Source organism: Tenrec ecaudatus, chromosome 12 (genome assembly GCF_050624435.1).
Source record: "Tenrec ecaudatus isolate mTenEca1 chromosome 12, mTenEca1.hap1, whole genome shotgun sequence".
NCBI lineage: Eukaryota > Metazoa > Chordata > Mammalia > Afrosoricida > Tenrecidae > Tenrec > Tenrec ecaudatus.
The window spans coordinates 118,861,006-118,997,559 of NC_134541.1; the positions used below are offsets into that span (position 1 = coordinate 118,861,006).

The 136,554-nt window shown below is 44.5% G+C and overlaps 1 protein-coding gene and 1 non-coding gene across 4 annotated transcripts; both read right to left on the reverse strand.

The window, feature by feature from the left end:
- Nucleotides 1-15,381: 15,381 nt before the first annotated feature.
- On the reverse strand, nucleotides 15,382-107,027 carry USP31 (ubiquitin specific peptidase 31). 3 transcript variants are annotated; one of them, XR_012787267.1, is made up of 17 exons: nucleotides 106,374-107,027; nucleotides 67,557-67,694; nucleotides 64,706-64,791; nucleotides 64,524-64,616; nucleotides 63,658-63,793; nucleotides 60,285-60,429; nucleotides 54,795-54,975; nucleotides 47,616-47,727; nucleotides 46,899-46,993; nucleotides 45,304-45,381; nucleotides 44,587-44,716; nucleotides 35,005-35,124; nucleotides 31,359-31,584; nucleotides 26,606-26,764; nucleotides 23,594-23,746; nucleotides 17,367-20,994; nucleotides 15,382-16,403 (listed from the first exon to the last, which is right to left on the reverse strand). XR_012787267.1 is itself a non-coding variant. In XM_075564608.1 (16 exons), exons 1-16 carry the CDS (start codon nucleotides 107,010-107,012, stop codon nucleotides 19,439-19,441), a joined length of 4,047 nt encoding a protein of 1,348 aa, XP_075420723.1. In that variant the 5' UTR covers nucleotides 107,013-107,027; the 3' UTR covers nucleotides 15,382-19,438. The 3 variants fall into 3 exon arrangements, 1 of the variants encoding a protein (XP_075420723.1); XR_012787268.1 differs by having other exon boundaries at nucleotides 15,382-16,085; nucleotides 16,216-20,994; XM_075564608.1 differs by having other exon boundaries at nucleotides 15,382-20,994.
- A 23,466-nt stretch (nucleotides 107,028-130,493) lies between these two features.
- On the reverse strand, nucleotides 130,494-130,600 carry LOC142423536 (U6 spliceosomal RNA). The gene has a single exon (XR_012779167.1). It is a non-coding gene; the product is annotated as a U6 spliceosomal RNA (small nuclear RNA).
- Between the last annotated feature and the right edge of the window lie 5,954 nt (nucleotides 130,601-136,554).

Genomic DNA, 136,554 nt, shown 5'->3' on the forward strand with positions numbered 1-136,554 from the left:
CAGGGCAGGCGGGTATATTTTTCCCTTACCAGGGGGGCTTGGCTAAAGACAAGATCCAGGGACCAGTCGTAAAACAAGGCACCAGCAACATTTACCTAAATATGCTTTATTTCTACTTCTGTCAATATCGCTTGCTTAATGATATGTGAAAGTTTAACGTGATTTTCTGCTTTCTATACCCCGCTTGCTTCCTGAATCATATCAAAGGCTCGGCCCAAGAAGCATCTAGACTGCAGCATGGTGGACCATTCCTTTTGACGGCCCCCTGCAGTCCGGGCTTCCCTTAATTCGACTAGGCCATTGTCCTGGTCTTCAGTTTCTTGACCCCACAACACTGTCCCATCAGAGGTGATCACTTAAATCTCAAGAATTAAAATACCCAGAAGTCTCTCTGCCAGCAAGAGGAAAGCTGCCCGCCATTATTACTATCAGGTCTTAGGTCTATTTTGCTAAAACCTAAGCTAAGTTTAAAAATGTTTTGCTGTGGATAATCGAGGTTGAGATTATTTAACTAATATCAAGCTCCCAACTTGACAAGAAACCCATGACAAGAACACGTCAGTTTTGCTCAGCCCTGTAGCCCGAGTGCCTCATATACACAGGGGCGTGTTCAGTACATGTGATTTGAATGAAGGAGCAAATCTCCGGCAAAACACTGGGCTGCCAGGTGGATTCTATTGTGAAATATAGGGCTTCAGCTGGACCCAGAGCCCCATGCTCTGCCCCCAGGAGCAAGCACAGCGTATGGCTGCAGAACACGGATGTCTAATGGTAGTGGGTCACGGTGGATAAGAACTCCCAGCCTGTTCTCCTACCCCGGCAAGCTTTGAACAACAAACCTAGGACCCGAATCAACTGAAAGTTCCAGAGACCCAAGCGAATATTTCTTAAAACAAACCTGTAGGTGACTTAAGAGTATGTAATCCCGCCATTGTGGTAAATGAGAAATAGGTAGAAATAACAAGCCTTTGGATAATTTTGCTGAAATTAGGTCCGAAAATTAGGGAAGACTTTTCTGATACTTGTGAAGAAATGTATATGGATCAACTAGGTGATCAAGGGAGAGAAAAACCCCTCTTATTCTTTTCTTCAGCCTTCCCCCGTCTTCCTCCTCCTCTTGCTGAGCGTCTCTGTCCTCTTCTAGAACTCTGGAGCGTGCCAAAGTGAATGCCAAGTGAAGGGTGGATTGGTTCAAAACAAAACACACAAACTTACTGCCATCAAGTTGATGACGACTCATAGTGACCCTCTAGGACATGGTAGAACTCTTCCTTGAATTTCCTGAGACTGGAGCTTTATGGCAGTAGAAAGCCCCTTCTTCTTCCTGAACATATTAGTTAGAGTACCGGTTATGCCACTGAAACACAGACCCAATAAAAAGTGATTTAAATCGGCTTTTAATTTCCTCAGACAATTGCAAGACAGCATTGTCCTCCCCAATATATGGCTTCTGTCTCTGGGTCCAAGGCCACTGTCTGGGCCTTGTCATTTCCTAGTCAGCAAGGAGGAGAGAGAGAAGTTAAGGACAGGGAGGAGGGCAGCCTGCTTCTCCTTTAATGAAGTGTAAAATGTACATTACTGCTTCTTACGTCCTTCGGGCCAGACTGAACCCACGACCATACCTATTTGTAGGGAGGCTAAAAGATGCTCAGCTGTAGCAGGGCAGAATCCATAAGCCATGGAGGGTAATTACAAGTTGCTACTGCAGACAACGAGATCCAGTAGAATAAGTTTAGTTCTCAGCCCCTCCTAACAGTTGCCTAAATGCTGGCAGAAGTTCCCATTTCAGGGGCTAAAGCAGCAAACTTGATGGCCCAGCAGATCCGGAGCCCAGGGTAGGCTCTACCCGAGTTTTCCAACTTTCCACCCCATTTATTGTCCACGCCCCCACACAAACTCATGTCACAGGCCAGAATCAGAGGTGTACATACCCTTCTTGCTCTTGTTATATCATCACCGTCCTCCAGTCCCTGAGTCCTTTCTGACGTCTACCTTGTTTCACAGGGAAATGCCTTCCCAGTGAAATCCTGCAGTCACCAGGGACCTTGGATCAGAATCACAACTCTAACTGCACGTTGGAATCTCTCCAGGAACCATCAAAGTGCACTGCTGCACAGGTCTCTCTGTAGGCCATCCGGCCTCATCTCTAGGCAAGGGTCAGCACTTCAGTTACTTCTTTGGAACGCCCCAAGGGTGCCCACTGAGCAGCAAGAGGAGAGAGGCAGCGTCTTAACACGTAAAATGGCTACTAAATTTCCCTGAAGGACAGAGGTTTCTTTTGTTTTTTAAGGGTTGAAAAGCAACGATGTTACTTTGAGGACTCAGGTGCTCCTGACCCAACCCCAGATGCGCTCAGTGACCTCAGATGCATGTAAAAGATGGACAGTGAGAAAGAAGACCACAGAAGGGCAGATACAGCTGAATGATACTGCGCGTGAAGACTAGTGCAAGAACCACGGACTGCCAAAAGTACACACAAATCTGCTTAGACTAGGTACAGCTCGCATGCTCCCTGGGACCCAGGACGGCGAGACTTTGTCTCCCACACTTTGGACATGTTGTCAGGAGAGACCAGTCTCTGGAGAACATCATGTTCGGGAATGTAGATGGACAGCCAAAAAGAAGACCCTTAATAAGATGGATTGACAGTGGCTGCAACCAGGGGCTCACACACAAGAGAACAATTATGAGGTTGGCGCGAGGAGGCAGTGTTTCATTCTGCTGTACTTAAGCTGGAACTGACCTGACGACACCTCACATCAGCACTTCCTGAGTGCCTTGTCTAGCCCTGGCTTGGAGGCCGGTGGTTCACCTCGTAAGCCTCCCCTCACATTGAATCGCATCTTTTGTAGTGAAGCAAGGCCGAAGGAATTTCTTTTTGTTCCCCACTGAATCAAAAATATTTTCCTAAAGCTGTTCAGCACGCTGTTACTTCCCATTCCACAAGTCCACACAACTTTTTAGATTTCGTCCAGGGCTAGATCCCTGACTTCCATGGGCATTTCCTCATCCATTCCCCTTGGATGACAACCAGGAAAATACTAGTACCTAACCCAGGGGCCGTCCCATCCAGTCATTTCTCTACGTGCATCACATTGGGGATGGGGGGTGGGGGGAGGTGAAGACAGGCAGGGGAGCTCCAGAACCCACGATCTACATTCAACCATCCTGGCTGCATTGACCATCCCGGTCCATCCCTGTGACCTCAAGTCAGAGAGGTCAGTGCTGGGTTCTGGCTGGATATTTGTTGAGTCTCCACTCTCTCGCTCTGGAAGGTTCTCAAGAAGCGGGCACTCAGATCCTCTCAATCGCCGCTGCCCAGGGTACAGACTGAATCGGGGTCTCCTTCCTGCCCCACCTCCAGTAGGATGCTGGAACTCTAGTCCCTGTGACTGTGGGGGTGATCCTGTTTGGGGAACAGGGATTGCGGTGACAGGTTCACGAGGCCCTATCAGTGTACGGTCTGTCCTAAACTAAAGGACATGAGTTCCAAGGAGCCGCATGGACCCAGGACCAGAGAGCAAACTGGGGAATCGTAGACACTGCTGGCTCTGTCCAGAAGCTGAACAAGACCGAGAAGTATCCCCTCTAGAGCCGTACTTGGCATTGGATCGCCTAGCCACTAAGCTGCAGGAAAAAGACATTTCTGTTCTTTGAAGGACCCGCTCGCTCGAAGGGCTTTTGCCACGGCAGCGCCAAGAGTCAAACGCTGGTGACCCCACCCTGGAGCTGCCTAAACATCTCCCCACTGTAGCCAGGATGTGCTCCGCACAGCCATCTCCCCTGCTCTCCCTGGGACTTGAAGGAGGGTCTGGCGCCGCCGCGCCCCAGTCAGGGGATCCAGGAGGGGCTGCTAAGCAGCAGTTGCCCCTGTGTCGCCCTTTGTGGTTCCTTTCTGCGCCGTCCGTGACCAGCTCCGCCTGAGACAGATGCGTTCATTTTTCATGCCTCCCTGCAACAGACGCAGGTGTGTTTGGGACGAGGCACGAAATGCCAATGTGCCTGGGTGCCCGGGGTGGAGGGGCAGGGGCTGCAGGTCACCGCTGGCAGCTTCGGCCTCCGCTCCACATCTGCGCTGGTGTGGAGAAAATGCAGACAGCGGAGGAAAGGGCGCATACGCTATTCTCGGCGGTGGCGCGAAGTTGATTAAGAAAAATGCACTCCCTCAACGTGGTTTCTGATCTCTTGTTTATCTTCATTTGAACCATCCTGGGTAGGTGTGTTTTAATTGCAAGCCACTGCCATTCTTTCTCTGGAAGCAGGCAGGGCATACATTATAAAATAAATAAATGATTAAGAAACATCTAATTATTGTTATTCATTTCTTACTGGAAGGTACTTCCAAGCTGCTCCTTATTAAAGCCGTTCATCAAGGCGCCGCCGTGCCCTTTCCGGAGGCTGCTCCCAGGACCCAGGCGAGACTCGGCGGCTCTCGAGACACGCGGTGCTTAATAAACACAGAGAATATTGATGGCCGCGAATTCCTCCCTCAGCCTGAACTCGAGCATGATGGATTGATGCGTCCTAAACAGGGTGACTATTTCTCCAGCCATTCATCAGCCCTACCCCAAATACAGGTGTCAGGCCGAGCCCACGTCAGGTTCTAACTGCCCCCCGAGAGCAGACGTAGAGAAAGAAAAGCCTGCATTTCCCACACAGGGACCTCATCCATTTTTCATGGGCTGCAGTCCCTGACTTATTAAATATTTATAACAATGTCATTATTTACCAAACAAGCTACCAGGCTGTGTCTGGGGCCCCCCAGAGTAAGACTCCCGAGTGCTCCCACAGACGTCCCTTCAGCTCCCCTCTTCCTCTCTAGAACCTCTGGAGTGGAGGTGGACAGACCCAGCAGCCAGGCTTCTCTGCCTCCCTTCCGTCATGCCTCCCCAGGTTTCTCCAGGGCCAGGGGGCAGCCCCCCCATAGAGGCCGCTGCCCTGAGGACTCTCCCCTCTGGGACCCCCACTCGCCATGCAGAGTGGCCACGCTGCCCACACTTATGTTGGAATCTCCTCTCCAAGGGAGACTTCTCGCCGAGATTGGTGCACTAAGCCGCTTGCAGAGAGCGGCAGACTGTCTGTCACCAGGTCAGAGACAGAGATTTTCTGAGCACCGGCCTGTGGGGGACCGTGTGAGGTGCTGGGGCTGCCGTAGCGTGGCAGACTCCCAGCGTGCAGTCTCCCAACATGCCCCACTGCCCAAGCTGACTTTCGAAAATGTCAGTTACACACACACACACACCCCTGTCCTCACAACAGGGCCAAAGGCAGGTGTCCGATCCTGGCCAGTGGATTGGATAGGTGTTCAGAAAGCAAGGGGGTTCTGGGAAATTTTATCCTCTCTTGTCAAGAGATCTAGGCAGTGGAAGCAAAGGCCTTTGTTCTTGTCAGCTGGATCTGGCCATGTTCACCTGTGGCAGCCACTGAAAGCCAAGTCGAAGGGCAAGTACAAACAAGCTTTTTTACAAGCTCGCGTAACAAGAAGTCCCAAGGCAGGGCAACTGCAGAGGTCGGTTGGTCGGCACAGCGCCTCGGGATCAAGGGCCAAACCAGTTGCTGTCAAGTTGACCCCAGCTCCAGGTGACCCCATGTGGCCAGTGTAGCAAGAATGGCAGAGTGAAGACTAGGAAGGGCCCTTGGCAATGGGTGATGTAAATGGTTACCATACTCAGCTTGCTAACAAAAAAGGTTCAAGTTCATCAGAGGTGCCTTGAAAGACAGGTCTAGTGATCTAAGAAAAACATCAGCTACCGGAACTTTGTGGAACATTTTTCTACTCTTGACACCTGTGGACTAGCCATGAGCCAACGTTGGCTGGATGACAAAACTGGTTGGGTCCTTGATAGATACTGGACTAGCCCCTGAAACTGCCCTACCACCTCAGGGCTTCTTGTTCAATGAGCTTCTAAAATAGGTTTCTTTTCACCATTAGGATACCACAGTAATAAAAATGGTGACGGGGAGGGCCCACTGATGGATGCTAAAATTAGGAGGCCAGGATTGAAGAGAAGCAGGATGTGTGCATGGCCTAAAATATCTCCCCACGATAGAGGCTCATTAAAAGGAGAGAAGAGTCGTTTTACCGTGGAGAAACCCAGCAGCACCGCCTTATTCGAGTGATCAATGGCACCATCGCCAGGGCTGCGGCACCAGGACCACGCAGCCCCAGGACGCATGGACGAGGGCACTTCGGTGGTGTTCTGGCCCAAATGTATGTAACCCTCCATCGACTCAGGAGAAAACAAGTGACATACCAGAAAATAACTGTCAGTATTCTTTAGAGTGTCAAGGTCGTAAGGGACAATGAAAGATTGAGGAACTGGCACACCTTAGAGGAGACTGAGAGGTGACAACTGAATGTAATGTGGGATCCTAAATTGGATCCTGGATCAGACAAAGAAAGGACAGCAGGGGAAAAGCGAATGACATCCAAATAAAGACTGGCATGTAGCTGGTGTGTTGTGCCCGTGTTAACTTGGCTAGTTGAGCTGCGCTAACAGAAGGCAGTCGCTTTGAGCGAAGTTGGTGAAAGGATGTCAGAAAATTCCCTGAACTGGGTGGGGGGAAGGTACGGAAGAAAGGGGGTACAGACAACGGAGAAGTGGATGAAGGGAGATGTCGAATGGTGTAAGATATGACAAAATAATCATTTATAAATTATCAGGTGTTCATGGGGGATGGGGGTGTCGGGAGGGAGGGGAAAATGATACCAAGGGCTCAAGTAGAAAGCAAATGTTTTGAGAATGATGATGGCAACAAATGTACAAATGTGCTTGACACAATGGATGGATGGATGGATTGTAATAGAGCTGTATGAGCCCCCAATAAAAAGATTTTTTTAAAGATTTTAAGCTAAAAACAAACAAAGCAACCCAAGAAAGGTCTCCAAAATAGTTGTCAAGATTTTGGAAATGATGATGGCAATATAGGTACAAATATGCTTGATACAATTGATGCATGGAATGTCATAAGAGATGTAAGAGCCCCCAATAAAATGACTTAAAAAATAGTTGCCAAGAAGTAGAAATTCCTTCAATTTCTGGATTAAGAGAAAATTCATCAATGATTACAGAAAGAAAGCCTTATCAGTTGACATAAGATAGTTCACAAAAACATCCTGCTTTGGTGAATAGTGACTGGGGCCTTAAGAGCTTAGGCTACCTAGGGATCAACTACCTACTGGTCTACTGCCGTCTGCAGACAAAGGCAGGTTAGAAAGCGCACGGAAACCACTAACGCAGCACCTCAGATGCCATGACTCTGAGACCAGAAGTACAAGGTGCCCGGCTACCATGGTAGAGTGCTCTGAACAGGACACAAAAGCATGGGACCAAAATGAACAAAACTCAACGCATGAAAAAAAGAGCAGGGTCTAATAGAGACTGATGAAACCCTGAGACTAAGACTTTTGGATACCCTTCGGGCTTGAACTCAACTCACACCCATGGCTCAATTTTCAACCAAACAACAGACAGGCCTTTAAGGTCAACAGTTCACACCAAGGAGGGAGTCACTCCTCACAACAGTCAAACACACCAGACCAAAAGGGCAGCAGGTGCCCAGGGATAACGCTGGGAAAGCAGGAAATGGAAGTCCAGGGAGGGAGTGGGAAGAGGGCTGTAACAACGTGGGGAATGCCACCAAGGTGACAAAACAAAATGTGCACGGAGTGCCAAATGGCAATCTAATTTCACCCAAGTCACGATAAAAAGTAAGAAAAAACGGTGGCTGCAGCACACGTGTCCATTTACAGGCAAATGGTCATATAAAAGGGAACGTAGCCATAAAACACTGTTCTGAAGAGCGAGAAGAAAGAATGTGGGCTTCATTAAGCTTTGATGGGGAAAAAATCCTCAAGATGCAGTGTTGGCTAAAGCTACAACTCACAGCATGTAATCAATGTCAGCAAATGGTTTATGATAAACTGTTGAATTGGTATGTCAGTTCTGTTGTATATATTCTCAGCAAGATAAAATTATATTGGAAGTATAATTTTATATTACAAAAGGACCTGGGCAATCTAGAAGGAATCCCTTTATGAAGAGCAGTTGCATGTGTTTATTGTTCGATTTCTCTATTTAGTGTAACTTTCAAAAAAAACACAACTCAGTGCCATCAAGTTCATTCCGACTCACAGTGACACACATTTCTGAGCCTGTAACTCTTTACAGGAATCAAAAACCTCATCTTTCTCCTGTGGCTTTAAAGTGCTGACCTTGCAACTAGTAGCCCAATGCATACCTCACTGCACCACCAGGGGTCCTATCTACTTCAGATCATGTAGGGATTAGACCAATTAGGTGCAAAAGCCTACATGCTCTAAGGTCAAATAGGCTTGAGCTTCATCTGGAAGACTTCCCCTTTATCATTACCTGTGTGATTTTTAGGTAGGCTATTTACTCTTTCGGAGCCTGTTTGCACATGGGTAAAACAAATAAACCTTACTTTGGCTGGCTAGTCAGTTCCTGACCATTGAGAGCATGTGGGATATGTCCACAGGGAGGCAGATAAACACCAGACTCCACTCTCAGCAACGACATTCTGGTGGGGAAGGTTGAAGCATTTCTGAGGCGGAGAATATAAAAGTAGCTCAGGGTAATGAAGGGCAGATCAGATATGGTGGTGCCAGGAGGACATCCCCAGGTCCCATTTGAGATGAGGTCTGCATGAGGGGCTTGCCAGATTTGGGGGTGGGGGACGTGTTAGGGGAGTGGGGTAGTCAGTGCCAAAGTCCTGTGTTCAAGAAACCAAAGCTGTGTGATGTGCCAGACATGAAGCAGGAGTGGTTGAGAGACCCAAGAATAACAAAAGAAGCAGTAGATTTATGATATATTTTGGAAGAACCACCAACTAAACTCTGCTTTCGAGTGGATCAGATGTTCCGTGGAGGTTGAAGTGAAGTGCCAAGAATGGACTCTGTTTCTGGCTTAAGTGTGTGTGTGTGTGGGGGGGGGAGTAGTGATGTCTTTTAGGAAGGCTGCTGGATGGGGAAGTAGTGGGGGGGGGGCTCAGAGGTTTGGGTGCCTATCTTCATACTGTTTTATAATATCACTCTGGTTGCACTGCTGTACATTTCACCCAGGACGCTGGTCTCTGTTTCTGTCTGCATCTCTTGTTCCCTGATGTACTCCCAAGCCCCAGGCCAGTGCTTGGCACATAGTAGGTATTCTACAAATAAGATACAATGAATAAAGGCAGGAATGACTAATCTTGTGCAAAATGAGCCAAAGATAGGTCCAGTCTGGTTTCGAATGCTGGCATTCGCTAGGTGCCCACCAGGAAAGAAGTAGAGCCACTCTGGCGGAGTATGTCACCATTGAGTAGCCTTTATAAATTGTGTCTACTTCTGTCTAGCATTAATTAAAAAACACTCCCAAGAAGTAGGCTCAAAAGGAAAACAAGACAAAGCAGAGTATAAAGAGATCAAGAGGTGACCACATACTGTTATCAGATGCTTTAAAAGAACTGACTCATATAACAGATGACAAAGAGGGGGATTTCATCGAACTCTAGAATCTATTATGAACCCAATGGAAATTCTAGAACTAAAAATCACGCAGTACCTTAAAAAGATCACAATTGTATGTGTTTAATAGCAGATTGGTTGCCAGATGAATTGGGTTGTCAGATTTAACAACAAAATAGATGTCCAGTTAAGTTTGAATTTCAGACAAACGCAAATGGTTGTTTTTTTAATATATATGCCCCTCCTAGCAGTTTCCCCGACTTCTCAGCAGAAGCAATGAAAGCCAGCAGACCACAGAATGATTAGGAAACAAAACTACCAATGAGAATTCTAATCCCGTAAAACTGTTCTTCAAAAAGTACTCAACAATATGATGAACATGTCATTTTGTTGTACATGTACATTGCAGAAATGTCAAACATTCTGTTAAATTGCCTAATCAACAAGTGCTGGTACCAATATGCAAACCTAGCCGTCAGACTGGAGTCTGAGCATGTCTCCTCGCCTTCTACCCAGCATGGACTGCTGGAGGCTAGCTCTTTCACAGGCTGCATCCAGGTTGCTGCAATACGCTTCTGAGCAGGACGCTGATGGCAGCCATTGCCATGTGAGCACATCAAGGCGCAACTGGACCTCACCCTTTCCCCAAATGAAGACCTCTTCTTGGATCTTTGTTTTCTCTAGCAGATCACCAGAGGCCTCTGCCTTCCTGCCATACGTGTTAGGACGCTGAACTCCCAGACTTCCCAGAAAGTGCAAGCAGTTCCCTGCCTGCAATGTGGGCTTTCTGCTCCACTGCCTTTGCTCCTCTTCCACAAAGCTCCCAGGAGGGCCGGTCCTTCCTCTCATCATGTATTATCCACAGCACCACCCACTGGGCACTTTCTATACCAGGCACTGTGCCAATACTTCCTATTCATCATTCCCCTTTAACTGTCACCACCCTATTGGTACAAGTAGTACGATTCTTCACTAGAATAGTTGATTCCCCAGGAAACCCAATAGCCTAGTTAATAAATAAATGTTTACTAACTATGTAATTGACACTCGCTTAGGTGCTGGGAAAACAAGCTGAGAACAGAACAGGTTCCGCTCTCACAGGAGTCACCTGGGAGGCCAGGGAGAGTGAGATCGCAAACATCAATAAACATGCACAAAGCTAAATAAATAAAGTGGGGAAGAACGAGCTGGGAGGTGGGATGCAATGTCTCCAAAGGGTGGTCAGGGGAGACCTGGCTGAGGTGACGTCTGAGAGAAGACGTGAAGGAGGGAAGGGAAGGGGTCTTGTGGGTCCTTCAGGGGAAAACATTCGACACAGGACAGAATGTTGGGTTAGAAAGTGGCCAATGCGGTGCATTGGGGAAAGCAATCAGAAAATGATGCCATTGGCTGAAATGTTACCTAAAGCCAACTTGGCCAGTCTAGAGGGCAGGCTCCTCAGGAAGCAGGGTCATGTCCTCAGCACCGAGTCACACAGGGGACACCGCTCAACCAAGACTCAGCTCTGACAGTGACACCTTTCCCACCACATCATTTTTTGGCCTTGGGAACCTGAGGTCTGTCCCTCTGTCCTCAGTCCAACCTGTGTGCTTCCTATATCCCCATTCTTGAGAGTTAAGAAGTTACCTGGCTCCTTCACTTCTGAATCTCTGGACCCGACTGCACACTGTGAAGTTTGCTGGAAAGGGGACTAGAACGAAATGCTGAATGTTCTCTGGGGTTGAGTCGCTATGTGTTATTCTTTTTAAACAAGAGGCGTAGAATAAGACAGCCTGCTTACTAAGGCACCTTTTCATAGTTTCTGGAATGACTTGGAGACAATCCCCCCAGAGCTGCCTACAACCTGCAGGTTTGAGTATACCTGACGCCACCTAGCTAAGGTGGGGAATCGGGACCTCATGAGCTATCAACACGACAGCTACCACATAACATAGGCACAGATTTGGGTGCCACATCGGACTCCCGGGTGGAAATCACTTGGGGGCACAACAGAGACCAGACTAGTGGCAGGGAGAGACTAATGGCAATACTAGTCTGACTTGAATCACCTCCCTGCTTTCTTCAAGGAAAACCAAGCAAGAAGTTCTCAATCCAGAGTACGCCAAACAACACCTCCGCTGAATGCTGAGGGTGCGAGGCTTGACCTAAAACCACGATGGGAGCGGAGAGCCCTGGTCCTCTCTGTGCAGATGTTGGCAGGGGGTGACATGTCAGAACAGAGCATGAATACATTCCCGTCTACGTGAGGCAGACCCAGACCATTCCTGAGGTGATATCCACCAGGCTGAGGGAGGGAGTCTGGCAGCAAGGAGGGAAACAGATTCTTAGGAGGAGAAAAGGCTGAGCAGGGAGGCCCATCCAGCAGAGTTCTGGAGGTTCAGTCTCACTGGGGCGTACAAGCTGGCTGCAGGAACACCAGGCTCAAGGCCTCATTAGACGGTTGCTCCTTCGAGAAGGTTTAGAGGTGGAAATGTTCTGATGGGTGCTGCTGACAATTCCATGTTTGAAAAGTTCCTCCAAATTAAGACTAAATAATTTTGATACTTCTCACTGTTCTATGTATTTAATGGCCTGTAAACAATTTCAGGCATTATGAGGGTTCATGGGTGCATAGTATGCTACAGGGCCAAATGCTTTTGAAGAGCGTCCAGTAAGGGCTGCGCATTGGCCTGCATGTCATGTGGTTCACAGGCATCCTCATTAAGGGGCGGTTTCCTTGCCTTATTTTTAAACCATCTAATGTGTTCTGCAGTTCTGGGTACAGACTCACCTAAACGGAACCCCCTGCCCACCAACACCCCACTCCTCTATGTGCATTCATGTGCATCTGCAGAGGCGGGGCTCAGAGCAAGCACGTGGGACGTCTCACATACCATTTGAGGACGGAGGCCTTCGGCGCCCCCAGGTGGCCATAAGTGGTGTTGCATCCTTGAGAGGGAGCCGTGCTAAGGGCAGTTAAACTGGGCGCGTTTACCAGGCGGGCAGGTTAAGCGTGAAGACACACCAAGAAACACCAGGAGGGAGAGGACCATTTCCTCCCATCAGAAAGTTCGGGAGAAGGGGGGGGGGGGGAGAGTGAAATATCACATGGAGCTCCTCTGCAGCTTCAAGGTCCAGGACATGGGGGAATAAGGCAGCATGAATGTGAGCTTTTTGTTGTTGTTTTAAAGTTTCACATGTAGCGTTTCTTGCTTTTTTTTACCATCGATATTTGCAAGACCTTTGAGTGCTGCAGCACTAGGATATCATCAGTCAATACCAAAAAGGTACTGGCTGGCGAGAGGGAGAGAGTATGAATATAGCTTGAAGAGGGCATCGTGTAATAAATTTATTATATTTTGTTACATTTCCACTTTTCTCGTAATTCCAACTGTATGCTATATAACCAACTGCTGTTTCAGAAATAAAACATTTTAACATAAAAATATAAATTCTGCTTATTAAAAGTGCATACACCATGAATAATTAAACATACAAATAAATAACAGACGTCAATGACACATCTCATGCACTTGTTCTAAAATAATTTAAAATGTATGATACATGGTTTTTCTCCAGCCTCGTGGAAAGACATACTGCCCTCCAAATTACTATGCAACTAAAGGGCATCACACAAGAACCACTAGCAGGTCTACGTACAGCGAAGCGGTGTGTGTACAGAGACATGACATGCAGCTTTTAAGACAGCTATAGAAATTCCAGTGTGAAAACATGAAGAGTCAGTCTAGAAACTCTTTTGTAATGGGGCTTACATTTAATTTTAACCAGTGGTGAGAGGTGTCTTGGGAACCAGACCTGGGAGGGACCAGGAGCGCAGATCTGAAAGGCCGCCACACTCGGCTTGAACTCAGAAAGTCCCGCACTGCCTCGCCATTGGGTAGAATGGCCACGCCGGTTAAAATAGCACCTAGGAAAGTCCCATATTGCATTTTCACGATTCCCACAGGTATCACTGCTCTGTGCGGCCCTCTTAATGGAGCGTTTCCAACTTGGGATTTTGAAAATACCAGGTAAACTTCTTCCTTTTGTTGGTAGGCAGCAGAATGCTCAACAGGATGAAATCATCGCAGAAGCCCTGCAGATGGTTTAAGATGGTGTAGTTTTCAGCTCACCACAGGTTAAAACCAAATCCCATTGCCTCTTCTATACATGAACATATATGGTCACCTTCTTAGATGAGCATATATCTCTTATTACATGAAAAATAGCTAATGAGTGTCACATCAAGAGTCCAAATAAAAATTTTTCACATTTTAAAACCAAAAATGCTTCCTGAAATGACATTGCAGATAAACAAGGACTAGAGTAGAGAACGGGCTGAACAGGAAGGTCAGAGGCAGTCTGGGGGTTGCTACAAACTAGCAACAACTAATCCACTCACTGCAACAGCGGGGACAGGTGTTTCAAGGTTAACCGGTGGTTTCTAAGCTGCTGTTCAGCATTTTCTAACCATAGTGACTTTCCTATTCCACGGCCTGCTCACCAGCTGGGGGATCCAGCAGTACCGGCGAGGGAGGATGAGGATCCCCACCCCAAGCCCCCACAGGCACCCTATCTGCTCCAGCAAACAGAGACCGCCGCTTGCCCCACCAGACTGGCAAGTACTGGGCTACCATGTCCCAAGCACCCAAATCAGACAAGCCCACGCCTCAAACAGGTGGCTGCTATCTAGAGCTGTCCCCCCCCCCCCCCACCACCACCACCTTTCTCCAGACAACTGAGCAATCTGACTCAGTCACTCCCTGGAGTACTGGCTGTGGCAGTGATTCTCGCCATGAAACTCAGCAAGGGCACTTCATTACAGGGGCTTTTCTCCATTCTGACCGCACCTTAGAAACATCTAGAAGCTTGAAAATATACGGTAAGCCCTGAACATCATCCCTGGACTGAGGGGATGGAAGCTTGGGAGTGGGGCCCGGGCAGGATCTGTTTCCTTTCACCCACGACATGGTGCTGCACTGAAAACTGGGCATCGTATCTCGGGGAGTCCTTCCGAAGAGGCTTACCAAAGGGCTCCCAGGTCTGTTCCACACCCTTCCACTCGCCTCCCCCAACGGGGAATGTGAGGTGGGTCTAGAACCTAAGCCTCGGTGCCACACTACCAGACGGTCCAATGGGCTTCGTCTTATTGGAACCAGCGGCTGGGAAGCGTCAACGCGTTCCAAACAGCGTTTAAGTCTACAAAAGCATTTTAAATTGTCAGCACTATTAGAAGCCACATTCTTTCCTTGTGACTACAATAGAACCCTAGAAGATATAAAAAATTAAAATCTATAGAAAATGGCAGGTTGTTTATAGAACAAAATACTTTAGAAAGTCTTCGGGCTACATATAGTATATAAACTGGTGTGTGTTCAACACAGCCGATTCCATTTCTGTTTGCAAAATACTTACTTTACACGCAATCTTGCCATGGATTAAAAAAAAATTGGCCAAGAAAAACCACATGTGCAAAACAAAACATGAAATCACATTCGTGCTCTTCTGTATTGATGCTTAAGCCACATTTAAAAAATTACAAATTCAAAAATAGAGCTCCATAATCTAACACTTGCCTTTCTTTAAGAAAGCGTACTTAGTGCGGTCTGTTTGGATTGGTTGCTTGCATAGGTCTGGACGAACTAGAGGCCATGCGAAACTGCTCTCATGACTTGGGGAAAAGTTGATGGGCCATGCTCAGAATGCAGCTGAAAGACAAACACTTGGGGAGCTGAGAGAAAGGTGGAGAGAGACAAGGAGCCTTCGGTTAAATAGAAACATTGGGCTCCACCTGAAGCAAGTAATCCGGTTTAGCAATGCCTCTAATGAGACTAAAATGACAAAGTGACAGCTTTTTATACTTCTGTGTATGATGCAGGCACTGGCTTGTCGGCAATTCTTGCCCTTCTCACCTCCAAAGAATACAAAGTCCGACACACCTCACAGAACACGTGTTTTATTGAAACTGTGCTTATAATTTGAAGACTACCCAAATCCAAGCCGGACACACTCATTAGTTCTGTGCCCCACACTTGTGATACCCTACGTAGGAAACAATGACTTCAACGCTTGACTAATGGGTCAGAATGAAATGTAATGGTAGGTGTCAGTCTACTCTTTAAAGCACGCTTATTTAAAAGAAGTGAGCTGTTTGTTTCGCAGCATTTCGACTCCACTTTTGCTAAGGCTGCCCTCGTCACTCCTTTTACAAACTGTTCTCGTTTTTGTCATGATAGTTATTTCAGAAGGATGCCCATTTTCCTCCCCCCACCCCCAAAGAATCCCCACAACTATCTTATACACACAGGGATGGTCAACTTCTAATGCAGATTGATTACATAATGAATTTTCAACCCCTAAGTACTAGAGACAGCGCAGTCTGGAAAAGCGAATGGACGAGTAAAATGTCTCCAAGGATGAAGGGCACTTTTGGTTTTCAGAACAGAACAGATTTGCTCCCGAGAACCACAAGCCTTCGCTGATCCACCAGAATCCACTGGATCCTTTTGCTCCAAAGGACCGACCGTCACTCCATTGTGGCAGCGGCAGCGTCCCTTGGTCCGCAGGCTGTGCTCCCCAGGCTTCTCAGCTATAGCACATCCCGGAAGCTTTCAGCTCACCTTCACAAAACTCAGCAGGCCTTCCAAGAATGTTTGCAGAATAAATAAACAATTACAGCAGAGTTTAAGGGAGCCTTACAATCACAATGTTTTATCACACCCAAAATATTCCCATATCCATTTCTATTGGTCCAGCATTTTGCTACTTACTTTCAGTTAGGCTGTTTTTAGGATGAGGAAATACAAAAGGGGTGGGAGAGGTGGTCTATGATGCCAGGAAGGAAGGGTATTTCCTTTTTAATGGTTTTCCTTTGTGCTTCCACCTTCTCTGTATGGTATTACAAAGTCAAGGCGTAGGGCTGTCTTAAGGAATGACATAGCCTCAGCGCACAGGATGTCTACAGGAAGAGAAATCAAGAATAAAAACATTTAAGAGCCAGACATTACAGTTGCAACACTACTGTTGCTCATTTTGTGCCTTTTAGGAAATCATTGCTCTTACCAGGCACTCCTGGTTGTCGACCATCAACCCAGTCTTACTGCCTTCAGCAGTAACCCGAGCCCAAAGTCACACCCCAGAGGGCATCACGGCGTTTGTGGGAAACAAAATGAAAAGATAGGGAATTTTTCTTATAAACTTTTTCATGCCCCCTGGTACATGCTCATTATGCCAAACACCAGGCAAATAAAAAAGCAAACTCTGACACCCTAAATTCCTACCAAAGGAATAAATGGAACTAAAAATGTCCCCCAAGGATATGATCTACCTCCAAAGAGCACCTCCAAAATATTGGAGCAAAATATTCTTTTCTGTGGCTTAAAGTTGTTCTTAAGCTAGGGATAAGATTTCCATCATTTAGTAACCACAGAAGGTTAAGTTTTAAGTTGCATAGACAATGTCATAATAACTCCCAATTTTTCCCCTCTACTTAATGAAATCTGGAACAAGGACTAAACCCCACAGGCAGGCAGCTATCAGATACTGAAATTTCATTTCTGAGATTCCCATGGAAAATTAAAGGGGCCTACTGAAAAACAATTTTTTTTCAAGAGACGAGCCATAACAGTAAATGTATTCCTACATGATTCAAGAATAAAAATCACCATTTATCACTAGAAAAATAAAACTAGCTTCTATTAATGCTTAACTGATTACAGAAGGGAAAGTGTTCTTAAAAACCTTTCATTCTAAGACTGGCTTCACAGCTTCAGACAGCAAGGAGATTTCAAATGAGAGAAATGAGAGGATCGAATTAAATAAATACTTAATTCCTAATGTTGTCACTCTTTACCCATGGTCCATCTTCGTCAGGACTGAACGCAGTCAATGAAAAACAGAGGAGAGAGCTGGCAGAGCTAACCTCTGGCTTGCTGGGAAGGTGATGCTGGAGGCGGTGGGTGGGGCCAGCAAGTCATCCAGCAGCCACTGTTGTGCTGTACCGGCCTCCAGACGTCTGTGCTGTCAGCCAGGGAAGCGGAGTGAGGAGGTGAGTGGAGGTCCCGCCAGGGCAATGGGCAACAGGCTCGGGATCGATGAATTACCTTGAGCAGGATGGCAACTTCCACAGGGCTGCAGGTGTTAAGTCTTAAACACTGCAAGTGTCTGAAAATTCCAGCTACCCTTATAATAAATGGCCTCCAGACTTGCCTGTGGCCTGCTAATGCTCAAATTAGCAGCAAAATAAACTTGAAGGAACCCACTGGAAACATTTCGCAAGAGGTATTCATGAAAATAATAGTGAAGAACAAAAGGCAGTGCGGAATTCATAGCTATGCATGTATGTGCATACTACTCACTTCCTACACAGGAATACTGAAAAGGAAAATTATACCAGATCTGTGCACCCAGAGTTCGGAAAGAACTTGGAAGTGTCTATACGACTGGATCTGGATGGGGGGTGGGGGTGGGGGTGGGGGAACAACAACTAACAATTCAAAGCACGTAACTCAGCATGCTGGGATTCATGACAAAGTGACAAATGCTATTCAAGGAGAACAAGGAGCGCGACCCTGAACATTTAAAAAGAGAATATATATATATATACTGAAAATCAAGCAGGTAAACATGACCAGGATATCTCCAAAAGGCTTGCAAGAAGGTGCATCTTATCCAGATCTGTGTGAGGCCCACTTTTTCTTAAGCCAGAAGTGTAATTTGCACCACCGCCAGACGGCACCTCCTGCTTGTGAAGAGCTCTGGGTGGGAAGTGAAACCTCAGCACAGAGAAGGAAGGAAGGAAGGAAGGAAGGAAGGAAGGAAGGAAGGAAGGAAGGAAGGAAGGAAGGAAGGAAGGAAGGACGGACAAGCAGACTTGGAAGTGCACGTGGTGCCTGTACTGTCACACGTCACTGCAACCTGGCCTCACCGACTGGGCATTAGACATCGTCTCTCCTCTCCACGTTACGGGACAACACCACATGAGTGTGCGAACACAGGGGCAGCACAGAGCTTCCGGTGTGTAACAGACAAAACAGGAACACCAGAGAAGGAAGATGGCACAGATTCACACATCCAACTGAGAACCCATTCTTTCCAGGAAGCTGGGAGGTGTTAACTGCTCGTGTAAAACCCTCGTGGCCCAAGCTCCCAAATGTAGAGGGGAAAAACTGAACGACTCATGCCTGGCTTTCTGGCTCCACCCCGCGCCCACTCCTGGAGCATATTCTCAGTCAGGCAGCGCCCAGGCACGCACAGGGCACATCTGCCGCAGGAAGGTGGTAGACGAGTCCATGCCTGCCTCTCAACACTTCCAGGCGTGGCAGTAGGAGAAATGACACAGTCACAAACCTGGCACCCTCTTTAATCCATCCACTGCTACACATCCACCCTAAGCTAACTGAGGAAATACCTGAGAAACATTAGTGTTAAAATATTGCCCTTTACAAAGACTGGGAAATGGGGTGAAAGTGCAGAAAGCAACAGTCTTCCCTCGGGTTGTCCGGCTGGGAGCGAGCGTCACAGTGCTTGGCGCTCCGGGTGCTACACAAGGATCCGCGTGAGGGCAAACGGTGCTCGGAGGAGACCCGGGACAAACAGCCCCTCCTCGGCAGAGTACATGAATGAGACCTTGACTGGCTCCCAGGCTCGAAACCCCTCGTGTCCAACAAAGGTCGTTAGAATTCTCCAGAAAGAAATGGGTACGATTGCTGCGGGGACTGTCCAGGGGGAGCGTCTATAATTATTCCAGTTAGCTTGGTATCAATGCTTTGCCTATGGCTGTTATTTGGTTCAATGGTAGAGTAAGGCGCCACTTCAAACAATATACAACCGAATTCTCCTCACATACGTGGGCACACCCACACCCACACACCCACACCCACACCAGGCACATCACCTGGAAAATACAAAAGCAGAGAGGGCTTTGGTGGGAAAGGGGAAGGGTTTTTAAATAAATAAACATTCTGACAGATAAAACACTTGGATTGCAGAAATTCACTGAGGTTGGTGAGAAGAAGGCCGTGCAGAGGTTTGCATGCTAGAAGAGAACTTTTTTGAGGATTTTTCAGCCGACTGCCTGCCACCAGGAGATGAGGGCACTCCAGAGTCTAGCTGGGAAGACTTGGATTTGCGAGTGGACAGCAGGGAATGCTTGGCAGAAGCAGGGTCCTTGCCAACTCGCTGCTCTTTTCCAACCGGATTTGGGCCGGGCAGCTGGGAGGCTGGAGGCTGGGAGCCCTTCTCCGACTTCTCCTCCCCGGAACTCTGACAGGCTGACTTGGCAGAACCCGCGCCTGCCTTCTTCGAGAGCAGCGCTGTCTTGCCAAGATCAGTGGACCGCCGGGTTTCCTTCTGTCTCAGGGCTGATTTGAAGAAGGACAGCCCCTTGTCCTCGGACTTGCTGTCCCTCTTCAGACCAGACTTCATGCTCAGGCTGGGAGACCGCAGGCTGGCCATGGAGGAGCTCCTCACGTGCTTGCTGTCCCCTCTGCCCTCCCCGACTCTGGTCTGACCCACCCAAGGGGAGCCGGGTTTGGAGGTGGGGGTGATGCTGGCCCTGTCAGAACCGAGGCTTTGTCTAGAGCCTTCTCGACTTAGGCTTCGGTCTGAAGTCCTGCTCTTCCCAGGAGGGAACGGTCCCCTGGTGGCAGGGCCGGCGGGTTTTTTGGCAGACGAGGACGTGAGGGGAGAGGTGGACTTCTGCTTCTGTGGTGAAGGAGATGATCCAGCGTCCTTGGATTTGGGGGATGACTCCTTTTTGGGAGGGGCAGGGGATGCATGACGTCCACTGGTCCTGGAAGAAGAATCTGCCTTGCTCCGGGAACGGGAGGGTTTTACAGAAACTTTTACGGGAATGGGAGAAGAAGGAGATGTACTTGACAGAGATGATTCCTGGCTTGCCAAGACCGGTCTCCCCTTCCGCGAGCTTTTATCTGGTTCAGACGGACCTTTGCTGCTGGGCGACCTCTTGGCTGTGCTCTCTGGCTTCTTTGAGAAGGAGCCAGGGTGGCTTGGTGGCTTCACCTCTTTGACTGGAGAGTTGTCGACAGAATCGCTCTGATCCACATACGCAATCTGGTTGTTGTTATCGAAAGGATCAGAGACCGAGGGCAAACGATCCCCCCGGGCTGCCTTTTTGCTCTGTGCGTCGGCAAGACTGGAGTTCAATTTGCAGGCCTCTGGGACTTCTTTGAACACACCTTCCATGACGGCCAGAGGGGCCCGGCCCACAGCTCTGTGCTCACGTCGACTGGGACTATCGCTCGCTTCCTGGTAAGTGCTAGAAAGGTTTCTCAAACTACCAAAGCAGGAGACGGAGACCTTGTCATCCACTGCCTCGCCAATCTTCTCCAGGGTAGAGGCGGAGGTGTGAATCGGAGAGTCCCCTGAGAATCGGGAAGGAGAATTGGAGCGCATCTGCAGCTTCGCAGATAGGGACCAAGATGGCCTCATGCAGCTTTCGTTGACAGCCAAGGGGCTGGTGACAGAGGATCTGGATGACAAGCTTTGACGCTGGACACTTCTCACAAATGGTCGAGTTGAAAATCCCCCTGAGAAAAAGCAAAGAGAACACCATTACTCTAAACCAACAGGAAAGTGCTCTGAAGCTGAGGGGACTGAAGACAGGAAGAGGCACGGTTTGTGGAATGGAGTGGGACCTTCCGAATCAGCAATATCGGCGGTCTCGTCATGGCCAAGGCAACAAACAATACTGTGACCATTCCCTTCACATGCTTGGTCTGTATCAAGGTTCAGCAAACTTTACCTATAAAAACTCAGATGGTAACTACTTTAGGCTTTGAAGAGTGGTCTTCCATTGCAGTATGAAAGCAGCCAGATGCCATGTAAACAAATGAGCCAATAAAATTTTATTTACAAAGGAAACAGCAGGCCAGATTGGGTCCATGGGTTGTATGTAGTTGGTCGACTGTGAGGATTAAACTTTACATGTCCACCTGACACTCCACAAACGCTCGATACATGTGAGCTGTGGATGCAGCCTTTTCATACACAGGACGGCGTGGGGGTCACAGAAGTGAAGCGCCTTGCCTAGGACAACACAGACACTGAGAGACAGAGTAAGGTCGATCAGAACCCACAACCCCATGACCTTCCTCTGTACTACATGTAAGTTGGCCTGTCGCTGTTGACAATAAAAGTAGATCGGTGGAAAGCACTAGAGACTTGGATACAACACACTGAGTTGTAAATAACCTGAGTAAATAACCCTTCCCCTCAAATATTCTGAATTAAATTCTAATATTTTTAACTCTGGCAACTATCAAACTATATACGATCCTAAAAGGCAGGCCCTGTGCTGTGGGCACCACCCAGGACGTAATGACGGTTACAAGGCTACTGATTTCACCAACTACACTGCTCAAAGATAGATTGGAAGAATGCCAGCCAAGCTTACTGTTAAAATGACAGTGATTCAAAATATAACCTCTACCCAAACAAGCAAAGATTCACGAGTTTTCCATGGAACGTCAAGAGCCAGAAAGGAGCTCGTCAATTATAGTCCAATATTCTTCCTTTATAAACACAGCAGCAGCCAGCCAGAAGCAGTGGCGGAGCAAATGCTAAGAAACAGATCTCCTAGCCTGGCATTCTTCCTCCAGCCCCTGCCATTTTTCTTCCATTTCATTTCCTCAGAATTATCCATCATCACCAGAAGCAGACCAGAGCGATCGAAGTGCTGGCTGCAGAATGAGACTTGTTGGAAGATGAGTCACCGTCCTCATTACGGATGCTGAGCTCACTCCTTCCCCTGCCAGTTCTCAGTGTTGTGGCTGCCTGGTCCTTCCCACACCACCTGCGAGGCCCTGTGAGAGAGAACCCAGCTCTGCCTGGCCCAGGGATGTCGTCAGAGTGGCATGGGAAGGTAAGAGCCCCAAATGCAATTTTTATCAGCTTTCCCAAGTTTTACGTTGTGCCTACCGCCAGAATTCCTGAAAGCTGCCTCAAGGCAGAGGCTAAAGTGCCTGTCCTCAATGCTCCAAGGCTATAAGGAGCAACGGGTCACACATTGCTCTGAGGAATTCAGTGTGATGCAGGAGAGAGGCCTCGGGTGAGGACAGGCACTCCCCAGGACGGCAGTGACCCCTCACAAGGTAGCCCGCAGCAAAGCACTACCTCGCTCAGCTCCTCCCCGTGGCTAGAGCTATTCTGAACACCTCAGAAAGCAATATGAAAAAAAGACATAAAGTTCTAGCTTACACACTAAAGATGAAAAGTATTGGAAAATGCAGTGGAAGAGAAAATTCTAACAGAGGAAAAGCAAATGATTGTCTATATGAATCAAAAAGTACTGCTACTCCAACTCCAGTTCCCACATGCTTGGGTTGATTCCAAATATACCATCTTTAAGCACGGCTCTGTGGCCAGTGCATGGCTGCAGAACAGTTCTCTCAGTGATTCGCTTGTCTTAGTCTCTGTATGGGGCCTTCAAAAAATAGGATACTTTCTATGCCACTGGAGGAAAATGTTACTTTGAGATCAGGGCTGATGTCAAATTTTGAATCAACTCAAGTAGTTCCCTTCCCAAATCACTGAAGTTTTGCAACAAGTGTGTACGGGAACCACACGAAACAGCAGTACTGAGGTGGATTAAGCATGTAAGGGAGGTCAGCAGACCTCAAAGGGACACAAGTAGCCGCGGGTTATGGCACTGGTGTTTTGAGGACTCCGAAGGGGTGGTCTCGGTCGTGGCCACAGGAGGACCACCTGGGCTTATGGTCAAGGCCAGGAAAGATGCTCCAAGGACTTCTTTGGTACAACAAAGCACCTGCTCATTCTTCCAAGGTAGCAAGAAGTCTGCTGGGGAACTTTACCCCATCTCCACCCCAATCTTTCCCCTTCACACGTCTTGTTTCCTAAGCTCAAGTGACTTTTAAAAGGAGGACGTGGCACGAAACAATAGCTTCACGTTTTGGTAAAGGCTAGCATGATGCTGTAATAATACTTCTTGACCTACACCCATATAAAACATCACTCAATGCCACGGTAGCCCACAGCGAGGCAGCCCATTCTTTGTAATCTCCGCAGACTTCTCCTCCCACCTTCCTGAGAAATTAACTCCTAAACGTTCTGGAGAAACCTGGCGCTGTGTCCAGAGTTGTCATTTGGCATTCGGTCACCGAAACCTACCATCGTCCTCACTCCTCTCCCCGGTCATCTCCACAGACTCTGAGAGCGAGGCCAGCGAGGTGCGTCGGGAGGAGGCTGCGGAGGTGACGCTGGCCTGCTTGCTCCCTGGGAGCCGGCTCACCCAGTGTTCACACAGCGAAGAGCTTGTGGAGCCTGCAGGAGAGGAAGCCGACACTGAAGTGGAGACAGAGTCCTGTGGGCACACATTCTGCACGCAAGTCCAAGTGTGCCACTGCCTGAGGGTTCTCACCACCAGGGTCAGCGTTAACTGCCCCACCCCCAGGCCCATGCGGTTTTCACCAGGGAGAGAAACAAAGGAAGGCACGTCTCATACGCACGCAAGCACGGGGATGCACACTTCAGATGCGAAGCCTACTTCTTAAAGGCTGGCTGTCCCCCCACTAAGATGATACTTAACCAAAAGAGCTGGGTGTACAACAGAATACAGTCATTCATCACTCCTTCTAAAAATAGTAAGCACTCCTCTAAGCACTCATGGTTATAGTTCTTTTGACGCAGAAAGAAAAATGACTGTGAGTATGCTCTCCTATTTCTTGCCCGTTTCATAAAAATTTTTAACCATTTTCAATGCTCATACACACACGCACAAGCCCCGTCTATGTCAATCTGTTCTGTCTGTCCACGGCGGCTCTGAAATATCTCGCAGGGTAACAGAGGTCGCTGGCCAGGGCGGGTAGCTGAAGCGGCACGACGGTGTCGCGAAGACCTCAGCACAGGCGTGGTCTCCCAGGGTGGCCGTCTCCGGGCAGGAGCGTGGCTGTTAGCTGCTGGTGACTTGGTTCCGACTCATAGAGTCTGTATGTGCAACAGAATAAAACCCTGCTCGGTCCCAGGCTCTCCCCACAATTGAACTGTGGTCATGGCTGAGCCCACTAGTGGAGGGTTTTCTCTTGTCCGCGGACCACCTGATGAGACCGCTCCCTCCTGATGAGAACTCCCAAAGTCTATGCGCACACCCTCCTGAGCCTCGCTTCTGAGGACCATTCCAGCTGTACTTCTTAGAGACACATTTGTTTGCCACTCAGGCAGACGGTGGTGCTTTCAAGCTGCGTTACCAGCACCGCAATCAAACACTTCGCTTCTTCCCCAGTCCTCCCTCGTCATGTCCACCTTTCACACGTATGGGAGGCGAATCAAAGCACCAGCATGGAAGTCAGGCACCTTGACTCTCAAAGTGACAGCTTTACTCTTTGATTTCTTGATTGTTGCTTCTGTGAATATTAACTGAGGACCCAATTAAAATTAAATCCTGGACAACTTCAATCTTTTCTCCATTTATCATGGTGTCGTCTAATGAACCAGCTGTAGGATTTTCATTTTCTTTACTTGAGTTGTAATCCACACCGAAGGATGCAATCTTATCCTCCCCAGTAAGTTCAAGTCCTCCTTCCGTTCGGCAAACAAGGTTGTGTCCCCTGCGTATCTCAAGAGTTCAGTTTTTCAGATCATTTGCTCAGCATACAGACTGAAGAAGTCTAGTGAAAGTATATATCCCTGACCACACACCGTTCCTGATTTGTGCCCTGCTTCTATTCCAACAGCTGTCTCTTGATCTAGGTATAGGTTCCACATGAGCAAAGGGAAGAATTCTGGAGTGCGATTCTTTGCAATGTCACCTGTACCATGTTATGATCCACACAGTTAAATGAGTTTGCAAAGCCAATAAAAAACACAAGTACCCTTGTTTGGGTATTTTCTGTTTTCCGTCAGGATCCATCTGCTATCAGCAATGGTGTCCCTCATCCCATGTCCCCTTTGGAATACGACTTGCATTCCTGGCAGCTCCTTACTGATATAATGCTACAACCATTTTTATATGGTCATCGGCAACATTTTATTTGCACGTGATATTAACGAAATTGTCCAGTAATTTCTATATTCTGTTGGGTCACTTATCTTTGGAATGGGCACAAATACAGATCTTTCTGGTTTTCAGTGGCTAATCTCTCAGAAGTGGACAGCCTATATTATTCTTCCTAATCCATTCTTAGTCTGGAGGCTCTGCTGAAACCAGTCCACCTTGAGTGATCTTGCTGGTACTTGAAATATTGGTAATAAGGCCTCCAGCATCACACCAACATGCAAACACACCACCACAGTACGCTAAGCGGACAAACACATAGAAAGATGGGTGAGGGCACTGGAATTCCCACTTTCTGTTAATCAGCTACTTCAAACGTCCCTTCCCAAACTTCAAAGGGACTAATGTTCTCTAACCTGAGTACACACAACCCAGTTCCCGTCTCCAGTCACATAAACTCAAAGTGTGCACTAAAACGCATTCATCCTTGGTTTGCATTATTTGTGGCTGCATCTACAGCACAGATGTGGGTATTAGTTCCTGCAGTTATGACACACAATGAGCTTGACCCCAGAGGGCTAAATCAAGCCATTACATATAATTATAGCTTTCGATCATTCCCTTACCAGAATAGGCCAAATCTTCTTACCGGGAAAATGAAAAAACACAACAAAACCTCGCCTCTTTCTAATGGCGCTTTACCTTTTACAAAATGCTTTAGCAGACATTTACCTAATGTGATGCATTCAACTACACCACGAGGTAGGGATTATTACGACACCCAGAAGATCAGTAATGTGGCTCAGAAAGGCTCAGGTGGCAAGTGCCCCAAGACAGCCCAACCCAAACACGGCAAAGCCAGGTTGCAGTTCTCTGTCTAACCCCCTCATTTCCTCTCCGTTCGGAAGGTGTGCCCTACTCAGTCTGTTCCAAAAGTAAACACAGAGCCCTGGCTTGGTGCCAGCGCTCCACCTCCCACCCCGAATCATGCTGGCACCCAGCTGCTCTCACACGTGCACCCTCATTTCCTTGACTCTGATTATTTGGTTTTCCAGATTAAATGCAAATATGAGATTTCCTCTAATCAAACTGACAGAATTGCAAGACCTTCTGGAGAGGCTCTGTGGTCCAATAATTACAATCATCTGCTCTGGGGGGAAAAACTGCCCAAGAACGAGGGTCGGTCTTACCCGCCACGGAACTATTGGCTGACCAGGAGGGTATGGCTGTCCGCCGCTGGTAGAAGAGGATGTAGGCCGTCTGGGTGCAGACCTCATCTTCGCACAGCTGCTGCACGTCACTGTCGTCGAAGCAGTACCAGAGGCCGTCCACAGAGTTCTTGCAGTATGCTGCCAGAGAGAGCGGGGTCAGTACCAGGTGCACAGGCACTCCACGCGACAGGCACGATCACGCTGGCTCACGCGACTAAGGTTGCATGTACTAACAGAGAAGCAGGTTGTTTGTCTGTTTGTGTGAAATCTTCATTTCATCTTCAAGCAAAATGTTTGGGGGAAACTCCCAAGTAGATATTCTATTGCAGCTGAGAAAAACCATTTATTTCCATATAAATGGGTCTCAATCAGAGTTAATTTTGCCCCCAGGGGACTTGTGACAACAAATGCAGTCTTAATTGGTAGGGGTGCGAGGTGCCACCGGCTTCCAGTCAGGAGAGGCAAAGGATGCTGGTGAAGTACACAAGACATCCCCCACTCCCCACCTCCCACCCCCAGCAAAGAATTATTGAGCCAGGGTGGAGAAGCCCTAAACATTTTAGTGTTTATTAGAGATGGGAAATACTATGAATAGCAATGATAGTACTAAATGCTAAACAAAGATTAGCTTGTTAGCGGTTCCCATTATTTCTATTTAAGCAGCTCATTTTGTCCTATGGGATCTGCTCTATTGCCACTCCCATTTTACAGAGGCTTCAGAAGCTTGCCCACGGCCAGGCAGCTGGCACAGGGCAGAAATGAGGGACAGCTCTTTTGAGGCTTTTCTCGCCTGTGCCTGCCTCTGGGGGAGCTCAATCATGTCCCCCAAATTTATGCACTGCAAATCCACCCTGCACGTATGAGTTCAATCCGATAGGAACAGGTGTTCTGCACTGTGTCGATAAGGTCCTATCAGTGTAGAGTGCATCTTAACTCAATCGCTTTTGAGGTCAAGGAATGATATCAAGGGCAATTAAGCCAGGGGGTGACTGGACAGAAACAAAGCCGAATGGACAAAACCTGGTGCCAGGTAGAGACAGCCAAGAACCCAGAGAACGAGAACTAAAAAGAGACCTTCCCTAAGAGCCACCAGCGAGAGAACGTCTTTCCTTTTCAGGGCCGGTACCCTGAATGCAGGTCTCTAACCACCTGAACTGTGAGAAAATAAATTTCTGTTCATTAAAGTCACCTGTTTATGGTGCATCTGTTACAGCAACACTAAGAAACTCAGATAGCACAAACGTCTCTTAAAAAACAACAAGGAAGGGATGGGAAAAAATAGAAACTAAGACAATGACGCTCTCATATAAGTTCCCTGGCAGGCTGAGAAAACATGAGCTCAGGAACGCATCCGGTTTTTGCTCTCAATTCAAATGTTAAGCCTGAGATAGAAATAAAGAACATTCAAGGACCAGCAAGAACAGACAAAAACTTTAAGTGTTCATGATGTCATGTCACCCTATAAGGCTACATAAGGAGTGTTATAAACTTGATCCCAAAAGGTATAATATCACCCTCTCTAGAAATACACACTTACTGGGGTGAGAACAAATGAGTGTTAGAATATTCAGCTGATTGCAGAGACAGACTCAGTATGGCCCGAGCAGGGGTAAGATTGGACAGAAATGAGGACAAACGGGGAAAGACTGATGTCACATGGAGATGACCAAGGCACAGAAACTAAAAAAGATATCTTCCCGCAGAGCCAGTCTTTCCCTAAAGCTGTGCCCTGAATTCAGATTCCTAACCTCGGAGAGTGTGAGAAAGTAAATTTCTGCTCTTTAAAGCCACCCACTTGTGGCGGATCTGTCATCTTTTCCTCCAGTTTCATATTGTGGACTTGGAATTTTATAGCACTGTGATCCGAAAAGATGTCTTTCCACACACACACATAACTACATACAGTTATGTATATGTGTATATTATGTGCTATGGGTATGCATTGCTTATCGAGGCTTGTTTGTGGGCAAAACGCACGGTTTATTCTGGAGCATGTTCCAGGCGAACAGGAAAAGAATGCCTAATGTGCTGCTGTGGGTGGTGTTCTGTATAAGCTTATGAAGTCAATTTGATTGGTTTGTGTAATTTCATTATTTTGTGTCTTTGTTGAGTTTCTAGTAGTTCTGTCGCTTATCAAAAGTGGTGTGCTACAGCCTGTGGAATTAACTGGTGGTTGCTGGTCCAAATTGGAATCAGAACTTAAACTGTGAACACCCAATTTGCAGAAGGCCAAGGAGGGCAGTAGAAGCCCACCATCCACATGCAAGGTCCCTGCATGGCCTAAGCCTCTGGTGAATTCCCTCTGACCATAGACGAGGACTGAGAATAACCTTGCCAACTGAGTATTATAAACCCACTTATGGCAGACGCAATTCGGTTAAAATGTAATACCTGATCATTTAATCCTCTTTTGGACCCATTTAAAATTTGTTCTAGTTTTCAATATTTCTTGTTTTTTCCCTCTGATTTAGTATTGTTGGTCTTTTCTTTGTTTTGTTTTTTAATAACATATTTCCTGTTAACACCCCGTGGGTTTCCAAGACTAAAGTCGGAGCAGAAAGCCCAGTGCTTCTCCACACAACTGCTGGCAGTTTCAAACTGCCAGCTATGCATCTCTCAGTCCAACGTGCAACCAATACATCACCAGGGCTCCGTATGAAATTCAGGATAAGCGAGTACAGAAAGATAATAACACATGAAATGTCGTATTGGGGATGGGAAAGGGGGCAGTGGTGGAGAGGGTGGGAGAGAAATGGGGAGCAAATAGTAAATACAAGAAGGGAGAAATATTCTAGAACTGATTGTAGTGATGTTCACACAATTCTTACTATGACTGAACTATGGAAGTGTATGATATATGAATTAAGTCTCAATAAAACTATTTTTCTTAAAAGATTACAACCTTGGAAACCCGTTGGGGCAGCTTTATTCTATCCCACAGAGTCACCGTGCATCAGAAACAACTCCGTGATATCAAGTTTGGTTTCACAATTCTTATTAACGCTTATCTTCTATAAGGAGACCTGGTGGTGCAGTGGTTGCAATGTTCAGCTGCTATCAAAAGGTGGGTGGTTTGATCCCACCAGCTACCATGCAGGAGAAAGATGTGATGATCTGTTTCCATAAATATCTACAGCCTTCGAAACCCTGGGGGGGCAATTCTACCCTGTCTTCTGGGGTCACTATGAGTTGAAATTGATCAACACCAATGGATTTTTATCTTGTATGAATTTAGAGAAACTTCTGAACATAATCTTTTCCTACTTGAAAGTGCTTCGTAGGGTTAAGTAGAGCTATTCCATTCTGATTTACCTCCAGCCGAATCATTCCTCTCATACACCATTGTTGTTTACAATACAAAAATATTTAAAGAATTTACACTAAAAGACTTCAGAAACAAAAGATTATTTTGCATCCAAGCACCTTCCCCTACCCTCTTCTTTCTTGAGGGAGAAACCTCCAAAATCCAAACCCACTGCCTTCGAGTTGATTCTAACGCAGAATGACCCATCTACGGTTTCTCAAGCTGTGGATCTGTAGAGGAGCCGACTATGTATTTCTCCCGTGGTGTGGCCAGTGGATATGATATGCAACAGATCTTGTGGTGCGTAGTTCAACCCTCACCCAGGAGCACCACCAGGCTCCTTTGAGGGAGAAGAGGCATGAGCTAAGAGCAGACTGAACGAGTAAGGAAGGGCTGGGGACAGCCTGCAGATTCCTTTGCCTCGTCAACAGGAAGGCAGCTTTCCTGGCTAACTGTTCTGAAATGAGCCTCAGGGATTTATTAACACCTCTCCTCCACCCTCTGCCTACACTATGACCGCTCTCTCCTCTAGCCTCTGCTGAACCCACTGTTAGCACTTCTATCACAGAACCATTAGGATACATGACTCCATTTCTCTCATCCTACTTATAACCACGTCCTCACTACTAGCTAGCACTTCAGAACGAAGTTAGAACTCACTCATTCATCTCTGTACCTGTCCCAGTGCAAGCTATATGGAAAAAAATCCACTGCCATGGATGGATTCCGACTCCCAGTGAATTTATGGATTCTGAGAATGTAAATCTTTACAGGAGCAGGCAGTATCATCTCTCTTCCGCAGAGTGACTGGTGGATTTGAACTGCTGACCTGACAGTTCTAGCCTGCTATGCAGGAGGTGTTCAGTAAGTGTTCACAGAGTAGAATATACAAGTACAACCACGACGGTGTACAATAACAGCAAAATCTCGTAGAAAAACCTGGAAATACCGTACATCAAAATGCTACCAGTGGTTGTTTTGTATTGGATCAGCCATAGCTGCTTTTATAAAGTGAAAAGTATATTTAACCTTAAAATAAAAGGTACAACCTTTCCCAAGTTGCCTTAAAGACACCAAGCAATGGCTTACCATCACTCAGAACCTCAAACAAACAGAGCAAACCCTGACCCGGAAGTGCAAGCTGGTAAACAAAAATGCATCCTGGGTTCACCAACCATGCAATCTCCTATACACACCATTCCCCGTCCCTGTCAGATCTAGATAACATGGATGCTCAACTCAGGACAAGGCTAAGAAATTTTGAATGACTGGTTCTCAGAGAGTCAGATGATGAAAAGTGGCCCTCACGGTTGGCAAACTGCCTGCTGGAAGACACAGGCAGGTTTTCTAAAGGAAAGGAGCCTGGCCATAAGCCAAGTGAGTCTGCATGAAACGTCAGAAAGGACGGCAGCCTCCTGCATTGCGGACCTGTGTAGTGCCCCCCTTGCATGGTGCCGTGGTGATTGCACACAGCATACAGGTCATAGATGTAGTCCTCGGGGTCCCGCCCGAGTCCATAGGGCCGCCTCCACGGGGACCAATGGGATGGCAAACTCCAGCTGCTCTGGCTTCTCTTAACCACGTGAGGAGTCATGTCCAGGCCAGTCAAGGGAAATTTGACCATGTTCTGAAGTTTCATACGCCTGTCTCCTTCCTGTCATAAGAAGAAAAACAAGTTTGGGTGATATTTTAATGCAAACAGATACATGGAATGTGCACCCTATCAGTTGAAGAGGTTTGACTTTCCTATCTGATGTTTCCCAAAGTATATGCAAAACAGGAAAGCAAACTAATAACTTTAATCATCGAGAGTAAAAGAACAGAACTGGGTCAATACCACTATGAGTAGAACCAATGATGAGCTATATATAGGGGTTCAACATCTACACACACACACACATATACGTATATATGGGTTGACTATATATAAAGGTTAGCCCCTTATAGTCCATCGCTGATTCCATTCATTAAGAATCTGAGTCTTCAGCTGGACATCCCTTGCAGAGGGGTAGTGGGGAGGAGATGAGTCACTCAGGGTTCAGTGTAGCAACAATGAAACTCAAAACCTTCCTCTAGTTCCTGAATGCTTCCTCCCCTCCCAATGATCATGACCCCAATTCTACCTTGCGGACCTGGTTATACCAGAGGATGTACAGCGGTGCAGTAGGGATCTGGAAACACAGGGAATCTAGGACAGACGAACCCCTAAACACCCGCGGTGGGAGTGGCGACACCGGGAGGGAAGGGCGTGTAGAAAGGGAGAACCGATCTCGGAGATCTATGTGTAACCTCCTCTCTGGGAGATGGGCAATGGGGAGGCGGGTGAGGGGAGACGCCGGGGAGTGTAAGATAAGATATAATAATTATTTATAAACTATTAAGGGACCAGGGGGAAGGGGGGAGCGGGGAGGGAGGGAAAGGGGGGGGGAGGGAAACCGAGCTGATTCCAGGAACCCAAGTGGAAGGTGAATTTTGAAAATGACAAGTACAACGAATGTATAAGGGTGCTTTGCTCAATTGATGTATGTACAGATTGTGATAAGAGTTGTATGAGCCCCAATAAAAAGATTTATTAATAATAAAAAAAAGAATCTGAGTCTTCATTTCCTGCATTTTTTTGTGTTTTGCTTGTTTGTACCGGAGTTTCCCTCAGACATGTTTTGTCATTGGGGTGACCCTTTTGAAGCTGTGTATGTTTTTATTTTTCAGTATGTGAACCCAAGATTGACAAGCCGATAAGGACAGCAGGTAGAGTAAGGGTTGCTGGGATGGTGATGGGGGGAGGGGTAAAAGGGAGCTAGTGTCAAGGGGTTCAAGAAAGAAGGTTTTGAAACTGATTGTGGTAGCAACAATAAAGTACCACTTGATGCGACTGAATGATGAATTTATTAACTCCCAATAAAATGGTCTTGAGAAAAGAAATGGACAAAAGATACGAACTGCAGTTCACCAAAAGTGACAGTCAATGAGAATAATGCTCACCATCATCAGCCATCAGGAGATGCAAAACAAAAAAACCCAAACAAACCACTAATTCTATTAGTTTTTCTTTACTTAGAAAAGCGACAAATTCTACTGGTTCATCCTGTCACCGAGGCATGAGACTAAAGAGAGTACTAGTCTATGTATACGGAGCAAGAGTGCCTGGCGCAGAACAGCTATTTAGTAAGTGGTGCCTTTTTTTCCTACCTCATCCAGTAAGTCATTAAAAGTTAACAGTGACTAAGCTAAATATAATATATTCGGTCAGTTGATGATCTTTGGTAACCTCTACCATTGAGCCCACAGGAAATCCTTTGGTAAGGAAAAATAAAATCTCTGAATAAGTATTTAGTGAATGTTTCCTCTGCCTATCGAGGTTTAAAAAAAAAGGAATCAGACATGGGTAATGCACCCCGACTTTCACACCCATTCTATTATCAGAACCAGTCCCAGAGGGTCAAAAGGCCAGGCTGTAGAATGTGGAGCTGGTCTGGGCTAACAGAGTCACCGAAGCCTCGCGGAAGGGGTGGAGTCCTCAGAGCCGTGGGTGAAGCGTGGAGGCAGGGTGTAACACGCATTGGGAAGAGAAGAGCACTGGTCTGAGAACCCAACTTAAAAACGACTGCAAGTGCGATCAGCTGGCACGTCACCACGCTCTAACCTGGCAAGGATGGGGATAAGGGTACACGTGTCAGTGGAGAAGCACAGCCCCGCTGGAGAGGCGACACCCAGACGAGGGGACGAGAAAAAAGGCAAGGTGACACTGGAGTGTTGGCCTGGGTTGCTGGAAGGGTGATGGCATGCCTTCAAAATGGACAAAGCAAAGCAAATCAGTGGTACCCTGTGGATGAGAAAGGGGAGCCGGGGAGCCATTCCTTCACGCCCGCAGATCCCAATGGGCACTCCAGGCAACGCCCATTCTTTATTACTAGGGGTGTAACTCCACAGCACGGTGTGAAAATCTGAGCCCAGGGGGCCTGGTGTGGAGTACCCTTGACATTCCCACATCACCAGCAAATCGTACTCCTCGCTTGAGCCTGTTCACTTTTCTCCATCAGCATCTCTCCCTTGCACAACCGGCAGTGGCCTCTGCTGGTCTCCTTGCAATCATTCTCACTAGACTCTATCTAAACTGTTCGCCACACAGCAGCCAGGATGATCTTTCCAAAACACCATTTGATCATGCTGTGACTACTTAAAACTTATCATTGGAATTCCTCTCTCCAAAAGGGCTACTTCCCCACCAGCCAAAACAGCCTGCTCTCAGGCCCTGGGGCATGCTCTACATGCTTAGGCCACCAGGCTTTCCACACCGGCTCTCTGTTGGGACACGCACACACCATGTGTGTACAAACAGGCTCCCACCTCATCTTGTCAGTATCTGCTCATCTCCTAGACGGTGCTTCTGAAAGCCAGGGCTCACAGCCACCTATAACCTTGGCCTCCAATTACTCCTCCCACAATGGAACTGCAAGGAAAATCCTAGACTACCGCTTTGGAAAAGGTGGTTCACAAAAGCCGATTGCCTGTGATTTATCTCCCCAAAACCTGTGCACAGCAATCCCTTGGAAACAGGGTGACACCTGCAGAAACAGAACTCCACCTCCTCCCCAAATGACCCCCACCGATTTTTTATCCCAAATAGATGACCAAACATCTAATACAACCATGAAAGCTCAAATTCTAAAGCAAACCCTCAGCAACCTAAAATGCTTGCAACAGGAACTAATGTGTTTAGCATTGAAAGGGTCACAGGAGACAGGTTGTTCGCTTTTTGCTTTGGCAAACAATGAAACATAACCCCCAATACAAGGGCAGATCACCAAAACCCAAACCCATGGCTGCAGGACAGAGCAACTGCCTCCGAGGCTGTGTACGGCTGCACTCTTTCAAGAAGCGCTCTTTTTCCTACGAGTAGCTGGTGGGTTCAAACTGCCAACCTTTTGGTTAGCAGCCACGCTCTTAGCTATTGTACCACCTGAGCTCTAGTTGGGGCAGATCTGTGCCTGCAATTTACACGGATCAAACAGGTGCACCAGAGAGCCTTGGCCACAGGCTTGTTTTACCCTATGGAGGTAGAGAATTTCCTTACCTGCCGAAACCTCTTCAGGTGTATAATGAGCACATCGGGCAGAGTCCACAGGCTTAACGTAATGCTGCCCTGCTGCAGCTGCTTGCAGTGCGGGCAACGCCAGGCGTCATCTGGGGCAAGCTGAAAACAAACACCAACACTTCTGTCAGTCACTGCGTACTGGAAGACGTTTTCTAGGAAGCAGCTAGACTAATCTCTGAGCCAGCACCGGCACAACTCAAGAAACGCTCCAGAAAGTGAGCTAAGGCCATGAGGTGAACAAATGGGAAAACACAATCAAAGCTGCTGCCTTGCCAGAGTTGGTGCCCAAACATTATGTTGAGATGATACCTCAGAAAGGAACAACAGGCAAATAGTGTGAAAAAGGCAAACCCAATGCTCTCAGGTCCATTCTGACTCAGAGACCCTAGAGCGGGTTTCCAAGGCTGTACAGCTTTCTGGGAGCAGCGACCTCATGTTTCTGTCCAACAGCTGACAGAAGACTAACACCACTGACTTTGCAGTGTGTAGGCCAGCACCTAACCCACAGTATCACCAGGACTCCTTAAATACTGTACAGAGTAATGTTAAAGGTCACAGAAGCACCTCAAGTTACATATAGCCCTCAAATTCAACTCATCATCTTTCTACCCCATACTGTTTCTCTTTCTCTCTACCAGTCTCCTCTCTATCTCCACTGCCATCAAGTTGATTCTGGCACATAGTGATGCTACAGGACAGAGGAGAACTGCCTCAGAGAGTGTTCAAAGCTGTCAACTTTGTGATTTTCATTTTTAAAAATCTACCAATTACCATTATATATTTGTTTATTGTTGTTATTGAGAGGTTTAAAATTTACTGCCTAGCCTTTTCATTCAACCTGAAGGGTGCTCTTTAGAATTTGTTTGTTTGGTAGGTCTTGCCATGATGAACTCCTTGAGGTTTGGGATTTTTTTTTTTAATGTAAAAACCAACCATTTGTCAGAATTGTTTGCACTATCTTAACTCACTAAGCATAACTTTGCCAAGTAATACTCATGACATAACATACAAAAAAAAACCTTTTTAGGTCTCTTTCCTAAAAGTTTTTTTTCCCTCCTGTTCCACTACCATGTTCAGCCTTCATTCAGGTTTCAGTAATTCCTCTCAGTTACCTTGCCCTTGGTCACTCCCTACCAGTCCTCCCATCCCCTCCCTCCGCTGGTTGTGAACCACTTGTTGTTCCCTTGTCCCTGTGTTGGCCAACACCTCCTCCCTTCCCCTACCTCCCACCCTCTCATGTCCCTCCGGGACCGTTGATCCCGTTATTTTCTTCTCACATTGTTTGTCCAGCCTATCTTATCTAGGTGGCCCTGTAGATATAGTAATATGTGCATAAAAATGCAGACCTATGTGCATATATTTATAGGTTCAGTAGTAGGGTAGCAGGTGGACATTGGGCCTCCTCACGCACACTCCCTCAATACAATAGCACCTTGCTCACCTAAACGGTCATTCCGTGATACCCACCTTCTCGACATGATCACTGAAGACAGATGTGTGTATAAGCAAACGTGGTGAAGAAAACTGATGGTGTCCGGCTATCAAAAAAATATAGTATCTGGGGTCTTAAAGGCTTGAAGGCAAACAAGTGGCCATCTAGCTCAAAAGCAACAAATCCCACAGAGACGAAACACACAAGCCTAAGTGAACACAAGGTGTTGAAGGGATCAGGTAGCAGACACCAAAGAACAAAAACCATCATTGTGTGATCACCTTCCCCACATAAACACTGAAGACGAATGTGTGCATAAATAAGTGTGGTGAAGAAGGCGGATGGTGCCCAGTTATCGAGAGATAATAGCATCTGGGGACTTAAAGGCTTGAAAGTAAACAAGCGGCCATCTAGCCCAGAGGCAACAAAGCCCACATAGAAGCAGCACACCAACATGTGTGATCATGAAGGGCCGAGGGGACCAGGTTTCAAGCAACAAAGGCGGGGGGGAAATCATATCATCGTAAATGAGGGGAGTGCATGATGGGGATCCAATGCCCATCTGTAGACAACTGGACATCCCTTGCAGAGGGGTAGTGGGGAAGAGATGAGTCACTCAGGGTTTAGTGTAGCAACAATGAAACTCACAACCTTCCTCTAGTTCTTAAATGCTTCCTCCCCGCCAATTATCATGATCCCAATTCTACCTTACAAACCTGGTTAGACCAGCGGTACAGCAGGGATCTGGAAACACAGGGAATCTAGGACAGATGAACCCCTCAGGACCAACGGTGAAGGTGGCAACACTGGGAGGAAAGGGGGTGTAGAAAGGGAGAATGCAGGGACCTACATATAACCTCCCCTCTGAGGGATGGGCAACGGGAAAGTGGGTGAAGGGAGACATCGGGCAGTGTAAGATAAGATAAAATAATAATTTATAAATTATTAAGGGTTTGTGAGGGAGGGGAGTGCGGGGAGGGAGGGTAAAAAGGAAAATGAGCTGATTCCAGGAACCCAAGTGGAAGGCGAATTTTGAGAATGATGAGGGCAACGAATGTATAAGGGTGCTTTACTCAATTGATGTATGTATGTATTGTGACAAGAGTTGTATGAACCCCAATAAAATGATTTATTAAAAAAAACAAAATAAAGCAGGAAGAAGAAGCACACCAGCCTGTGTGAGCATGCAGGGTCGATGGGATCAGGTATCAGGCATCTAAGACACAGTGGATGATTGTATGGATTGTGATGAGATATAAAAGCCTCCAATAAAAGTATTTCATTAAAAACTAAAACGTTTTATTTAACCCTCTCACTTGGGTGAAAGTCTACAGAGATTGGTCTTCCACTCAACAACCTGTCCGTGTTGTTTTGGGACACTGATGGCACTCCCCTCAACATAACAGCCCTCCCTCATCCTCGTCCTCTCTGTACCCCTGCTTCCCCTGGTCCTTTTCCCTATTCCTTCCTGCCTCGGAGAGCCTCACTCCTGGGCAAATGCTGTCCTTTGGGGCTTGTGGAGTTGACTGTCCAAAGGGGTACGTACTTCCCCAGTGTTCCTATTCAGCTGGAAGTTGAGCCAGAGGGGTGAACTGAGTTCCAGGCTGGAAGGCTGATTGAGGACCATGTCTTAGCGGTTCCACCAGTCTCAAACGGACCAGCAGACCAGCTCTTTTTCATAAGTTGGAGTTTTTGTCCCACATTTTTCTCCCACTCTATCCGGGACCCTCTACTATGAAACCTCTGAGAGACGTCTTCAGCAGCAGTAGGCACCATCTAGTTCGTCCGGTCTTAGGGGCATGGAAGCTGAGGCCCACATGCTCCACTGGTCCTTAGACCATACTGCTTTCCATCCATTTTTAATTTTCTTCATGCTGCTTTGCTTTGGCCAGACAGGGAGAGGCCAGCAGGGACCTCAGAGGCCTATGTTATGCCAAATGACCTGGTTGTAGTTGTTAGGGAAGGAGACTGCCACCCCTTCCTCTGTTTAAACTGGCGGCCTTCCCGTTAGCAGTCAAGCACTGCGTCACTGTGCCACTAGGGGTCGCCCTATCTCTACTCACTGCCATGGAGTCAGTGCTGTCTGTCTGTAGTGACCCCACCCCTGCCCTTGTAGGTTTCTGAGACTGTCACTGATTAAAGGAGTAGAAAGCCCAGCCTTTCTCCTGAGGAGATGCTGGTGGTTTCCAACTGCAGACCTCAAGGATTGAGAGCCTAACTCGCAACCACTATATCACCTGGGCTCCACTAGTAACAGCTTAATTCAAAGCCCTCATTCATTTTCTCACCTGGATTTCTTCACGTCTCCTAACTATTATCTTCCCCCAAGCATTAAACTTCACCAGAACTTCCCTAAAACTCCTGCCTCAGTTACTACATACATACCTCTCTTTGCAGCATTTTGAGGCCTTAAACCCACTTAGGTTACCTGCGGCAGGTAATTTCAGGAGATGGCTGTATGCGGCTCAAAGTGTTGGTGGGGCATAGCTGATACGAGACTTTAAAATCTCTGGAGATTAGACAGTAGCTGCATCAGCTTTGGGGCCACCCAGATTAAGGCGTAAGGGGAGCCACGGAAATGGAGGACTCGCTGTAATGAAAGGGGCAAGAGCCACAGGCAATGGTCTCGAACAGAGAGCATTGTAAACTTGATTATGCTGGATCGAACTGGATACTTGGGTCAGTTGACCTACCTCTTGACCTAATCTGAGTTTGTTCTAGGTTCAAGTATTTCTTGCTTGTTCCATGACAAAAAAAAATTTCTTCCCTGATGTTTAAATAGTGATGGTGGTCTTGTCTTTCTTATTCATTACTTGTGTTTTTATCTTTATATATTACTGTTTTATCCTTACCACTTTGTTTCTGTTGGGTTTCTCAGTTTGTCAAGAACAGAAGGAGTAGATGCATAGAGATAAGAGCAGATGCAAATAGTTTGTTGGGGATGTAGGGCTGGGGGGTGGAGACAGCGAGGGCGAAGGATCTGGGGAGAAACAAGGAATGTGGTATGTTGGGGGGACACTACAACTGACTGTGATTATGTATATACAACTCATTTCTGAAGCGACTTAACCATAGATGAAGGGCAGAGTTTTTGTGTATGGGGCACTCAGTTTATGTCAATGGTGGTGGAATAAATTGGAAAAGATATCGATAATGGCTGTACAACATGAAGAGTATAATCAATGACACTGAATTACACAAGTTGAAGTTGCAGAATTGGAGAATGTTCTGTTATGTATCTTTTCCCCACAATTTGAACAACGATGACAAGAAAATGTTCTCGAATTTGGATATGGTGACAATTGTACAAATCTTGATATGACTGAATTACTGAATTATATGACATGTGGTTGAAGTGCTAATAAAACTTTTAAAACACACACACACAAATGCAATGTCAGAAAAAAGAAAAAGGGGCTAGAGCCAAGGAATAGGAATCTTGGAGAAACACAAAACTGAGAAATCAGCTTCAGAATGCAGTCAGAGAAATAAGTAAATCAAAACCATTCCCTTTATGTACACCAAGCAAAAGGAGTGGCAAGAACTGGGTGACACTGCACCAGGCCCCATGGAGAGGTCAAAAGGACGGAGCAACAGACACTGAAGTGAGCAACTCAGGGCCACTGAGAACTTCAGGTGACACAGTGTGAGAAATGCAAGTGAGAGAGGTCTGGGGTGAGAAACAAGTACAGGTACCACTTATTGTAACCATAGGGAGAAAGGCAGGAATGATAATTCGAAAGGAAAGCAGGACTGAGGTTCATGTATGTTCTCCCATGCTGAGGAGTTCCAATCACATTTGTAGGTGAAGGAGGACGGTTATGTGACTTATTGATCATCTATATAAGTGACTGTCTAACCCAATGGAGCAAGTAGTTGACTGTTCAAACTGACTTTCATATACTACAAGATGGATGTGTGGCGATGTCTAGTTGTTATCAGTTTTTAAAAGACTTCTCTGATCTCGGGACACCCTTGTTGGCTGCTAACAGGCTCTCCAAGACAGCACAGACCCGCAGTCTATGCTCTGACTATTGCTGGCCTCCCAGACTGCCTAGAAAATGAAGGAGGCTCTCTCAAGAGGCAGCTGGACCCACTTCAGATGGTTTGCTTAAAAGTCTCTTCCTGTAATCTCCCATCTTTAAGTCCTGCCCTTTAGACACAATTCGTCCAACTCCTGATCCACAGAGCAGTTCTTAAGTTTCTGAGAACAATTCTAAAACCCCACAAAGACCTCCTTCCCCCATGCCATGACACTGTGCTCGGGAGAGGGAGACGGAACCAGTTCACGCTCTCAACGGAAAACACCCGTGCCAACGACATGAGCAGCACTATCACCACCCGAGTTCTGGACACCTTCTAAAGCATCCTAAGGCAGCATGACCCTCGCACTAGGATCAATACTATTATTGGGCATTCAGCTATTATCACACAGCTTACTGCTAAATCTCACTTCCTTTCCTATACTTGTACTTTAATTGTAGGACTCAATGACTAAACTTCCCAAGTGGAATTTATTCATTCACTCATTTACACGTTTATTGAACACCTTTTCCCTGCACCAGGTGCTGCTCCAGATGCTATCATATTTAATGAACAGGATAGATGGCATCCTTGCTGTCATCGAGCTTCTGACACGCCCTTTACCCTCTCCGCACCGCCTGTGCTGCAGCCACCTTGGCCTCCTTTCTGTTCTGCAGCCATGCAAAGTGCCTGGTGGCTCTGCAGGTGGAGTGACCTGCAGCTGCTCCACGGGTGAAAGCTGAGGACATCTGCTCCCACATTTGGTCTTAAACACCCTGCCTAGGCTCCTGAGGCCGTCTAGTTGATGACCATGAGTACTTGTTGACTGACTGTCACCCCACTGGGCTACAAATGCCACAAGGGCAGAAATCTGTTTGTTCCCCACTGCACCCCCAGTACCAAGTGATGTGCCTAGCACACAGTATATATTCAATAAGCATTAACCGAATGAGCGAGTCATTATTAAAATGCATCCTGCTAGCTTGAACTCATCATTCTAGATTGATGCGGTACTTTGTAGAATTATGGGTTACCAAGTGTCCTCCAAAAGGTATGTACAAGTCCCAAACCCCAGTACCTGTGAATGTGACCTTATTTAGTGTGGTAAATATATAATCGCTTGTCCGTTTGAGGATTAAGAGTGTAGGGGTGGAGTCTAGCTTGTCAATCAGATCATAGTCAATGTGGCCTCGGTGTGAGCATGGCCTTCTCCTGAGAATTCTGGGAAATCTGGTACTTCTTCTTGGAGGTGGGAGACTCTCTGCTCACACCCTGGGAGACATAGTAGCTGACAAGACACATGGGCCCACCCTGATGCAGAGACCCCCCTGCCAGCGCTGAGATGTTTCCAATGCCACTGGATAAGACTTTCTACCCACTGGCCTGTGATCTTCTACATTCGGCATCATTGCTTGGGTTTCGTGGGTCTAAAGAGGACTTTATAGATTGGTATCAGACATGGGCTAAAATTGGACTTGTGGACGTGATCTGGACTGGGCTAGGATGTTTTCTCAATATTCAATTGCTCTTGGATATAAATCTCTTTCTTATACACATATGTGCATCCATGGATTTGTTTCTCTAGTCCCCCCAGACTGACAAATTTAGAATTAGGCTCTTTGTAGATGATCCAGGCTAGGACAAGCCCTGAATCCAAGGACTGAATCCAATTTCTGTCTTGTAAGACGGAAAGAAAACCCATAAGGGCGCAGCAAAGAACGTCATGTGGAGACAGAGACAGATAGTGAAGTTACACACGTCCAGCCAGGGAACACCAAGAACCGCTCATGACTAGAAGCTAGGAATTTGACTTTGTGGATCATAACAAACTATGGGCAACAGGGAGAAGAATGAGAGTCCCAAGGCAATTCACTGTGCTTCTGCAGAACCTGTACAGGGGCCAGGAGACAGTCATTGACACGGAACAAGGGGATACGGTATGCTGTAAACATCAAGGAACGTACACATCAGGGGGTGCTGTCTCACCACACTTAGTCCATCTGTGTACTGAGTAAATAATCCAAGAAGCTGGCTTATGTGAAGAATTTAGAATCAGGATTGGAGACTTATTAACAACTTGTCATATGCAATGATACAATCTTGCTTGCTTATAGTGAGGAGGACCTGAAGCACTTGCTGATGAAGTACTGCAGCCTTGACTATGGATCGCAACTCAATGCAACGAAAACCAAAATCCTCACAGCTAAACCAGTAGGCAGCATCACGATACACAAAGAGAAGGTTGAAGTTGTCAAGCATTTCTACAGTCGATCCTCATGGAAGCAGCAGTCAAGACACACTGCACAGGATGCATCCGCTGTACAGACCTCTTGCCAGGCTGTCACTTTGAGGACTAAGGTGCACCTGACTCCAGCCGTGGGATTTCCAATCCCCTCAAATGCATGTGAAGGTGTGACGCTGAATGCGGATGAAAGACCAGTCGGCGTGTTTAGATTATGGTGCTGGTGAAGAATATTACAAAAGAACCAACAAGTGGACTACCAAAAGAACACACAAATCTGTCTCGGAAGCAGTACAGCCAGAATGCTCCTGCGAAGCAGGGCTGAGGCCACTTCACGTGCGTGCTATCCGGAGAGCCCGGACGCTGGGAAAAGACATCAAGGGAGGTAAAGCAGAACGGTAGTTGAGTGAAAAGGAGAAAGGCCTCCAAGGAGATGGACCGGCAGTGACTGCAACGTGGGCTCCGATGTAACAACTGCGAAGCTGGGACAGACCCAGGCCGTGCTTTGTTACCGCGCCCAGGGCTGCAATACGGAAGAACTAAGTTGACGACGCCCAGCAACAGGAGAAGAGAGGCGAGGGGTGCACAGATTCTCTCTGAGCTTCCAGGAGGAAGCAACTGCCAATATCTTGAAATCCCTGTTCCCACGCCGACCGGCACGCCCACAGGCTACTGAGGAAAGCCGGGCAGGATACTCACACAGAGCCTTCAATCAAGCCATTTCAAACGCAGCTCAGTCCTTTCTTTCTATAAGCAAGTCCAAGCTAAAATCTTATGTGTTATGAGAAACTTTTGGTAAGAAATTAACTAAGCACAATGTGAAAGAGGGGAATTCAGTGAAAACACAGAAGCTACTTTCAGATACCAGAGGGTTGAAAAAGGAAAAATCAGTCTTCCTCAATTTTCTTAAAGAATGCAAAAGATAATACTAAACCTCTGCTGCTACAATAACCAGGGAACGTATTACAAGTCAGCTTCAGGCATTATCAGAGGTACCAGGAGATAAAACTGACAGGCTTTCTGAAGGGGCAGATGAAGCCCTGGGAACACAGGTGTTCCGACAGAGGTCGGGGGTGGCTTTCTTGGAGCCTTCAGTCCTGTAACTGCCACGTGTGCCTGCCTGCACAGCACTGAGCTCGGACGCTCCGCTGCCCAGGCCTGTGCTGTCTGACAGAGAGCCACTGCCTATAGGTCACTTACAGTGTGGCCAGCCCAACTGAGGAGCTACGGCTTCTCAATGTTCACTTTGTCTTTTAAAAAATAAGTTAAATTCAGAGAGTTGGTGACACGTATATTCTTAGAAAGACCACAGTAAGTAGTGCAATGGCAAAGCACTTGACTGCTAACCAAAAGATCGACAGTTGGAACCCACCAGCCAGTCCCCCACTGGGAGAAAAGACCCGGCCATGTGTTCCTGTAGAGAGTACAGCCGAGGAACTCCCACAGGGCAGCCCTACTCTGTCCGATTAGCTCACTATTTGGTGGCGCAAAACAGCTACACATGTTCCTGGACAGGACCAAGAAGTTGAGAATCACTGCTTTAGTCACTCCATAAATTAATCTAAGAAATCAAACCAAAAAATAAATTGATTGTTAACCATGGAGGGTTTTAAAAGCACAGGTTACAAAAGTTCCCTTATAGAGCATTTCAATTCATCAAAGTTTTCTGAAAAGTCAAACGATTTTTGGTTAGCCGTGATTTGGGTACTGTCCTCAAAGCGTCAGCACTAGAACACTCATCAAGTGTGTAGAATGTAAGTGTCCTTCAGGAATCTCTGAGCGTTCCCATGGTCATTGTATCCGCAGCTGCTCTTTACTGCCCCTACTGTCCTCACCTCCCAAGAAATGCTGCCTGGCCTCTTACCCGTTCCTCTTTGGTGTAGAGTTGGAAACACTGAGCTAAAGTGCAAATCTGAGGCTGATGATGGCGCTCCTTTTGCAGACGGACACTCTCCGAGTCAGGGATGTACTCATCCTCAGTATTTATAAACAAGCTGCAGTTAGGGGGAAAGCATGTATCAGAGAATGTTATGCAAAACTGACATTTTTAATACAATTATAGTTTACAGTTTAGGAAGTGGCCATAAATTCATCACACAAAAAAATCAATGTATACAAACAAAAGCAGTCATTCAATTTTTCAGTAGTTCTAAATGTGCTTGAAAGTTCTCCATCTACAAGGTAATTTTCAAGAAGTAACTAAGAGCTGGTTTTTCTGGGACTGGTCAGGAACCGTGCTGACTAATCAATATATGCTGCTCCTCAAGTTTAGAATGTGCATTGACACAGTTTACTAAAGTTAATGGGCCTGTAATTTTAAAACTTAAATTAACTGGACCTGTGTAGTTACTTCTGTCTCTAGCAGCAAACAAACACGCTCAGGTGTGGAGGTCTGGAAGAGAGAACGGAACGAAAAGGAGGAACAAGCTGCTTTAAGTAAAGGACTAGCCATGCATGAGGATACTTAGCTAAAGAGAAGAGAGGTTTGCATTTCAACCAATTTAAAGATCAAAGATGTGCTACTGATATATATTAAAACAATGATTTTCTAAATGCTAAGTATAAAAAAATAAATACTTACAAATCCTTTGTCTCCTTGTCCCATTCTACTACTAATTTCACATGTGCAGTACCGCCCGGTCCACAAGATTTTAATGCCCTACAGGATGAGAAGATAGGGGGAAAGCTATACATTGTTTACAAAAAAGGATTTTGTTTCAGTGTGATGATGTCTTGCTAAAGCCGTAATATAATTAGTGAACGCTGCTAGACTAAGTTTCATGACCTCAGGCGTAATAACTAGCGTGCATCTGCACTGAAAAAAAATCCTTAAGTTAAAAGGCATCCAACAGGGAAATACAGATATTGGGGGGAAATGCAGGATCACATTATCAGGCTGTCGACAATCACTCTGAGATGTTCCTTTTTGGCCCATTTCTCACTGACCCAATAGCCAGTGGGCAGCAGTTCCCCCAGGAGCACAATCTATTCTAGCACCTACCTCACCATCATGCCATAGACGGGGCTTAATACCACCACATGTCCTCTGACCTGCCATACAACACACACACTCTGTCTAGGGCATCTAAGTTACATCCCTCCACCCAGGCGCCACTCAGGCCCCGTCTCCTTCTTACAAAGCACCTCTAGAGAAACTGTCAACCTTACTCAGCTAGCAGTTCTCAGGCTCGCAGTGTTTTGGGTTGAATCTACTAAGTCTCATGTCCAAAACCAAATAGGGAGTTATTTTCTAACTAGAGTATGTTGCATACGTTTTAGAATCCTGAAATGCAGACACAGGATTTGCTGGTGGGGGGAAACTGTAATAAAAAACAGTAACTTGAGTATTTATGTTTACATATTTATACAAGTATATAAATATATAGAGACATATAATAGAGGCCTTTATCGCTATTTTATTAAATTGTACACAGAAAGCATACATTCTCAGGGTGATAAATTCCACCAGGGGTAGGAGGGACAGTATGAAGAAAGGTTTACAGGAAAACAATTAGGAAGAGAGAAACCAGACATGCAAAGGCATGCATGAAAAGGCACAGTGTGTCGAACAAGCTCCCGTCCTATGGCAGTGCTGAAGGTTTAAGAGGGTGGGGACAGGAACAGGGAAACATTACATAAAGGAAGCGTTCAGGGTTCAAACTATGAAGCATCTCATAGTCTGTGGAACCTGAGCTAGACTTTTTAAGCCAAAGGTATCACTGGCATAATAGTGGCATAAATAGAATTCTATCTTGGTAAAATTACATCTCGGTGAATATAAAAGTGTAATTTACTCTAGCCCACACCCACTGCCACTGAGTCAATTCTAACTCAGAGTAACCGTCTATAGGTTTTCTGAGGCTATAAATATTGACAGGAAGAGATACCTCATTTTTCTTCCATGAAGCAGCTGAGCAGCTGGTGGGTTTGAAACACCAATCTTACCATTAGTAGTCCAACGGCACTGCTTTGTTTCCTAACATCGATATGACATGGCTTTTTGGATTTCAGTGGAAGCAGTAACGTATTATCCACAAATATTATAAAATTAAAACAGGTATTTAGTTTCTAGGTGAGACTAAGGACTCCATCACCTTCATGTGGAAGTCACATGAGAGGTCGCTTGAAACCCTCTATGAAAACCCAGGAAAGGGAAGGTGATCTGAACTGTCTTACCTTTCGACTGTCGGATGGCACAAGGGCTGCTCCTCCTGCGGCAGCAGGTATGTTATTCCCACCACACTGACCACACGCAAACTGAATGGACACACCTGTGTCAGATGTCAAACGAGAGTCAGACTGAACTTCCCTTCAAGTTTATCTGTCTTACAGTGGCATTTCCAAAGACCAAGGGGATAGTGCATGTTCATTTTATCTATAAAATGCTTCTCTGTCACACTCTGCTCGGTTGTTGAACCAGCCTAACAGACTTTAACTATGATCCACCCAAGTACCATCTACCTGTCATATGTTAAGCAAGACAAGTCATACATGGCTTTACCCAAGTACCATCTACCTGTCATATGTTAAGCAAGACAAGTCATACATGGCTTTAGCTGAACATTAACTTGATGGTCCTCAATGGATAAAATAATTTTTTGGCAACAATCATATTTTTTAAATGTCAAGGAAATATTTTACCAAAACGTCTGTTTATCGTGAGCTAAACCTAGTCAACAAACATTACAAAGAAAGACCCAGAAGTTCAAGGAGAGCCGTGCAGCAGCCTGGGTAAGTTCTCTGTTTGGAAATCTGAACACAACTGATTTCACTACAAGGGCATGCCTGGCCTGCCTTCCCCAAGCACAGAGATCTAGACTTTACATCTTATTTGAGGAATTTTTCACTGGGTGCACAAGCATGCTATGCTGGAGTATCAAAATGCTCACAAACCTGAATGCAAACGGTGGGCCTCAAGAAGTACTTCATCTTCTCTAAAATTTCCTTCTGCAGAAGGTCCCACGCGATTGTCTTCTCTAGGTGCAGCACAAAAGGCAGCCCAAACCTAGGAAAGATAAATACGGTAGTATCTTTTAAAGTATGGCAATTCCTATAATACTGCACTTCCTTATTCTTGGTCTTTTCAAATAGAAGCACAATAAAATTGGTTTTAGGACCATTCCTAAAACAAATCAAATAGGAAATGTAAAGCTCTCATTACTAGCTGATATACCAAACTGTTTCTAGTGGGTGCTGATGCTGCGATATAAAGCAGCAGGAGCACCGGGTTAGAGGAGAGGGGACGGAAAGGGGGGGGAGGGTCAACATGACAAAAAGCATAAGTCAGACAGAAAGGGGGCCAAATGCCAACGGAACAGACAAGAGTTGGAAGATCTAGCAGGCAGGCAGCCATACCCTAGTCATCTTGAGCTCCTAGGGAACACTGGCAAGAGAGTGACACCATAAGTCAGCTCCCACCCTAAGGCAGAAGCCATCTGCCCTTTACAAGGCTTCCTCTCTCTCTGATGGGATCACGTGTGTTACAGGATCAGAGACAAGAAAGTGGCGACATATCAGAATCAGCCAATCAAACAACCCAAACCTAAAACTCACTGCTACTTACTCAATTCCAACTCATAAGACAAGTGCACTGCTCTACAGTTCCAAGGGGGTAAATCTGTATGGACGCAGGTTGACAGATCTTTCTCCCACAGAGCTCAGGGGGTTCAACTACCAACCGTTTCATTAGCAGCCAAGCATAATAACCACTGAGCCACCAAGGCTCTTCCAACCACCTCCGAGCTTAAGAGCATTCCTAAGCTCACATTTGAACAGGTCTGGCTCACGCAAACAGGCAGCCAAGGTTTACAGCCATCAGTCCGCCCCAACTTCGACCCAAGTTTCAGTCACTCAATTCTACTCACAACACATCCTTTTCTTGTAGGAAATTCCCTCAACGGGAGTCCTCTCCCGGCCCTTCTTTATGCTACCTCCTCAGCGTCCGCATCAAAGCGCAGTGGAGGTAGCCTTCCCAGCGAGCACACCAGAGAGACGCTGCCTGCTGCATTTTCTGCCTCCACCAATACACCATCAGCTATCTGATAGCAAAAGGGTGACTTACTTACACACACAGTAGGTTCTCAATAGCCCAAGAAACACAGCCAATGCCTAGAAAATAGCAGGTGCTTAATAAATGTGGAATGAGTGAATGAAAAATCAAGTGAAAAACCAACAGACGAATGCTAATCGAGCCCAAAGCGGAGGTACGAAAATAAGCATGAAACCAGTTCCTCTTTGCAAGCATCAAGTAGTTGACACAATCAACAGTGAAATTAACTACCTACATAGCATTGGGAGCTGCAGTAAGTCACAAGCACAAGTAAATCCTCTGGACTATTTCTCATAGAATGACATTTTCACTCTGAAGATAGGGGCATCCGAGCCTGGAGCAAGATGGCAGCAGGAGCAGCTGCCTGTTCCCAGCTCTGAACTAAATACCAAAAATAAAACAAACAAGCAGAATGCGGCAGGAAGAACTCTGCCAGAACCGAAGACGCGTCAAAAGGCCACAGCCACAAAGTCAGTGCCGAATCAAGAAAAACATGACAGTCAGCACTCGGGAAACCTAGTGGTCTACAAGTCTGGGCTTCAGTCCCTTCCCAGCCCAGCATGTTCATCTCAACACGTGGACAGGGATTCTGATCTCTGCTTCTCAAGGAGGCAAAGCAGACTTCACATGCAAATGTATGTCTGCTCTAACATGTCTAAAGCCGACTGCCGGACTGAAGCAAGAGGTACAGTCTCAGTCTGAAAGGCGTCCATGCTCATGGAGGGTTGAGGGGCAGGAGACAACAACCCAAGGCTATAGCCAACTTAAGACACCTAGATAGAGTGCCATTAATGCACCCAAATAGGCGCCTAAAGACTGGACGGACAGGTTGCAGGCAGTATTTCAGAAATCAAGGCACAGAATGACCAATAAATAACACATATGCCCAGAACAAGCTGCAAACGCAGCAATTACCTGAGAACCCCAGATTTTCACCTTAGGCTGAGCCAGAACCCACCGGGCTAAATGTTAGAGGAGGACACAAGCACAGAGTCAAACTGCCAAGACTAGGAAAACGGTTTTATAATTTTTGTTTGTCCTTTTGCTTGTATTGCTCCTGGAATTCATGAAAATCTTTGTCACAACACTAGCTGAGCCAAGCTAAGGAACAGAGAGACCTTCTGTACACACCAAAGAAGCTAGCATCTGCAAAAGCAGAGAAATCTGATTTTTCAGTTACCTTATTACAACATTCAAATATTCTCATTAAAAAAAACTAGGTCCATTCAAAAATAACAAAACAAAGTGACCAAAACTGTCCCGGTGGAAGCCCAGTTAATGAACCTATTAGACAATAACTTTAAAACAACAGCATGAAATATATTTAAAGAACCAAAGGAAAAAACAAAGAAAGAACTAGAGGACAGCAGGGAAGCAATGAAGGCAAAAAGAGAATTATCATTAAAGGGATGGAAATAGTAAAAGCAGCCAAATAGAAGTGCTGGAGCTGAAAAGTACTTTAACAGAGAAGAAACATGCACCGGAAGGACTGGACAACAGATTTGAGCGGGCATAGGAAAGAATCAGTGAACTGGAACAGAAGCAGAGACCTAGGTGAAGGATACGTCAAGAAACAGTAGCTTCACATTTTGATATTTTTGCCTAATGCAGATTCCTATTATTTTGAAGCAATACTTTTTGACGTATCCTTGTATGTGGAACACCCCAACCAAAAGCAGCACAGGGCACATTCTTCCGTGTGCGCACATAATTCCCAGGATACACCCTATGCTTGGTCATGAGACAGGGCTTGATAGAGGGGTGAAGGAGTTATCTTGCTGTTACTCAAAGTGCTAGAAACATAACATAATTAAGATTTAGTTTGATAAAAAATTAAAATGTAACAGCCTTTGCAGTAAAAATTCCTTTTATGCCCAATCAGAAGGAATGTTCTAACTCAGGAAAGAGACAAGCAAGGCCATTAAATACAAGTAGCTAAGCACAAAGCATGCCCCTTTCAGAGGCCTCTGGGGATGGTGACCTGGTAAGGCCAGCATGGGCGCATCCCCCAAATTAAATAAACAAGGGTAGCGTAAAGCTTCAGGGGATTGTGGTCTAATGCCTCTACCCCATCCCAACCCAGATCCCACAGAAAGGTAGGTATAGACAATTTCCTATTATGATTGTGTTTTTTCTCACATTGTCTCAAGTAACGATTGTATCTTGTGATCATTGCAAAACCTGCTCATTGCTTCCTGCCTGAAAAACCTGTTTTTAATCACATAATTTTGGGTACATAACTTGTTTGGTTTCCCATGAATTTCCATTGTTTCCATCTGTCTAGCATTTCAGAATAAAATTAAGAGTTTCTCAAATCAACTTGGTCTCTGTTTTGGGCTGTAAAACTGACAGATAATCTAGGCTTCTTCATCCCAGCAGACATCTCAATACATTTTTTTAAATTCAATACATTTTAAAAGACTGAAATTATACAGAGTGCCTTTTCCAATAATAAAATGAGATTAGAAAGCAAAAAGAGAAAAATCAGAAATGTAAAAATTAAATAGCACATTATTAAACAACCAATAAAAAAATCCCAAAGGAAAATCAGAAAATACTTCCAGATGAGTAAAAAAGAAAGCACAATATACCAAGTCTTGGAGGATACAGCAAAGGCAGTGTTCCGAGGTAAACTTACAGTGGTAAATGACCACATTAAAAGAAAGATTTCAAATCAGTAAGTTAACATGACATTTTTAAGCAACTCGAAAAAAAAAGCCCAAAGCTACCTAATGGAAAGAAATAACAAAAGTTAGAGGAGAGATATATTAGGATTTTGAAAATGGAATAAAACTGAATCTAACATCATAAAAAAACCAAAATTTTGGTGCTTTGAGAAGATCAATAAAATCAACCAACTTTAATTAGATTTACAAAGTAAAAGAGAAGATACAAACAACTAAAATCAGAAACAGAAGTGGCAACAATACTTACCAACCCAACCTAAATAAGGAGTGTTATAGAAACATACTATTGAAAAATTGGACACCAAGAAATTAGGTAACTTAAAACAAAATGGGAGGAAAAAAATCCTAGAAACAGATTCATTACTGAAATTACCTCAAGAAGAAAATTTCAACAGACATATAATACGGAAAGCTGTTCGGGAGATTATTAAAAACCTCCTGAGAAAAAAGAAAACGTCCAGGCTTCACTGACAAATTCTACTAAACATATCAAGAATTAACATCAATCCTCAAATTATTCCAAAAGAAGGGAGAAAAACACTTCTTCATTCAATCTGTGAGGCCAGTGTACTGTGATACCAAAGACAAAAATAGCACAAGAAAAAAGAAAGCAGGGAAGACAAACCACAGTCCAGTATCTCTTAAGGACACAGAAGCAAAAATTCCCAGCAAATTCCCAGCGCACTTAATCTGACATAAGAAGGATCATATGCCATGATCGAATGGAATGTAGTCCAGGGATGCAAGAGTGGTTCAATGTAGGAAAATCAATCAGGTAATTCAAGATTGACACAACAAAGAAAAACCATTACGTGATAAGTTTAATTTATGCACAAAAGCAATCGAGGGTTCCAACACATTCCATAAAAAAATCGGACAACAAATTAGTAATAGAACACAAATTCTTCAACGTACTAAGAGGCACTCATGAAAAACTCGCAGTTCACATTATATGCAATGAACAAAAAAAAGATCGAAAAGCTTTTACCCAAAGATAAAAGAACAAGACAAGTCTGCCCACTTTGACAACTGCCATTCAGCATTGTACTGAAAGTCCTACTGAGGGTTATTAGGCAAGAAGTAAAATGATTTCTCTTCACAGATGCATAGCTCTATACATAGAAAATCCTGAGAAATCTAAAAGAAAGGTACAAGTAAGCCCATTCAGTAAAATCATGGGTACAAAATCAATATACAGAAACCAGTCATGTTTCTATGTACAACCAATGAACAATCTGAAAAAGAAACTGAGGAAACAATATCGACATCTAAATGGATCAAAAAGAAACCTTTAACTAGCATGGTAAAAGACGTGCACTGAAAACTAGAGAGCATGCTAAAAGGTATCTGGAAAGGCCTAAGACAACGCTGTGCCACGGTCACCCCATCAACAGACGCTCCCACAATAGTGATGATCAAAGCTTAATGAAAACCCAAGTCAAGAACTGGCATGATGACTACACACACATGCATGTTTATCGGAGATCACACTTTTGGTCTTTTAGTGGTGGCTAAACCAAGTGAGGCCACCACCTATCAGGAAAAAAAAATTAACAATACTCATATAGACCCCAAGGGGGAATATACCTACTACTACGTTCCTAATTGGACACTTGGGACCCAATTTCTATGCAGCCTTTGATGACCCAGACCATGTGCTGTAAACGACTGGGACTTTAGATTCTGTCCTCTTGAAGCCACAACATCCTCCACAGGCCACACCAGAGGAATCAAGGCGGAAACCCCACTAAGCCAACTGGGCTCTACCTCAAACTCATCTGCATCAGAGTTAAGGAACTGAAAACTCCCTTGGACGTAAGGCTGAAATGCCTTAGGGTAAGAAGAAGCTGATGACCACTACCCCCAGGTTACAGAACTGCGGGTCATTGAACTTTGGCTCGGATCTCTTGACTACCACATATTTACTATTTTAAAGCCTTCCTTGCTTTCTTATGACATGTATTGAATGGGGAGGGGTAGTTCTGTCTCTGTGAATGAGTGTTATTCAAAGTTTTGCCCTATCACTAGCCTGCACTGTTTGTGTAACTATTGTCCAGTCTTTTAAGTGTTTAATACGCACAAATCAGCAATTCATGTATTGAGGTCTGGAAAGTTGGTCTATACACGTATAATTTCTTTTCTCAATAGTGATTTAGATTCTATATCATTAAGTCAATGACACCATCAACAGAATCACTTATGCCCCAGGGGGATGGATTTAGGGCTCATGCTTAATTCTAAGCCCAAGAACACTATGTTCTTAGGACATGGCCCTGCTCTAAAATAGCTACACGGATAAATCCTGAAAATATTACACTAAATGAAATAAGCCAAACACAAAAGAACAACTACTAAATGATCTCACTCATATAAAACATCTAGACTAGGTGAACGCACTGAGATGAAAGTTTATTAGTGGCTACCTGGAATGGTCTGAGGTAGAAATGGAAGGTATTGCTTAAGGAGTACTGAGTTTCTATTAAAGGTGGTAAAAAAATCAGATATTAGTAATAATAATTAATGTATGCTCAAAAATAAGTTAAAACAGAAAATACTTTATTACGTATTTTTCACCAAAAGAAAACCTTTTTTGTTGTTTTAATTTGAAGACAAATATAAAAGCTATTCTGACAAATAGTAGAAACATTTTTTTTCTCACAAAAACATCCCTTATCTGCATTTTTCTTTTCAGTCTTCGCCGTGTTTAAAAAAAAAAAACATCCCTTATCTGTCCCTATTGCTATTCAGGATACATTACTTTTTTTGATAAACTTACTTGAAAAGATATTCTAAAACTCCCACAAATTATCACAGAGGGAAACTTAGATTTGAGAAAGATTGTCAACTCACAAGTTTCTGGCTTATACAGCTGACTGAATAGAGGTGTTATTTGGTGAGACAAGAAAAACTGGTGAGTCATGTTTGTAAGGAAAGATAACAAGTTCAGTTAGAGGACTAAGTCTGAGGTGCTTGTACGAGGCAAACAGATCTGTTCATTTGGAGGCAGAAAAATGCAGCTAAGAAAGCACCTGGATTAATGGTTTGCGTCTGAGGAAGTCTCAGGTGAAAATATGCATATGAAATGGGCCTTTAAATTACATGAGCCAAGAGCCTGGCATAGATTCTATTCTTCCAATTTCATTACACCTTCACCCTACCCAGCCCGCCCCCACTCCCCACCCCCCGAGAAAGTAGGTCAACTTACATGGGTTTCTAAGTATCAAATCAAACATCAAGTACTGGAAGTAAGGGTTTTCACCCCTAGTGCTTAAAAATGTTTGAAAATATTAGACTCTTAATATCGTACTACCTATTCGAAAACAACTTCCCTTTTACCTTTTCCCTTGCTGCCCAGTGCAGGCTCGATTACACACCAGAAGAACAATCTTGTCACTTCCTGCTCTTGTGGAAGGCAAGTCCACTTTCCCCTGCTTTGCTGCTGTTTGCGGAGGGGAAGACAGTCTATGGTGATCCAGGCCAAATTTCAAGTGGTTTAGATTGTTATTTAAATAAATTCCTGAAATATAAAAAAAATGTATGTCATTTTATCGCTTCAAAATTCTCTTCACCCATTAGAAGAAATGTACACAATAGAGAAACTAAGAGGTTAGCACACTGCACAAGCTAAACTCAAAATGAGAGCGTGAGAGCAAATGCTCTACTCAGATTTTCTTTTTTTTCTTCAATCATTTCATTGGGGGCTCGTACAATTCTTATCACTATCCATACATCCATCCATTGTGTCAAGAACATGTACATTTGTTGCCATCATCATCCTCAAAACATTTGCCTTCTACTTGAGCCCTTAATATCTGCTGCTCACTTTCCCCCTCCCTCCCCACTCCCCCCACCTCGTGAACCCTGCATCGTTCATAATATATAACAATCATAGATTATTATACTCAGATTTTCTATGGGGCCTCCTAGGTAGTTTCTTAAACAGCGATCACTTACTTTAACTCTGTCCAGTGTTAGTTAGGCTTCCTATCTAGATGACCCACCGGGAAAAGTTTACAATGAAGCCATCGAAGCAGCATTCAAGAGCTGCTTTCTTACCGGTAGCTTCTGTCCTCAAGGCTGGGTCTGCCGTCTGGCCCACATGCCGGCTCTTTTCCGAGGCTCAACTCTTCTCCCCCTCTTTACCTCTAACAGCTTCTGAGGTTGGCTGCTCATATGACGTAAGCTCCTTGTCAATTCCAAGGCACAGCTCCCTCCCAAAAGGACCACAATCCAACCAATCCTTGCATGCTACTCAATTCTATTTGTTTTTGTAAGCTACTCTTTGCTTAACAACTTGACCAATCCTTATAAGATGCATAATATATGCCAATCACAAGGCAGACTGTATCCAAGGGCTACTGGGGAAATTTCAATCAACCCGGACACAATTAAAAGTAACACACACTCAAGCAGAAAACAAGCGGGCAGCTCCTTCCCACAAGATTTCTTCAAAGAATGATGGCAAATGTTTGGCACCGGGACTCAAACTACGCAACAAAGACCCCTGCCACATAGTCAAACCCAAACTCACACACAGTCACCTTGTAGGACTCAGGGGAACTGCTTGCTCCAGAGAGTGTCTAAAAGTCATAAATCTTTATGTGAGTTGACAGTCTCATCCTTCTCCCAAAGAGCAGTTGGTGGGTCTGAACCACAGACCTTGCAGTTAGCAGTCCAACATTTAACTCGCTATGCCTCCGAGTTGGGGGAGAGAGGTGGTGGGAGGCAGGGGCATCTCTTCAGCTTTGTTCCAAGAAACCAAGGGAAAAAGGCTACGTAAAAGAATTCACTTTCCCACCAAGATATTTTTGCAGAAATTGAAAAGCCTATCCTGAGATTCATAAGAAATTACAAGAGGCTTCCAAAAAGCCAAAACAATTCTTTTTAAATGAAAGAACAAAGAAAGAAATGCATACTTTCTGATTTCAAAACATACCTCCAGTTAGTAAAACAATGTGGTACTGGTAGAAACACAGGCATATAAACCAATGGATTATAACTGTGAATCCAAACATAAACCTATGTATGTAATGCCAATTACATTTATGTATGTGTTTATTTCACTTTGTGAACTATCTAACCTGTAAGTTTACTAGACTACGACTTTCATTCAGATTCTTCTTTATGCCTACCTTATTCCAAGTTCACTGAAACTAATCATCATTCTCTGTGGCTGCATTAGCATTATCCGTGTCCTCACACCTTTAGTCTTTATCAGGTATGTTAGCAAAATACAGGGGAAATTCCCAGCATGACTTATTTTCTTACAATTTTTCACTTTCCTCCTGTTCTTTTTTGCATTATGTATTCTTGCTTGTGCTATTCTTACAAAGAATAGCTTTTTGCTCGTGCAAAGCTTACAAGGCTCTTCATTATGATAATAATCAATATACCATATATACTCGAGCATACGCTGACCCGAATAAATCAGCTGTGGTACGTAATTTTAGCAGAAAAACTGCAAAAAAAAGAAGTGATGAAAAACTCGGCTTATCCATGAGTATATACAGTATATAATTTTGTTAATATCAAGTTATGTTAAATTCTATAATTATAGTTTATATCATTTCTATTATCATCATCTTTACTTTCCTTTTAAACTTTTTTCCTAATTACAAAAGTAACACATGCTCAATGGATAATTTGGAAATATCTAAGGTATTTTTAATGAAAACACCTGTAATTCTAAAATTCAAACATCTCTTACTTTTTCTTTGACATACTTCTACATTATATTTTCCATTTAGCTATAGACATATACTTGAATAAAAATAAGCAGATTGCATTTTTTATTTCACATTACATCAATCACATCTTCTTGTGTCCTTGAAAATTACTCCCAACGCATGGCATTTAATGCCACTTAAAACACTCAGCAAGGGACCAAGGTATGTAAACTTCTCAGTCAGACCCGGATACTAGATGGGAATGCGTCAATGGGCTTGGAAGCAGAGGCCACAAGGTCCACCAGCCTAACAAAGTTTCTAAGATGCTACCATTGGTCTTTCCCCAACCGAAGCAAAGAATGAAGGAAATGAAATGTGTGGAAATAATTAATACAGAAGAGCTAATGGACCATACAAACCTGTCTCCACCACCACCAGGAATGAAAATCTAGAAGGTGCCTAGGTTCTACATGGTTGAGTATCATTAACTAGAATAAAGAATATAAGAATATAAGGCAAGGAGCCAGCTTGAAGGTAAAAATTTAAAAAAATAAAATTATATTTCTAATGTGGCAGTGATATAATCTCCTGTCAACTTATGAAGAGGTGGAGTCTAGTTTGCCAATCAGGTCACCACTTGATGACCTCATTTGGAGGCATGGAGGATATAAATAGCTCACTGGAGGCCAGACACACTCTCTGCTTCGTATTCCTGATGACAAGACACAGGGACCTACGCTAGAGCCCGGGAGCTGGAGGAGCCACATGCAGATCCACACCTGTGCTAAGAAGCTTACACCGCCACTGGATCCACTGTCCTGTGATCTTCTTGCATTTGGCATTATTGCATGTGCTGCATGAGTCTGAGGAGGAATTTATAGATTGGTATTGGACATATGGGCTAATATTGGACTTAGGGACTTGATCGGCACTGGGCTGGGATGTTTTCTCAATATTCAATTGCTCTTGTATATAAAGCTCTTCCTTATATAGATGAGCGTCTTTGGATTTGTTTCACTAGTCTACCAGGACTGACACAAAGTATCTGAAGCCATCCAGGTGAAGATACCATTCAATGTTTGAACTTCCGCATTTGAAAGCAGGATATGTATCTGGCACAGAAATACATGTGATATATGGATGTTACTTAGAACCAAGAGAATTGAGTAGACACAGTCTAGGAAGATCAAGTTAAGGGCTGAAAACAGAACACTCTGGAATTTCAAAATAATACCAGCACTCCCGCTGAGAAGGGAGGGTTGAGTGGGTCTCTGAATGGTGCTCAGATGGTATCAGCCCAGTGCAGAAACAACAATTGCAACCCTCCCTGCTCCAAGACGTGCCCATTCTGTTCAAAGGCTCTTGAGCTTCACCAATGACTTGATCTCCCACTTTGCCTAGATGAAGCCTTCTAAGTTCAAACTACCTAATGAATGGGCTGTGTGACTCATTCTTGGGGAGTTCTGGGAGACGTCAGGGTATGGGTGCAGTCTGCATTAAGAGCAGGATGATGGTACCATTATTCCAAGCTCAGTGTAGACGAGCTAAATTCCAAATCACAGCTAAAACTACACTAACAGTACTACAATAACTCGCCAGCGTTCTACTTTAACTCATTGTACTGCCTAACAATGAAGTGATACATGTATATTTTTTTCTTCTTCTACAGAACTCCAAATTACTGCTATGGAGTCCACTCTGACTCACAATGACCCTACAGCCTTAAAAGGGCAGATAATCATCCAGATGAGGGAGATTATCAGTCTGTGTCCCAACTGGAGTCAACTGCTTCACGACCACGGGGCTCTTTAGAGATGATGGAAAACAAAGGAGATTGTTACAAAACCATGATTGGTGGCAGGTCCACTGATGACCTTCACTTGTGAGGAGAGGGTCATACAAGGTGGTTAGGGAACATTAATTTTTTTTTCATTAAAAGATCATTGTATTGGGGGCTCTTAAAGCTCTTACAACGATCCATATATCAACTGTATCAAGCATATTTGTACATGTTGCCATCATTATTTTCTGAATATTTACTTTCTATTTGAGCCCTTGGTATCAGCTATTTTTACCCTCCTTCCCCACCTCCAACCCTCGTGACCCCTTGATAAATTATAAATTATTATTTTCATATCTTATACCGACTGCTATCTCTCTTTGCCCACGGTTTCTGATGTTCATCCCCAAGGGGTGGGGTTGTTACATGTCGACCACTGAGATCGGTTCCCCTTTCTTCCCCTCCTCTTCCCGCCTTCAGCCCTACCCTCCTGATATTGCTACTCCCATTCCTGTTCCTGGATTTCATGTGTTGTGAGCTCTTATCTCATCTGTATCTGTGTACATGCTCCAGTCTAGCCCAAAGTGAAAGCCAGGACTGGGTTCATGACAGTGGGGGATGAGGAAGGCTCGAGGAACAAGAGAAATATTGTGTGTTTCAGTGGTGCTATATTGGGCCCTGGTGGACTCATCCCTTCCTCATGACTCTTCTGTGATGGGAAGTCCCATTGTCTACAAATGGGTTTCAGGTCTCTGCTCCGAGTCCCCTTGTTCTCAACAATATGGATATTTTTTGTTTGTTTTTGGTCTTCTGATGCCTGTCACCCGATCATGTCAACACCTCATGATTGCACAGGCTAGTGTGTTTCTGCCATGTGGGCTTGTTGCTTTTCTGCTAAATGGCCACTTGTTTTAACTTCAAGTCTTTAAGACCCCAGATACTGTATCTTTTGATAGCCGGGCACCATCAGCTTTCTTTACCACATTTGCTTGTGCACCCATTTTGTCTTCAGCAATTGTGCCATGAATAGTTCTTAAAGGCAAATATAAAAGAAACATTCTGTGGCAAAGATTTTAGATATAAGAAATCAAACATCAGATCGGGCAGCAAAAAGCTAACACAGAAGCCACGGTATGTATAGGGTATCTTAATGCACCAAAGAGGCCACTTATAAGAGGAGAGACTCAGTCCTGAGGCTCAAGACAGGGCTGACCCAACTCCACACAGGGAAGGTTAGAAACAACAAGATTAGGCACTGACTTCTTCCAGGGGAACATGTTACATAAAGCATAGACCATCATCTGAACACACAAAGGTCAATAGTTGTAAAACCTGCAGACCCAGGTGGTGGTATACAAGCAGGTGGTTTTTGTTTTTTACCTCTTTGACTGAGAATCCCTTCAGGCCTATATATTTCTGGTGTCTCAAAAGCAAAAATGCAATCACTTTCATGGACTGTTTCCAGGTCGTCTGTATCACAAAAGGACCGATGAAATCCATCGTAGTACATTTCTGTTAGCACAATCTAAAAGCAGGAAGACACAATGGTAACTGGATGTCAATAAGATTTGTTCTCCCACTTCTACTATGAAATACTGCCCATGACCGGGATGTGCAAGGATTTGTGAGGGCTCTGTAACATCTCACGTAACTCACTAGTGAGAGAATTTTGGAAGCAAATATCCTCTCACACGTCAGTTCCTATACATTGTGGTCTAGTAGACACCTAGGAGATTGTAAGGTCTAGCTCTCTTGTTTCACAGAAAAAGAGAGGGTGGCTAATTTACCAAAGTTTGTACAACTTCAATTTCAGGATAAGCATTGAACTCACACCTGATGATTTCCAGAGAGTTTCTCCCACATCCCTAAATTTTCTTCTTTCAAGCTAAAAACATCAAATAACCATGGATATTTGTACTGGAAAAAATATTAACACAAATGTCCAACTACAAATTTATTATAGGCAAACTGGGATTATAAAACTAATTAACCTATTGTGGCCCATGGGACATATACTGCCCAGTTTCTTCCAAATCCAACCCATTTCCAAATCCATTCTGACTCACAGCAACTCTGCCTAGGGTTTCCAAGGCTGTTAATCGTATGGAAGCAGATAGCCTCATCTTTCTCCCGTAGAGCAATTGGTGGGTTGGAACCACCCACCTTGTGATTAGCAGTTCAACACTTACTCAACAGCACCACCAGAGATTCTTCCCAGGTTTCTTGGGAAATTACTATCCCAGCTGTAGCATATGCTGCCACCTGGTGAGAACCTCTATAAATAAATATGTGAATCTCAAGAACTAGGCCCCCATCAATCCTACCACCCAAGTCCATATAAGCCATTACCTGTCCCAAACTCCTCAACAAACTTTTCCTCTTACTTTCTGCATGCCTTGCATTTCAGAAGAGAAAGATGAGGTTTGTCTACTCCCAAAAAGATTTATAATCTTGAAAACCCTGGACGGTGCTGTTTTACGGACTAACTATGAGTTGGAATCCACTTGATGGTACCAGACTTTTTTTCACCCCCGCCTTGGTGGGTGGGGAGGGGGGAGGTTGCGGGTGCAGAGTATTCATTGCTGAGAGCACATGGGATCAACAACAAATTCAAAGCAAAAAATAACTATGATGAAAGGATCAGAATGATGAGCTACAATGTTTCCACTAAATGAAAAGGTCGTCTAAGTAAATTCTAAAGCTAAGCACAGAACAAGATGCATACAATCATTCCCTTTTTATAAAATAATATAGCATATGCCCAAGGAAAATATGAATGGGTAACCAGAATATTAACAGTTACGTAATAGACTTTAGGGCTAAGAAAGATACTTATACTTTGCAAGCTGGCTTTGAAATGGTTGCCTGTTTTACAACACAGCTAACATAAAGGGAGGTGGGGGAGGGGAGCAATGAAGACGTCAGACACTGCCTAGTGAAGAGAGCATAGGCCTCCATACCCAGCCTGCCACCAACCAGCCCGGGGCTTGAAGTCGCATGGTGGCTGGGGCCTCCTGAAAATGAAGGGGCACCACACACACACCCCTCTGCGAGCACTGGGACTTTATAAGACTATACTGAAAAAAGGAGGCTGATGGCTTGTCACAAATAGCCCACGAACAATATTTTTGGTATATCTTTCTTTCCAATGTTATTATCATGTTGTTTTTCTAGTGAAAATACGAGTACAATTCAATTTCTCCAGCAAGCTGAGGTCAAAACAAAACTGTAATTATTTCACCAATTTAAAGAGCCCCACAGTTCTGGAAGCTTTAAAGATGCAACCAGATTTGCCTTGGACACACCTCGAAGGCACCCTCACTCTGTCTTTCCCCTCATTCTCAAGGAAAAGAATCAGTGAGCTCTTTGGAACAAGGAAGAAGACGGACATTTTTTCCATGTGCCAGTTATTTGTTCTGTGAGATATTTGCCGTATTAGGGCAAAACTGCTGGTTAAACTTGTTATACTGTGGTAACTTCCCAAATGAGGCCACATGAGGGCAAAGTACATAACACCTCTCTCTTATTCATGTGATTTCAGGGCAACTTCCAGAGCTATCTACAGAAAAGCTATTCAGTCACTGAATCATATTTTCAAGGAAAAACATAAAATTGGGTGTTTTCCAAATAAAATCATAGCAATGAAGCAAATAAAAACTATGCAAAAATATATCGTGACCAACAGGCCAAAAGTATTTTGGTTGGTCGCGCGTGATGGTAGCGGGGTGGCACAAAAACTTAAACCCTCAACTTTCAGCCAAAAGGGGGGCAGCTCAAGTGCCCTCCGAGGTGCTTGCAAAGGCAGACCCAGCAGTCAACTCCCTGAGAGCCGCCATCGTGAAAACCGCACCAGCAGTCCCACTCTGCACACAGGGAGTTGCCGAGAGTCCGAATCATCTCAGGGCACTTAACAACTTGTAAGACTGACCAAGAACAAATAGAAATGTTCCTTTTTCTTTCTGTCCTTCTACTCCTCCTGAGGGAAAAGGAATGAGCGAGCTCTTTGGAACACAGAAGAACTACTTTAACTAACAAGACCAGAGACTGTGGTCGAGCTTAACCCGAAAGCAAAACACAGCGACCATCTACTGCGGAGAGACGACTGCACTAGCCAGAAAAGCTAGTGGGAAGGGTATTCTCGCCATGGTGGGACGAGGACTGAGGAAATGACATCTGGGTTTTTTAAACCTCTTTGCTCTTCAAATACCACCGAGATGCTCTTTCTATTGCCCACACAGGCACGTGTAGGAATGACTAAGAAGAGCTAAGTACAAGGAGTCTTCTTTCCTCGGTGTTCCTTATTAGTAACAGGTGCACCATCCTCGGATGGTCACTGGAAGGTTATGTCATATGACTTACTACTCAAAACACCGCCACATAGCAGGCAATACTACAAACTAAAAAAAAAAAATCTGACTGTCAGAACTCACTTCCGGTGGAGTCACGGAGCCAAAATCCGGCCCTAAGCAGTGAGGTCCTGTGGCTGTCCTGTGGCTACAAAAAGGCCTAGGTGTGTGGGGTCACCGCTTTTCCTTTCTTAAAAAAGAAAACAATTATATGCACACACATACACACAACTGAAAGAAGCATGAGGAGTTTTTTATGGATATTTTTCTCTTTGAGTTCTTTTCTCTTCAACAGTAGAGGCAACTGGTTTTCAATTTCTATCTAACCATACTTGGCAGAGAAATGCTTAAAACTTCCCAGAGAACAGCAAGCCACACTGTGGAGGTTCATGCAGAATCAGTCTTACCTGGTCGGTTGGGATCTTGGTTTCCATTGACACTGCTTCCCGAAGTCTGGCGACAGTGCCCGACAGAGGCACGGCCACGCCGATCCTCATGCAGTGCGAGCACTTCCCTTGGTACACTACAGTGACATAGAGAGGCCTAGACAGATCAGTCAGACCTGCCCATTAGTCGCTGAGTTCAACCAGAAGACGAAAGCAGCACACAAGCCTCATCAGAAAGTCACCACAACTGAGGCTACGCCCGACTTTTCTTTTCTTTCTTTTCCCCAGACTTTCCTTCGGACACACTAAGCCACCCAAGTCAAGTCATCAAACAAGAACTAAGAGATCTCTGGAAAAGGAGTACTTACAGAACAAAATCATAACATCTCGATACTTAGTTCTGTGCTTTGTATTTTCATTAACTCGACCTACCTCCAGGATATTTTGAGAAATCGCTCGAGATAAAATAAGAACAGGAGGAAATGGGAAGTCGCTGCTTAAGGGGCAGCGGTAGCTTCAGTTAAGGGCGGAGAAACAAACAGTGTCAATCACAGTTCCACAGCACGCGGCACGTAACTGATATCACTAGGTGTTCACGTAAAAATGGGTGAAACAGCCGTTGTACACAGATTTTACAACAAATGCTTCTTCGGGCTTTTCTAGGGACTCCAGAGCACCGCGGGCTCCATCCTGCTCGCGGATGACGAGCTGAACGAGACTGAAGCACTGGCTTGCTTACCGGCTCACTCTACAAACTCATGCATCTATTTCTGCGGTTTCACCAATGCTATGTTCCATTGATTGCTCATCAGGATGAGGGCTAAGAGACATCTGCAGAGGAAAAGGAATGTTAGAGGGATACACACAGCCTGGCTTACTCTTCTTACCTGGTGTGGGGTAGAGGAATCGGCAGAGAAATGCAGAGAAAGGGGTCAAACGTGTTGCTCTGTTTCTGACAATGAGGGCATGTCAACGACGACCTTAAAAGACCAAAAATGAAGCCATGCGAATTAAAATCATCCAGCCCCAGGCCACACAGACCGAATCAGAGGGAAATGGTTGCTCATACCTGTACTGGGCTTGAAAAAGTTCTTGTACAAAAGTACTGCAGATAGGAAAGGATGGTCCCTCGGGCATATCAGTCTCTGACGGTGGCTAAAAAGGAGGAAGCGCAAGTTCATAGATTAGAGTGCCAATTCTTCCCGAAGGAAGGAAGGTATCTGAGCTTAAACTGTGAGCGGCCCGTTTCAGAAGCAAGGCTGACAGCGGGAGGCCCGACTCCATTCGTATGGTCCACACATGCAGACAGCCCCCTCTGACCACAAAGCAGGGTGTGAATAGCTTCACTCCATGTACAGTGCAGTGTTTTTGTTTTGTTTATCTGCACTTCGTTTTCTATGTTTTTCTGTATAAGAAACCCAGGATGCAAGAATACTGTTCTAACAAACTGGCATTCTGTGATGCTCACCCTCCCAGCACATTCGTGGAAGACAAAATGGGTGCAAAAGCAAATGTGGTGAAGAAGGGTGATGGTGCCTGGCTATGAAAAGCTACAGCGTCTGGAGTCTTAAAGGCTTGAAGTTAAACAAGCGGCCATCTAGCAGAGAAGCAACAAGTCCACATGGAAAAAGCACACCAGCCTGCGCAATCATGAGGTGTCATCGGGACCAGGTAACAGGCATCAGAAGACCCACAATAAACAAACAAAAACATATTGTTGAGAATAAGGGGGGTAGGAGCAGAGACCCACAGCCCATCTGTAGACAATGGGACATCCCGCCATAGAGGGGTCACAGGGAAGGGATAAGTCAACCGATAAAACACAATATATTCATCTGGTTCCTTGAGGCGTCCTCACCTCCACTGACCCCAGTGCTGCCTCTCACTTCGGACTAGACTGGAGCATGTACACAGGTACAGATAAGAGATAAGAGCTCACGAAAAAAGGAATCCAGAAAAGGAATGGGGACAGTGATACCAGAAGGTTAAGGGGAAGACGGGGAGAGGAGGAAAGGGAGGGGGAACTGACCGCAATGATCAACACATAACCACACACACACCCTTTCAGGGGGAAGGGAGACAGCGGTCAGTGTGAGATATAAAAATAATAATAATTTATAATCTATCAAGGGGCCACGGGGGGTGGGGGAAACTGAATGATAAAAACTTATGTACAAATATGTCTGATACAACTGATATATGGATTGTAATAAGAGTTGTAAGAGCCCCCAATAAAATGATCTTTTAATAATAAAAAAGCAAGAAAAAAAAGGAAAAGATAGAAAGAAAGGGAGGAAGGAAGAAAGGAAAAGAAAAGAAAAGAAACCCCGGATGGGTAGAGCTAGCAAGACAGTGCCTGGATTGACAGTTTCTTGGGGGGAATGGTGGGGAAGCCTGGAGAGAGGTGGGGAGCTGATGACAATGAATAAATGCTCTAAAAGGAATTGTGGAGATAATCAGACAACTACTTTTAATGTAAATGAACTACTGAATTGCATGTGTGAAATACATACCAAAAAAACTATTTAGTTAAAAATAATTTTTAGAGTTCCTATTCTGGATTTAAGATTAATCTGAAAAAGTCACAAATGTCCTTTACTTTCACTACAACAGACATAAAATGCAGATAGGTCCATGAAAGGCATCTGATAAAGAAGTAGAACGCAGCCGACAGCATGTGGGTCAGGCCGACTCATCTCCCACAGACTGGGGCAGCCGGACAGTGCTCCTTCCCCAGGATGCTCCAGTCTCCCTCCAACTCTCCAAGCCCTCACTCCAGCCCTGACTCCTCCCAAGTCTAAATTCTCTAGCGTGGCTACTGCTGGGGACCTAACCAGCCAACTGGAACAGCGGCCATGAACATGGCTACAATCTTGAGAAGGCACAGCAGCGGGCAACGTTGGGCAAGTGTTTCATTCTGAAGGCACCTAATAACAACAACAATCACACACTATTTGACATGTTATTTAACCTTTCCATGTCCCTCCATCTGACAATTATTTACAAAGCATCTGCTACCACATGCAGAGAGCACTGGGCCAGACATTGAGGCTATAAAGATAAGACAGAATGAGTGCCTGGCCTTGAGTCTATCTCAACTGGTGAGAGAGTCAGTCACAACACAGTATAATGAAAACTGTATCACTGGGTGCAAGCACCTTATCACTGTGCTCAGGCACAAAAAGACCTTGCACCGGAGTAACTTAGCAAACCACCCAAACCAGACATTTAATGTTTAAAGCACAAGCAGAGCTCTCAGGCGTTCAAAGCTGGTGAGGTTTTGTGTCTGTAAGTCGAACATGACCATGAGGGTTTCTTCCCAGTAAGAACTGTGTGGCAGCTCAGTTCTCATGCGCGAAGCCAGTCTTCAAGACAGAGCCATCCATACATTTTCTCTGTCACTGTGTATGAACTCTTATTGGAACAGGGAGTAGATTTCTGCTTTAAAATCCATCTTGTGAGATGGAATCACAAATTTTTACTTTAAACCTAGTCGTCCATGCAAATATGTCCCTTCTCATTAGACTGTTAGCGCGCTGGGGCAGGGTCTCTGCGCCTTACCCTGCTCGGCGCAGTTGCTGCCCTTTTTAACTTGCTGTCAAGTTGATTCTGCCTCAGGGTGACCCCATCCGTTCCTTTAGGAAACAAAGCACAGGCCTCCCTTTCATGGCGCTTCTCAGTGGGCTTGAACTGCCAACCTTTCTGCTAGCTAGTAGTTATGGGCCACATAGCACGAGAGTAAATGAGGTAAAATATTCTTTAAATAACCATTACATTTTACACTCTCCCAAAGATTAGTTGAACCGATTAGCCACCCCCCACTTTACGGTGGTTTGGAGGGAGAATCTAAGTTCACTTAACAGCCAGCCATGCAGCACCTGCTCAGTGCTCCGTCTGCCCAGCTAAGTGCGCACACTCACCTTGAGAGGAGGCTGGCCACTCTGCTTCACAGAATGATTGAGGTCCTCATGAACGCGGTCCAAAAGCCACAGCAGAAACTCCTGGGCGTCATGCTGGGAGCTGCCCCGGTACTGCAGTGCATTCTTTGACACGATGCTCTGTACAGGGACATACAGCAGGATGAGTAGCTGTGAGTGTCTAGCTTTAAAATAAACTATTTATTCAGAATCACAAACGAGAGATGCGATAAAGTAAGTAACATAAAAGCAAAAGCTCAATCTAAATATGCCTCCCCCTCAAAAGCTATACACAGAATTCCCCTATGACCCAGCAAGTTCACTCCCAGGCACACAGCCAAGAGACGTGCATATAGGCACTCCACCAGATGCATGTACACCAGTGCTCACTGCAATTTTATTCCCAATAGCCAAGAGAGGGTAGAAACAATTCAAGTGCCCATAAACACGCAAACAGATGTTCACACAAAGGAATATTATTCAGTCATAAAGAGAACTGGGTTCTAATAAGATGCCACCACATAAATGAATCAATGAAACCCCAAACCAACCTGAATGAAGTTATGATGGGTGACAATGGAACCAGATGAGTAAGAAAATGAGTAATGCAGTATTTGCAATATAATCCAAAATATAAAATAAATGAGTTTATGCTAAGACAAATAAATGACTAGATGGATGGATGGATGAGTCAATGGATGGATGGAGAGAGAAAGAGAGAGAGACCCCCAGCATGCAGATAAGCAAACAGGAAAGCAAGCAAATGAGAAGAAAATCCCTTTTACACAAAAATTCTAAATAATTTCTTGATTTTCCCCACTTGCCCCATATACACACCCTCACTGTAAGTTTAGTGACTTGCTTCCAAAGAGTGAAATAGGGAAAGAGGGGTGCGGGTGGAAATTTTATAGTGGAAAAACCTGGCTAACATTGCCTTGGCCAAAAGATGATGGTTAAACATTATCAGTGATAAGCTATGCTGATAGCCTATACCTTTGACAGAGTATCATGAGAATGGTCTGCCTCCCAAAGAAACCATGACCTCAGTCTAGACATGAGGGAAACATCAGGCAACCCCAATTAAGGGTAGTCTACACCACAAATGACCAGTAATTTTCAAAACCATGAAAGTCATTAAGGACAAGGAATGTGTGAGAAAACATCATCAAGGAGAATAAGGTGACAGTTCAGCTAAATGCAATGTCGTATTATTGATGGAATCCTGGAGCAGAAAAAGACATAGGGGACAAACTAGTGAAAACGAAAGTATTAGTTCTAATTAATAGTAATATACACCAAAAAAGAATGCTAGTGGTTCCATGGTGAAAGCACTCCCCTGTGCTAGCTGCTAACTGGACCAGTGTCGGTTCAACACCTTAAATGAGGAGCACTGGTGGTGCAGTGGGTTACACATTGGGCTGGTAAGCCACAAGGTCAGCAGTTTGAAACCACCAGCCGCTCTGGAGGAGAGAGAGGAGGGTTTCTACTCCCACAGGAACAGTTACACTCTGTCCTATACGGTCACCATGAGTAGGAATCAACTCGATGGCAGTGAGTTCACTAATGTTTCGTTTCTTCAGCATAACAAGTGTACTGCATAGTCACAGCGGATGTTAAAAGAAAAAGAATGAGTCTGGGTGAAGTCCTTAGTTAGCTGGTGCTACAAGTCGGACTTTAACAGATTAATTTTCTTACAGCTTAGGGGTTAGAAGTACACATTCAGGGTGCCTGCTCTAGGGGCCAAGTCCTTCTTTCTGAGGGCTGTGAAGGTCAGTCCTTGGCTCTCTGCGCTTCTGTTGCTGGGTGATCTTCCTGTGGCTCAGCACCTCCCTTTTCCCTCCACTGCCGCCTCACTTGCTTTCATTTTGCTTTTGATTGTAGTCTGAATGAAAGTTTACAGAGCACACTGGGTTTCTACGCAACTCACGCATACTTTGTTCCTGGCATTGACGGCAATTCCCCAATATGACAGGACTCTTCCCGCTCTCTCTGCCTGTTTTCCCTTTCGTCCTTCCCTGGCTCTTCCTGCCTTCTGAACATTATTCCTGGACGAAGCTGCTCTTTGGGTCTCCTCTGCTTGACTGACCTAAGTAAGAGCTGCTCACCTCCTTGGTATGACTGTTCTCTTAGAAGCCTGTTGTCTGGCTGAAAACCGAGCCACAGAGGTGTGAGTTCAGTTCCGGCGTAACCAGTGACTAAAGCCCATAGTCTGGGGGACCACACCAATCTCTATCAGCGTAATCCAGGTGTTCTTTTGTTTTTTTCTGGGCTTTTTTCATCATTTTGAGCTTTATTCCACATTTTTCTCCTACTCCATCTAGGACCTTCTACTGGAATCCCTTCCTGAGTGGCGGGCAAAGGTACCCCTGCACCATCTAGTTCTTCTGGTGTCAGAGTCATGGAGGCTAAGGTTCACACGGGACCATTAATACTTCACACTATTCCATGCCTCTGATGTTCTTCACTCTTCTTCAGATGGGGAAAAGACCAATACACCGCAAGTTTTTAGGTCCTCAGTCACTACTCACCCAAAGTACCATGCAGAACATTGTCTTTGTAGATTGTCATGGCAATTGACTTTCATATTTCCAAAGACTACCGCACTGAGCCCCCATGTCCAGGGACTCATTCCCTAAAGGAATTTGGCTATGACCTAGTAGTGCCAAAACTCTGCCCTATGAATACTCTATTCATGGATGTATTTACAACATACAGAAATATGTAGAAGTATCCTGTCAAACCTATGCGGATAGATCTACAGATCTATGTCTATATCTATATATTCTTGGGTGCCATCCCATTCACCTACCTACCCCTATTCAGCCTGACATTGAATTCACCTTTTGTCAGCCAGGTGTTACTGAGTCGGTTTCCTATCGCAGTAACGCTAGGTACCGCAGAATAAAATATAGCGCAGTTCTGCACCACCTTCAAAAGTATGTTTGCGCTCACGGTTGCAATACTATGTCAATCGATTTTATTAGGGGTCTTCCTTGCTTTCTCTCTACTCATCACGCATGTGAGTAATTTTATTGCAGAATTGTGTCTGTCAATTACCTCTGCTGCGTCTAGCTCTCATGTTCCTCCCACGTTCTTGCTTTGCCTGGCCGTTTTGTGGTGACCTCCTCTTTACTGTATGTTGCCTTCCCTTCACCCCACTTAGTATGTGTCTCTCTTTCCATGCCCCTGGCAACCCTGGCAATCGTCAAGCAATTTTTCTATGCGTTAACTTTTCCTCTACTTTTTATGTGTTCTCACACAATATTTGTCCTCTGGTATGGCTCATTTACTTCACTCAGCATGTGCCATGTTTCCCAGATCCTTATGAGCCTGTGTGGCATGGTTTTCCACCCATTCATGGTGAAGTGAAATTATGTGGCATGGCTCTTCTACCCAAGTCTTTGTAATTCCCAACAGCTAACTCACTGCTTTTGCGGCTGTTGGGCATTGCTGCTATCGTAGGTCCTGACTCGCAGCAACCCTATCCAAAAACACAACCCTGTCCAGTCCTGTGCCATTCTCACAATCGCTTTTGTTTGGGCCACTTACTTATCAACCCATCTCATCAAGGGTCTTCCTCTTTCACTGTCCTCCATTTCATCAGCCATGATGCCCTTCTCCAGGGACTGGTCTCTGCTGGCAATAGGTCCAATTACCTGAGAAGAACTCCCAAAGGCTTTCCTCCATCCACGCCATTATGGCCGACTCTTTTGAGAAGGCAGCTCTTCCACAATTTTACGTTTAAAGTGCTTTCTAACCGGCTCATCTTCCAGCACTGTGTCTGACAAAGTCCTCCAGCTATAAATAGTAACGTGTGGGTGGGACCATACAAAGAGTACAAAACACTGACAGCAGTGGTGAGTCAGTTTTCCTATTCCATCGGGTATCAAAGTGAGCTATCTCAGAAGCTGGAGGAGCAAGAATCCCATAACCATCAGGAAAGAAGAGGCACCAGCAGAGCACATTCAAGAACCCTGCCTGAAGTGACAGCGGCAGCAAAGGGGCCAGCGGCTGCACTGAGCTGCTGAGACCGTACAGAGAAGCAGCACTGTGATGTAAGGCAGCGGCTCCCCAGTCCATAGAACACAGGGTCCAAGGAGCCAGAGGGAGACATGCCTGTCGGCATGGCTGAGGAGAGGTGCTGCAGACAAAAGGATTGTATCCTTGACATTTTGTAACCTGTTGGCTTCGCAAATAAACTCCATAATCTTGAATAAAATCCGAGTTCTGCATGGCCACTGCAATGAAAAACGGTATGCACCAGAAAAATCGAGTGCCTTGGGAAGGCTGGCTGGTGTCAGAATACATACGGGAAAGAAGGATGGAAGATAGACGTATGTTTGACCTCTCTGCCTTGAACTAGTGGAAAGGTGGGTTCTCCTTCTCTGTGTAGCCAGAGGAGGTCAGAAGGGGCCCTGTGCCTTTCATCACCGTCCAGTTGTTGATGGACTTACACTGTTACCATCGCTTTACTATTAGGAATAATGCTGCAATGAACATAGATATGCACAAATCTATTCATGTCCTTGTGCTCATTTATGTAGGGTACATACGAGATTGCTGGACCACACAGTATTTCTAGTTTACCTTTTTAAGAATACGCCATACTACTTTCAACCGTGGTTGCACCATTTGACAATGCCATCTGTAGTGGGTGAGGGTTCTCATTTCCCCACACCCTTGCCAGCATTTGTTTTCTGTTTCTTTCACATTTGTTATTAATACTGAGGTGAGATGATCCTTCTGTGCAACTTGGATTTGCATCTCTGTAATGAATAGCTAAGGTAGTGTGGTAGTTACATAATCTGGTGTCAACTTGCGAAGGGGTGTTGTCTAGCCTGTCAATCAAGTCACAGCTTGGAGGCATCATGGAGGTAAACTGCTAACTGGAAGCCAGATACACACTCTCTGCATTGTCTTCCTGCTGACAAGACACATGGAGCTAAGCTAGAGCCTCACAGCTGGAGGAACCACGTGGAAACCCACACCAGCGCTGAGATGCTTCCACCGCCACTGGATCCATAAGACTTTCCACCCACTGGCCTGTGATCTTCCTGCATTTGGTGTCATTGAATGGCTGCATGAGTCTGAAGAGGAATTTATAGACTGGTAGACATATGGGCTAATATCGGACTTATGGACTTGATCTGGACTGGGCCGGAATGTTTTCTTAATGTATAACTGCTCTTTGATATAAAGTTCTCTCTTACACACATGAGTGCCTGCCTCTGGATTTGTTTATCTAGTCAACCCAGACTAATACAGGTAGTATATGAAAAAAAATCAACCAGTATGTTCTTGGAAGAAGCGTGACCAGTATGTTCCTTCGGGGCAAGAATGATGAGACTTGCAGAGCACAGGGATGGTGTGAATATTAGATGGCGAGGGAAAGTAATGGAAAGGAGACAGAACAAATGTTCTTTGGTAACAGGAAAACGGATTTCGAAAAGCAGCAGAAGAATCACCTTAAATGGAGCAGTGGACACAGGGGAAAGGAGACCAGGACAAGTTCAGGCTAAGTTGTAGCTAGGAAGGCAGGGGGCTGTTCCCTGAATTCTTGTTTGTTTTCCAGAGGAAGTAACAGATACCTGCCATGGGGAAGTTTCTGGTATAGCAGGAGGTAGGCCACAGAGCTGGGTCATACAAACTGCCAGAATGTCAAGCTGTCCTCGTATAGTTCCACGGTTGGTAGGACAAGTTTCCAGCACATGCTTCCCAAACTCTTCCTTTGGTGTCAAAGCCAGTAGTTTATGATCAGCTGTTGAAATTTCATGGTGGAGACAATATTCAACTCTTTATCCAGATTACATTACGATTTGATGTATGCTTCCTGCCGTATACCTTCAACTCGGGCAGCATTTACCCACCAAACATTAGGCAAGACACTGTGCAAAAGCTGCTCAACAAGATCTTTGTTGGGCATGACTACTAGGTAACAGGTCTTCCACAACCAGTTGTAACTAGGGCAAAAACTGCTCTGAATCAACTCCACCTTAAATCACTACATCACCAACTAAAGGAAATTAAAAAGTGAAGCCTCAGTGAACATTCACAAACACAAAACCACCTTTCCGTATCTTTTCAGGTAACTTCTTATTGCAAGATACTCAGGGGCTATTTCTTCAGCCTCTTCCCCAGACAGTGTAAAACACAGGCTAATGACCGAGCCTTTAATCTGTGTCACAGAATGAAGAAAAACGATGCCAGGCAATGTGAACAGCCTTGGGATCATACAGAGAGCATCGTAAAGTCGATTAACTTAACGAACTCTAGGTAAGTTCAAATGTACTATCTCACCAGGTGATCTCCCTTTTGACTCACTGAAAAGTTGTTTCAGTGTTTTAAAGAAGTGAAGGGCACTACACATGGACTAAGCCTCTGGCGAAGTCCCTGTCCAGAGACTAGGGATGTGAATCGTCTTGCTGTCCTGCAGAATGTATTGGAAAGTGGACCATTGCAGCTGTAGTTTGGTTATCAGCTCATCTCTCTCTTGACCCATTTTAAACATCTTATAGTTTTCAATATTTTCTGCTTTCTTTTCAAATGAGGTTTTTTCTGTTTTACTTTACTATTGTTTTGTTTTTCTTTGTATGTTTTCTATTTATGAAACCCAGTATGAGTCAACCTATAGAGACAGTAATTGGATTGATGGGTTCTTGGGGGTACGGCAGAGGAGGTTGGGGGAAATAGGGAGCTAATAACAGTGAGTACAAAAAGGAAAAAAATGTTCTAAAATTCACTGTGGTAATGATTATATAACTCATCTCGATATGATTGAACTACTGAATTGTATGATATGTGAATTGCGTGCCAATAAGACTGTTAAAATAAATAAATAAACCTTCATGCAAGTCCAGCACTGCTGTAAACCACTGGTTATTTAAGCACATTACTGAGCTTGGGATTCCTGGTTTTCAAAATGAAGCTGGGGAAAGGCTATCAATAGGTCTCTAGCTCCCAAAATTTTACCTCAAGCTTATTCCCTAGAGTCCCAGCTAGTGATCTGGTTTTTGTTTCCACCCATACCTGGCAATGCTTTGGTGTGCCATATATATGTATATATAACCAAACCTCAGTTGATTTGATGTCCTAACATTAATCCTTCTGCATTTTTGTATTTTTTAAAAGTTGATTATCACTGGAATATATCATCTAAAAATAGAAATATTGCTATCATCTAGAAATTGTTTTTCACTTCTATTTTCCTACTCAGTCCTGCTATTCCTGTCCTAGAAGGTGGCTAAGAATTGGCATCAATTCGACACCAGTGAGTGTACTTAAGGTGATGCATGTAAATCGCGGTGTTGGCAAAGAGCCCTGAAAGTATCATGGACTGCCAGGAGAACAAACACATCTGTCTGAAAGGACGTAGAGCCAGAATGTTCCTTAGAACCCAGGGTGGTGAGGCTTCACCTCACAGACTTAGAACATGTTATCAGAGGAAACCAGACTGGTTCAGAAGAGCGTCATGCTTGGTAAAGTGGAGAGGAAGTAAAAATGGGAAGATCCTCGACTAGGTACATCGACACAGTGGTACAACAGAGTTTAAGTCCTCAGTTACCACTCACCAATACGATGCAGAACATGTCTTGTGAACTATACTATGCCAACTGGTCTTGCTGTCTCCCAAGCCTATGGTCCTAATTCCCCAAGTCCAGGGACTCATTCTAAGATGTCTTCATAACTCCGTGTCTAAGACGTCTTCTTAAAAATTTGCCCCCTCCATGCTCCACTCCAGCACATTCATAATAAATACAAAAGTACATACAACTATCCCCTGTCAAATCTATATGTACCTGTGGGTACATTCCCCTGATTTTCAAGAGGTCATAAGCCCTTTTCTTCCTAGTCTTCCTTAGTCTGAAAGCTCCACAGAAACCGGTTCACAGTATAGTAGTAACACGCAAACCTCCACTGACAGGCATGTGCTAACAGTGCATGAGCTGCATTGGCCTAAAATTGAACTCAGGCCTCCGGCATGAAAGATGAGCATTCTACCAGTAAAACGAACACTGCTCCTCCTACACATTCTACTATAAGTAAATTTAGCCATGACCAGTTTCCCTTTCAGTTAGGGTGATGCTTTCATATAAAGTTACTAAATAATAAAAGTTAAAAGATACTTGTGGGGTTTTTAACTTTCTTAAAATTTCTCCTTATCCTTAAATTCTTTGGGTGTAGGGCTACAAAGAGAGAACATTTTTCTCCTAAAAGGAAAACAAAATAGAAATATGAGTTTGACACATGGTTGAGAAAAGACACAGAATTAAGCTTATACTGCTGTACAGCTATAAAACAGACGTGTGGTTCTTTCTTCCCCTGGGGCCTAGTGGAAAAGGCACCATTACTCCAGGCTCGGGGAAAACATGAGCTGGCTAAAGACATCCTTTACTGGACCCTAAAAAAGAGACAACAAAGTAATGGCCTTGGTAATTTCCTCCCATGGGGAACGGACATAGCACTACTAATCTGACATGGCTGCCCGGGGTCATGTTACTCCTCTGGGGAGAGAGAGCAACTTGCCAAGACTCATACAATCCAATCATCACCTACTTTAACTGGTTTTATGCCAGAGAAATGTACAATTTATTTCCACGATCTTGGATATGAAACAGAAGAACTTGGGAGGGCACTAGAGAATGGGATGTTTGAAAGGTGAACACTCGGATTTCTGTAGGTTTGGAGCTGCTGCTGGCAACGTGTGTCTTGAGAAAGGTTCATTGTTGAGCCTGATTTTCAAAACACCTGCTAAGTTGATAATAATAAATATACAAGATAGAATTTATATAAATGAGTGACTACTATAAAACCAGTGATGACCTAGGAAAACCCAATAATAAGCATGTTCATGCAGTACTAACACTATACCAGGTACAGAATGTAGTCACGGCCAACTGGCACTCTGCCCTCCTGGTCCACTCTTTATTACCTACCTTCACCTTTGCTGGTGGGAGCCCTTTTCACCTAACAGGGAAAATCAGGCTATGAAGGTCCAAGTTATTAGCAAGAGCTGCCAAGAAGTGGAATTTGCCGGCTTGGCAACAGTGAACCCTAAAAGAGACCCTAAAGTCTCTGGATGTCACACATACTTCCCTTATGACTGGAATGCTCTCTCCCCATCCCTCAGACCTTCTTACTAACGGGAGACCAGAAAAGCAAAGGGGGAAAGGATGGAGACAGTCCAATGAACATCGTAAAGAATACCACACGATCTCGGGACTTCGTGTTCATCAGTACATTCTTGATAAACAGAATGTACTCTGTTTCTGGTACAGAGTGTTTTGCTCCTTCTAAACAGAAGGACCCAGCACAGGTTAAGTATAAAAGGGGATACCAAAAAAACAAAACAGGAAAAGGCTTTTGCAGTACACATTTTTCCTGGTTGGAGAGCATGGAACAACTCGCTCTGAATGAGTGCACCTAGTGGCATCACCTGGGAAGGTTCTCTCCGGTCACAGTGGATTTTTTTTTTTTACAAAAGCAGTTTCCCTGGAACCTAATTATTTTGTGATGGCCGATTTAAAAGAACAGCATGTGTCTGTGAAATTTTGTTTCCTGCTCAGGAAAAATGCCGCAGAAACTCTTGAGTTGTTGAACACAGCTCAAAAAGACAGCACTATGGGAAAAACTTAAGTGTACGAGTGGTTTTCTTGTTTCAAAAATGGTGAACTGTAGATTGATGACAAACCTCGTTCTGCATGTCCATCAACTTCCCAAATGGATGAAAATGTCAACTTGTGCATTCCACCAGGTCAGACTGTTAATCAAGCTTTCTATTTAGGGGTTCTGAAAAAGTAACAGTATACAGCAAAAAAGGTCTGATTTGTGGGGGACTGGTTTTGCCACAACAATGCACGCAGTCTTCTCAGTGTGCCAGTGTTTGGCAAAAACAGCATGCCTCTCTTGCCCCACGCAGTTTACTCATCTGACCTCATTCCATAGAACTTTTTGTTTCCATGAACGAAGAAGGATATGAAAGGACAGTGATTTGACAATGTTTATTAGAGGTGATCAAAAAAAAAACTAGGGGAGGTTCTGTCAACCATCCAACCAGATGAGTTTGAAAAATGTTTCCAATAACGGAATTGCAGATTTGAAAAATGTATTAAGGGTAATGGAGAGTACTTTGAAGGTGATAAGATTGTTTTGTAAAAAAAACTTAAATATGTAACTTGGGGGGTCCAGGTTTTTTGGGTACTCCCCTCATGGTCAAAACTTGGGACTCAAATAGATTTAGATAATAAGAGGTATTTGCACTGATTAACTCTGGATTTTAAACAAGGTCATATGTATTAGAAACTTATTGCTGAAGTAAAGACTCAAAAACTCAAAAATCCCAGCTCATAGTGAGCCTATAGGACAAAAGAGAACTGTGGGTTTCTGAAACTAACACTTTATGGAAGGAAAAGTTTCATCGATTTCCGGTGGAGCAGGTGGTGGCTTCAAATTGCTGACCTTGAGGTTAGTGGACCAATATGCAACCCACTGCACCACCAGAGATCCTGAAATTATAAAGACTAGAAAAGGGTATAGAACCTCAAAGAGAAAGCTATAATAAAATGAGAAATGTTTACTGTTATTTCAAGAACAAACATTTAAAACCACATAGTGAAGAGCATTCGAGCCAGAGTAACAAGAAGAGATACAAGAAAGAGCACAATAAACTACAAGCTCCCTAACAAGACGAGGAATCTGAAAAAGCTTTCCCAACAGATCATAAAACTACACAGGTAGAAAATACAGCAAGAAGACTTCCAAATGTTACCAAGAGTACGAGCAAACGGCAAAGATAACAAAAAGTAGATGAACTAGACTTCAAAACTAAAAATGTACCTCAAAGAAGTTTATCAGGAAAGCGATGAAACAATCTATAGAACAAGGGAAAATATTTATGAACTGTTCCCTGGGATAGGTTTTAACATCCAAATGTAGGGTGATGGCCTTCTCACAATGGTCTTCTGACTCCCATTCTATCAGCAGTTCTCAACCTGTGGGTCGCAACCCCTTTGGGTTGCCCGATTCATAACAGTAGCAAAATGACAGTCATGGAGTAGCAATGAAAATAAATTTGATGGTGGGTCAGCACAACATGAGGACCTGCATTAAAGGGCCATGGCATTGGGAAGGCTGAGGATCTCAAAAGAAAGAGAACTGCCCCTGTGAGTTTCTGAGACTGACTCCTTGGGGGATAGGAAGCCCTGCTTTTCTCGTGAGGAGAGGCTGGTGGTTTCTAACTAGCCGCTGAGCTCACTGGTAGCAGGCCAATGTGCATCTCCAAGCCGCCAGTCCTCGTGGGTGGGGCTATGCAACCACGGTCTACAGAGCCCTGCCGGGGTGCTCACCAGTCCCCCAGTCCTCCAGGCTTCACGCGAGTCACCCAGGGGCAGAAAGGGGAGACCTCGCCACAACCAAAGAAGAAAAGCTGGCAGCAGAGCAGTGCTGGGACTGGGGTCCCTCTGCCGACGAGAAGAGAATGAGAGAAGTGATACAAATTATAGGAAATGATAGTGGTAACAAAGAGAAGGAATATAAGGAATGCCACTGAATTATAAACTTAAGATGGTTAAAATAGCAAACCTTTGTTACATGGATTTCTCCAAAAAAGGGAAGAGGTCCACATACATAAGTGACAGCTGAATGTTTTCCCTAGAAATATAATAGCAAACAAAAGATCGGGCAGTAAATACACTGAAGTGGTCAAGTCCTCTACCCACCACCTTAGACTAACGTATGTTACCATGAGCCCGGTTATCCTTTCTACAAAGTGGGGGTGTAATACTTTTCTAAAATAATCACTCTGAAGCTTTACTGAGATCATAGCAGCATGGCATTCCAAAGCCTTATACAGATATTCCTGTATGTTTCTCAAAAAGTAAAGGAAACAAATCAACTGCTACTATACAATCCCGAAAATGCCAAAGGAAACATGGAGCCAATATCTAAAGCACTGATTCTGTACTTTAGAATAAGCTGTGAATGTTTTAAAAATTAAAAACAGGCCCTAGCAGCACCCTAGAGATGCTGATTTAATTACTCCGTAGCAGAGCCTATAACGTTTCAGTTTGTGGTTTTTGTTTGTTTTTTAAATGACTCTATTTCTAATGTGAAACCATGACTAAGAACCCAAGTGGCTACCCTGGAAATACTCAAAAGCACTCACATACATGGGAGGGAGGCGCTTCTGTCAAAATTACGTTCTATCACATACTACACTGTGCTTAATTCCAATAATCACGACATAAAATCGCATATTTATCTCCATCACTAGAGAATGATCAGGAAAGTCCTCTTCAGCATTATTTCCCCAGTACTGAGTAATTAATACTTGGTACAAAAAAGTAACTAATAATAATTCCCATAGACTGCATGTCTATAATATGCCAGGCATTGACCACTTCCAAAAGAATTAACCCTTATGGTTTGGGCTTGCACTAAATCCTAGCTCCAACTTTAGAACAATTAGTTCTTACATCGTGGCCCTTCTACAACCTCACTTTCAGGAAATGCTCACTGAAGATAAAGGTGCTAGAGCAAAGTGTGGTGAAGAAAGCAGAGGTTGCCCAGCTATCAATTGGAATAGTGTCTGGAGTTTTAAAGGCTTATATTCAAACAAGCAGCCATTAAGTGAGGGGTACACCAGCTTGTGTGATCCAGAGATGACAATTACAAAATTCAAAAATGGTGAGGAGAAAAGCATCAAGGCAAAAATTAACGAACACCCAATTTGTGGAGGGTTATGAGACAGCGGGAGGCCCAAACCCATCTGCAGAGTATCTAGTCAGGCTGAGCCACTGGCAGATCCACTGCAGCCACAGGCAAGGGTCTGGAACAGCCTTACTCACAGGCAGAGACCATTGTAATATTCATAAGAGACCTTGACACTTGGCCTGTTGACCACCCTACAGATGGTACCTGAACATGTTCTGGGTGTAAGTATCTCTTAGTGGTTTCATGACAGAGATTTCTTCCCTGGCTCTTTGAATGTTGTTGGGGGTATGTCCCTTCTTACATGTTATCTGTATGTATCGGTGTCTCTTTTTAATTCTTACCACCTTGCTTCGATTTTGTTTTCTGTGGGGTCTCCCAGCTGTGAAGCACAGGAGTGGATGCATAATGAGAATAACTGATACAAGGGGCTTGGGGACTACAGGGATGGGTGAGGGTGGATGATGGAAAGGACAGGGGGATCTTGGGAGGAAATGGTGAAGACAGGAGGGGGGACACTAGAATGGATTGTGATTGCCGAACTCATCTTAGAGACGATTTAACCATGGGAGGGGGAATGTTAGGTCACCATTATTCATCAATTCAATTTTGTTTAATTAAATAGGCTTAAAACATGTTTGTCCACAATCTTTAAAAAACAAGGAATCTTAAGTTCTTCTACATTCAGGATCATTTAGGGTTGGTTTGAGGTCTTTAATTCTGAACAGCAATTCAGACATGTAACATGTGTTGAGACTTGAACTCTAGATGCGCCAACCCTGAGGCTTCTGGAAGTTGATTTGCTTTTAAAACAATTCCTATTCATCAACTTTGCTTTGTTGTAATTTGCATTTTTTCTTGTGACTGAAATGTGGCCCAGAAACAAAAATGCCGTTTATCTCATTGAAATGTTATTATTTGAGGAGCAAGGAGGAATTCAGACTGCGCTGGAAGATCAAGTTGCAGCATGTAAAAAGCTGTCCTGCCTGAGTGTCCCAGGATTCCAAAGAATGCGAGCAAGAGAAACAGAGACCTGCCTTTGGGGAACTCTGTTCTCATCAACTAACAATGTAAAGAACAGTGTTCCTTACCTGATGATGCTCAAGTCTCTATGCAGATGAAGATTAACTGAGACCCTGCCCATCGTTCCTAGCCCAATGTTGCCAAGCCTACTCAATTCCAAGTCCAAAGTCAGCTCGGGTCACCAGAACATGTTTATGTATCCAATTATGCAACTCAAGAGTGTCTTTTCGCTCTCCTTGTCACTTTCCAACACAATTTAAGATTCACTAAACTATGGCTAATAAAGCAAAGCTTTTTATTTTATTTTTAATCATTTTATTAGGGGCTCATACAACTCTTAACACAATCCACACATACATCAATTGTGTAAAGCACATTTGTACATTCATTGCCCTCATCATTCTCAAAACATTTGCTCTCCACTTAAGCCGCTGGTACCAGGTCCTCATTTTCCCCCTCCCTCCCTGCTCCCTCCTCCCTCATGAACCCTTGATAATTTATAAATTATTATTTTGTCATATCTTTCCCTGTCCAACGTCTCCCTTCACCCACTTTTCTGTTGTCCATCCCCCGGGGAGGAGGTCACATGTAGATCCTTGAATCGGGTCCCCCTTTCCAACCCACCCTCCCTCCACCCTCCCAGTATCACCACTCACACCCCTGGTCCTGAAGGTATCATCCGCCCTGGACTCCATAATGGATGAGGTGGGGAGTGCGGAGTGGAGACCCAAAGCAAAGCTTTTTTAAAGTGTTTAGGAGAAGACTTACAATCAACTCTAAGAAAATACATGCACAACTCTTTTTAAACCCACTGAATTGCATGGGGACATGAATTATGCCAATAAAACTGCTAAATTAAAAAAAAAGATACCTATTCCTAGAAGAATAACTTCCAACAGTTAAAAGTCAAAACAGAAGAATTAGAAGACAACTACATTCTAACAAATCATTATATATCTTTCTACAACAATAAGCAGCAGATAATACAAATGCTGTTTAAATGTTTTCAAAAACATGAAGAATTAAATGCATAATTAAAATTAAGAACTACATATGAAAATTATTTCAAACTTGTTAAGGACCTGTTTTCCCTTAAACATACACCAAATTTCTAACAGTGATTATCTGTGAGTGGCAAGCTATAGGTGATTTTGCTTTTCTTGATAGCGGGTGTTTTCAAGTGTCCAGAGATGAACTGCTGATAGGGAAAGCAAACAGGACTGCTATGAGAGTACACATGGCACTTCAGGCACCACTGGGACCAGAAGAGGACAGGATCGGCAAAGCGACAAGTCTATGTCATCTCTAGTTAGGCTTTGGTCCCTGATTACACATATTATACACAGAAACATGTACAAATCACTAGTGGTCAGTTTGGAAAATTGATGGATTGCGAGCATTTATCACCCAGATCAAGGAACATCACCAGCACTCCAAAAGCTCCCCTCTTGCCACCCCATAACCGCCCCCAGTTGCCCTCCACCCCAAAGATAAGCACTCTCCTAACTCCTAACACCATTGGTTAGCTTTGCCTGTTTTTGAACATTAGGATGAGTGGAATAATAAGTTCTTTTCTAAAAACAGCTCCAGTGAGTATTCGGGCATTTTCCCATTATTGAGAAGTTTGCTTTATGCCACTTCGCTTTGACAAAAGACGGACCCCAGAATTTGTTTTCACTGCTACACCAATATAGTAAAAGAGGAAATATGGCCAAGAGAAGCTGAGAGAAGGCACGTCACTTGCCTCAGATCTCAGATCTGAACCAAAATCTCCTACTCGAAGGCTTGTACCTATTACCTCTCCAAGTCGGAGGGGTGTAACAGGGAGCCAAAATCAAAAAGCCTAAATGCCTGGCTAATTTTTTTTCTTTGCTTTCTTTGGTTAAAGAATGGCAATTTTTAAGGCGAGATAATATACAGCTAGAAATAGATTCAACTGCAATAAAACCTACTCATTTAGAGAGGCGGTGTTTAAAAGTACATAAAGGCGACTGCAAACATCATGAGGAAACATACTGAGGACCACTACTCTAGGAGGGAGAACTACGTCCATCAAATTCTTTCTTTTTTTTTTAATCTTTTTATTGGGGCTCATAAGGCTCTTATCACAAAATACTTTCTTAAAGAAACCCCTCCTCGCGACAGAAGACACTTCTAAGGGAAGTGACGCAACTTGATGCAACCCACCATTCCACAACCAACTCCAGACACATTTCAATTGGTCAGTGTCCCAGAAATGACACAACACTCTGAGTTCCCAGAATGAAACATAAGACGTTGCCTGACAGGTAACAGCACTATCACCTCCTAGATCCCTGACGATTCTTTTAAGGTAGCATGAAAGTCTTACACATTCTTGGCATCCACAGACACCCGGAAACTTTCACATGCATGTTACTATTAGTAGCTCACCTTCTGGACCCATATGCAAGATGTGGATTTCTATTACACTTCACCTATTTAATTTTGATCAGTGATCTTCATGGATCTGGCTTCTGTCGTTCAGAATGGATATTACATGCTTCATGTTATTCACAGATTTTATGTGACTATAACAAAGTTCTTTCATATCCAAGTCACTGGCAAAAAATGTTGAGGGCAGGGTAGAATATGGAAACCTTTAGAGCAGCGATTCTCAACCTGTGGGTCACCACCCCTTTGGGGTCGAACAACCCTTTCACAGGGATAGCCCGATTTATAACAGTGGCAAAATGACAGTTATGGAGTAGCAACACAAATAATTGTACGGTTCGGGAGTCACCACAATAAGAGGAACTGTTAAAGGGCCGCAGCGTTAGGAAGGTTGAGAACCACTGCTTTAGTGTCACTAGCAATCTACAGGCTGGAACATGTGGTTCTGGAAAATGTAGGCGTCAATGAGCAGCAGTGGGATTTGATGAAAAAGAATTCAGTGGAGTCACATTATTCACAAGGAATGAACTTTGATTAGGCTCAGGTGTGGGGAAGGGTATTCAACTGGGCACAAGTTTAGAAAGAGCACCTTCATTACCACTGTCCACCATTTCTTATTAAATATTAGTATCTTCTAGTTTAATCTCGCAGGCTTGGAACTCACCAGCAATTAGCCCCAGCACCCTAATTTTAAAAGGGGGAATATTGCCCTTTTTCACAGGGCTTCCATTAAAACTAAATGAGAAAAGTGTGCATGGATTTATAAATCATCTGGTTCCACGTCAGAAAAAAATGTTACCTGCATTATTAATAGTATTATTGTCTTAAATTTGCTAAGAATCAGATGGCTCTATCTTGCTCTTAAAGAAGAGTTGAACTTGGAACAAATTTACTGAGCTGATGAAGTTACAAAGATTCCTTAAAGGAAAATCAGATACAACAAAGGCATTTCCTGACCAGTTTATATGAAATCTTCTCCAGCGTGAAATGTCTGTCTGTGGACACACCGTCTGCTGCCATGCAAACTCAACCAGCTCAGGGAAGGGCCAACAGATGTCCAGTGGCTGGTCAATTCCTATAGGAAGTGCCATAGTCCACGGCATTAAACAATGCTTTCTAAACGGAAAATAACACAATCAAATGAAAGACAGCTAGCTCTATGTGCTCCAGAGCAAACATGTTGTTTGTTAAATATAAAAGGTCATTTGAGGAACAGCCAGTGGGTGATTAATGAGTAGCTCAAACAAGAGTATTTTTGAAGGAAGAAGCAACAGAGAACAGAGCTTTAAATTGCTCAATTTTGAATGATTTATCTTGCACTACTATACATAAAAGGGTTTTTTGTGGAAACTATGAAGTCATTGTTTTCCAGGGCCTTTGCTATAGGAAACAGCTGTGGGGAACTACACAAACAGAGAACACTGTCCTATTTAGTAGCCCCTCATTGTGACAAGTGTATAGCGGGGGACAGGAAAAATCCACCAGACCACACACCAGTAACAAAACAAAAGGGGCAGAAATCAAACTAAAAAATTTAAGTCACATGAAGAAAGATGTACAGCAACTAACGGAGGAAAAGCATCTGTAGTAGGAACATCTGTAGTTCAGTTTAAGAGATGTCTCCTGTTCACACCAGACAAGCTCCTTTCTACACGAGTCATCACACATTTAAACATATAAGGAACTCTCAAAAGTTAAGTTTTCCTAAAATTCTTATATTCAAATACTATGTGATCAATCAAAATGTGGACCCAATTTCTCTGCCCACCTCCAGAACTGTTTGCTATTCTTGGCTTCCCGTTTTGAAGCGTGACATCCAAAGAACCTACTACAAAATCTCAGTGACTTTCATCTCTTCTTTCTTAACCCTTACCCATACATAAAACTGCCAAGAATGGCTAATTCTGCTTCAAGTACACATTTTTTATATGTCGAAAAGTCAGAAGTTAAAGAGACAGAAAAAAGAGAATTCTATTAAATCCAGCCCAATTCAATATTAGGTAAGGATAATGTCACTCTAGTTTAAGTCTCTGCTTAAACTGATCCAGTGAATGTTTTGCAAGGCAGCTGGCTCCATTTTCAGACAATGGACTCCTAAGATTCTTCTGTTTATTGAGGGCCACCAATTTCTTCTCCTAAAGTTGTGTCCTCTCTCAGTGCTTAAGGCTCAAAAGGCCTCACAATCCAGCACACCAATGTTTACAACTCAGAATGGCGTGCAAACTACCCTCTGCTGTGACAATTTTAGGTTAGGTTAGGCAATAGGTTGCACAACTATTACAAGCCAGAGATTACAGAGATTCAATGGTGAATGACAATAGGGGCCCTGCCCTGGAGGGGCATACAAAGTGGAAGAGACAGACAAAAACAGGTTTAGGGAACAATCCTGTTGCCTCTAAGAGTTCATTTTTTAAAATGCTTTTAAACAGTTCATGCAATATTGGGATTATCTGATCCCTGAAAGAATGTGTGAACAGATCCACCAAATGCTGTTATCCTTTGGGGGAATGACAGTTGTTTAATAACTTTTCAGTTCTTTCTCCAGTTATAAACCTATTCAGACTTTCTTATTTTAACATTAGTGTTTGTCTTGTTGCAAGTCAATGATTTTACCAGTGATTGGCAGACTTTCAGTAAAGATGGTTATTTGCCCTAAAATGAAAATATATTTTTCAACATTAAAAATTAAACAGCAGTAAGACAGATCAATAGAACACAGAGAAAGAACCACAAGAGCATCACTATGGAAACAGAAAAGCACTTGATAAAATCCAACACTCTTTCCTGATGAAGGGCGCTTTGATGGCATAGTTGGCATGCACTGGGCTGCTAACGGCAATGCCAGTGGTTCAAAACCACCAGCCACTCCTCAAGAGAGAGACGCGGGGCTTTCGAATCCTATAGAGTTACCGTCTCAGAAACTCACAGGGGCTGTTCGACGCTGTCCTACTGGGTGGCTATGAGTGGGCATCAACTCACTGTGACCCTATGGAACGGAGCAGAGCACCAGGTCTCTTCTTCCACAGAGTGGCTATGTGGGTTGGAACTCCCAACCGTTTGGTTAACAGCTCAGTTAATAAATGTTGAAACACTACGTCTCCTTTAAGAGTTCTGGTAGCATCATGCCTCTAGTTCCTGAATGCTTCCCCCACCCACCCCCACCCCACTTCCATGACCCAGTTCTACCTTACAAAACGGGCTAGACTGGAGAACACACATTGGTACAGATACGAGCTCCTGACACATGGAATTCAGGACAGATAAACCCCTCAGGAACAGTAGTGGGAGGGGGATGGTTAGGGAGGGGGAAGGGGGAGCAAGGTTTTATATAAAGCCCCCCCACACTGAAGGGGATGAATAATAGGAATGTGGTTAAAAGGAGACACAGTGGACAGTGTAAGATATGAAATGATAACAACAATATATAACTGATCAAGGATTCATGAGAGTGGGAAGGGGGGGGAGGAGCTTATACCAAGGGCTCAAGTAGAAAAATGTTTTGGAAATGATAATGGCTACATATGTACAAACATGCTTGATATAATTAATGTGTGGAATGTTACAAGGGCTGTAAGAGTCCCCTATAAAATGATTTTTTAAAAATAAGAAAGAGTTCTGGTGGCAGAGCGGGTTATGAGTTCCACTGCTAACTGTAAGGTCAGAAGTTCGAACCCACCAGTTCAGTGGGATGAAGATGAGCTTTCTGTTCCCAGAAGACTTACAGCCTCAGAAACCAAAGGGACAATTCTACTCTGTGCTATAAGGTCTCTGTGTTAGACGGGGTGGACTAGAGAAACAAATCCAAGGACACTCATGTGTTTAAGAGAAAACTTTCTATCAAGAAGTAATTATCAGCCAGTCCAGAACAAGTCCTTAAGACCGATATTAGCCCATATGTCCAATACTAGTCCATAAATTCCTCTCAGATTCACACAGCACATGCAATGATGCAAAATGCAGGAAGATCACAAGTCAGTGGGTGAAAAGCATCTTGTGGGTCCCGTGGTAATGGAAGCATCTCAGTGCTGTTACATGTTTCCATGTGACACCTCCAGCTCTCCCAGTGTGGCTCCTCAACAGGAAGGCAAATGAGTGAGAGTGTGTGTGGCCTGCCTCCAGGGAGAAAGTTCTGAGAATCCTCATAAGAGGGTCACGCCCACTAGGAGGCATCATCAGGCTGTGACCTGATTGACAAGCTAAGCTCCACCCCCTTCAGTCTTAATACCCTCAAGTTGACACAAGTTTATGTAACTACCACCGTCACATGAGTTAGAAGTGACTAGATGAAGATGAGCGAGTGAGGGCTCCCTTAGCAATATAATACCATATAAATCATTAAGCATTAACAGTATTCTAAATATCATTTAGAAACATAAGAAAATGTCTTCTAAGTTGAATAAACAAATTGTCATCCAAATGATCTGAGCAGGATAGCTTCTAGTAAAATGATAAATGCATGTGAATAAGAAATTATATATGCATGTGGGAAAATTCACTGCTATCAAGTTGATTCCAACTCACAAAAAGCCAATAGGACAGGGTAGAATTGCCCTTGTGGATTTCTGGGACTATGTATCACATCGCAGGGATAAAAAGTCCAATGCACTCCCCACTACATGACCAGGGCTCCTGCATGAGGACTTGATGCAAAGGCCTTAAGTGGAGAGCAAATGCTTTGAAAATGTTGAGGGCAATGAATATACAGATGTGCTTTACACAATTGATGTACGTATATGTATGGATTGTGATAAGAGTTGTATGAGCCCCTAATAAAATGTTGTTTTTTTAAGAAAGTACAAAAGTGTAGCCAATGGCACTTGGAGGAGATGTGTTTCACTGAAATAAGAACAGAGTTGTCCTCACACTACCCTACGTTCAAGTGGAAGTTCTGCCACTGCAAAGTTCCAATGTGTGAAGATCCAAATGGGGTCAAATCTAAATATTTAGTGCTAGTTTATATTGCTGGGGGTGAAACTGTTTAAAAACAAAAACTCAGAATTCGGCTTTTGTAATAAAAATCTATAGCCAAAACTGTATCCTCAACTACAGAATATTTCCCCCGAGTGACCACAGGTCCTCAAATCCTGCTTTCTAAAATAAATCTTCTTAAAAAACATCTGTCTCACCCAGTTTTATCAATGAGATATGAATATGTATCACTCTCTTGTTCATTTCCTCATCCATCCTCAACAACGCTAGATTCTGATGTGTCATGCTTTTAAACTGGTAAGTAAAAGAAAGAAAAGGCAACTGTACCACAACCATGTTTAAAATTGGGGGACTGCCTTCAATGGGTGTTATTTTACTTTGGTATAACACACACGGACTTCCATGTTGCCCTGCCCAAACCGGCACAAAACAGATCTCCTCCCCGACTGAGAAAATGGCATGAGGCACGTCTGACTTCCTTTGGTTACACAAAGGACAAGGAGATCCCAACTCCATGCCAGCCAGTCAAGGCCAATTGCCACCAGGCAGAGTCTGACATGCCTCCATTCATCCTCCTTTACCCTATCCTGATACCAACCATCCCTCCCACAACATTCCACTTCTCTGCTGAGCTCTCTAATTCATTCCGGTAGCCACACACAACTCACAGACAATTCTCACAATCATGGGGGTGTATTAGGGAGACAAAGAGTTGCAAAATGTTAACGATAGAGTTCTTTTGTCCACAGAACTTCTTCTCAGTGTGCTTGCAGTGCAGGCGCGTCTCTCTGGTCTTGGTCTCTCTGCCACATGGTCCCTTGGCCTCTACTTCTGTGGGTGTGGAAGCCAGCCCACCACTCTGGCTCATGGTCTCACTGCACCTCCTCTCGTGTCTCAGCTCTTGGTGCTCCAGCCTCTGCTGTCTCCACTACTTCAGCCATTAGATAATCCCGTTTCTTAGATGGCTCACTCTTCAACCCCGCAGAATGACAAAAACTGACCAATATCCAAATTAGGGTCATCCTCTATACCTTATTTACATGTCCCCACTCATTCACTGAATGGGAGTGACAAAGAAACTCCCTAGAAAGCAATTTCATTTCACCCCACCAATGTACCTGCCACCATCATCACCCTATCCTTCAGTGGAACATGAAACTTTCTGAATAAGTCAAGGTGTTTGAAGCTCCAAGCTTTTGCACTTCAGGGGTTTTCTGGCTTAGACCGCCTTTTCCCATCTCTTCACTGTCCACCTAAATATTTCACCAAGTCACTCAAAACTTAACCCAGATATCTTTTTCAGTTCTTCCACCGAGTGCCCTCCTCCGGTGAATTCCATGCAAAACTCTCACAGCACTCTCCCTTCCATCCTACAACTGTGGCTTAATCCGTCAGTCCTCCCGTGAAGACCCACTCTCCCTTAGGAGCACGGCGTGTATCCCCTCCCTCATCTTCACCTCCACTCAACTCATGGTGCTGAAGTGACAGCACCTGTGGAGATGAGGGAGGGGATACATGCCATGCCCCTAAGGGATACTGCCTGACAATGCAAGACCAGCCCAGAGGATGTGCTCCGATAAATCAGTGCTCTTAGTAAGTACATAGACCCCTAAGGGATAATGCCTGACAACGCAAGACCAGCCCAGAGGATGTGCTCCGATAAATCAGTGCTCTTAGAAAGTACATATCATGTCTATGTGTCTATGAAATACCAATCTACGTGTGGTTCTGTTGATTCTACAGCCCTACTATATCCAGGGCTAAATGGAAGTAATCAAACTTGAGACCATATATATATTTTTAATTTTAATAAATAACTTTATTGGGGGCTCTTACAACTCTTATAACAATAAAATACATCAATTTTATCAAGCACATTTGTACATATGTTGCCATCATTATTCCAAAACATTTTCTTTCTACTTGAGCCTTTGGTATGAGCTTCTTTTGTCCCCTCCCTCCCGCCCTCATGAACCCTTGATATTGATAATTTATCATTTATTTTTATTTTCATATTTATACTTTTCATCTGTGTTTTTGTTGCTTATTCCCCTGGGTGGGTGGGTGGTGGTGGGGGTTTGTACACAGATCATTGCAATCGATTCCCCCTTTTTCCCTCTTCTCCCCCACCTTCCCCCTACCCTCATGGTGTCACCACCCATTATTAGAGAGCATATTTCCAACTCTCATAACACTCACCCTTGGTTATCTCACAGTACCCAGTCTCACGTGTACATTGAATACATGACTGTTACTGCCTCCTGCGCTCCACACACTACTTTCCCCTTTCCAACTCTGATTTTTATCAGCTGGCTCCAACACTTTCTCCACCAATCAGGCCTGAAACCTTGAGGTTTCCTTTATCACCCCATTTCTTGGAGTCTCCTTAACAATCTGGCATTGTGTCCTCACTCAGCCCCCTCTCTGCATTTTCTTTCTCACCATCTGATTCATTTATAGCCACATCAGGTCTATTTTTATTTTTTTAAAAAACAGTTTTCATCAAATCAGACTCTGCACAACTCCAAAAAACACACAACAAACCATCTGAGCACAGTGTCCAAAATATTCAACAGAACTTCAAGGTTCCCTCTCCTTTCTTATCATCCACATACCTAATCACCCACCTCCTCTCCAAATCCACATCCAACAGCAATTTTACTCCAGAAGACATTTACTCCTGGACACATACTTGGTTGTCACAACTGATTTAGTGGCAGGGGGTGGGAAAGTGGGTGGCAGTGAGGGGCTGTACTAATGGATCTAACAGACAGAGGCCAGGATGCTGCTACACAGCCTACAATGCTCAGAAGAGACCCTGCAAAGGCAGGAATTAATTCATGCAGCTGTTCAGTCCAAAGTCTCGGTAACTCACACGAAATGGCCTTTTCCTACATGGGTTGGAGGAAAAAGATAGAGGAAGACCCTGATAGGATTCAGCTGTCAGTAATGCAAAGCATGCCCTGTTTACAAGATTCATTGTGATTGCCATCCTGCTGTGTGTAAAATGCGCCCACTGGGTGGGGGTGGGGGTGGGGTGGGAGTGGGGGGAGGAGAAAGGGTAAGAATCTCACTACCAGCAAGCACCAAGAGTGGAGCACATCCTCTAGATCCCAAGACCCCTGTCCTGGATCTTCGTGGATCTAGAAGAACTTCCTGGCTCTAGAAGACAGTGGTGACATGTGAGGAGCAGTGGATGAACCAAGAGCCAGAGCATTAAATAGTGTTTAACGTTCCCAGCCCACAGAGCAAGTAGAGCTGCGTGTCTTCATGCTGAGGCTTACCTGCGTGAGGTGCCTCTGGCACTTGATTCAAGAAGCTGGGTTGCTGACCCAGTGTGCTTTAGTTGACTGCCTTTGGGTTGTCTTACAATGGCGTGGCATGCCCTCTGGCCGCTTATTAGCATTTCTCACTTGCACTAACCTTTAACTGCCTTAATAAACCCTTTAATCATTTGAATTTTCTGAGTCCTGTGTGGCCATTGCAATGAGTATTAGAACTAAATGAAAAGTAGAGAATACTGCTCACGTGACAGTACACACAGACCTCCCCAGAAAAGATTTATTTGGTCCCAAATATCAGTTATGTTGCGGTTAAGAAAACCTGCTCCAAATCAAGCATCCGCAGCAAGTAGCCCCAGAGCCTCCCTGTCCCTAGACTACTGCATCCCTGTTCCTTCTGCTCAGACTAGTTCCCAACAACCTGAAATGGTGTCTCTCTTCCCCTCTATCCTCAAATCCAATTCTAACTCTATCACCTCTTAGCTTCCAATGCCAGCTTTAGACCTATCAATCAATGATTTCTGCTATCCTGCGGTGGCTTGCATGTTGCTGTAATGCTGGAAGCTAACCTACCCATGTTTCAAATACCTTCAAGATCACCCACAGTAAACAGATTCCAGTGGAGCATCTAAGCTGAAACAAAGGAGAAATGCCCAGCGATCAATAGGCAAAATATGAACCAATGCAAGTCCTGTGACTCATAACAGAATACTGTTCTCCACAGTGCTAGACGATGAACCATCTAGGTTAAAAGATGCTCAAACCACACACTGGCTACCACAATGCCCTTCAACACAGTAACAAGCACAACAATGACACAGGACCAGGCATCATGTCATTCTGTTGGGTTGGAGCCACCAAGAGTTAGAGCTGACTCAAGAGCAAATAACACAGGCTGATGACTCCCAAATATTTATTCCCAGACAGAACCAATCTATTAAATTCCAGGCTCCTTTATCCAACTGCCTACTAGACATTGTCCTACTTACACATCTGAAATTAAACTGCTTATCCACATCCCCAAAACTAGCACTCCTCAAATAAGTAATCAGCACCCAGTTGCTCTAGTCAGAAACTTCCCTAACATCATAAAAGATGAGAAAAGATATATTCAAGAACCTAACAAAATAGACCCTGTATTAGTTGGGTGCGTTTATGCCAACTTTAAGATGTATAAAAGTGGAGGGGTGGAATCCAACTGGTCAATTAGGTCACAGCCTGATGCTGTCTCTGGGGGGAGGGAGGTGTAGTCTTCTACAAGGATGACCTTGGGAACCTCCTCCTCTCTCTACAACTTTGCCTTCCAACCGACTGGGACACTGCCACTGATCCTGAGAGCTGCCCGAGCCCTGCATGTTTCCACTGACCTTGGACCCACATAACTCTGTTCCTACTAGCCTGTGATCTTCCTGCACTCTGCATCCCTGCGTGTGGCTGTGTGAGTTTGAAGAGGGACTGATGGACTAGCATGGGACTTCCAGTACGGGACTGGGCTTGGACACTTTCTTGATATGTAATTACTTCTTGCCACTGAATATAAGTGTCACTGAATTTGCTTCTCTAGTCAACCAGCCTAATACAGACCCCATATGATAATCCCCAAGCCCTATCAATCAAATGTTCCAAAGATAAAGACAAAAACCAAAGGTAAAAAATAATCCTAAGAGCAGCTCCAGAAGAAAAATTACCTACAAAGGAGAATTTAAAAAGCTAAGCTCTGCTTTCTCAGCAGAAACTAAGCAAGCAAGAAGGCACTGGGACAGACAGCATATATAAAACTGAAAAAAAAATTGACATCAGACACTCAAGCAGCAAAAGCGTCCCTCAAATACAGTGGTGAACTTAGGACGACACTTCCAGACAAACAAATGAAAAGAATTTGTAAAAAACAGGTCAATAAATACTAAAGGGAGTTCTTTTAGATAAAGAGTCAACACGGGAGACAACAATCTAAGATTGAAACAGTGGCAATACCACCTAGAAGCCAACCAAGTTATAGAAGTAACCAAAGTAAAACAAACCTACAAGACTGAAATAATCAATTTATAAATAAAGGTAATTACAAAGTAAAACGAGGGAACGTGTAGTAACATAACTTTCAAATGAAGAGGAAGTCACATATATTTTAAGATAGATTGTTTTAAACTTGGGAGGAAATTTAAAATATATACGATCACGTCAAAAAAATTAATAAGCCTTCATAAAAAAATAAAGAGTATCACAAAGATAGAATAAACATTAAAACAATAGCAATTAAGAAAATGATAAGAAGCCCCACAAACAAATATACCGCATATAGTAGAGTATATGCCAACCCGAAGATCAGCCCAGGCACCTAAGTTTACCACAAAAACTACATTAAAAATGTGCTGGAAAACTCAGTTTATACTCGAGTATATATGGTAACTTAGCCAAGAAAATGATGTCGAAGCCAGCCACACCACACAAAAAATACACAGCTAAAATAACATCAATAAATTCACACTTATCAGTAGTTACACTAACTGTAAATGATTTAAATGTAACAATCAAGAGTAACAGAATTGATAATAAAACAAGATCCAACAATATGCTGCCTACCAGAGACACATTTTAGACACAAAGACGAAAATAAACTAAAAACTATAAAAAGGATAAAACGCTAATGGTAATCAAAATAGAGCAGGAGTGGCAATACACAATATCTCAATTCTGTCCACTCCATCCACCATCGCTCCAAGAAGCCTATCCCTAAAACTTCTAACCACTCTCCCTGCTTCCATTATACTATAAACTCACTCACTACTATCAGGTCAATTCCCAGCACAACACCTAAAATGATCATTTTACACTTTAATGAGATCATGTCACAACCCTGCTTACAACCTGCAGCTACAACCTACAGCAGTTCTCATGGCTCTCGGAATAAAATCCCAGCTCCATACCCTGGAGTACAAGGTGCTGTGAGATTCCGCCTCTAGCCTCATCTAGTCTACTCTCTTCCTAGTTCTCTAAGCTATATACAAGACGTTCCATTCGTCCAAGTGCACTACCACCCCCTCCACATTCTGTGTCACTTTTGCATAGGTATCGTGTTTGATAACTCCTAAAAAAAGATACCCACCAGAAACTGTGATGTCACCATATTTAGAAAAGGGACCTTTGCAGATACAGTTAAGTTACAGACCTCTGGATTCTCTGAGTAGGCCCTAAATTCAACAGCAAGATCCTGATATGCAAGGAAACACACAGGAGAGAGAGACATAGATGTGAAAGGCCATGTGAAGATGGGGCCAGAGGTGAGGGAGATTTAGCCACAAAGAAGTCAAGGAATGCCAACAGCCACTCGAAGATGAAGTGTCAAAGAAGGAAACTTCCCTTCAAAGTCCCTGGAGAGAACACAGTCCTATTGACACTTTAATCATGAGAGACTAATCATATGTTGTTGTAAGTCACTACTTGTCATTAAGGTCCACTCTACTTTGACGGGGCAGTCCCCCCCACAGTCCCCCCCCCGCCATTCTGTTTGAGTACCTTCCAACCTGTGGGGCTCATGTTCTGGCCCTGTATCCTGTTCCGCTACTATTCATAGGGTTTTCCATGAACATGTCCTGGAAAAGGACATCCCTCAGAAGTGGACGGCCTATTCCTTCTTCCCAGTCTGCTCTTCGTGTGAGAGCTCTGAAACCTTTCACCATGGGTGACCCTGCTTCCAGCATCACAGCAACAAGCAAGCCACCACAGTGCAACAGACTAGCAAACAAATGGCTGATGCATTTAAATTATAGTGTTGGAGAAGAAGAATAAAAGTATCACGGACTACCAAAAGAAACGAGTCTGAAATGAGTGCATAAAAGTCTAAAATGGTGAAAAAAGCTGATGGTGCCCAGCTATCAAATGATATAGCGTCTAGAGTCTTAAAGGCTTGAAGGTAAACAATTGGCCATCTAGCTCAGAAGCAACAAAGCCCACATGGAAGAAGCACACCAACCTGTGTGAGCACAAGGTGTCAAAGGGATGAGGTATCAGGTATCAAGGAACAAAATGTCATATCACTGTAAATGAGGGAAGTACGGAGTGGGGACCCAAAACCCATCTGTAGGCAACTGGACATTCCCTTATGGAAGGGTCACGGGGAGGAGATGAGCGAGTCAGGGTGCAGTGTAGGAACAATGAAAAATACAACTTTCCTCTAGTTCCTAAATGCTTCCTAGCCACCAACTATCATGATCCCAATTCTACCTTACAAATCCGACTAGACCAGAGGATGTACACTGGTGCAGATAGGAACTGGAAACACAGGGAATCCAGGAATGGAAGATCCCTTCAGGACCAGTGGTGAGAGTGGCGATACTGGGAGGGTGGAGGGAGGGTAGGGGTAGAGAGGGGGAACAGATTACAAGGATCTAAATACATATAACCTCCTCCCTGGGGGACGGACAACAGGAAAGTGGGCAAAGGGTGATGTCAGGCAGTATAAGATATAACAAGATATTTATAAATTATAATTTATAAATTGTCAAGGGTTCATGAGGAAGGTGGGAGCAGTGAGGGAGGGGGGAAAGTGAGGAGCTGAAGCCAGGGGCTTACGTGGAGAGCAAAATGTTTTGAGAATGATGAGGGTTAAGAATGTACAGATGTGCTTTATACAATTGATGTATGTGTGGATTGTGATAAGAGCTGTATGAGCCCCCAATAAAATAAGTTTCTTTTTAAAAAAAGAAAAGAAACAAGTCTGTCTTGAAAATACTAGTCGAAATGTTCCTTACAAGCAAAGAGGGTGAAACTTGGTCTTAGATACTCTGGACATTTTATCAGGAAAGACCAGTCCCTGGCAAAGGACACCATACTTGGCAAGTTAAAGGTCAGCAAAAAAGAAGACACCCCTCAAAGAGATGGATAGCCACAGTGGCTGCAACAGTGGGCTCAAACACAGCAATTCTGAGGATGGAGCAGGACCACGCAATGTTTTCTTCTGTTGTACACCGTGTCACTCTAAGTCAGAACTGCCTGTCAAGCCCCAACAACAAAATCGGTGGCTATTTGTTACAAAAGCCTTAGGGAATTAATACCATACATATTTTCCCCCCTGACTGGCTGTACCAATTATTCTCTCACACACTTTATCTTTTCCCTTCTTGGCTCACAACTTTATTTTCATAGTTATCAGAAGTTATTAGCTACTAGCCATCTCTCCTCACAAAGAACCATGAGGGCAGGGACCACATGGCCTACTGTATTTACACTAAACACTCAATGAGCAGCACACCATATGGCACGGAGTTAGGAGGTTGAGGTAGTCAGTTTATTGTGCCAATCTGGCTGATAAACACGTGGGGTTAATTGAAGGGTGGAGGGATAAATGGCTCAGTGAGCCTTGCCATCTAGTTCTCGGGTCTCTTGCTCTGTGATGGTGGGACCAGGATGCAGCTGCTTTAGACAGTTCCCTGCTTCAGTTGGCAAGGCTCACTTCCTGCAAGACATACCTGAAGAGAAGTCACATGGACCTACCCTGATGCAGCCCTGGGTGCTGGAGCAGCCGTGTGGAGACCCCTGCCAGCGCTGAGATGCTTACACATTCACTGATTCGGCTTTCCTCCTGCAGTCAGCGTCATTGCATGTGTTTTGTGAGATGGAGGAGGACTTTGTGGATTGGTGTTGGACATATGGGCTAATGTTGGACTTGGGGCTTGAGCAGCACTGGGTTGGGATGTTTTCTTGATATGCACTTAACCTTTATATAAAACTCTCTTATACATGAGTTTCTGTGGATTTGTTTCTCCAAAATACCCAGACAAACACAGAGGTCAATTAAGTTTATAAGAATCCAACTGCTTACAATGAATGAACAGGTAAGTCTTCTACTTCAGCTCACAATGATCTTACTTTCTCTGAATTCCCATTGAACTTTCCTAGTCAGTTTAAAATCCTTTTCCTATGAGCAGTTAAGTTGTGTGAATGCAAGAACCTTGTCTAAAAAAGTTCATACTTTATTCCCAACCACTCACATAACTGGTTCCTTTACCCGTAGAGCTCAGTAATTAAGTCAGGAAACAGAAGTTTTATAATTGTCTGCATATTTTCATTCCACAGCTATCTTCTCAGACAGTTCCGTAACACATTCTTTGACTGTCCCTCACCATCTGATAAGCAAACCAACCAAAAACCAAGCCCACTGCCACCGAGTCAATTGCAACTCTTAAAACCCTACAAGGCAGACTAGAATTGTTCCTTAGAGTTTCTGAGACTGAATCTTTGTAGGGGCAGATAGGCTCATTTTTCTCCCACAAGAGAAGCTGGTGGATTTGAACCACTGACCCTAGGTAAAAGCCCACACTCAACCCACTCGGTCATTAGGGCTTCTTTTTAACACCTGTTAAGAAGCTGCAATTATCAGTAAAGGCTCAACATTTACTAGGAGCGCCCAAGTTTAAGAGTGTAGAGTTGACATATATACTGCTGAAACACAAGTGCCCTATCTGAAAGGAAATAATTTTAAACTTGGAAAATGATGACCAGGAACAGATAATAAGAGCAAGCACAATGTCAGGACTGGGGTTAGGCCCTAGCATGTGTCTTGGATAGGCTCAGAGAATTTTGTCCCATAAAACCTTTGTACGGGTAAAACAAGGCAACATTTTAAATGCACATTCCTTGTGGCTCAACGCTGTCACTTCTAAGACACATTCTTTAGAAAAAGAGGACTGATATATGCCAAAGGGCATTCATTCATTGTAGTGCAGGTGCTAATTGTTAAAAAAAAAAAACCGTTATACAACCTAAATATCCCTCATTGGAGTCGCCATGTTAGGAAGGATGAATTAAGACTTAACTATATCAACAGAGGAAGACCTGCTACTTATGATCTATTTTAAACTCAGTGGCAGGAGTTTGGGGAGGCAAGCATGAACCCATCAATGTAAAAGAGGTGCAGGTGCTTATGTATAAATCTTTCAACAGTCTGAAAGGAAGACGTCAAAGACACCTGAGTCTGAAGAGTAATGGTACGTATTTGAAGCCAGCTACCATGGCTCTTGGGCTCGGTATAATTCAAGACTGCAATCTCGGAGGGGAAAGATCCGACATACTGATAGGCTGGCTACAGGCCCAGGATTCAGTGTACACAGCACAGGAGCGTACACAAAGTACACATGAATGGATGTCAAGACGGAATGCCAGGTCGAGTCCCATAGCCTCTAGCCAACGGTGTTAGCTCAGTTCCCACACAGGACAGCTAGCTCTTTGAAAGCTTTTGGAATTTCATTCCAAATTAAGTGTTGGGGCTTAACAGACCAGAGAAGGCATCCTTTCTATGTTACACTCTTGTCAGAAATTCATAAAGTATCTTTTTTCTATTTTCCAAGTGAACTCGGGCAATCCGTAAGTCAGAGTACTTTATAGGAACTACTACAAAACATCACACTACTGAACAACTTCCTATAAACCAGGAACGCACATGACATCGGTCTGAGCACAGTATCCAAGGTTCCCAGCATGAGGCCCTGAAACAGGAACGTGGGAACCAACTCATTGTTTATAGCTATGTACTCCCTTCACAGCCTGGAATCCTCGCTGATAAATGAGAACCGCCAGGCACCAACATTCAAGAGGGGAAAAAAAGTATGGGAGAGAAAATTGTACTCTCTAATTATGTTTTGTTTTACTGAAAATTTGAAAGAAAGCACCACAATCCTTTAATCAAGAGGTGGCCCTGTTCAGCTGTCAGCTCGTTGGAAGCAGTTTGAAACACATCTGCTCTAAAACACATCTTTCTTGTTTGAGAGAGAAGCATCCATCTTTGACTTACGGCAGAAGAGCCCGCGGGACGAGAAATCAGAGAGCACTGTAAGAGCCTAGAACACCTCGCGAGCATCAGGTAAAGGTCAGCAATAAGGGATTTCACGTGAACACCTAAGTATTCAGGTTTCAAAGCAAGATAGGAGTGTGTGGGGCCTGCAGTGAAGTCCATGTCTTAGCCGTGCCTCTGCAAACAAGGACACGTGCAGACCACCACCGTGGAGACCAAACAAGTGACCATTCTAGAAGCTGCATTCATTAGTAGGGACGGTGTGCAGCTGAGGAGGCCCACAACATTCCTCCCAGGTTCTCCACCCGGGCCTTGGGGTCCTGGGCTTCTCACATTTTACTGTGCAAAGCGTTGATCTGGACAATCTTGTTACAAAGCGGGTGGGGATTCCACAGAGCTGGATGGAACTTGAGGTTCTGCATTTTTGACACTGCCTGTCCAAGGGCCACACATTCTTTGAATAGCAGGCACCAAGGGACAAGCACCGCATCAGAAAAGTGACTTTTGAGCTGTGTTCTGAAGCACGAAGCCTGCCAGGTAGAGAAGAGGTGGGAAGGATTGTGGGTGTGTTGGAGCCGGGAAAGGGCAGAAAGCCAGGAGAGGTGTGTTATAGATTGGATTTGGGGGCTATGCTTGTTTGAACTTCACGCTTTGGAAGTCGAGAATTCCGAACTGAAGTTTAAGCAGGGGAGGAATAAGATCAGTGTGCCTACTCCCCACTCCCAACCCCCCCATTAGGCAAGCCTGGTGGCACTGCAGGAGATGGACGCTTTGGGTGGTGGTGGTTTTTGTTTGTTCTTGTGTTGTGTAAGATGTTTTCTTAGAGCCAAATTTGACGGCCAATATTTTGAGCACAAAGAAAAGTCAAACACCTGGAAGATGGACGAAAGGTACACCGCATTTGATTCAGACATCCCTTGTTGCTTCCGATTTCTCCTGAGCGGACATGCTGCTCAGAGTCCTGCTGGATTCTGGGCTCCCGGCAGCCACTGTAGCCACTAACAGCTGTTTGGAATTGGCAAAGCAGAGAACACCGATTTGCCATCTTGAAACAGTTTACCTTGGGGTCTAGAAAAGCACTGCAGAATGTTTGGGAATGTGCTTTTATCCTCTTAAAAATCCTGTAACCACTAATGATTTCCTATGTGGGTAGAGCTAAAGATTCCCAGGCTTCCCAAGCAGTTTTGGGAACTGTCAGGTAAATGGTTTTTGGATTCGGATGGGCCAGGTGATTGTTAAAACTGGGTTTTCATTTCACAGAAGGAAATGGGCTGACTGGCCCAACCTTGCTATGCTTTAAGAGACTAATAAATTTGACTGAATAGTTAAAACTTTGTCAGCTGATCCCTTCTCTGAGGCAGGCTGAACCTGATCTGGTTTTCAACATTTTCTGTATTTTTGTTCATTCATATTAGGGTTTATCTCAAAGGTGTTATGGCATTGGGGGGGGGGAGGTCATCACCCTCTTGAATTTGTTATGTCTTTCTGTTTTTCAGTATATAAAACTCAGGATTGATGAGCAAGTAGAACAAGGGTTTTAGGTGGTGGGGAGTACAGGGGTGGGGAATAGGGTGCAAATGGGAGACAATATCAAGGAATCCAGGAAGAAAAACAATGTCTGGAAACTGAATGTGATAGCAATTGCATAGTTCTGCTTGACGCGACTGACCTATGGGATGATATATGTATTAACTCCCAATTAATAATAATAATAAAAAGAAAAAATGGCTCTAGCTGCCACTTTTCTCTTTTAGCCCAGATGTGTTTCTCCTTTTAGAGCTCGGGTGCTCGCCAAGGGTGGCTCTTGGCCCCTCGGGGAACATTTGTCTGGAGGCACACCAGGGCCTCCCAGCTGGAGCTGAGCACCTGAGGGTTAGAGCTAGGCTTGCCACTAAAGGTCCCAGAACATCTGCCTCCACCCCCACTTCAAGCACTCACTGTGATTTTATTTCCCCCTCAACCTTCCATGTTCTGCCAAACAACAAATGGGTACACAGGGAGAACATCACCACTAAGCGGGCAGGGCTCCTTAGAATGACTGACCATTTGAGACGGAAGGGGCGGTGTTTACCTAAGGACAACGTTCAGAAGGCTTAGGAAGGAAAGGAGAATAGAAACCAGGAAGTGCGATAAATGATGTGACATCTCGGGAACTGCAATCAAGGACATGAAACAAAATGTGTACGGTTTGCTGAATAGAAAACTGATCTGCTGTAGCACTTTCACCCAATTCACAAGAAAACACACCGTGTGAGCAGTCAGGCCAGCCTTAAGAACTTCCCAGATGAGGTGGTTTACATGTGTATCTCCTCCACAAATTGAGTTCTTCACAAATGAGTCCCCAGCAGGCAGCGAAGTGCTTGGCACAGAGCAGCAGAGGCAGACACGATTTAATAGTGGGGTGATCTTGGAGCCAATCCCCGAACCCTTCCCCTGTGCTCATCTCTAGCAAAGGCAGGAAAACCACATACCTAGTTCCAATCTCTATGGTGGCCAGGAGTGAACAGACACGGCTTAGTCAATGAGATGCCAGCAGAAGACGGCGGAGGAGGCTTCTGCAAAAACTTGTATCCCCTATGGACTCCCAGGGGAAGCAAGGAATAAGTCTCTGTCCTTGCTGAACCCCCCCAAGCCACAGGGCCTGCCCCGCTCCAGACTGGCTGCAAGGGTACTGCAACAGCTTTACTGGTAAAGGCTCTGTCAAGGCTTTGTTCCTGAGCTGAATGCATTCCTAACTGGGAGGTAAATGAACAAAGACACGCAGAGTGAAATCTAATAATGAGTCAGAAGATTATATAGTTTCAAATCGGGCCTCTAAGAATCTGTCCAAACTTTGCCAAAGTATGCCTATAAATCAGTCTGTGTTCTTCCAGAATTATTGATCCTTTTTTTTTCACAGCTTCTTAATGGATAAAAAAAGTAGTATAACCTCTTAAAAAGCAGGGAAATGTCCGCATACAAAGATGCTGTAGAAATTGATTTTCACATTTTGGAACAGAGTAGAAACCCCAACTGGATCACTAGGCTCTGACCTTGAAGAAGAGTTTGCTACTGCTGAAGCTACCTGGCAGGCAGTGGGGAACCTGAATTCCTGGGGTCAGCTGGTTCCCCTTCTCCTACTTTCTTATCCCGACATCTCTGTGATCCAGCTGAGTTTTTGGTTTGTTTCAGCCCCAAGTGCTCAAATCACTTCTTTTTCTTCTTCTTCTTCTTGAGGAAAAAAAAGTTGAGCCTATTACTCCTACAACATCAACAAATGTAAGTAAAATATATAAAAATGAGAGGGCAGCGCTGTCCCTCAGCATCTTAATCACATGCAGACCGCTTGGCTAGATAATATTTCATTTTAATCAGATGACTTTCTTTTTTTAAAGTATATTTTAAAAAGAAGCAATTCCACCGATGGAAAGCCAGCACCACTTGCCATACATGTAAGACAAATGTAAATGTATATCCAATGAAAACATCCTTTTTAAAAATTATAGCTGTTAACTGCCAAAGTCGCTCTGCTTACAAATAAGGGGGGAAGAAGGGTGCTCAGGATAGGGGTTAAGAAGAGATACAAATGACAGGGAGCCCTATGGGGCATCCTGGGCTACTCATTGGGCTGCAACTGCAGGATCAGCAGTTCAAACCCACCAGCCAACTCCTAGGGAGAAAGACGAGGCTTTCTCCTGTAGTAAAGATTTACAGCCACAGAAAACCCACAGGGGCAGATGCACTCAGTCCTACAGAGTCACTATGAATCGGAATCAACTCGACGGCAGTGGATTTGTTTGTTTGTCTGAACCAACATCAAGCTGAGACTTTCTCCCAGGCATGATCAGGGCAGAAAGAGAATGGGAAAAGGAATAAATAGCTTTCTGGTTGTTTGATTTCATTCTGCTTAATATCATGCCCATGTCCAACCTAAACGTATTACTCATACAGTGTCAAAATATCTTTCTTGTTGCTCAGGAAAAAAGGCTCGATTTCTTACTGCAGCCTAAATGACCCTGCACCATCTGGCCCCATCCCACCACGCTGCTCCCATCCTGCGCCCTTTGGCTGCATAACAAGTTACACAGCAGACAGCAGACTACACGGGTCATAGACAGCCCACTGTTTGCTTTTATGTGGCCTGTGAGTCAGGAATGCTTTGCTGAGATATGTTTAATTAATCTGATGAGTTTTATTGGTGTTTGCTGAGTCAATTCCAATTCATAGCAACCCTTCGGGGCAGAGGAGAGCTGCCTCATAAGGTTTCTGAGGCTGTACTCTTGCAGCTCTCCAGGTCTTTAACCCAACAGACCTCTGGAATTACCACTGAGTGCTTCACCATTGTGTCACCAGGGGTCCTAATCTGATAACAGGATAATCTGAACCCCCATTAAGCGAATATCTCCTCTCCCTGAAAGGATTCCATTTTCCTTTTCGTCGATTCCAATTCATGGTAATTCCATGTACAGACAGTTAGTAGGCTTCGCTTGCTGAAAGAGGATCTGAAGCACTTACTGATGCACATCAAAGTCGACAGCCTTCAACATAGATTACACCTCAACAAAAGAAAACAAAACCAACAAGCAGCATCATAGTGAACGGAGAAAAGGTCGATTGTCACGGATTTCCTTTTACTTGGATGCACCATCAACTATCATGGATACTGCTCTCAAGAAATCAAACTACTCCTGAAATGAGGTCCCAGTCTCCGAAGCTCATAGGGGCAGCTTTACCCTGTCCTGTAAGGGCGCTGTGAGTAGACATCACTGCAGGGAGTTTGGTTTTGGTGTTCTTGCATTGGGCAAATCTGCTGCAAGAGATCTCTTTGAAGTGTTGGAAAGCAAAGAGGGCACCGTGAGGACCAAGGTGTGCTTGCCCATGGTATCTTCAGTCGCCTCATAGGCATGTAAAAGTTGGACACTGACTAAGGTAGTCCAAAGATGAATTGATGCCCTTGAATTATGGTGTTGGCAAGGAACAGCGAATATACCGTGGACTGCCACAAGAACAAACATATTTCTTGAAAGTACAGAGTTCCCTTATGAGCAGGAAAGGAGAGACGTGTCTCTCTCGTATTATGGGCATGTTATCAGGAGGAGCCAATCCCTGGAGGAGAACATCATGTTTGGTAAAGCGGACGGACAGAGAAAACGAGGAAGAACCGGAAAGAGACAGATTAATGCAGTGGAATGAGCAAACAGCAATGACTGTGAGGACGGTTCAGGACCGGGCAGTATTTCCTTCTTCTGGACACAGGAGAAAGCACTTACACCACCACCTGGATCAGACTCCCCTCCCCCGCCCCCAAGGCTAGCTCTCTGTGGTCACTCAAGTTGCATCTCACAAGGCACAACCAAGGAAATGTAGCTCTTCTCCCAGCCTGTCCGGGACTGGAAGACATGCAATGTATGACAACTCGCCTCCCTGGGCAGCTGTCTCCTTTGCCTGGAGACTGGAAAAACCAAATGACGCCCAGCTACCCACCTCTAAACATTTTGATCAAAGATTCTATGAAAGAATGCTAATGAAAAGGCAGAAAATGTAGAAAAGAATTTTAAATTCTCACGCATTCTAGACTTTCTGGGGCAGGGAGGAGGAGGGAAGAACTGGTAGAGAACCCTTCAAGCTATTGTCCTCAGATCATCTTTAAACAAAAAAAAAAAAATCCCCTGAAGTCTTCTTAAGGCAAGATAGTTAAGGGGGGGGGGGACGAGAGAGAGAGAGAGAGAGAGAGAGAGAGAGAGAGAGAGAGAGAGAGAGAGAGAGAGAGAGAGAGAGAAAACTTGCCTTACTTAAGTATTGTGCTCTTTTAAGAAGTATCTGTACAGGATCAAATTGACAACAGCAAGGCCAAGATGAGATAGGATCCTTACTTGGCAGTGATTTTGTGTCAATGAGGGAGAAAGCTCGGAGCAGGAGCGTGGGAATGGTAGTGCTAGAATGTAACCCACGCTGAGCAGCAATGGTTGAACTGATGTATGTTTCGCTGTGCGGATTCTCAACAACTATCTGAGGATGCCTCCTTACCCGACCTATCCGCAGCACAGGCACCCGGTACTGGGCACGGTGGAAGGAGTTTGCATACTAACTACACTCAATCCCATAAAAAACGGTGCCCTCTCAGGTACATGTACTCTGGACACGTTGTCAGGTGACCGGTCCCAAGAGCAGGACATCAGGCTTTGGTAAAGCAGAGGGGCAGCAGAAAAGAGGGCCGGTGCAGCCAGGGCTCAAACATTAGGACAACTGAGGCTGGCACAGGACCGGGCGGGGTTTCCTTCCGCTGTGCATCGGGTCGCTATGAGTCGGTACCGACTCCACGGCATCAAGGATCGTTTCCTAAGGCGCCAACCTAACAACTTTGAAAGTCCCAACACCCTTATTTGGGCAAGTACCGGGCGCGGAAACCGTGGCACGGAGTGGCTGATGAACTCGCCCACGATCACACAGCTGAAGAGGGGCAGAAGTGAGAATCTGGCAGCGCTGCCACCTCCTTGAAGGTGGGCGGGCGCCCTGATGGTGGGTGGTCTGGTTCGCGGCGGCACCCCGGTGCCCATCAAGGGCCAGGCTGGGAGTGAGCGCTCAATAAACGCAAGCACAGGGGCGCGACGAATGCATGGAAACCTCCAGAGCCGTAGGGGCCAGTCTTGGGGGGCAGCCCGGCGCCCCCTCCTACGCAGGCTGCGCGCCCCCGGGGGCCCTCACCTTAAAGTCGCGGCTGTGCTGCGGGGTGTACTCGAGGGTCCAGAGGGCCCGCACCAGGTGCGCCAGCTGCTCGGTGACCTCGCCCGGGCCGTGCGCGCCGCGGCCCGCGGGCGGCTCGGGGTCAGGCGAGGGCTCGGGCCGCGCCGCCCGGTACTGGCCCAGCGCCAGGTACTCGGCGAAGAGCTCGGTGTTGCTGAGGCACTGCAGCGTGGCGTTCATGAAGCACGTGTTGCCGTGGTTCCGGAGCCCCGCCACGCCGGGCACCGGCTCGGCGGCGCAGGCGGGCGGCGCGGGCGCGGCGGGCGGCGCAGGCGGGCAGGGCGGCGGCGCGGGCGCGGCGGCGGCGGGGCCCGGCGGGAAGCAGCTGCGGAGGCCGCCGCGGTCCGGGGCGGCGCCCTCGGAGCTCAGGTGCGAGAGCGTGGTCAGCGTCTTGAGGACGCGGCTCATGAAGCTGCCCACCGAGCGCGCCGAGGACGGCGAGGAGGGCGCGGCCGGCCCGGGGCCCCCCGCGCCGGCGCCGGCGCCGCCACCGCCGCCGCCCGCGCGGCCGCTCCGGAACAGCCGCTTGCTGAAGGAGCGCTTCTCCTTCCCGCCCGCCGCCGCCGGCGGCCCGGGCCCGGGCGCCGTTACCTTGGACATGGCGGCGGCCGCCGACGCTCATCACCGCGCCCGCCCGCCCGGCCCGCCGCCCCGCCACGGCCGCCGCCGCATCCCGCCGCGCCTCCCCGGGACTCGACGCCCGCACACTCCGAGCGCGGCCGAGCGAGCGAGCCGGCGAGCGAGCGAGCGAGCGGGCGGCCAGGCAGGCGGGCGCCGGGCGCGGATGCGCGGTGCGCGCGGCGCGTCCAGCTGGGCCGCTCACGTGACCCGCGCCGCCCGCCCCGCGCTGAAGCCGCCGCGCCCGCCATGTTGGTTGTGGGAAACGGGGCGTCTCGGCCACCGCGCGGGGCGCCGCGTGAAGCCCGGGCGGGGCCATGTCCCGGGGCCGAGGAGAGCGCCGGCTCACCGCGCTGGTCTGACCCGATGACGAAGACGGTGGTCGCAAGATGCCCCCTCCTACTAGGCCCTTGAAGAGCCGGTGGGCATGGCCCTGACTGGTATTAAGACAATTAGCCTAGTCCGGCTCCCCAGGGACCACCTGCCGGTACCAAACCTGACCCCATCACCACGCTTGATCCCATCACTAAGCCTGGCCCCAGCACCAAGCCTGACCCCCATCACCAAGCTTGACCCCATCTCCAAGCCTGACCCCATCACCAAGCCTGACCCCAGCACCAAGCCTGACACCCCCCATCACCAAGCCTGACTCCCTTCACCAAGCCTGACCCCCATCTCCAAGCCTGACCCCATCTCCAAGCCTGACCCCATCACTCAGGCTAGCATGGCCTGTGGGTGGACTTTGAGAAGCCACACAGGGCACCGGAGCCAGCGTGGGGTCCCAGCAAGACGATGACATTAATAAGGTGACCAGATTTTAACATTGGTAAAGTAGGACACCATTGATAAAACTCAGTTCTGGCAAAATAGCCACGTGGCAGCTAAAACCGTATACCCTAGCTTGTCTTGCATTCTTTCCGAAAATTGGAACTTTTTTAAAGTGCCGCAGGACGCAGGAAATTTTGTTAAAAATCGGGACGTCTGGTCACCTAGCAATGATTAGAATAATCATCTTCCTGTCTAACTAGACTGCAAAGCTTCACTGAGTTCAACATTCATTCATTCATTCATTCAACACTTAGTTACTGAGACCTGCAGAGTGGTAAGCGCTAGGGATGCAAAGAATAAAACTAGCAGGGCTTCTGCCTGCCCTCCTGCAACTTACCCTCATGCTGACATCAGCTGTTATGTTTCAGAAGATAATCTTTCATTCAACCTCTTTGACGTTGACATGGATCGGATCCCTACTTAACAGATTAGAAAGGGGAGCTTTGTCATGGAGAAGTAATTCCCTAAAGCTACAGAACTGAGAATTGGTAGAACTCGTATTCAGACCCAAGTTTAATTCAAAGCCTGGGACTTGACTTCTGAGCCAGAGAGAGGTCACAGATCCACAAATGTCACAGGGATCCAAAACGTCCTTTCAGTGAGTGAAGAATCCTAATGCTCACAATCATCATGTTGGTCTATTCATACTTCAAGCAACTTAACTCTCGGCGTTGGGATAGCATGTATGGTGGGGACGAACTGCCAGTACGAGTGCTTCTAAAGGAAGTGATTACCACTCCGCTCCAGCCATTTGAAAATAACAGTCTAATGATAACCAGATCGTCTAATTTCCTGCCCTCGCCCACTCCAAAAAAAGCGGAAATACTACATTTTAATGTTGGTTCACTTTTTTTTAAAGAATCTGTGGTGTAGTGGGAACAACAGTGCATTTGTAGACTGACACCCCCCCCCAAAAAAAAAAACAACACTGGTTTGTGACACATCGTCTGTACCCAAACCCATTGTCATCAAGGCAATTCTGACTCACAGCAACTCAAAATAGGGTTTCCAAAGGTGTTAGACCCGGTTCTTTGAGGAAGCAAAGCCAGGAGGAAAGGGTAGGTGCCCTGGTGGCATAGTGGTTATGCTTTGGGCTCCAATCCACAAGGTCATCAGTTCAAAATCACCAGGGAGAAAGATGGGCCATTCTACTCCTGCAAAGTTAAACAGTGTTGGAGACTCACAGGGGGCAATTCTACCCTGTTCTATTGGGTCACGGAGTCAGTATTGTTCGATGGCGGTGAGTTTGAGGTTTTTCAGGGAGAGTAAGAGAAAGTTATATCAAGAAAATGGCTCACACAGTTATACAAGTGTGTGATAGAAGTTCAATCCAGTTTCAAGTCCGTGCATCAGATGTTAAACTGGAGGCTTTTCCAGACTCATGCAGCTCTGAGGACCGATGTAACCAGGATTGGCAGGAACACCACAAGCCGCAGAGACAGACGGATGAATCCAAGGTCGGATGCCAGGCCACTGAAAGCTCCGGGATCAGCAGATAATATGGCAAGCCATTGGCTCACGTCCAAAGAGTCAGAAGTCAACCAACCAGAAGCAGGCTTCAGACCCAACAAAAAGCCAGCTTTCCCACAGTGTCCTTTTGTAGGAAGTAAGCCACACCCCAGGAGAAACTTCCTTCCAATTACATCAGGGTTGTGAGCTGAGAAAGATTATCCCAACTGCTTAGCTGCACAGAGCAGGTCTCATTATAGAGGGATGGCATTGGTTGGGTCATATCATGGAAGATTATTAGGTCTTAACTGCCAAACCACAAAGAATCCTAGCCCAGTCAAATCGACACAAACCTAACTATCACACCCAGGATGTAAACCTCATGGAAGTGCTGAGTTTGAACCACCCGCATTGTGTTTATCAGTCTGACACTTACCCAACAGTGCCACCAGGCATCCTGTCTTCTCTGTAGTTTCTCCATTTTCCCAACCGTACTAGCCTGAGTCCTGATTGCTACAGAAAGGAGAAGTTAAGAAAAGGAGAATCTTTCCCCTTTTCAAAATATGAAGCCCACCTTAGAGCACATTGCAAGGTAAATGGCTTTGACTAGCCTCCCATCTCATGATATTCTAGGGTGCTCTGCAGCTGCACTTCAATCTCCTAATTGGAACAGGCCTGAAAATCAGAGAGAAAACAATCTGATAATTCATACACAAGTAGAAGTGTTTTGAGAATGAGGATGGCAACAAATGTACAAATGCGCTTGACACAGTGGATGTATGTATGGATTGTGATAAGAGTTTACTTCCCCCAATAAAATGATTTTTTTATTCATACTGAAGTGTGCCTGCACTGACCTGTAAACTTAAAGACATGTTTGCAATTTTCCAATATGATGATCATGGGACAAGGAATACAGATAGAATAATAATAGCTCTTAGTATTTTTGAGGCGATTTGACAACATTTTATCAGGAGATTCATTCAGTATGTAAAAAAGTTTCTTTTTAGGAGGTCAGAGGAACCTTGAAGATAGGGTCTCCTTTGATAACATGTGGACTATGCTAGTCCCAAGGTTGGTTTCCCTAAACTTTCTGTTTTTATATGCACCCCTCCTCCTCTTTTTATTTTGTCCTTCTGCATGTGGCCTCAATGTTCATAGGACCCAACATATTTGCTCAGGATCTTCTGCAAAAGGCTCTTTGTTCCTCAGGCAGGTGGTGAGTCTGTTTTTCTGACTGTTGAAGCCCAGCAATAACAGTAGTGCTAATATATTTAGTTGAATACATCCATCTAGTTTAGGTGGAAATTGAGCGGATCCTCAATACCCCAAAACTTTCTCACAGTTGTGTAGCTAAATCCAAAATATGTTGTTCCTAGGTGTTTTAGAGTTTGTTCCTAGGTGTTATAGAGTTGGATCCAACTAATAGAGAACGAATATACAAAAGAAGGAAACCCTGCCCAGTCCTACGCCATCGTGCTTACGTCTGAGCCACTTGTTGCAGCCTCTGTGTCAATTCATATGTTGAGAATTGTTTTCACTGACCCTGTTCTTTCACAGCATGATATCCTATAGGTCTAGTCCCCCCTGATAACATGTCTAAAGTATGATGTGAGATGCAGTCTCAACAAGCTCCAAGAAGCATTCTGGCTGTACTTCTCCCAGATGGATGCATTTGTTCTTTTGGAAGTCTTTAATATTCTTTGCCAACGCCATCATGCAAAGGCGTCAATTCATCTACAGTCTTCCTCATTCTGTGTCCGGATTTCACATGCAGATGAGGCCATTGAAGAGACCATGGCTTGCATCAGGCTCCTCTTAGTCCTTAAAGAGGCATCTTTGCCTTTTGAAACTTTATAGAGGTCCTGTGCCACACATTTGCCCAATGCAATATGCCCTTTGATTTCTTGGCTGTGGCTGTCGTGGGCATTGAGTATGGACCCCACCAAAGTGAAATCCTGGACAACTTCAATCTTTTCTCCATTTATCATGATATGGCCTATCGATGTGAGGATTGTCTATAGTGAGGATTTTTGTTTTCTTTACATTGAAGTGTAATTCATACTTAAACTGTAGTCCTTAATCTTCATCAGTAAGTGCTCCAAGGTGGTGCCAGCTCCATGTTGCAGATTGTTAATGACCTTCCTCCAATCCTGAGGCCACAGCCTTCGTCAGGTAGCCCAGATTCGTGTGTTATTTGCCCAGCAGCCTAGTGAATAAGCATGGTGAAAGGATAAGACCTTGAAACACACCTCTGCTGATTTTAAACCATGCAGTAGCCCCTTGTTCTCTCTGAATGACTGTCTCTTAGCCCGTGCACAGATTCTGCATGAGCACCGTTAAATGCTCAAGAATTCCCATTCATCACAATGCTCTCCATCATTTGATATGATCCACACAGTCAAATGTCATTGCATAGTCAATGACACAAAACATTTGGTGGTGGTATTCTCTGCTTTCAGCCAAGCTCCATCTGACATCAGCAAGGACATACCGTTTTCCACACCCTCTTATGAATCCAGTTTGAGTTTCTGGCAGCTGCAACCATTCTGAATGATCAGCAGCAAAATTTTATTGGCATGTGATGTTAATGTTATTGTTTGAAAATGTCCACATTCCATTGTGTCCCCTTTCTTTGAATGGGCCCAAACATAGATCGCTTTCAGTCAGTTGGTCAAGTAGCTGTTTTCCAAATTTCTCGGCACAAAGTAGAAATGCAATGTCTTTAAAGAACATTTCCGTTGGTTTCCCATCGATTTCTGGAGTCTTGTTTGTCAATACTGCCATCAGGGGAGCTTAGAGTCCTTCATTTAATACCATTGGTTCTCAATCATATATCGCCACTTGAAATGGTTGAATGTTGTCTAATTCTTTTTGGTACAGTAACTCTGTGTAATTCCTTCCATTTTCTTTTGATGCTTCCTGCCTCGTTCAATACTTTGTCCATAGAATCATTCTATATTGCAATCACAGGTCTGATATGTTTGTTCAGTTCTTTCAATTTAAGATAAACTCAGTATGTTCATCTTATTTTTGTAGTGCAACTGTGAAGTGTTTATTTGGTAGTCTATTACCTCTGAGAATCCCATGAACCATAATGCATAAAGAATTTATCATTCTTTTAAAACTATCAATATATTTTAATTAGTGTATTTATTTTTCCCTCTCCTTCACCCAAGTTAATATGTGTCTATATGTCTTGTTTCATGACTTTCAGATGCCACGTTCATCACATATTAAGCTCCAGGTATATACTTAAATTTTTTTCAATTCTTTCTCTACTGTTGGTTCTCTATATTCCAAGACAATAGCCCATTGCTGTCATGTTGATTCCAACTCAAAATGCCCACATAGGACAGAGTGGACCTGCCCCTAGGGTTCCAGGGCTGTAAATCTTTATGGAAGCAGATTTATGCATCTTTCTCCCATGAAACAGCTAGTGGATTCGAGTCCAAGACCTTCTGGTTATGGAAGCACTTAACCGTTCCACCACCAGGGCTCCTTTCCAGGACAGTAGAGGTTTAAAAAAGTTTTTAATGTCTATAGGACAACACTTGCTAAAAAGTTTTGGCTTTTTTGCTTATTTATCCTCCCAAATGAATATACTCACTTGGGGACATTAATTTATGTAAATTAATTTAGATAAAATTGAAATCAATGCAATATTATCTTCTTAGTTGAGAATAAAACATGTCTTCTAAAATTATCCAAGGGCTTTTTTATACCTCAGTGAAGAATTATAGCTTCCTTCCACACATCTTGCCTATTTATAAGTTCATTACGATTGGTTGCTATTATGAATGAATATTTGTAAGCCACTGTATTTTCTGTTGTTCGTCATTGGGACAAAGGTAGTTTTGTAACCAGTCACAATGAAGTACTTTGTTTTTCTCATCATTTTCCGTTGATTTGCATGGGTGTTTCAGGCAATCATATCAATGCATGAAATAATAACCTGGCCTCTTCTTTTATAATATCTGTAGCTCATCTTTTTTCTTTTCTCTAATTGCCCTGCCAGAATTCTGTTAAGTAATAGTAATGAGAGTGGAAATCCCGGATTGTTCCTGACATTAACAGCAATACTTCTAGTGCTTCCCCATTAGGCACAGTGCTTGCTTTTTGCCTTGAGATATATATTATTTATTGTACCAAAGTAGTATCCATTTACTCTTACTTCAGAAAGCATTATTATCTTACATTTTATCAAATACCTTCTGGGTACCAACAGAGATGAGCACATAACTTTTCTCCTTTGACCTATGTACTCATCATAGGTTCTTAGTCGCAAACCACTAAGAATGTGTTGGAGAAATATGACTGGATGACTCACAGGATCGTCAGTAAAGCTTCAGAATTGACTTGGGAAGCTAAGGAAGGCCCACGCTAGACAGGATCCTATCCCATAAAATCCTGCTTAGCAGCAGCACAATTTAGCCAATGATGGTGCTGTGCTTGGCAGGAGCAAGTGTCCAGCTTCACTATGGGACCCGCATGGGGCACTGAGCAGGACTGATGCAATCGGACCTTGGTTATCTCCTTCTTCTTTAGCTTCCCAGGTCAATTCTTAGCCTTTTCTAACAGGCCACTTAGAGCCACACTGCTAGGAGTCCTGGTAGCGTAGAGTTTACATATTGGGTTGCTAGTGGCAAGGTCAGCCATTAGAACCCACCAGCTGTGGTTTAGGAGAAAGATGAGGCTTTCTGTTCCCGTAAAGATTCACAGCGTTGGAAACCCACAGGTGAAGTTCTGCTCTGTCCTATAGGGTCACTACGAGACAGAATCGACTCAATGGCAGTGAGGTGTGTTTGTTTGTTTGTTAGATTGTTTGCCAGACTGCTAAACTCCAACTGTGCCCACTATGTATGATCTTGAATGAATTCTGATTACTCCTGAACCTCTGCCATCACAATTTCAGAACGTTACGCCCAAAATGGAATCATCCACTAATTCAGGCAAGGTACTAACGCTGAACTCTGCAACCCAAACCAAGCCCACTGCCCTTGAGCTGATTCCAATTCAGCGCAGCCCTGTAGGATAGGATAGCTCTTCCCACTTTGGATTTCGGCGGCTGGAAGCCTTCGGGAGCAGAAACCTCAAGTTTCATCCCTGCAGGGGCTGGCAACTTCCAGCTTCTGGCCATGCGGTTAGCAGAGTGATGTGTCACCCACCAGGGCTTCACAACTCTGGAGATCAGTTGCTGGGAATGGGAGAGCAACCACAATTTTCAGCTTCTGCAGTGGAAAGCGGAACTGCATTTCATCTATGTTGATATTGCCCCTCCACACAAAAGGTTTTTTAAAGCTGGGCAAATGTTCTTTACAACCTGTCCATGTGGTAGGACCGACTGATGGCTTTCCTACATTCCTGAAATAAATCCAGTGTGTCTGTGATGTATTATACTTGTGGTCTATTGTTTTATCTCTTTGCCAACATTTCACAGAGATTCTTATATTTATTTTTCTAGAAGACCCAACTTGCAGTGTGTGTGTCTATATGTGTGCATACAGACACAGACCCACTTTTAAGAAACAACTGTGAAGATTTCTTATTTTCTTTAGACTCTGAAACAATTTAAATGATGCCTTTTCAAAGGTTATAATAACTCTCTGGATCAGAAAGGGTTGTTCTTCGGAATACTTTGTAATTGTATACATCAGTATTAGACTTTCAGCCAAGATCAATTTGATCTCAGAAATGGTACCTTCATTCCACATCCTCTTCTAAATCCAGCTTGAATTTCTTGAAGTCCTCTGTTGATGTATTGCTACAACCATTTCTGAATTATCTTCAGCAAAATTTTACTGGCATGTGATATTAATGATATTGTGGGATAGCTCTCACATTCTGTTGGATGGCTTTTCTTCAGAATGGGAATGAATATGGACCTCTTCGTGTCAATTGACCAGGTAGCTGCCCAATTGGCATAGGTGAATGAGCACCTCCAGTGGGGTATCTGTCTGTTGAAATATTTCCTTGGTATTTAGATAATTTCTGGAACCTTGTTTGTCACCAGTGTCTTCAGTGCAGTTTGGACTTCTTCCTTCAATGCCATTGTTCTTAATCATATCCTACCTCCTGAAATGATTGCATATCAACCAATCCTTTTTGGTACATGACTCTGTGTATTCCTTCTATCTTTTTTGATACTTCCTGCTTCATCCGATATTTTGCCTATGGAGTCCTTCAATATGGAAAATCAAGGCTTGAATTTTTTCTTCTCCTTTTATTTTAGTTTGAGAAATGCCAAGGGAACTCTTCCTTTCTATTTAATAACTCCAGATCTTCGCATATTCCATTATAATATTTTGTCTTCTTAAGCTGCCCTTTGAACTCTCCTATTCAGCTCTTTTACTTTATATTTTTCCACCTTTTATGAATATTCCTGAGTAAGTTTCATAGTGTCTTCTGACACTAATTTTGCTCTTTCTTCCCTGTCTCTCTTTAAAAAAAAAATATAGTAACATAACTTTTCTTTAATACCAACATTAAATAGCAAAATAAAACATTAACAAAAATAGCAATGGACCTAAGAACTATAACAAAATAGCAATACAAGCAATATGTTGAGAATGCTGCACCAATTCTAAAGAGGCATGCTGATACCTTGTTTTCTATTGACAAGAAAGTCTCAAGTATCGGTTGGTAATACTATGATTTATTGTCTAGATTTATAATGGAAGAAAAAGCTCAGCTCAGTTAGACATTAGTAGAAATAGAGTTGCTTTTCTAATTCAAGTTCCTGGACCGGCTGGACTCTATCCTTAAGTTCTTTTGGTGTTCTCGGGCCCCAGGGTAAGAAAGCTAATAATAAATGGAGAGGGATGTATGGATATGAGGGGAGGGATGTCCCTAATCTGTTTGTTCCCCCTGGATACCCCAGATCCCCACTTTCTGAGAGTGCTGCCTTGGAAGATCACCTTTTTGTAATCATACCATTCCTTGGACCCCTGGTTGCCTTGCTCATTTGCTGCAACTGGCGACATGGAAGACTCGCAGGTGGAATGGCAGTGGCAGGAAATAGGACTAAGGCCTAAAGAAGGAGCAAGGTGGGACCAGGGCTCAAGAGTTGGGGCACTAGGATTTCTCCCCTTCTCTGCCCACACCCAAAGATACGATGATGAAGAACACCACTGACTGAGATTTGTGGGGGGCCCTTAGTAAAGAGGGGAGGAGAGAATTCCCTGTCTTTGTAATGACCCTTTATTTTCTTCATATACGATGTCTTTGATATCATTCACAATGTCATGAAAGTAGAGAATACCAGAAAGATGCCTACCTGTGTTAGATTGAGTATGCAAAGAGATTTAACCACGTGGATCATAAGAAACTAGTGATAACACTGAGGAATGGGGATTCCAGAACACTTCCTTGTGCTCATGTAAAACTTGTACACAGACCAAGAAACCATTCTTCTTGGTTTTAAAACAGGAAAGATGTGCATTAGCGTTTCATCCTTTCAACCTATTTATGTACTCTAGAGCAAATAATCGGAGAAGCTGATCTATGCTCGTGTGCAGAAGAACACTGAATCAGGATTACATGAAGGAAGGCTCAACAACCTGCAATTTGCAAATGACTCAACCCTGCTTGCTGCAAGCGAAGAGGGCTTGTAGCACTTAGTGGTGAAGATCAAAGACGCCAGCCTCCAGCATGCTTTACACTTCCACATGCAGAAAACAAAAATACAACCTGACCACTAAGCAGCTTCGTGATGAACAGAGAAACTCTTGCAATTGTCAAGGAATTCGTTTTACCTGGATCCACAAGCAATGCCCTTGAAAGTAGAAGTCAGGAAATCAAGTGACATATTGCACCAAGCAAACCTGTTGCAGAAAGCCTCGTTCAGCTGTTCAAAAGAGAACATATCATTCTGAGGACTAAGATGGGCCGGGCCCAAGCCTGACCCAAATCTGCCATGGAAGAAGTACAGCCAGAATGTTTCTTAAAAAGCGAAACTGGTGAGCCTTCATTTGATGTACTTTGACATATTATGAGGAGGGATTAGTCCCTAGAAAATCAACAAAAAACGAAGGAGACCTTAAGTCAGATGGATTGACACAGTAGCTGCAACGATGGGCTTAAACGTGGGGTCATCATGAATCAACCAACTGGCTGGCACATAACAACATTTGTGTGTTTAGATTTTCTTTCTCAGATTAATTTTAGTAACTTTCTGTTTCTAGAAAATCAACCACGTTTTCCAGTTCACTAGCCAGCACTTACAAGAATTAAGATCTGATGATCTTTTCTTAAGTGGCCATGGGAGTAAGCTAAGCAGGGTTCCAATTCGTGACTGTCATCACTGATATCAGTGATGGCTTCCCGGTCCCCACTTCCTTTGTTCTTTGGCAAGATATTTACACAAAGCTCCAGGAAGGTAGCCAACAGTGTTGTTGCTTTACCAGATAGCCCAAGATCCTTGTTCTGTTCTATGCCCATTTTAAGCTCCTACATATGTTGCTTCTCTGGGTTGCACCTGTGACTCTCCTGACAACTGTCTTCCTGCCAGTTCCTTTTGTATGGAAGCCCAGATTCCTTTCCTCCGTACCCACTGCTGGGAGTGGATTCCTGCTCATAGCAACCCCATAGAACAAAGTAGAACTGCTGCCCCACAGGGTTTCTAAGGCAGTAAATATTTATGGAATTAGGCTGCCACATCTCTCTCCTTTGGAGCAGTGGTGAGTCTGAATGATCTGCCCTTCACTGAAGCACCTAACATTTTGTGTTAGTCTGGGTACTTTAGAGAAACAAAGCCACAGAAACGCATATGTCTTAGAGAGAGTTTTATATAAAGGTTAGTGCCCATCAAAAAAAAACATCCCAACCCAGTGCTTCCCAAGCCCACAAGTCCAACATTAGACCATATGTCCAACACCAATGCACAAACTCCTCCTCCATCTCACAAAACACACACTATGATGCCGACTGCAGGGGGAAAGCTGAATCAGTGAGTGTGTAAGCATCTCAGTGCTGGCAGGGGTCTCCACACGGCTGCTCCAGCACCCAGGGCTGCAGCGGGGTAGGTCTCTGCGGCTTCTCCTTGGGGATGTCTTGCAGGAAGTGAGCCTTGTCAGCTGAAGCAGGGAACTGACTAAGGCAACAGCACCCTGGTCCGACCATCACAAACAAGAGACCCGAGAACTAGAAAGGTGAGGCTCGCCAAGCCATTTATCTCTCCACCCTTCAATTAACCCCACGTGTTTATCGGCCAGGTTGCACAATAAATTTTAACTAACTCACGTTTTAACCACTGTCAAAGAAAGGGCTCCTTTCTTTGTCTTTAGGCATGATAAATCCCGAGGTGTGATTTCCATCCCAAAGTCCCTTCAATTAAATGGAAAGAACACTTTCTAGGATCTCACCTGATAGCACATCTTCACTTGACTTCTTCTTCCTTGACCTGCTTCCTCTTGTCCCTTATCATTTTTTCCTGGGGACATTTCCTTAATAAATTACTTGTACATGAATCCTTGTCTGAGAGTCTGACTCTGGGAAGCCAGCCTAGAATGAAGATGATTGACCCTAGATCCTGCCCTCAAAGACTAGTATGCCAACTAGTAGGTTATACTAAAACACCTGTGACAGGTAAGAAAGAAATCCTGTGAGAGCAGGGAATATGCAACTAATAACTCACATGTGAGACGACGCCAAATACTTCATTTAGAAAATGTTAGTCCAACTGGGTTTTGAAGAATGAATAGGAGTTGACTAGCTCAGAAATGTAGTGTGGAAATAGGGTATTAGAAGCAGAGATCAAATAGGTAAAAAAAAAGTTACAGTTACAAACAATATATGGTTCTTGTGTTTTAGGAATCCAAAAGACAGTGAGTGGACTTGGGAAGTCAAATAAATCATCAGGGAAATTTTAACAAGAGAAAACCAGTGTTGTGAGGCCTCAGAAGGAGCCATGCTGTTGTTCTTGTTGTTAGGTGCCATTGAGTCATTTTAACTCATAGCGACCCGATGTAAACACAACAGAACACTGCCCCGTGCTGCGCCATCCTCACAATTGTTCTTATGTTTGAGCCCATTGTTGCAGCCACTGTATCAACCCATCTTGTGGAGGATCTTCCTCTTTTCCATTGCCCCTCTACTAAGCATAATGCCCTTCTCCCGGACTTATCTCTCCTGATAACATGTTCAAAGTACATAAGACAAAACTTCACCACCCTTGCCTCTAGGGTGCATTCTGACTGTACTTCTTCCAAGACATTTGTTTGTTCTTTTGGCAATCCATGGCATTTCCAATATTCTTTGCCAACACCATCAGTCAAACACATCTATAAGAACCATAGTGGGCTGGGAGGGTGGAGGGAGGGTGGGGTGGAAAGGGGGAACCGATTATAAGGATCTACATATAACCTCCTCCCTAGGGGATGGACAACAGAAAAGTGGGCAAACGGAGACATCGGACAGTGTAAGATATGACAAAATAATAATGTCTAAATTATCAAGGGTTCATAAAGGAGTGGGGAGCGCGGAAGGAGGGGGTAAAATGAGGAGCTGATACCAAGGGCTCAAACAGAAAGCAAATGTTTTGAGAATGATGATGGCAACAAATGTACAAATGTGCTTGACACAATGGATGGATGTATGGATTGTGATGAGAGTTGTACAAGCCCCCAATAAAATGATAAAAAATGAAAAAGTGTATAGTGCAAAAAAAGAACCATAGTGGGACAGTAATTAAACACTTGGAAAGTGCTTGACTGCTAATTGAAAGGTTGTAGGTTCAAATTTACCAGCCACTTGCAGGGAGAAATATGTGATAGTCTACTTCTGTAAAAACTTACAGCCTTGGAAACTATGGGACAATTTGATTCTAGGCAGCAAAGGAAGGCAAAGTTAAACAATATAAAGAGTTAGAAAACCAAAAGAGAAGAAAACAGCATATTTTAAATAGAAAGAACTCAAGAAAAAAACCCAACTCTCAAGTTGCAGTACTGAAAGATTCTATGAGCCAAATAAATATTGGATGCAGGACCGAAAGATTCTATGGGCAAAATAGTGGATGCCGGAAGCATCAAAAGAAGATGGAAAAAATACACAGAAATCACTATACTGGAGAGAACTAGTCACATTCCACCATTTCAAGATGTGCATGTGATCAAGAACCAATGGTACTAAGGAGAATGTCCAGTCTGCACTGAAAGCATTAGCCAAAAATAAAACAAAAAAACAAATGAAACTCACTGCCATAGCATTAATGCCAACTAATAGTGACCCTATACATCAGAGAAGAACTGCTCCTTGTGAGCTTCTAAGACTGCAGCTCTTTACAGGAGTAAAAGTCCCATCTTTCTCCCATTGAGTTCCTGGTGGTTTCACACTGCAGAACTTTTGAATTACAGCCCAACTTGTAATCACTATGTCACAAGGCTCCAGGAACTCAAGGACTACCAATTGAAATGTTTCAGCAAGCTGAAGAAGCACTGGAAGCACTCACTCATCTATGCCAGGAAATTTGGAAGACAGCTACCTGGCCAACTGACTGGAAGAGATCCCTATTTAATGCGTAGAATTTACCCATTCTAAAGAAAAGTGACCTACACAATGGTGGAATTCTAGAACAATATCACAGCTATCACATACAGATACCATTTTGCAGCAGATTACCGAATAATGGTTGCAGCAGTACATTGACAGGGAGCTGCCAGAACTCAGAAACGCAGGCCAGATTCAGATGAGGAGATGGAACAAGGGATATCATTGATAATGATGGGCCTGGCTCAAAGCCGAGACTAGCAGAACGGTGTGTTTTTTATGTGTGATTTTGACTACGCAAAAGCATTTGACTACGTGGATCATAACAAACTATGGATAGTGTTGGGAAGAACAGGCATTCCAGAACACTTCATGTGCTCCTGCAGAATCTGTACATGGGTCAAGAGGCAGTTGTCTATTAAGAGCCAGGGAATACTGCATGGTTTAAAATCAAGAAAAGTGTTTGTCAGGGTTGTATACTCTCATCATATTTATTCAATCTGTATGCTGAGCAGATCATTAGAGAAGCCGGATTATATGAAGAAGAATTCAAGATCAGGATTGGAGGAAGGCTTATTAACAACGTGTGATATTGTCATGAGCGGCGTGATCAATAATTACTTAACGCTCTTAGACATTTTCAAATGCTCTGTTTTTTTCACTGTAAACACACATCAAACAATCCAAAAATATCTTAAACTACTAAGAATCTTAAAATCTCTGCCCTCATAGAACTTACATTTTAGTGATTTCTAATTTATCTTATTTCTCTCCAGATCCTAAATTTTCAGTCCACTTTTTCACTCTGACCGGCTCCAAACCTGTTTCCCTGAAAATAAGACATCCCTTATATTAATTTTTGTTCCCAAAGATGCACTAAGTCTTATTTTCAGGGGATGTCTTATTTTTCCATGATGAAGAATACGATACACATCCATTGTTTATTGTTTTATTAAAAGAGACCTCACACTTCCTGTCTGCTCCGGCTGCGCTGCAGCCAACAATGAGCTGCGAGGTGGTGCCCACCACTATGGTCCAAAATCCAGAGTTACAGTAGCTTTGGGGGACCTTATTTTCGGGGGATGCCTTATATTTTCAGTGAGAGGCAAACTGTAAGTAGGTCTTATATTCGGGGGTGTCTTACTTTCGGGGAAACAGGGTATTAGGAAAACTCTTTCATCCTTCCTACTACAACTATCCCAAAGCCATGGATGGCATTTTGGGGAGATGAGCACACCACCCTAAAGAAACCAAGGCTGCATCAAGGTCTGCTGTCCGCGGTGCTGATCACTGAAAGTCAGGTTTCGGCAAGAATTAGAAGCACCGGAAAATCATTATGAAATTCACACAATAATGAATCTAAGGATCATAAGCTCTCCTCTCCAGAGAGAAAAGAGAGTATGTTTCCCCCTCCCCCAAGTTAGATTAATGTGCTTTTTTTGGCCATTAGTAAAGAGGGGATACAAATGACAAGCGCCCTGAAAAAAATGTTCAGCATCAGCAACCATATCAAACCCATTGCAGTGGAGTTGATTCCAACTTATGGCCAGCCCATGAGCTACAGAGTAGAGCTGATTCCTAGAGTTTTCTTGGCTGGAATCTTTAAGGGAGCAGATTGTAAGGACTTTCTTTCATAGCCAGGCCTTTCTTCCACTGGGTCAATTTGTACTACCAGCTTTTAGATGAGCAGTTAAGCACAAGCTGTATCCCCTCTTTCCACCAGTTGTCTGTCAGTTTGTTATAATGTGGTGCCATGGACATTGCTGTGATGCTGGAAGTTATATCATTGGCCTCTCAAATACCAACATGGTCACCCAAGGTTTTCAGCAGCGCTTCCAGGGTATGAAAAGACTAGGAAGAAGGAATAAGCTTTCCATTTCAAAGGGATTAGTCACTGGACACCTTATGAATAACAGCAGAACATTGTCAAGAAATAATGCCAGAAGATGAGCCTCTGAGGTCAGAAGGCTGCCTTCTCAAATTACAGTCAACCAAAATACCATGGGTGGAGTAAAACTTTTGGAATCTTTCTTTAATGAGGCTCATGACTTAAAAAGAGAAGAAAGAGTTGTAAGCATTGATAATAGGAACATAGAATGTATAAAATAATCTAGGAAAATGGAAGTCATAAAAAATTAACTGGAACTCACAAAGATTGATATCTTAGGCATCAGTGACTGAAATGGACTGGCATCCGCTGTCTTGAATCAGATACTCTTATGATTTACTATGCTGAAAATGACAAATTCACAAAGAATGATATTACATTCATCAACAAGAAGAACAATGTAAGACCTATCTTGAAATACAAGGCTCTCTGTTATAGGGTTAAATATACACACACAAGGGAATCCAGTCAATATAACTATCATTCAAATATATGTACCAACCACTGAAGGTCCCAACCAAACTTGCTGCCATTGAGTCAATCCCAACTCATAGTGATCCTACAGTACAGGGAAACTGCCCCTGTGATTTTCTGGGACTATAACTCTCCAAGAGTAGAAAGTCTCATCTTTCTCCCTCAGAGCAGGATGTTTGCAGAATAAGAGGGACTGGATGTTGGCAAGCAAAAATCAATGATCCCTACACCATTGTTTTGGCAAGCACATCTATCAAAGCTGTGTGCTACAAGTAGTAACAGACATTCCTTGAGAATTGCCTACTACTAATAGTAGTGGACCTCTACAGCATATTTTTTCTATGTGTCTCCACCCTCATGGATTCAGCTACTAGAGGAAGAATACTGGACCCAAAGAAGATAACTCCTTCATAGGCCAGTGGCAAATTAAGTATTTTCTGTGGAGCAATTGAGATTGATAGAGGGTCTGGGAACTCAAGAAAGCCTGAAGAAACCTCTTCCTGATAGATCCTTACTTTCCTGGTTCCCATTCTCTTATGGCCTTATTTTTCTTTGGATTCTGTAAAGTTTCCTATGTGAGTCTGGGCACTTTAGAGAAACAAATCCACAGAAACTCATGTATAAGAGAGAGTTTTATATAAAGTGTAAGTGCACATCAAGAAAACATCCCAACCTAGTGCTGCCCAAGCCCACAAGTCCAACATTCACCCATATGTCCAACACCAAACCACAAAGTCCTCCTCCATCTCACAAAACACACACAATGATGCTGACTGCAATAGGAAAGCCGAATCAGTGAATATATAAGCATCTTAGTGCTGGAAGGGGTCTCCACATGGCTGCTTCAGCACCCAGGGCTGCATCAGGGTAGGTCCATGTGGCTTCTCCTTAGGGATGTCTTGCAGGAAGTGAGCCTTGCCAGCTGAAGCAGGGAACTGGCTAAGGCAGCTGCACCCTGGTGCAACCATGAGAAAAAGCAAGAGACCCGAGAACTAGAAAGGTGAGGCTCACTGAGCCATTTATCTCTCCGCCCTTTGATTAACCCCACATGTGTTTATTGGCCAGGTTGGCACCATAAACTTTAACTAACTCATTTCCCCTTGCTTCGCCAAGTTTATAATTATTCTGTTAGCTTAAGCCAATTTGAATTCATTTCCATCATTTGAACACAAATGACTTTACTAAGTCTAAGGACAAGAAAGCCATCGTTTTGAAGAGGGTCTATCTGATGTTGAGTGTGAAGGAGACTCGGAACTTTGCTCACAGTGGTTGGGATTTCCCAGATGCTGGGCTGTCCTACCAATGACTTGCTGCTGGGCCCGTTGGTTGTTGCTATAATCTCAAAGTGTGGATCTTCCAAGGATTCTATTCGAGTGACGTGCCATTTACCAGGAACACATACACAGACCAAGAGGCAGCTGTTTAAACAGAACCATGGGGGTGTGGCGCGGTTTAAAATCAGGAAAACTGAGTGTCAGGGTGGTATCCTGTGACCATATTTACTCAATCTGTATACTGAGCAAATAATCTAGAAACCAGGCTTTATGAAGAAAATGGCATGAAAACCGAAAGAAAACTAATCTGTGGTACGCAGACGCCACAGCTTTGCTTGCTGAAAGCGAAGAGGACTTGAAACACTGATGAAAATCAAAGACGTCAGCTTGCCGCATGGGTTACTGCTGAACATCAAGAAAATACAAGTGGCAGTTCTACCCTGTCCGGTAGGGTTGTTACGAGTCAGCATCAACTGTTGTCTAGACACACCGAAACCAAATCCGCCGTCATCCAGTCAATTCCGACCCATAGCTGCCCTAGATAGGGTTTCTGAGATTAGAAATCGTTACAGAATATGGTGGGGAGGTTTTATGTTAACTTGCAGCTGTGAAAGCAGGCGTGGAGTCCACAGGAGTACGAGTAGTACTACTAGTAGTTGTCCTAGTAGTGGAATCTAGCCTTTCAGTCAGGTCACGGCCCGATATGTCTCCACGCCTGCGTAGCCTTTTCATAAGAGAGATGCTGAGAACTAACATACACACACACACTCTCTCTCTCTCTCTCCCTCCCTCCCCCATGACTTTCCTCCTCCTTGCTTGGATTCTGAACCTGGCTCTGGGTCCAGGCCAGCAAACCTGCTGTCCCTGAGAGCTGTTGGTGTCCTGCCATGCTTCCACAAATCTCGGATCCACATGACTCTGCACCAGCTGGTGATGTCCCAGCTTCCTGGTTTGGCTTCCTGTTTCATCCATGGGCACCTGCATGGGTCTGAAGAGAACTCTGGCTAGCAATGAACCCAAGGACTCAAGTTGGACTGGACTGGGCTGCTTTCTTGATGTAAAATTCGTTTTTGACATAACGGTCTTTCTTCTACAAGAAAAAAACAAACTAAAAATCCTCACAATTGGACTAGTAAGTACTAACATGATAAACAGAAAATCTTCATGTTGAACTCTTGACTGCTGTTTCTAGTAGCATTGAGTGTGGATCCAAGCAACCCCAAATCCTTGACGATTTCAGTTTTTTCACCATTTGTCACCATGTTACTCTTGGGTGGGTTGTAGATTTGGGTTTCCTTTACATTGAGTTGCAAGCCATACTGAAGGCTGCAATCCTTGATCTTCATCAGCAACTGCTTCAAGACTTCTGTGGGAAACTGAGGGAAATATGATGAGGACTATATTCCCAAACTTATAACAGAGGGAATCTGGAAAGCTGGTATTCCACGTTAGGAAAGCCCCTACTTTGGTAAATTAGAGGTAAAGTCCAAGTACAGTATCCTGCTTTAAAAATGACCCCCCCCACACACACACCAAAAAAAAAATCATTCCCACAGATTCTTCCTTTAACAGCTATTCTGCCTTGAAGTGAGCACATGTGTGATTCTATCTCCCTGTAGAAGCAAACATTATCCTTTTGATTTCTCTTCTTGCCGTGCCACTCAAACCCCCTGTACCTTCTCCCAATGTAGGTATTAGGTTTCCTCACCTGTGAGCTCAGGGACATTAATGTAAATGCCACTCACCTTGTTACATATGTAACTACTTAAGGCTAATGACAATTGTCCCAAGATAGTAAAGGCGCTTTCTCACACCTCCTGGTTCCATTCGGTCTATCAAGAGGAACTGAGGTGAATGTCTGACTCCTTAATTCTACTCTCTCGCCTATCGAGACTTTATTATAACCTTTATATATTATCACCATACATTTGTGCCTTCTGCCCCTTCAGTTATCGGAGGCTGGTTTCCTCTGACAGTCTTCCTCAATTTCAGCAAGCAAGATAGTGTCATCCGCATATTGGAAATTGTTAATAAGCCTTCCCCCAATCCGATGCCTTCCACTTATAATGCAGTGTTTCTGGTTATTTGCTTAGCGAGAGGATGCAACCCTGACACACAATTTACTGTATGCCATTCAGTATGCCTTTGTTCTGTGTACACAACTGCCTCTTGATCCATGTACAGGTTCCTGAGCGCAACGAAGTGTTCTAGAATTCCCATTTTTCTCAACGCTATCCATAATTTCTGATGATCCACACAGTCAAATGTCATCACGTAGTCATTTAAATGCAAATAAACATCTTTCAGGCATTCTCTGCCTTCAACCAAGATTCATCTGACATTAGCAATGATGTTTCTCTTTCCACATCCTCTTCTGAATCTAGACTGACCCTCTGACAGCTCCCAGTCAATATACTGCTGTAACTCTTGTTGACTAATCTTTAGCAAAATTGTATTTACATGTGATATTGATGATATTGTTTTATCATTTGCACATTCTGTTGGGTCACTTATCTTTGGAATGAGTAAAAACCTGGATCTCTTCCAATCATTTGGCCAAGTAGCTGTCTTCAAAATTTCTTGACATAGACTAGTGAGTGATCATTTGTTGACACATTTCCATTTGTATTCCATCAATTCTTGGAGTCTTGGTTTTGGTTAATGCCTTCATTACCATTGGTTCTGGATCACATGTTACCTCTTGAAATGGATGCCGGCTGGTTCTTTTTGGGACAGTGATTTCTGTGTATTGTTTCCATTTTCTTTTGATGCTTCCTGCATCATTCAATAGTTTGCCTATAAAATCTTTCAATATTGAAATTCAAGGCTTGGATTTTTTCTTCAGTGCTTTCAGTTTAAGATATGTTGAGTGTGTTCTCCCTTTTAGGTTTTCTGATCCGATGTCTTTGCACATTTCATTATAGCCTTTGACTTTATCTTCTTGAGTTGTCCTTTGAAATTTTCAGTTTGGCTTTTTGACTTCATCATTTCTTCTATTTGTCTTCGCTACTCGATGATTAAGAGCAAGTTCCAGAGTCTTCTGACATTCACTTTGATATTTTCTTTCTTTCCTTTTTCTTTTTAAAATCATTTTATTGGGGGCTCATACAACTCTTATCACAATTCATACCTACATTTGTACATTCGTTACCCTCATAATTCTCAAAACATTTGCTCTCCACTTAAGCCCCTGGCATCAGCTCCTCATTTCCCCCCTCCCCCCTCCCTACTCCATCATGAACCCTTGATAATTTATGAATTATTATTTTGTCATCTCTTGCCCTGTCCAATGTCTCCCTTCACCCACTTTTCTGTTGTCTGTCCCCCAGGGAGGAGGTTATATGTATATCCTTGTAATCAGTTCCCCTTTTCCAACCCACCCTCCCTCCACCCTCCTGGTATCGCCACTCTCACTCCTGGTCTTGAAGAGATCATCCATCCTGGATTCCCTCTTTCCTGTCTTTTTCATGAACTTTTGCTTTCCTCATGGATGATGTTCTTGATGTCCTCCCACAGCTCATCAAGTCTTCTTTCATTGGTGTTCAATACATCAAATCTTTCTTGAAATGTTCTCAAAAGGCAGGTAGGATATACTTGAAGTTGTCTAGGACTCTGTGGACTTGTTTTATTTTCTTCAGCTTCAACTTGAACTTACAGATGAGAACCTGATGGTCTCTTCCAGTCAGCCCCCGGCCTGGTTTAGCTGCTGAGATTGAGCTTCTCCATCATCTCTTCCCACAGATGACTTCAATTGGGTTTCTGTGTATTCCATTTGAAGAAGACCACACTGTTTGTGTTGTTGAAAAGGGGTATTTGTGGTGAAAACGTCTTAAAGATTTCAAAGCAGGACATGCAAAATTCTATCATGCAATCTCCAACTTGGTTTTTATCACCAAGACCATAATTTCCAACTATGATTCTTTCCTCTTTGTTTCCAATTTTTGCATTCCAATCACTAATAGTAATTATCAATGCATCTTAATTGCATATTTGATCAATTTCAGACTGAAGACGTTGGTAAAATTCTTCGGTTTCTGCATCAGTAGCTTTAGTGATTTGGTGCCTACATTTGAACAATAGCTGAATTGACTGGATTTACGTTGTGTGCTGATATACATTCTCCTATCACAGACAGCATTTTACTTCAAGATAGATCTTGAAATGTCCTTTTTGGCTATGAATGCCACACCATTCCTCTTGAGTTTGTCATCCCTGGCATAGAAAACCATACAACTTTTGAATTAAAAATGGCCAATGCCAGCCCATTTCAGCTCTCCAGCATCTAGGGTATCGGTCTTGATGCATTCCATTTCATTTGGACTCCTTCCAATTTTCCTAGATTCACACTTTGCACATTCCAAGTTTCAATTCTTAATTAATGTTGTGTAGCTGGTTCCTCTCATTTTGAGCTTTGTGAAGGTCCCACAGGCTGCTGCTGGCTTTACTCCATCACATCATTGTGGTCCACTCTGAGTAGCCAGCTCGCCCTCAGCCATATTTTAAGTGCCTTCTGACCTGAGGGGCTCACTTTCTGACATTGTCCTGCTTCTATTTGTGGGGCTCTCTGTGTCTCACAATGTTGCAATGCTACCCATAACGTTTTCAGTAGCTAATTTCTCTGAAACGAACAACTTATTCCTCCTTCGCAGTTTATTTCCTTTAGTTTGGAAGTTTCTGGAACGTGTTCATTTTGGGGGACTGTACTGATGTTTAAAATACCAGTGACATAGCACCCAGCATCACAGCAACACACAAGCCAGGACAGTGCAACAAAATGACAGACAAGTGGTGGGCTTGTGAATGCAATCCTGTGTGAAAGTAGTTTTCTCTGTCATGTTAATGAGGGGATGACTGTGTAAGATGTGTCCTAAACCGAATCACGTATGAGTTACAAAATCTGAGATTAGACATAGAGGCACAGTCAATGGAGGAAGAAAAAGGTCAAATACAAGGCAAACCACCAACGGTTACTGATAAGCAAGGAATTGACCTGGCGAAGACCCTGATTTGGATGTTAGCTTTCAGAACAAATTTCTATTCAAAACCACTCTCTTATGGTATTTCTATTTAGAAGGTCACTAAGACATTGGGGGAATCTACTGACCAGAGAAACCCTCCAAAAACTCACTAGTTACTTACTCCAAGGACATCATTGCAGATATGCCTAAAAAATATTACCACAGAATAATTTAGATTTGTGGAAAATTGAAGACAACCTTATTATATATTTATAAATTGATTAAATAAATTATGTGAATGAAATACATAAATTATATTGGCAAGGAATATTGCTCATAATTATATTATGCAATGTAAAAGCTGGCTTAATTTTACAATGAGAATATAAGTATGTATTAATTGCTGTTAAAACAAGAACTAAAAGAACAATGTCAGCTTCATTTATACATACACACACAGGGTGAGGGAATATGTATGCATATGTCTGTATACACACACACATCGAAGGACATTCATGAAACTATCAACTTTGGTTATTTAATGGGATGGCAGGTTATGGCAATATTTCCATTTTCTCTTTACCATTTGAATTCTTTACATGTATTTACAACAAACATAGGGAAAAGTTGAGCTTTCTAAAGGACATTTTTACTTTTTAAAGGACTTTTAAAGTAGCCTCCCCAAATTACCAGCCTGTTAAGGTAGCCTCACCCCTTGCTACCTAAACTGGTTCTTGGATCTGTTGCATGAGCCCAGTTTTTAAAAGTGTAGGCTCTCACTTCATATTTACTGAACTCGAACCTGAATTTTCTTTTTTTTCCCCAATCATTTTATTGGGGGCTCGTACAACTCTTATCACAATCTATATATACATCCATGTATCAAGCACATTTGTACATCTGTTGCCATCAGCATTCTCAAAGCATTTGCTTTCTACTTGAGCCCTTGCTATCAGCTCCTCATTAAAAAAATCATTTTATTAGGGGCTCATCCACCTCCTATCAAAATCTATACATACATCGATTATGTAAAGCACATTTGTACATTCGTTGCCCTCATCATTCTCAAAACTTTTGCTCTCCACCCAAGCCCCTGGCATCAGGTCCTAAATATATGGAACGCTTCACGAATTTGCGTGTCATCCTTGAGCCGGGGCCATGCTAATCTTCTCTGTACCGTTCCAATTGTAGTATATGTGCTGCCAAAGAGAGCACAACATTTTCTTTTTAAAGTAGTTTTGTTGGTCTATACTTCACCTATCGTACACTTTATTCATTCATATTCAGAGGGTGTGTACAGTCATCACCACAATCAGTTTCAGAACATTTTCTTCTCATGCTCATTGTTGCTAGTTCCCTGTCCCCCCACCTCCCATTCTCCCCTTCCAGGCTGCAAGGCATTTGTAATCTAGTTATTGTCTCTATAGATTTACCTGTGCTGGATTTCACTTACAGAAAATCATATAAAACGCAAACAGGAAGCAAAGAGCAGCAGCAGCAAAAACCCAGCAACAATGACTAGACAAAACATAGAAAACCCTCAATCAAGAAGAAAGCAGAAAATCGTAAAAATGGAAACAACTTTAAAATGGGTTAAAAGCGAGATCAAATGATGAAGTGTTACATTTTAACCTAATTTCATCTGCCACGATCCACTTTACTGATGGTCTCTGTCTGATAGCAAGACTAGTCACACCCCTCCACTAAGGGTCACAGGTTTCATCCATCTGGGGACTTTGCAAATCACCTTTAGGCTTCTACTACCAGCCTTCTGCAAACAAGCTGTTCACAATTTGAGTTATGGTACCATTCCCTCTTTCAGATTTGCATTTTATTATTTACAGTCCTTGACTCACAGAGGCTGGTGTGCTTCTTCTGTGTGGAATTAGTTGATGCCTCACTTAACTTTGTTTCAAGACAAACCTTGAAGATCCCAGACTGCTATTCTTTTCAGAACAAGGCACCACCTGGTTTCTTCACCACACATTGTTACGGCACCCATACCTTCAGTAATCTCATGAAGGTGAGCACTGAGCAGGGCTGTGTCCTAAGAACTAAATGTTCTTTGTTTGTTTATTGTTGAACGAAGTGTTCTTAAATTGAGTGTAGAATTAAATTCGAGCCCCAAATCCATATTCATATAACTATGGTTTATATATTTCTCTGGTTCACTTTAGAGATATCATTTTTTGATAGAGAACATTATCATCATCCTCCCTGGAGCATCTTGATAATGTAATTAGTTTAGCCAACGGTGAAGAATTTAAAACACTGTTAAGAAAAGGAAATTATACAAGTATAGGCCAGCTTCAGAGCAAAATACGGGAATGGTTGGCATGTACAGATTAAACAATGGGGGTGGGTGATAGGGCAAATCTTTCAGTAACACGCACAGAATCTGCATTTTAACTCCAGCTGCAGGTGATTTGTAAGCACCTTAAAGTCTGAGACGTTCTGGGCCAGGACCCATCCTCTGAACTCTGGGCCTCAGTTTCTTTCCTATTCCAGGAGGCCGTGGGCAAGGTGCCTACGAAAACGCAGCTGAAGAGCCCAAATGGACTTGGCTAAAAAGCTCCTGTGCCCCTAGCCAGACGCAGGTGGGCACTGAAGCAGCTCTGGGCTCCAGATTAGAGGGAGGCAGAGGGCAGGATGCTAGGCGCTGCGTGTCCATGGGATTCTTCCAGGTGCTGGGGCAGGGAAAGCGTCTGGCACCTTCACTAGAGTGGAGGAGCAAGGTAGTACCTAGGCGGAAGACGGCTGCAGCAACAGGCCACTGACACAGTTGAAATGCAAGGTACAGGGTAGTCTCTGGGTGGCAGCAGACGCTGCTCAGTGCCAGAGGAAGGCCTGGGACACGTGGCGAAAGCGCAGAGCAGCTTCAAGGCGGCAGGGGTCGCTGCGGAGCCACAGCCCGCACTGTGCTGCTGCTGCACAAGCCTCTACGCCGCCCAGGGACTCTACCTGGGCAGGTGGGGGCGTGGTCTGAGGTGGGTTAAGGCTACGGGGCGGGACCCAAATACCAACCTCAAGAGCCGTGGCCGCTGGGGCCTGAGGATGCTCGAGTTGTTAAGGGCAGCAGAACTGAGCTCACCCAGACCGCGCACACGAGGACCCTTCGGAACCCAGTGAGGTGAGCTCAATTGGGCCCTTTTTTACCAGCTCGGGGGGAATTCTGAGACCAGAACTGGCTTCTGGGTCCGCGGGCTTCTCAGCGCTTCTCCGATCGTGCTGACCGCGGCTACGCCGGACTGGGTCCCCGGTATCCTTGCGGTCATCGGCAGACTGGGACACCTTGCCCAGGCCTGCTGGGTCCAGCGTTCCGGAGCCCAGCACCTGGAGCCATGGCGAGGGGCTGGGATGCGCCTCGCCCCTCCTCCCCGACTCTGTCCAGCTCCAGTCCAGGTCCTGCCGAGACGCACGGGCTCGGCCAGGACAGTTCTTTTGATCCTCAGGAAGGTTTCCTCCGGGTGCTTGTCGCAGAGAGAAGCAGATACTCGAAGCAGGTTACCCGGCCGATTCAGGCACAGGACGCGCCCAGACGGGTCGCTCTACGCGGGCGGGCAGGGGCCGAGGGGTGGCTTGGGTTGGGAAGGGATTTGGACCCAGAAGGGGCTTGGACGCGGAAGCGACTCGGACCCCGGGGCTCTGGACTGAGCTCTAGCACAGCCTGGTACACAGGTTGCAGCGCGGACCTGCAGTGCCGGTCCCGGACTCTGCGGGACATGCTCTGCTGCAATTTCCATCTTCTGCTTGGGGCAAATCTTGGAATCCTCCCCAAGTCTTGGGTTCCTCCAGGCAGTTGGCTGGGGGATGGTGTGTGTGTGTGTGTGTGTGTGTGTGTGTGTGTGTGTGTGTGTCCGTCCATTGGGTGCTGACATTCCAAAGAATCATTCCACTCTTTCCGATCTGTGTGATTTTCAGCAAGTTACTTAACCTCTCTGTTCCCTCCTCTAAAATGGGACAGTAATTAAGTAATAGCACATCAGACAACTGTGCCGTGGAGTTGATTTTGACTCATAATGACCCCGCGTGACACAGTATAACTGCCCAATAGGGTTTTCTAGGATGTAACCTTTACCTGTCACTGAATCCAAATCAACTCAATGGAAACGCGGTTGTCTTTCTTTCTTTCTTTTTTGAGGGGGTTTACTCTTCACTGAATCAATTCAGAAGGTCTTTATCCAGCAGAGCCACTGAGTGGGTCGAATCTCCAACCTTTCAGTTATCAGCTGAACACTTAGCCATTGCACCACTAGATGCCTTGGCATGTAACTGCTGTCGAGGACTACATAAAAAAACACGGGGAAGGGTCTTCATAAGGTGCCTGGGAGTACAGAATGCCATCAACAAATGGCCTCAAAAACTCACTGCTGTCCGGTCAATTCCAACTCATAGAGACCCTATAGGGCAGGGTAGACCTGCCCCGGGGGGTTTAAAAGGCTGTAACTCTTTACAGGAATAGAAAGCCACCTCTTTCTCCCTCCGAATAGCTGATGGTTTTGAACCGCTGACTTTTCAGTTAGCAGCCCAATGCATTACCACTAGCTGCAGTTCCTGCTCTTGGCTGCTGATGCTAGTGTTACTGTAGCGACATGACTAGTCATTGAAAGCATGGACTCCTGGGTTCAAATCCCAGTTCAGCCACTTTCTAGTGCAACCTTGGGTAAATTACTGAAGGTACTCAACCTCTCGGTGCCTCACTTGCAAAATGGGGACAATTTTGACCTCAGAAAACTGTTGTGAAAATGAGATGAATAAATACCTGTGGCATATTTAGAAGAGAGGGTGCCGTGTGTGCCTGCCACCCACAGGGGCATGGGCTCGAATCAAGCACTTCAGCCAGCTAGTAACTACAGCCTTGTTTTGAAGTTGGGCTATGATCGGCTGTTTTGTGGTGAACAGAATGGATTTGGTTCATTTACCTGTAGGTTCCCCTGACAATAGTGGCTAATCTTCTGAGGGGATGAGACGTGTCAGTCCAGGAGAAGGGACTGGTGTGGTGGAAGGGCCCCTGGGGGGGTGGGGCTCTCGTCAATGAGAGGTTACGAACAGAATAAGGATTCTGGACAGAATATTACAAAATCACAGTTTCCGTGGAACATTCACAGTGGTGCAAATCTCCCCTGGGCTTCAGTTCTATTTGACAGGAAGCTGAACCTGGACCGAGCTTTGAACAACTAGCAAGCAAGCCTTCGTTCAGTATTTTGTTTTAGGACAGAAGTGACAGAAGGAGCAGGGATGGACAATTGAGAACAATAAAGCAAAATGAATCGCACTGTTCTTATTGCCAAAGGGCTAATTACTAATGTAATTTTGAGGGCCAGACATGGTTTTCTTCATCCCAGCAAAATAACAAGACGGTGGGTGGCATAGTGGTTACGAGTTGAGCTGTGATCTGCATGATCAGCAGTTCGAAACCACCAGCAGCTCCGCAAGAGAAAGACTGGACTTTCTACTCCTATCAATAGTTACAGTCTCAGAAACCCATGGGGGGACATGGGACGCTATGAGTCAGCATTGACTCAATGGCAGTGAGCTTTGTTTGAGATCTTGGGACTAAAACGCATCCCCCCAAAACAAATAAATTATGAGATCAAATCAATTCCTACTCATAGTGACTCTATCGGACTGAGTAGAACTGCCCCTGTGGGTTTTTGAGGCTGTAAATCTTTGGAGGAGCAGAAAACCTCATCTTTCTGGCACTGTACAGCTGGTGGTTTTGAACTGCTGACCTTGCATTTAGCCACCCAGCATGTAAACCACTACACCACTACAGTTCCTTCTTGGAAAACCTTAGTGTGTGGAGGACCGATGGCCATTGGGCTGCCTCTAGACATCTCAGCTTTATCCCTCACAGCCTATTTTCTTTGCACCTGAAACCCACTAACATTATTAACTTGAGAGTCACCCAGTTTTGAACCATATCTTTAGGGTTCAGGGTGGATAACGGTCCAGTTCAGATTCCTGCTGTAGGGCCTGATGAAGTGAGCCCAAGTTCTTATCCCAGACACAAACGCTCTGGGAACATGAGACTTCCTGCCCACACCCTACTCCGTATTAGAGTTGTCTTAATTTGTCTCTATCACCCGTAGAGAGCGTAAGAGACAGGGTTTTCCTGTGGTTTCCGCAACACAGAGGAGCAGGTGGTGGCTTTGAACCACTGACGTCACTGTTAGCAGTCCAATGCCTAAGGCCTTGTGTCCCAGGTGCTGCCAATTAACTGCCTAGGCAAGGAGGAGCAACTCCTAGCATAATATAGGCCCTCAAAGGCATGAACTGTGGTGGTTAAAGCTGTAAGTTTCCAACCCAGCTCTCTCATTTACCAGCTGTGTGATCTTGCACCTGTTGCATCACATCTCTGAGCTCATTTTCCTCTGTTGTCACCTGAAGATATAACTTGTATGCCTCCTTACGGCTTGGTGAAACATGAACTGAACTATAAGGCGGCTTCCAAAAGTTAATGGGAAATGGACTAAAAAGGATGTTTTCCGCACAGAATTTTGGAGGCCCACTATCTCTTCATTCCATTTCCCATGAGCACTATGAAGCCTCCCTGTGTGTGTCAAATTAACTGTGATCAACAGGATGTGCGACTCTATGTAGAATCAATGGCATTCCCCCTGGTGAATACTTTGTGATCCAAATGTAGCCTGGCCATTGATGGAGGTAGCTATTTGCTTTCCAGCACACCCCCCCCCCCCATGCCTCCCAAATTAAGGGGCATACCTAAAATGAGAGGTATCCTGGAATCGAGGAAATGTGGCCCAACACCTGAGAAACCTGGATCCCTTGGTTTTAGGCTATTGTATTTGGGTGCTTAATAAACACTGAGAGATTAACTGTAAAGGGGAGAAATGAAACAGAAATTCTTCCACTTACAAGAAGGTGACAGAGAAGAGGGCTGGGAAAGATACAGCCCGGAAAGGGCTAAAAAGGAGCTAAGGTGGCTGCCAGGAAGTTCTCTTGGCAGATGGCCTCTGTCAGGAAGGCTCTGGGGAGCCCTTGCTCAGGGCCAGGCACGGTGCTGGGCGCCAGGGGACCTCATGAGATAGGAATGCTGGCCTCAGGCCAGGCTGCAAAGCTCTAGGGTTGCAATTCCCCTCACTCCGATGGAGGGGACACGAGAGGTGCAGAGGACCACTTGGGGTTCCTCTGAGACTTGGGTCCCC

Coding starts and splice junctions, on each gene's coding strand:
- USP31 (XM_075564608.1), bottom strand. CDS start 107,012: ATGTCCAAGGTAACGGCGCCCGGGCCCGGGCCGCCGGCGGCGGCGGGC. Junction 64,617..64,705: donor CTTTTTCAAGCCCAGTACAG/GTATGAGCAACC, acceptor TGGTCTTTTAAG/GTCGTCGTTGACATGCCCTC. Junction 54,976..60,284: donor AGGGATTCTCAGTCAAAGAG/GTAAAAAACAAA, acceptor TTTATATTTCAG/GAATTTATTTAAATAACAAT.